The sequence below is a fragment of the Phalacrocorax aristotelis genome, chromosome 7 (assembly GCF_949628215.1).
Source record: "Phalacrocorax aristotelis chromosome 7, bGulAri2.1, whole genome shotgun sequence".
In the NCBI taxonomy this organism is placed as follows: domain Eukaryota; kingdom Metazoa; phylum Chordata; class Aves; order Suliformes; family Phalacrocoracidae; genus Phalacrocorax; species Phalacrocorax aristotelis.
In genome coordinates, this window is record NC_134282.1 from 46,349,923 (window position 1) to 46,471,818 (window position 121,896).

At 50.3% G+C, this 121,896-nt stretch overlaps 7 protein-coding genes across 18 annotated transcripts; 4 read left to right on the plus strand and 3 right to left on the minus strand.

Annotated features, from left to right (window-relative positions):
• Window positions 1-23,688: 23,688 nt before the first annotated feature.
• On the minus strand, window positions 23,689-37,560 carry WDR93 (WD repeat domain 93). 3 transcript variants are annotated; one of them, XM_075100558.1, is made up of 17 exons: window positions 37,307-37,560; window positions 35,648-35,915; window positions 34,689-34,884; window positions 33,983-34,047; window positions 33,659-33,737; window positions 32,662-32,789; window positions 32,077-32,115; window positions 31,064-31,151; window positions 30,253-30,436; window positions 29,979-30,049; window positions 29,465-29,551; window positions 29,012-29,143; window positions 28,265-28,481; window positions 27,503-27,563; window positions 26,595-26,751; window positions 25,672-25,852; window positions 23,689-24,226 (listed from the first exon to the last, which is right to left on the minus strand). In XM_075100558.1, the coding sequence occupies exons 2-17, from the start codon at window positions 35,909-35,911 to the stop codon at window positions 24,109-24,111; spliced, it is 2,067 nt and encodes a 688-aa protein (XP_074956659.1). In that variant the 5' UTR covers window positions 35,912-35,915; window positions 37,307-37,560; the 3' UTR covers window positions 23,689-24,108. The 3 variants fall into 3 exon arrangements, with proteins under 3 accessions (XP_074956659.1, XP_074956658.1, XP_074956657.1); XM_075100557.1 differs by having other exon boundaries at window positions 35,648-35,920; XM_075100556.1 differs by having other exon boundaries at window positions 35,648-35,992.
• On the plus strand, window positions 35,866-42,108 carry PEX11A (peroxisomal biogenesis factor 11 alpha). Of its 2 annotated transcripts, none has more exons than XM_075100564.1 (3): window positions 35,866-36,005; window positions 37,183-37,298; window positions 38,866-42,108. In XM_075100564.1, the coding sequence occupies exons 1-3, from the start codon at window positions 35,866-35,868 to the stop codon at window positions 39,429-39,431; spliced, it is 822 nt and encodes a 273-aa protein (XP_074956665.1). In that variant the 3' UTR covers window positions 39,432-42,108. The 2 variants fall into 2 exon arrangements, with proteins under 2 accessions (XP_074956665.1, XP_074956664.1); XM_075100563.1 differs by lacking the exon at window positions 35,866-36,005 and adding an exon at window positions 36,641-36,812.
• Window positions 42,109-43,173: 1,065 nt separating this feature from the next.
• On the plus strand, window positions 43,174-52,294 carry PLIN1 (perilipin 1). Of its 4 annotated transcripts, none has more exons than XM_075100562.1 (9): window positions 43,174-45,479; window positions 46,243-46,301; window positions 47,673-47,871; window positions 48,024-48,106; window positions 48,471-48,723; window positions 48,902-49,101; window positions 49,645-49,791; window positions 50,471-50,704; window positions 51,214-52,294. In XM_075100562.1, exons 2-9 carry the CDS (start codon window positions 46,257-46,259, stop codon window positions 51,583-51,585), a joined length of 1,533 nt encoding a protein of 510 aa, XP_074956663.1. In that variant the 5' UTR covers window positions 43,174-45,479; window positions 46,243-46,256; the 3' UTR covers window positions 51,586-52,294. The 4 variants fall into 4 exon arrangements, with proteins under 4 accessions (XP_074956663.1, XP_074956662.1, XP_074956661.1 ...); XM_075100561.1 differs by having other exon boundaries at window positions 50,468-50,704; window positions 51,214-52,288; XM_075100560.1 differs by having other exon boundaries at window positions 43,174-46,301.
• Window positions 52,295-52,499: 205 nt separating this feature from the next.
• On the minus strand, window positions 52,500-56,504 carry LOC142060405 (ras-related and estrogen-regulated growth inhibitor-like protein). Its single transcript, XM_075100566.1, has 4 exons — window positions 55,498-56,504; window positions 55,052-55,105; window positions 54,509-54,585; window positions 52,500-53,949 (listed from the first exon to the last, which is right to left on the minus strand). Exons 1-4 carry the CDS (start codon window positions 55,634-55,636, stop codon window positions 53,524-53,526), a joined length of 696 nt encoding a protein of 231 aa, XP_074956667.1. The 5' UTR covers window positions 55,637-56,504; the 3' UTR covers window positions 52,500-53,523.
• Window positions 56,505-56,715: 211 nt separating this feature from the next.
• On the plus strand, window positions 56,716-67,640 carry KIF7 (kinesin family member 7). Of its 4 annotated transcripts, none has more exons than XM_075100567.1 (18): window positions 56,716-57,043; window positions 58,234-58,434; window positions 58,669-59,080; window positions 60,072-60,603; window positions 60,913-61,050; window positions 61,197-61,424; window positions 61,824-62,023; window positions 62,310-62,416; window positions 62,735-62,890; window positions 63,227-63,429; window positions 63,546-63,743; window positions 64,000-64,125; window positions 64,623-64,799; window positions 65,102-65,320; window positions 65,541-65,747; window positions 66,129-66,327; window positions 66,420-66,569; window positions 66,774-67,640. In XM_075100567.1, the coding sequence occupies exons 1-18, from the start codon at window positions 56,740-56,742 to the stop codon at window positions 67,157-67,159; spliced, it is 4,143 nt and encodes a 1,380-aa protein (XP_074956668.1). In that variant the 5' UTR covers window positions 56,716-56,739; the 3' UTR covers window positions 67,160-67,640. The 4 variants fall into 4 exon arrangements, with proteins under 4 accessions (XP_074956668.1, XP_074956669.1, XP_074956670.1 ...); XM_075100568.1 differs by having other exon boundaries at window positions 66,777-67,640; XM_075100569.1 differs by having other exon boundaries at window positions 65,105-65,320.
• A 1,547-nt stretch (window positions 67,641-69,187) lies between these two features.
• On the minus strand, window positions 69,188-86,879 carry TICRR (TOPBP1 interacting checkpoint and replication regulator). 2 transcript variants are annotated; one of them, XM_075100572.1, is made up of 22 exons: window positions 86,059-86,879; window positions 85,225-85,510; window positions 84,401-84,642; window positions 83,913-84,156; window positions 83,254-83,389; window positions 82,362-82,504; window positions 81,415-81,627; window positions 80,812-80,960; window positions 79,952-80,046; window positions 79,501-79,594; window positions 79,254-79,333; window positions 78,714-78,953; window positions 78,019-78,115; window positions 77,699-77,771; window positions 76,843-76,983; window positions 76,259-76,349; window positions 75,690-75,751; window positions 74,721-74,876; window positions 73,849-74,006; window positions 71,366-73,646; window positions 69,996-70,109; window positions 69,188-69,645 (listed from the first exon to the last, which is right to left on the minus strand). In XM_075100572.1, exons 1-22 carry the CDS (start codon window positions 86,713-86,715, stop codon window positions 69,527-69,529), a joined length of 5,871 nt encoding a protein of 1,956 aa, XP_074956673.1. In that variant the 5' UTR covers window positions 86,716-86,879; the 3' UTR covers window positions 69,188-69,526. The 2 variants fall into 2 exon arrangements, with proteins under 2 accessions (XP_074956673.1, XP_074956672.1); XM_075100571.1 differs by lacking the exon at window positions 69,996-70,109 and having other exon boundaries at window positions 86,059-86,811.
• Window positions 86,880-92,890: 6,011 nt separating this feature from the next.
• RHCG (Rh family C glycoprotein) lies at window positions 92,891-101,846 on the plus strand. Of its 2 annotated transcripts, none has more exons than XM_075100573.1 (10): window positions 92,891-93,361; window positions 96,714-96,900; window positions 97,373-97,523; window positions 98,282-98,429; window positions 98,820-98,986; window positions 99,679-99,816; window positions 100,173-100,309; window positions 100,844-100,968; window positions 101,347-101,420; window positions 101,540-101,846. In XM_075100573.1, the coding sequence occupies exons 1-10, from the start codon at window positions 93,151-93,153 to the stop codon at window positions 101,603-101,605; spliced, it is 1,404 nt and encodes a 467-aa protein (XP_074956674.1). In that variant the 5' UTR covers window positions 92,891-93,150; the 3' UTR covers window positions 101,606-101,846. The 2 variants fall into 2 exon arrangements, 1 of the variants encoding a protein (XP_074956674.1); XR_012661722.1 differs by having other exon boundaries at window positions 92,910-93,361; window positions 101,125-101,420.
• The last annotated feature ends 20,050 nt before the right edge of the window (window positions 101,847-121,896 follow it).

Below are 121,896 nucleotides of genomic sequence, written 5' to 3' on the forward strand. Positions count from 1 at the left end.
TAAAGGCAAGTCAAGCTTTGAGATAGTCAGGACTAATACATTAATGTTGTCTTTTGGTTAGCTGTGTTTAGAGGACCTCTTGTAGACGACAGGTAACTACTCAAGCATTGAAAGGTGTTTAAGCGAGGGAATGTGACATCCTCAGGACCTACCCAGCCTCCTCAGCCCAGTCCCAGATTTCCTGTAGAAGGGCAGAGCAGTGTACCAAGCAGTTGCCAGCAGCACATCTGACCCCAGGAGACAGAACAACTAACACTGGAGCTTGCATAACCTGCAAGACCTGCTGTACTTTAGGCCCCAGACCTGTAGGGATATGTGACAAATAGTTTGTCCATCTTCTGGACTAGAGATTTATCGCAGTTACCCAAGTTCAGCATGCCAGCTGATCCCTGTTAGCCCCGTGTCCCTGCACTCTTTTGAAGCCCTGTTTTGAGTTGATTGTCCCAAGATGGGAATTCAACATGCTCTGGAAGATCCATGTGGCTCCACCTGCCTGAGACCTGAATGGATTTCACAGATCAAGTTGCTCAGTGAAACCTTTCTACTCCATATCAATTTCCCAGCAGGGAAATTGCACAGGACCTTGCACTTGAAGGAGTACTGGTCACTGCCAGTCACTCACCCACTCAAACCTCAAGGTCAGCCTGTGCACCATCAGTCACTCCAAATTAGGAAGGGCATAATTTTCACAATGCATTTTAAGAAAATTTCAACTATAAAAAGCCAACAATAAAATGAACAGCTGACTAAACTGTGGCAAAACTGACATGTTGCATGGTTTTCAAGAATTATTTAATTTCCCTTATTGATACAAGCTATGCATTCATAAGCAGCTCAGTGCCTCACCAGCCTCCTGCCAGACTGAATCATTTTAGCTTGAAGATGAGAAACTGCAAAAGTTCAAGGCTCCCACAACAGCAGTCAGCCTTTAGGTCTGGAAATATTATAGACAAGTAAGCAAAAGGTCTTTCAGATTCAGGACATTCAAGATTCAATTTAATCAAAGCTGGCCATGTGTGAGCCATGAATACGCTCAGCAGCGCCAGGCACATGCCAATGCCCGCTGGAGGCAGCAACTGCCCAGCAGAATGGGGTCTGTGTGAGCTCTGCGGTGGCCCCAGCCCAAAACAGCACAGGACCACAGGGCTTTAGCACCCGTGGGATGGAGGGACCCACCAGGTACCAAAGGGTACCCTGGAGAGATCAGTAGTGTTTTTGCAGCAAAGATGCCCATTAGGTAGTCCTTACCTTAAAACTCTTAACCTGTCCCAGGATAAAAAGGACCATCATGGCCTCAAGCTGCACCAGGGGAGGTTTAGATTGGATATTAGGATAAATTTCTTCACTGAAAGAGTGGTCAGGCATTGGAACAGGCTGCCCAGAGAGGTGGTGGGGTCACCATCCCTGGAGGTGTTCAAAAAAACATGTAGACATGGCATTTCAGGGCATGGTTTAGGAGGCCATGGTAGTGTTGGGTTGATGGCTCGACTTGATGATCCTAGAGGTCTTTTCCAACCTTAATATTTCTATGATTCTGTTCTATGATCAGTGCATCTCCCCCAGACTGAGGAAGGCAATGCAACTACTCTACCTTGCTGTCTCTATAGGGACATCTTGGAGAATAACCTGTGGAACTGCACTAAGTAGGTACATATGGTCAGAGATCACCTTCAAATGTAGCCGTTTTAATGATTTTTCTTCCTGTGCCAGACATATGACATTCTACCTTTAGTTTAAATGCTATTAGCTTCTATTTCCATAATGTTCCTGTCCAAAACTTGGTCTCTTCCCCCCCTTTAATATTTTAAGCAGTAATGGAGCTAGATTTTTTTTCCAAAGGAAAAGTTCATAGACAAACAAATATATCCATGTCATAAGATGAATGATTACACAGCTACAGGAGTGATGTTTTCAGGATTAATCTTACCTAAATATTTCATTTCTTCATTTTGAATTATGACTTTTTTTTTTTACATGAATACTGATAGAGTTCATAGATCATTCCTGAAAGCAAAGTTTGATTAAAAAAAAACTGAAGAGGACTTCAGTCTTACCTAAAAGGCAGTTTTTGCTATCTACCAAAGGATGCACAGCTAGATGATAGACAGGTCACCCTTTTTTATATAGTGTTTTTATTTTGACTAAAAGGACAATCATAAGTCTTGTACTACTCTTACCATTGTTGGATTAATATAATGAAATATTTACTTAAGTATAAAACCATTAGGCATTGCCAGGGACTACCTGGGACTTGCCATTCTGCAAGGATTTGGCACCACATGCACCTCCTGTATTGTGGAATTCATTGAGAGCTGTCAATACACATTTCCTTCAGAAAATTAGAAAGCAGAAAAAAAAACCTGTGGCAGACAAGATACAAGACTGATGAGCTGCAATCAGTATGAAATTAGCACCTGCAAAGCATAAATCCAATACGCAAGGGAAAATATCTACTATGACTATCAGGGGAAAAAAAAAAAAACAGGTGCAACATGAACTTGAGGAAGTCACAAGATTGTTATTTACAGCAAGACCTGTTCAGCGACTGAAGCTTTGCAAAAATAACAAGACTACTAATATCTATTTAGACACCTTGAAGATGGGTGTACACCATCACAGCCAGGTAAACCCCACTCCCTTGTGCACAAAGCTAGCTTTAATCGACATTTACAGTCTCTCTTCCTGGTAGAATCACACATCCACAAAAGGTGGACATATCCGAGTCCTGAACAGCAGCAAGACCTACACCAATGGCTAAAAGCAGCAGCACAGCTCTAGCACTATGCAGACAGCAGAGGTTGTAAGGATTAAGTGGGGCAGGCAGCTCCAGAGCACAACACTGTCTTCTGTAAAGCAAGTAAACAGGTCCCCCCCACCCAAGCTGCAGCACCCACCACACTGGTCCCCTCTGGGGCCAGCAGCTCTGCCAAAGCCAGGCAAGGCAGCTCCTCTGTTGGTGCAAGCTTTTTGAAATATGATGGGGATAGCAAATCTTTTGCTCCATTCTTCTCACACAGCCTATCTCTCCTGCCACCTGCCAGTCAGGGCCCCATCCTTCTCAGCTGTTATTAACATGTAAGAGCTCCTGGAAAAACCCCAGACAGCACAAGCAATTGGGGAGCAGCCTAGGAGACCCTGAAAGCAAACCCCTTCCTCCAGTATGGGATGCTTCTGATCTAGCTTTTCTTGAGACCCTGCTTTGGGGTTGTCGCTAGTCTTCCTCACACCCCAGCGCTCCGTGTTGTCTATATGCTGGCCCTGGCACCCCAGATATTTCCTTCTGTAGTGTGATATGCAGTCTTGCTCCAGCCACACGGCAGGACTGTCCATGCCCCAGTTTCTCAGAGTTAACTCCCACCTGCTCTGAAGACTACCTTGTCAGACCCTACAATGACTTGTGATAACTCTAGAACTTGGTCTCTTGCCTTAATAATCCAGCTAACATGGAAAAGCCTCTCCCACATGCTTCTGGTTTTATCCGGTCCCCAGGTCCTCTCCATGCTGCTTGCACCAAAACCAGATGCTCAATCCCCAGCTAGGCAGCAGCTTGAAGGTTGTTGGAGGGCTAGCTGGACAGCAAAGTGTTAGATCTTCCAGAGGAACAGTTCTGCAGGAGGTTTCTGCATGTTGTGCAGGTCCAACAGAGGTGTATTTTTCTCCTGTGAGTTGCTCTGCAGCCAGGACACGACCCAAACTGGACTGGAAATGCTCTAATAGACCATGCAGATAAGAAAAGGAGATTGGTGTTAAGCACAAGCGCAGCCCAGTGACATCAGGCATCCCAGCAAGTGATGTAAGCCATCTAAGTTATAAATTTCATTTAATTGTCCATGTTCTTACTATATCTGCACAGCCCAAGCAGCAATCACATCACAGAATCCCAGGTTGGAAGGGACCTCAGAGATCATCTAGTCCAACCTTTCTAGGAAGAGCACAGTCTAGACAAGATGGCCCAGCACCCTGTCCAGCCGACTCTTAAAGGTGTCCAACGTGGCCGAGTCAACCACTTCCCTGGGGAGATTATTCCAATGGTGAATGTCCTCACTGTGAAAAATTTCCCTCTCATGTCCAATTGGAATCTCCCCAAGAGCAACTTGTGTCCATTCCCCCTTGCCCTCTCCATGTGACTCCCTGTAAAAAGGGAGTCTCCACCTTCTCTGGTACATGGTGATGAGATCCCCTCTAAGCCTCCTTTTCTCAAGGCTGAACAAACCATTTCTCCCAGCCTATCCTCGTATGGCAGCTGCCCAGTCCTTTGATCATCCTGGTCACCCTTCTCTGGACCCCTTCCAGCCTGTCCACATCCTTTTTGTATAGAGGGGACCAGAACTGCACACAGTACTCCAGGTGTGGCCTGACAAGCGCCGAGTTGAGTGGGATGATGACTTCTTAATCTGTGCTGGTGATGCCCTTTTTGATGCAACCGAGCATCCTGTTGGCCTGCTTGGCCACAGCAGAACACTGTTCGCTCATGTTGAGCTTTCTGTCCACCAGGACCCCCAGGTCCCTTTCGACAGAGCTGCTCTCCAGCCAGGTGGATCCCGGTCTGTGCTGCACTCCTGGGTTATGTTTTTCCAGGTGCAAGACCTTACACTTCTCCTTGTTGAACTTCATAAGGTTCTTGTTGGCCCACTCCTCCAGCCTATCCAGATCTCCCTGCAGAGCAGCTCTCCCTTCTGGAGTGTCTACTTCCCCACTCAACTTGGAGTCATCTGCAAACTTCATCAGGCTACACTTGATGCCGTTATCCAGATCATTTATAAAGATGTTGAATAACATCGGGCCCAATATCGATACCTGGGGGACTCCACTAGTGACAGGTCGCCACTTGGAAAAGGATCTATTTATCACCACCCTTTGGGTGCAGCCTGTCAGCCAGTTCCCCACTCACTGCACAGACCACTTGTCTAGGCCATAACACATTAATTTCTCCAGCAGGAGACTGTGGGGGTCCGTATCAAAGGCCTTGCAGAAGTCCAGGTAGACAATGTCTGCCGCATGCCCCGTGTCAACCAGGCAAGTCACTTTGTCACAGAAGGCCACCAGATTTGTCAAGCACAATCTGCCCTTAGTGAAGCCATGTTGGCTTTTCCCAATCACGTGCTTCATTTGACTTGTGATGGCCCCCAGGAGGATTCCTTCCATACATCCAACAGCTCCTCCTTAACTAGGCCACAAGTACCATTAATTACCAAGAGGCCTGAGAATATCTTTTTTCCCTACTACCCCACTTTCTCAGGCACTTTGATAATACTGAGTTTCCTCTTGCAGGGGGAGGGATCATATCTGCAAAGTGTTAATAGTCTAAAGCCACTTTCAAAATAGCTTGTACCAGCTAAGTTTATCTTACATCTCAGCACTTCAAAAACAGCAGCTCCAAACATTTTTCCCCAACCAATTTATGAAGATTTATGTCAGATTTGGGTTCTCTACTCCAGCTTAACTTGCCCAATTTTTCAGCATTCTGTAATCAAACCCCAAGAGGTCCATGACTCTCATTGCATGACATCGTCTGCTTTTGAGATGATCCTGTGTTATGAAATGGAGATAACTGTGTCAGGCAATATGCAGGAAGAGAATATTTCATGAATACAAAAGAAATAATTAAAACTTAAATTTATTTGGGAACATATATGTTTTTTGTTGGTAGAAGAATGTCATCCCCAGCTTTTTTAATCTCGGGATGCGCTGATGTATTGTGACACTTTGTGCTTTTCAGTGCCATGCATTTCCATCCATTTCATTCCCTCAAATGGGGCAGGCTTTCCAATGGATTGTCACCATTTAGTAATTACAAATATAAATGTCACCGCTGTCAAATAATATAACACACCTCACGCATCAGGACACAAGCTGTTTAAAACCAAACTATTATACTAAAGCCACTGCTGTGTGAATACGCCTTGATTAAATTTATAGACATTAATCATTTTTAATAAAAACTGAATTTTGTCAAGGCAGCAATGAACTTTCCAGAAGATTTAGGAACGAAATGATGTTTCCAGAAGGCACTGTTCCTCCAGGCATTGCTTTAGCACTGGAGAACAGTTTGAGTACATAATTATAAAATGCCTTTTTGTGGCTTTACAAGTTACTTCTATACAGCAGTTCAATACTGTAAAAGCCCTGAAAGCCACAGCCTTCAGCATATGGCAACCGGTCACTTGAGCACAAATGGAGCCATTGCAATCACTAGTGTTGTCTGCATAAGCACAGCCCTTGCAAGCTGAGGCCGGGGTCCACGATAATTGGTTTTACAGTGCTGTCAATCCCACCCTCAGGAAAAGGTTTCCCTGCCAGCCTGCTCCATGCCAAGACAGTTTCTATTTTCCACACTGTCAGTCTCAAATCCTATCAAATTTCAGGCTGTAGAAGATAGATTATCTCAGCAGCATTATGACGGATGCACTGCTGAGGATGTCCAGTTACTCAAAAAGAAAAGGTTAAGTTTTTTCCCCTTATGCCTTTCTATCCGTGTCAGACCCATCTGCCATCCACTGCTGCGTTCATCTTTGTCACGCCTGGGAACTGCAACTCTACTGAAGGGTCTGCAGCATGCATTAATTAAGCAGAAACATGGTTTGATGAAAGGATTTAGCTTCTTTATCTTTCCAGAGAAGGGATATCCTGGGAAAACAAGCTACAATTACTTCCCTTATGTATTAAAGGAGTTATTTTGCATTGGGATCAAGCTGCAGTCACAGAGCAGAGCAGCCACTTGGCACAATGATAGATTGCTGTATCAGCCATACCTGTGAACCTTATTTACAGAAGCACCACAAAAATATTTGAGCTGACATCTGTTCCATGTTGAGAGCAAGTATAGCTAAAAATGTTTTCTATTCTGCAGAATTTACAACTTTTTTTTTTTAAAAAGCATGTGCAAAACATCTCTCTCCTCACAGTCCTTCAGCTCCTGCCCACCCTTTTCAATGAAGGGAAGAGTCTTAAAAGCATGAAGTATTTGCTAAAATACAGACAGCGTTGTTGATGTCATCGTTCAGTCTACTAATAAGATTCTAACTCTGATACCAAAAGCAGATGAAAGAGGAGATAAATCTCATTTGGAACTAGATGCTGCTCAGCCTCAGCTTGCTGCACATCCAGCCAAGTCAGAGGCTGCATTCTGGATTTACACCATTGGAGCTGGGTTACACCATCACTGAAGTCAGCCTGAGCTTAAAACACTGGTTTCCCAGGTGAGGCTGAGGCCTTGCCCAGTTTAAGGTGAGCAGAGACACTGGTGCCAGCCATGGGGACAGCAGAAAATCCCTGGGGACATGGCAGAGCCGCAGCAGCTACCCAAGGTCAGATTAGCCCCAGAGACCAAATTCCTTACCCTTCCCCCCACTTCAAACCCAAGGAGAGCTCAGAGCCCCCACATGAATTGGGGATAGCTACAGGGACACCCTTGCTGCTCCCTCCCCTGCCCTCAGCTCCGTGCTGCTCCCTTCACCACCCCAGTACAGCTGCACATGCAGCTGCACAGCAGAAGCAGACCGAGTAACAGATCTGGACTAAAAATAGGGGCAACTTTTTGCAAATAGTCTCTTAAATTTAGCATCAGAAGATGCAGCAAAACTCTGATTTAATGAGGCTGGTCTGCTGGGAGCAAGATGCACCCTGGCAGGGAGCACCCACCATGGCATGCTCAGCTCCTCCCAGGAGATGCAAAGTTTCTCTGTGCTGCCCTTGTGCACATCGGCATTGCACACCACAGAGCCTGTGGCCCCCAGCACCACCGCAGTCCTCCCCAGGCCACCCCCCACCAGGCACAGCCAGCCTCACCAGCAGACACGATGCATTGCAGGGCAGCTCATCTAACCTGCCCCAGGGGTACCCAGTGGCTTTATCATAGCCTTCGCCAACAGCCAAAGCCCCTAGATTTTGGGGTTTACTATTTTTATAAGCTTTCCTGATCAGCTGAAACATGCATCCATACATTCCACAAAAGTCATCTCTCTGCAGCCAAAGAGAAGCAGACAGGGAAAGCACGAAGGAGGCAGAACTTGTTATAAATGCAACAGCCAGAGTCCACACTTCACCTACCAGTCCCCCCGCCTCATGTCAAGCACATTAACCTGCTCTGCAGCACAGCCTCCTCTTCCTGATATAAATGCATAACAAAAGAGAAACTGTGCCAGGACACAAGTCACATTACCACCTACCAACAGGGTCAGCACTGCACTTTATACCTGAAAATCTCTCCTGGGTGCTCGTTACAAACTCAGGTCAACATCTGACTTCCCTAGCACCAAGTGGGGCAGCTCCACTGAAAGTTGCTGTAACTGCAAAAGCTTGCACTGGCCCAGCACCCTCTGCCCAAACATGCTCCCCAAAAGACCAGAGAACTTCACCATATTTAAGTAGGTGTGCTTTCTCACTTGGTTTGTCCAAGTACAAATCCTGTCCTGTTCCTCAGCACTCCACAACAAGACATTGATCCCCAAAGTGAAGTAGCTATCTCAAGCACAAGCAAAACCAGAGCAGTCACCACCCTGACCTACCACCCAGGCTCCTAAGCAGCTCCTCTTCCCACAGCTATCTCCTTCTCTACAAATACTCCTCATCCTGCACCAACTCTCTAAACTGGTGAAGAGCCTTTTATAAACTCTCAGCCCTTAATGATTTTCAGGTGGTCTGGATTGAATGCACTAAAAAAAAGCCCATCTTTTCCACCTGAAAGCTCTTACCCTGGTCTCCTGGATTGCTTACGGAGGAAATGTGTAACTTCTATGACAAAGCATTTGTGTCTTTTCATGGGAGAAAGAGGAGAGGAAAGGGCTGATAGAGCATCCCAATGGAAATACTTTGGGTGTTTTGTTTTTTCTTTTCTTTCTGGATAAAGAAACAAACTTTTGTATATGATAAAAATATAAAGACATTACTGGTAGATTCAGCAGCAAAGCACACATCTTCCACTAAAAAAATTAATATGTGTGTACAGATGAAATAAAAGCATCTGCATCTTGCTCTGCACTTCAGCACCAGTGTGTCACTGAGGCATACCTGCCTATGCCACCGACAACAAGCCAGCACTGCTGCTGATCTGCAGAGCCAGGTCAGTGATGGAAGAACAACCTGGAGTCTACTCTGCCTCATAAATCACAGGCAAAATTGTCATACGCAGACAGCCCCCGCTGCAGTCAGGGTGGACGAGGCAGGAAAAGCAGAGCTCAGCGTTGCCACCCGGCCGTGGTGGCCAGCAGGGATGGTTTGCAGCTGTGACCTGTCAGAATGTCATCTCGAACCACGGTGTGCTGTCTTGCCCTTTGCTTTTCAGGCCCTGTTTTTAATGTGCAGGGTTAAATTCCATTGTGTTAGTTTCAGAAGAGAGAAGAGGTCCTTAGCAGTCTCTAACCTGTCAGTGCTTGCTGCATTATAAATGAAAGCCACAGTAACAGCTGTGCTTTACAATCAAAGAGAACCTTCTTGTGGACCATTGCAGAGACAATGCTCTGCAAAACATGCTTTTGCTCTGCACGAGCAAAATGTGAGCTCGCAGAGATGACACAGGCGTTACTTGCAGGACTGGAGCTCTGAAACCCCTGCGTGTGGCCGCTTCGGGCCAGCCGCAGGGGCTGAGAGCAATGTGCCCGCTACAGCATTGCCGAGGGGCTCTAACTTACACCAGGGTGGATGTGCACCCGGATTCTCCCTCCCATGGCAATCCAGAGAGCATGGCATCCTCCTTACCACTATAACTCCTGCGCCAGAGCAGGAGTGAGCACTGCAGCCTGTTTCTGTGGGTCTGGGAGAAGCACTCACCCTGCTGGGAGGGCTCCAGCAGGTAAAAAAGTAGTTTTGCCAAAGTGATGGCCTTACACAGTGCTTTAGTGATAACACAGCTGTAGAACTGAGCTCCGATCTCCACAAACATAGTCCTTCTGATCTGAATCTGAAAATGTTAAAAAAACCCTTTCATAGACCTCAATTATTTCAACCACTTAGCCATCAGGTTCCAGTATTGATTTGAACACATACCAATTATTTAATCAATTGCCTATTAAAATTCATTTTTGGCGAAAGGTTAAATCTGCAAATTGAAACCAGATGCAGTACATTATGCCTATCAGCGTTGTGATCTGCACACAAGTTCATTATTATGTTTCTGCAGAAGTAATTTCCCTTGTCAAATTTTGCTCTGTATGCCAGTGTCACTATTACCAGCTCTATTAATTAAGATGGCTTTTTTATTATTATTAACAGAAAGTCTTAAATACCACCATCTCAAAGATAAGTAAAAAGGCATCAGGGCTTACCTACCTATAGTACGCTGCTCCTGTTGTTCAGAGAGAAAGGAAAAGGCACTAGGTTTGCAGCTGGATGTGCATTTTATTCCTTTACAGAAGATATGAGGAGTTCTAAGACTCCCCACTGAGAATAACAGTCATAAGTGGTACCGTCCTCCAAAGCTGCCAGCACACGCAGGACTGCATCGCTTGCAGTGTGCGGTGACTTCTGGGCAGCCGTTAATCCACATGAAGCCCATCAAGAGGAAAAGGCCACAAGAATGGCCTCTCTGTGTCACCTTGAAACTTCTGTTGACTCCTGACGAAAGGCAGCACAAGTACCGCAAACCTCAAAGTAGCCTCAAAGCAGTTACGCTGCTCTCTCCCTTCACAGCCAGAGCTGGGAAATTCCACCATGATTTGCTTTGGATTGCCCTGGGGTAGTATCTGATTTTAAGGTGCTAGAAAAATAAAAGCCAGTTGCTCATGGGTTGCCCTGCCACTGCGTGTACCTCTCTGCCCCCAAAACACCCGCTGCCCTTTGCATCTTCCTTTTATGTAAAAAGATACATGTGGCTTAAGCGGTAAAGGGGACATTAACACACAGGGGGAAACACGGTATTTTCTCCCAGAGTCTCAGAAGTGTTTTGCTTCCTTTGAGATTGACCCTGTAACTGTCCCGAGAGAAAAATTAATTTTCTTCTGAACTAAAAATCATTTGAAAAGAAGCCAGCAGTTCCAGTGGGAAAATGCTGGCATTCCCCTTGGGAAAACTGGAAACAAGCCAAAGTGGAAATTTTCATTTTAAAATGCCAACTCGAAATAGGACATTTGCATTTCTGCCCTCCAATAGCAGGCATAGTTTTCCTATTACTATGTTTTCAAAAAGGTTGTTTTGGTGGAAGGAGGGGGTGTTTCATACTTCTGATACGAAAATCTGATCTCTGACCACCTCTGAACATCTGAAAGTGTTTTGAGCTCTTTGCAACCCTGCCTACATTCGCATTTCAGGGTGCTACAAGTTGCACAGATCAAGTCAACAAATTTTAAGCATCTTATGGGTAGTTCAGTTCATTAAGTGTCTCCCAGCCCAGGGAATCACTTCACCTGCATGTTGACCAACACAGACCAAGGCTGTACTTTAATTACGGCCACTTCCATAGTTCTTCCAAAATTTCCTAATAGCTTCTTAAGACAATCACTGGGAAAAAGGGGAAGAGAAAAGCCAAGAGAAGAGGAGCTGCTGTCAGTGCCAAGCATAGTTGGTAGTTCAGCAAGCACCCGCAGACGAATTATTTTCTTCCTAAAAGTTAAACCTTTCTTTCCGAAGTTCTCATTACTTCCTTGTAAAAATATCTCTTTGCAGTGGAGCTCTAGAAAATCCTTTCAACTTGCTTATATTGTATTTGCTGAAGGATCCTGCCGGTGCCCAGCGGGTCATGCCAGAAGCAAGCGGGAGCACATGGGTGTTGCAGGGAGAGTAGGTGGGTGTCATGGGGAGGGTGTGGGTGTCACAGGGAGAGTGCATGGGTGAGTGTGACCCTTACAGCTCCATCCCCAAGTGAGTCCTTCATCCTTTTATCTGTCACTATCAATTGCATTTTTGTCTGCTGTTGAGCACAGTTCAGTTTTCTTGTGGCATTTGCAACAACAGTGGAATGGCTAAATTTACTGGCTCTCAGCAAATGTAAAAAGGGGAGAGGTGGTTGGTACCTCCAAAGTGACCCCCAGAAACATCTGCTGCTGGATTTTGTATTTGCATCCCAAACCCCATGTTCCCAGTCGAGCATAGAGGCTGGACTTTGCTGCCTGGCTGACATCAGACAAGGGGCCTTATGTGACCACTTTGAGCAGCTCTGCTTCCAGGTCCCCTGTGTTTGCACTGATTGGGAAAGGATCCCAAGGGGGTAGAAGGGGAATGGCAGGACCAGGAGGATGATTTTAATAGCTGGGTGAAGCCATGCTCTGATTGCAGAACAGGTCTGGGGATGGGGAGTGACATCACTGAAGCTCACATCCACAGCTTGCTGTTAGGTGGCAGAAATATACCTCACTGAGGAAGGCGAATGAGAAACTTCATCCAGCTCTATGACTGGCTCTAGGTGCATAAACAGGAAAGAAAACTCACACTAAAACATGTTTGTTCCCTTGCACCCACCCCTCTGGTTAAACTGAGATAAATGTCACTGAATTAGAGGAAAAGTTTTCATTTTCAACTAATGTTCAGAGTAAGCAGAGTAGCCAACCTCCAGCTGACTTCTCTTCCCAGCTACTCAGGTCCAGGAAAGTCTAGGATGGTGGGACTTGCATAAGATGAAGGATATGCTATTTCTTATTCCACCAACATCTCTATTGAAATTAAGCCCCGGGGAAGAATATACTTTATTTTACAGAGAGTTGGTATCCTGAGTGGGAAGTCTTGGAAAGACAGAGGTGAAGGAGCTGCACCCAGAGCAAATGTCTCTCTGCTGCACACCCCAAGTGAAATGAGAAAGCGTCTCCTGAAACCAGGAGCGTTGTGCAAACAGCCACCGAAAAGGGGGTTGAGGATGGTGAAAGCCATCAATAGAAGAGAGTCCTGTTTGAGGTGATAGAATGTTGGTCCTGCTTCTGGTTGTACTCAGCTTACCTTGTCTCTCTTAAAAGTTATTTGAAAATAACTCTGTGGACACAGCCTCTAGAAAGGATCACTGGAGGGAATCAAGTTGCTCTCTCAGTGCCCATCGTATTTCCAGTTCAGACACAGAGGCGGCTGGTCTAAAGGCAGGTCAGGGCCTCTCTTGCATTGGGTTTTGTGGTAGAGGCATGTGCCTTCCAGGAAAAGAGTGGCCAGGCCAGGCCAGGCCAGGCCAGCAACAATAGCAGATGGTGAGGATCTTCCATCTCAGCACAAGCTGCAAGCCCCTCTCAGGAGGAAGGGAGACTTGCCACCTGCTCTTTGAGTCTCACATGGCTCTGTGCAAGCAAAGGGATGATCCAGGAATGGGATACACACTGCCTGGGGCACCACCTCCACAGCTATAGTCTCTGGAGGCCATGGCAAAAGGTCTGCAGGACAACAGCTTTTGGAGGTCCCCACTGGGGACTGAAACTGCTCCATTTACCCAAAAGAAGCCATGGGAATGGCTGGTGCCTTGGAGCTATGTAACCTGGGGGTTATATCCTAAATTTCAATATGCTCTCTCTACCTCTCTTCCTTCCTTTCTTAAAACAAGGATGAGATAAGTAAGAACCCAGCCCTGGGCAGGACTTCACAGTCCATGGCAGGCAAGTCTTGCCTCTCTGAATGTGATTCGCAAAGGGGAGGCATCTCTGAGTGACTTCAAAATGACCAACATCGAGGAGTTACAACAATTTGGCTGAGCTCATCCCAGTGACAGTGTGAGCTGGTCCCTGGGTAGGGTATGCAGCTGATGCGAAACCGATGCTACACTTGATCTTAGCTGAAAGGCCATTAAAAAGAAATCAGAAGAGACTGGCTAAAAGCAATTTAGGGGGTTACAAAATGATGTATTACATGTACCATGACTCCAGGTTTGCAGTAATTTAGGCTGGTATTGATCGAGGAGAGAGACTGGGGCATATTCCACCACCTTTTTAATTTCAGTCTGATTTGGCCGCTGCTTGCAGGTCAGCAGGCAATTTGATGAGACAAAAACAAACCAAGCATTAGAGCAGCCTAAATCACCCACTTTTAGAAGTACCTTGTAAATAACTTTTAAGGCTGAACAAGGAGAACAAAATGAAAGAACTGGCTATTAAGGAAATCGAGACTGAAGTTTCAGCCTGAGAAAAAAGGGTTTCATGACACAGTTAAGAAGGAACATCACTCACACATACCGTCATTGCCTGCCTTTATTTTCCCAAACAAATATGCTGTCTTTTTCCTCATATTACGGTGCTAATTCTGGTTCAATATGAACTGATTAAATACCAAAATAAAGCCAAAGTACACATGGTTGCTTACAGAGGCCTCTAATCGTATCATTGCAGCCATGGGATGGATGACTTGGTGGGATTCCAGATTATTCAAACCATGTAATTGTGTAGGATTGTCTCTATGCCCTGAGAAAAGGGACAGGCTGTAAATCTGAGTGTAAATCTCCTATGAGGGTAAATCTCGATGATTTTTCTCCTGGAGATAGCGATTACAGTACTAAGTGTACTGGCACATGGGAGGTGCCAGTGAATAGTGGAAACCCATCAGTTCTGCAGGTGGGGAAATTGCCCATCAACTGACATCAAGGAAGAAAACTTGCCATGTACCAGGTGGTATTGAGGAGACAAAGCACAAGCAGAGGAAGTAGGAGGAAAAAGTAATTTAATTCTTCGTTATGCCCCTTTGACTCTGGGTTTGAACTGGTCCCCTCCTCACAAAGCTGCATTAACATGCATAAAATCTCAGTCCCTTTCCCCTCTCCCTGGTAGAAATCTGCCCCATGTGTTACCTGTGACTTTTCAAACACATCCACTGTCCCACAGGGTGAGAGGGTGGAGAAGGGACATGGTAAAAGGGGAGTCATTTCAGACCAATGAGTGTTTCCAACTGCAAACTGCCTTCAGTGTCAGCTATGGCCCCGAGCTCACCTCTGCTGCCTTCATGTATTGATCACATGTAGGTCATAGGCAGAGGTCTAAGTAAAGAAGATTGATTATGTAGCTTATACCATGCCACCAGGTGTTGGACATAAATGGATATTCCAAGTTTACTGTGACTATCAAAAGCTTGAACTCTGATGTGCACAGGGAAAGAGAGACACAGGAATCTCTGATTGGACTAATTAGCACTTTCCTGCAAGAAGGCTTCTCTGATCTCTAACTGCATGTTCTTTTCAGTCTTTTAATATCACGCTTGTGAGGCTCTTTTCTACTTTCTGGAGGTAAAGGGAGGCATGTCGTCATATTCTGTCACATGTGTTAGTAGAGAAGCAGATGTGATGTCCAGGTTTGCTGAAGCCTGGGAGGGAGCAGTGGGGACCTGGTTCTTTATTTCTGATTACCAGGGCATTTGATCAAATAGCATCCCAGGCAAGATGAATTCCCACAGTTTTGGCTCATAATAAATTCAAGTGGAGTGGAGTGACAAGATAACATCTGCTTCCATGGATGGGCCTGTGGAAGTGATAACCTGCTCCCAAATACATGCACGTGTTGGGAAGGGCAGCCTAGCCAGGCTTTGAGGGACTCTCACAGCTAACATGAAAAATGCAGGGCTCAGCTACCAGTGAACCTGATTCCACCCTTCTAATAATTAGTTGTACAATCAAATGAAACCACCTGAGCATCTTGTTCCTTTGCTTCAACTCCAGAAGTCAAAGACCTCAAAAGTTATTGGCAGTTTTAATTAAAACTAGCTTTGAGATATAGAGCAACCTATAATGGTTACAGCTCATTCTAGATAATACTGTAATAACCTTCTTCATATTAAATATAGGAGCTATATTGTTCACCAGAGAGGAGGACATTAGCACAAATAATCAGCCTCACTGTCATGGGGAGGGTACTAACGCTAAGAAGGGGCCTAAAATGATTGAATAAAAGGCATTTGCTCCTGAAAAAAAAAGAGAATATCCTGCAACTCCCTGCCCTTTTCATCATCCTTCCCAGAAGGCCCCTGAGCCTCCAGCAGATTTAGTTCAAAATCCCCTTCCTTTCTTAGCAATGTGCTGCCAGTGGGAGGCAATTTCCAGGTTCCTGCCCCTGCCTGGGTACTGCCTGCATCGTCTCTGCTGGACAATCTCATTCACATGAGCCATTTCTCACCAGCACAGAGCTTTAGCAGGGAGGGCTGCAGGCACAACAGTTGCAGATGTGTCCACAGTTTCAGCCCTGTTCAGCTTTTCTGATTCCAGGCCCTTGGCTCTGCCTAAGGGGTTGCAGCAAACGCAGGGCTCAGTCCACGGTTTACCCAGAACTTAAAGTTTGGGTAGGCTGATAAATATAATTGTTGCTTTGCTGCATTTCAGAGCTGGGGTGGCCATGCTGCTCCAGCAGAAGGACTTCGGTTGGAAGCCCACAGGCTCTGCCTTGGCCTGGAGATGCCGAGAGCCACTGTGGATTAGCAGACCTTTACTCTGAAGCAGTGAAGCCCAATTGCTAAGGACATGGTCTGCAAATATATCCTTGATGCAATGCCTGGGAGAAAGATAGAGGGTCCTCCAGTAAAACTCACCTCTGCTCACTTATAAATCTGCTGTGTGGCTCAGGTAACTAAAGTACCCTCCTGTTGATTTAAATAGGAAATCATTTAAATAGGAAATCATTTTTCCCTGGTGTAAATCCACTGAAGTCAACACATTCAAGGAATCCGCACAAGGAGTGAATTTGACCCAGGGAAGATCATTTCACCGTCTCAGGTGGACATTGAAACTGTCCAAGTCAAATGGCCCTTGCAGAATTAGCCCAGTGCAACTTTACGGAGCAATGGAAAATTTAGTTCTTTCCTCACATGAATGACAGCCAAATCTTCAGTGTATTTTCTAGGCAAATATCTTATGTTCATCTGAAAAATCTTAAAAGACTGATTTGATTGAAGGAGGCCTTTTGGGGACAATGAAAACAGTCCATTTGAAGGGACTCTAGCTGAGTATCACAAGGTAAAGGAATCCAAGATCACACTTTTTTTTTTAAAACCACACCTCTGTTCTTTCCCAAAATAGTGAGCATATGCATGGAGCTCGCTGAAACAAGTTTTTGCTCAAAAGACCATTTCAGTCTGTGTTTTTTTTAAACCAATGAAACAAAATATGGCAATATTTTTCCTCTGAGAAAAATAAAAAAATAAAACCTACTTCCTTAGGTTTCTTATTCTTTCTTCATCCTGTGCCTCTAATTAGATAATAAAGACAAACGAAAAAACACTGGGTTTGTACTCAGAAGTTGAAAATGTCTTCACAGAACTTTTTTCAAACCTCTTGGGGAAATGCTTAACTCTCCGACAGATGATACATAACTTCCTTACAGAACTATAAGCTCCTGCTAACTTGAAATCCCTCACATGTGAAATGCACTTCAGTGGCCATTCTGTTCAGGAACAGTTCATCCTCGGGAAAATATTATTGCTGGAATGCTACATGAGTCCACAGCTTAGAGCTGGAAGATGCATTTAAATTCTCTAAAGAGGCTTTAGGAAGTCATAACAGTGCTCGATCTACCTTTGGGGGAGGAAATATGTCTTTTTTGTGCTGCAACAGCTGAAAACATTAATTGGATGATCTTTTCACGAACAATTCGTTATATTTCATTACGTGCCTTTTATGTGCCTGTTTTGTTTCCCCAGTGCCTTGCTAAATATTTCCTAGCTGCAGGATGGCATCTTTGAAAGAGGCAGAGGGGCTCTAGCAGTTGCTCTCTTCTCAAAGAATAAAAGCAAAGTTGAAATTAAATGGAAAAATGACTGCCCCCACAATGATAATCAAACTGTGTTTTTCCTTGGGAAGCTCTGGAATGAGGGAACAAGATGCACGTCTTTCAACAAAATAATCATGTTATAATGAGACTGCCCTAATGTGTTCAGTAAGAGAAACTGTTGTTAAGACTGTCTTAAATGGAAGTGCACAAGCAGAACAGGTGGCCTAAATGACAGTTAAGGCTCTATATTTTCTTCCCCAATCTGGAAGATTAGGATCAGTGTGGTCATAGCGAGATGCAAGTGTAAAATCCAGATCTGGATTTCAGGTTTTCCCTCAAGAGGTGAAGAATATACAGAGGAAGGCTTTTGATTCAGATTCAGTTTGTAAAGGAAATGTGTAAGTCTCTATCTGTTTACTCTGGTTCCAACAAGTAAATAACCTCAGCCTCTCTGATCCCTGAGGAATGACGATTTACAACACTGGTAATGTTCAATGAAGAAAAATACAACTTGTTCCTGAAAACCGCTCATTAAAGTGATCATAGAAAAGCCATATAATTTAGGGCTTCCTCCTTTTGTTACTCATACTCGCTTTACCCCTTATTACTCCACTCAGCAGCACTGGCTCCAATTTAATCTGCAGGAAGGGTGCTTGTCTGCAGTGCTGATCAACAAAATTGAGCCTTTGCAAACATTTACCAGTGCCAAGGGACCTTCTGGAAATGCTTTTAGCAGAAATATTTTTAAGAAAATGAATCGGTAAAATATGAACTTCCACAGAGGCAGCACCAGGAGGAAAAAAAAGAAATTACAAAACCATAGTATCCACTGCCTACTCGCTGCGAAGTAGTACTGGGAAGGGTAAGAACTACTGAAGCAGGAGGAAGGTACAACCTGGCAGATTTAGCCCTGTCTAATCCACCATCGCTGCTACAGCCTCTGCCGGGAGCCTGTCATGTGGGAGATGAACAAAGGACAAAAGCTACTGATAATGGAATTGAGCATTCAATTCCCATTTAAGCAACTGCAAATCTTTTTCCTGGTCTGTCTCCCCTATCCTGGTGCCTCTCTGCACTGCCCAAGGAATTGGGTGACACACTTTTCTCCTCCACCCTAAGACAATGTTACAGCCTTCATGGCGAGTGAGGAGCTGAGCACAGAAAGTATGGGGAAGGCTTCAGGATTTCAGACCATTTCACTTCTAGAAATTGAGAATTACAGGAAATTTGGGCTAGAAAGAACTCAAGAGTTCTCCCTATATTAGTCAATCTCCCTGGCCAAGGCAAAGTTTATATGACATCATTCCTGGCAGATGCTTGAGAAGGCTTCCACTGACAGATGCTGCATGGCTCCTTAGGAAAACTACACCAATGACGCCCCCACAGCCACTACAAATTTCCTCTCATACCTAACCTGAACCCACTGCTTTGCCTCACCATGGACACAGAACTGTTTAGTCTCCCTACATCTGCTTTGCACGCATACATGGCTTCTAAGTCCCTCCACACAAACCACACTTCTGCTGGTGCGATCTTCCTTCTCCCAGAGATCCAGCAAGGTCCAGTGACTGGAAGCTGGAACATGACCTATTCTTTTTAGAAGCAGGGTGCAAATTCAAACAGCACAGGTAGTTTAACAACTCGGACAATTTACCACAGGCTGTGCTGGCATCTATGATGGGCAGTTTAAAATTAGGATACCGGATGTTTTTAAATGATCACTGCATTTCAAAAAGGAATTAATTCAGAAACATCCTCTATTTAGTGTTTACCCTGCATTACTATGCTCTATTATCCTATAACTGGTCATTAGGTCAGGATTGCAACCTGGCAGGTTCCTCTTCCTTGCCTAATTAGTGTTTCTTCCTCATAGCTCGGTGCAGGACTTGTTTTTTTTCTCCTGCAGATCTCCACCTCCTGTGCACAAACCCTCATAACATACACCTATTCCCTCTCCCCGCAACAGCAATCCAGACCTTCGCATGCAGGAGAGCTGCCATTTGCTCAAGCAGGCTGACATGACGTTTCTAACAAAACGAGCTGTTCAGCCTGATGCGCTCAAGGCAGTCGGCGTGTTTCACACTTGGCAGCCCAGGCCAATTTGCCATTCAGATACTGTACAGTTTCCTCCTGCATCATCAGCAGCCCTGCAGTGACATGAGTTATTCACCTTCCCCTCCTCTTAAAGCATGGACTTTCCTGGGGCCGAGCCAACACATGGCACTGCACAGAGGTGTGCCCCATGAAGACCTGGCTCTTGTGATGACAAATCCTCCCCTACAGCACGACCAGTCTGCTCCACTACATCCCAGCCCCAGTACTTGGCTTACATAGGGTGTGAGTTCTTCATAGCGTGAGCTCTGTCTGCCTTCAGCTGCATAAAGTGCCCGTAAATCCACAGGGCGATAGCCAAAACACAGCATCACCCTAGTCATGCAAATCTCTTATCTCTCTAGCACCCTCAGCTAGGCTCAGCCAACTCCCTCCTGTATTTTGGCCTTGAAAACCAGCTCATTTCTCATCCCAGCCAATGCTCCTGCTCTTGCAAAATCAGGTATGAAGGCCAGCTGAACCAGGGTCCCCTTGTCCTGTGAGTGACCACACATGAATATTGTACCAGGTCCTAGGCAGAGCAGTACTAGAAACACTGGACAATGACAAACTCGAACAGAAACAGGAACAAACTGGAAGGGGTTTGCAGAAACCCAAAATTAAACCAGACTGAGATGTGTGGCACAATGCATTAGGGAAGATTGAAAGAGTTAATCTGCATAGCTTGGCTGAACAGCACAACTTGACAGATAAAGCCTGGACTCAAAGGAAGACAAGTAACTGCACCCTGGTACAGGGAACTGGCATTAAAGGTAATGAGGCAACACTAGTTTGGACAACAAGAGTTATTTGAGCAATTAGGAATGGGATCTGTACCTGGTTCATCTATACCTAGACACAAATTTGTAGAGCAGGGGAGGAAGCTTGGCCTTGTGATGTCCCCACACCTGAGTATGCCTCTACTTGCAGAGCAAACAGAACAAGCACTTGCTGGGACTGCCCTGCCCTAGGCACCACTGCATGTCCCACAGTGCCTTGCAGGGACATTACTTGCCCAGATAGCACACAGAGGTCTTTGCACATTTCTCCTTAGGATGGCTCCTGGTTGTACATGGTGAGGCAGGGTGTGTGGGTTGTTGCATTAAGGCTGACAATGCAAACGCAAGAAGTGCAGCTCCCGGAGCACACAACACACTGGTTTTTCTGAGGACCACGCTCCTTCCAACAGCACAGAGGTGGCTTACCCAAACAGCCCAAACCTTTGCTGGCCCTGGGGAGTGGGGGAATCTTATCAGATCAGCCTCTGATTTCCTCTGCTTCCACAGCACAAGCGAGTACGCAAAGAAGTAGGATGACATTTGGCTTCCTGCAGAAGAACAGCAGATAATTTAGTGAGATTAAAGAACAGCCTCCTCTCCCACAGAAACCGTCTCTGCATGGCTGGGCAGTAACCTGGCTCCGCTGGAACTGTGGTGCTGCTCGAGCGCCTCTCTGTGGATCTGAGCTCCTCTTCCTCCCTTTTACAATCCTCAATCCACCAACAGATTTTTAAAAAATATTTTTATATTTTTAATAAAGGGCCAAATTGCTCCTAGTATACCCTGGTAGGACCTCTGAGTTCACTGACCTTGGCACTGAGCTAGGAGTTGGCCCAGCCAGAACTCTTACAGTTTTATCTTTTGATGGTGATCTTTATGATACCTCTCAAGGCCTTTCCATACTTTCCAGCAGCAGAATAGCTCAAATTGGCTCAGACCAACAGCTGCCTAGAGCTCACAGTGTGACCTGGAATGGAAGACTAGATGGCAAGGGCATCACCTTTGGAATAAGCAATCGGTGCCTCTAGTCCTCTCAAGAATGTGGTGCGGAGCTCAGCATGCAGCTCCATCGCCAACACACATGTCAACACACTGATCACACCAATTTTTCTGTATCCCTTCGAAGAAGCAGGAGACAAATGGTCCCCTGCTGAACTCATGAGTAAAAACAAAGGCTCTTCATCAGCCTCCTGCAGCTGCTTGTTGTTTTCCTTTCTCAGTGGAGCCTGCCAGCTCTTGGTTATCTTGGCCAAGCACACGACTAGGGTTTTAGAGCGAATTCAAACTGCAAACAAACAAGCACATCTTGAAATGAATACACACAAACTGGTGGATGCACAGTACATCTAACTGTTTAGCAGATCCTGTTCTGCCTCTTCTTCTGATGCTAGGCAAGCCCTGCTTCTCTTCTGGATGGAAAGCAGATGGGGTAGGATTAAGGGCACAAACCCCCAAAGCCCTTTACATTTGCACAAATAGCAGGAATTAGACCCAGTGCTGTTTGAGGGGCCATGTATTAGTTGTGCTGGCTCTCTGCAGTGTGGGAAGCAATGCAGGAATAGAAATTCCTGCCCCTAGTAATCCCCTGTGTCGAGTTATGGCAGAAGGTCCATTGTTTCTTAAAGTACCACAGAAGCAAAATAACTGTTACTGACACCACAGCAAGAACAGAAGAAAGGATCAAGGATTGTTCCTTGTTCACTTCAGTGCTGAACCAGGTGGCTCAGTTTAAACAGGCATTGAAGGTAGTTCGAGCAAACCTGCTTGACTTTGCATTGAAGCAGATGGCAAGTGCTCACACGGCCCAGTATCAATATCTGTAACAATCAGATGAGCTGTGAAGCTGTAATCTGTGGCAGATGGAAAATGACAGCACAAAAGGCTTTACTATGGCCCTCAAAGCCCCTCACAAAGGTAGCAAATGGGAAGGTTTAATTCAAATAGTTTGTCCTTTTCCAGAGCAAAACCAGGCATCTGATACCGTGAAGCAAATGGAATGCTCCTCCCCTTTCCTACCTCCACAACAGGCTGGCTGACTTTATTTCCAGAGGTTGAGATGAGACACCTCATCAAAACTCAGTCCAAAACAAGACAACTTGCTATGGAAAACTAAAATGGGACCTTGGCATGGGATTGTCTACACAGCTCAGTCTGTGCTGAATCCCTGGCACCCTGCATTGATGCTTTGCTGAACCTTTGGGGGAGTCATGAGAGGGAGATCTGGAAAAATTACCACTCACCCATGCACACAGATTGGAGTGGTTGCTGGCAGATTTGTCAGATTCTTTGTGAAACAGGCAGTCATCTTGGAAGCATGATCAGTTGTAAAAAGTCTGAGGCTTTCTCATGGATTTTATACTTGAGAAAGCATATGTTTGCTATGCTCAGAAATTGATGGTTTGGGTCACCTCCTCTAAAGCCCTTCAAGTTCCAGAGGACCCCGACTACCTGAAGAGCAACAAAGATGCCCAGTGCAAAATGCTGTTATGCAGTCAGCCCCCAGCTGAGCAATCAAACTCCAGCTAACATCTAGATGCTGCCAGTCTCCCACGGGACTACGGACCTGAAAGTACTGACCAGTGAAAGACTGACCAGAGAGCCTGCATAGTTTTTTTTCCTATCTGTCAAGTATGCTGGGTAAGCTACTAACTTAATACACTTCTGGAGTAAGAAACAAATAGGTGGATGCTTGGACTGCCCCTGCTAGTTCTCTGTCCTATGTTGCCTGTAGGAGGGACGCTTCAGCTTTTTATGGCCTTTGACCAACATGCTGGCCATGCTCCTGGCCTGTCTGGCTCAGCAGAGCCCTGACTTCTCCGAACCCCCCCAGCTTCTGTCCTGCTCCCCAGTTACCTCAATTCTTGGCTCTAACACCAGTTCTAGTCTGACCTTAACCCAGTGAGGTTGTCTGAACATTTGCAGGCTTCAATTGCTAAGTAGTCTTATCCCAAAGCTGCCTGCTTTGAAGTCAAAAGAAACAACTTGGGATGCAGAACAGCCTAGGTCAGACCTGACACACTCTGCAGTGTCACTGGTATGCTCTGGAGGATACCACCTTCATGGCTAATTTGCTGTCTGGTTTGAAAAGACCAGTTCTCTTGCTAAGCACAAGATGCTGCTGTCTGCCCATCTGGGTCAGAGCAGAAGACGAGACACATTGGTGAGCCCCCACAACAGAAGGACAGAACATCAGAATCTAACAAAATGCCAGTCCTGCGAAGAGTAAGAGACATATATTGGAGAAAAGGCTTTATTACGGAGGGACATTGTAACACACCATATTGCTCTGATGCTCCAGGTCTCTGGGAGGACTCAGAGATCCAGCACAAATCCTTAGCTGAACCACACAGGTGTTGGGCCTGCCACCTCAGTGAGAGACCTTTCCTACCTTAAGACTTCCATCAGCAGTGTTTGTCTCTGATGAGGAGGGGTTGAACCCCGCTGGAACAGGCTAAGATTTAGGTAAGGAGAAAGGCAGGGCACAGATCCTTGTTGCTGAGCAGTGGCAGGCAAGCAGCTATTTCAGATGACAAATTGTCCCAGTCTGGAAAGCAGCAGGATAGACTTGAATAGAGTCGCTGTCAAAATATCAGTACTGGATCATAGGTCTGCAGGACTGTGATATGCAGAACCTGGCCCTCAGGACAAAAGGCTGACTACGGCTTCTTATGTCCCTTCATGTTCTGTCTCTCCTTGTCCATGGCAGCTGCTTGTGCCTGCAGCCGACTCCAGTACTCAGGCAACTGCTCCCTGAGTCCCAGCAGGCTCTGCTGCCTAAGGAGGAGAGAAAAGGGTGGTTAAAACAGCCCCTGCCATTCCCCTGGTGCTCAGACAACTCTAACCTTGTTCCCCCAAGGGTCCCTCGGGCTCACTACAAATTACGCAGTTCAGACTTCTTGTGTTTGAAAAACCTCAGTGATTCCCTCATGCCACTCAACACTCAAGTTTACTGCTCTTGACAGCAATGAACACCATATTTCTCTTTGCCTGTTAGCCTCTGTAGACACAGGTCTCACTGCATTTGTATCTGCTCTGCTCTGGCTTGAGCTTTCAGCACACTGGGAGCAAGATATCCCTGGAGGTGATGTCTTCCCAGTTTTTCTGGTATAAGGCAGACAAGAGTCTCCCCTCCAGCTTTATGAGAAAAAGGGACAGAACTGGCGGCTGGTAGCACAGGATGAAACTTTTCTGCACTTAACAAGCCAGACAACGCCACAGGATTCACTCTGGAGACAAGGAATAAGGGAAGGCTACCAGCTAATGTGCTGTAAGGTCATACCTGCACCCACTTGTTCCACTTCAAATTGGAGAATTAAGGCATAGTGAAAAGAACAAACAATATCATTGACATGGCTCTGGCTCCAGGTTCCCAAAGGAATTCAAGGAAAAGGTCACCCAATAAGAGATGTCACATTGCCATCTAGTGACGGCATGAACTCAATGCATCAGCTAAGCTCTGCAACCTCGGCCTGAGCGTGCTGGGGAGCTTCTCAAACCCAGAAACCTCCAACACAAATCTATTTAAACATCAAATAAACCTAGGAACGGAGGGGAGGAACAAGGTACAAAGAGATCCCAGCTCTGCTTGGCTATAGGGTCAAAAGGAAGACGCAGACATTTAAGCGAGGATCGTATTCCCTGAGAATAGGACCCGAGCGAATGGCAGGAAGATGTGCCAGGAGAGGTTTAGGTTGGATATGAGGAAAAGATTCTTCACCCAGAGGATGGTGGAGCACTGGAACAGGCTCCCCAGGGAGGTAGTCATGGCACCCAGCCTGACGACATTCAAGGAGCACTTGGACAACGCCGTCGGTCACATGATGTGAATTTGGGATTGTCCTGTGCAGGGAAATGAGTTGGACTTGATGATCCTTGTGGGTCCCTTCCAGCTCAGGACATTCTGTGATTCTATGACAAGTTTGCACAAAAGCACGTAAGAACTAGCAAGCCCTCTCTACCTGGATTGACAAGCCTGCCCCAGGCATCCTGACTTGCAACAGTTAAATTGTTCTAGGAAGGACAGAAGGGAGAAGAGGAAGGGTTCTGGGTGGCTGTCAGGAATCCAGGTACCTGAACATCAATCTTACCCAGACATAAATCTATCACAGCACACAGAAGAACCCAGAAGCTCCACAGTGAGACTAAGCATGGACCTGAGCAACACCACAGCTTACAATAAAGCAGGTACACTTACCTAACAGGCAGAAGGAGAACCTTACCTGTCATGTAAGAAAATGTTACATCTCTCAAACCATGGCAGGTTCTCCAAGGATTTGAAAGGCAAATCTGGTTCCTTTGGGAAAGCCTCCTTCAGTGGGTAGGAGTTGAAGTCAAAAAGGAAGATGGTGCTGTGACTGGCTCTGCTCTGTGTCAATGCATCTGCCTGCTGCTGCTTATCTCCTAGGCAGAAACAAGAACAGTGGGCTATTGCATCAGGAGTCATCCAATAAGAACTATCAAGGATCAGTATCACGGTTTTGGCTGGGATAGAGTTAATTTTCTTCACTGTAGCTGGTATAGTGCTGTGTTTTGGATTTAGTATGGGAATAATGTTGATAACACACGGATGTTTCAGTTGTGCTAAGTAGTTACCAAGTAGGTGCTAAGTGTTGCTAAGTAGTGCTTATACTAGTTATGGATTTTTCGTTTCCCATGCTCTGCCAGGGGCACAAGAAGCCCAGCGGGGAGGGGGCACAGCCAAGACAGCTGATCCTACATGGCCAAAGGAATATTCCATATCACATGACATTATGCACAGTATATTAACTGGGGGGAGTTGGCCGGGGGAAGCAGTGATCATGGCTTGGGGACTGGTGGCATCAGTCAGTGAGTGGTAAGCGGCTGCATCACCTGTGTTTGATTTTTTTATTCCCCACCCTGGGTTTCACCTCTCTCATTATTTTCCATTTCCTTATATTATTACGATTACTATTTTATTTTAATAATTAACTGTTCTTACTTCAACCCATGAGTTTTCTTACTTCTGTTCTTCCAGTTCTCTCCCCCATCCCACTGGGCGGCGGGAGTGAGCAAGGAGCTGTGTGGTGCTTAGTTGCTAACTGGGACTAACCTATGACAATCAGTGCACAGCTGAATGCACCCAGTGACCATGTATCTAAGACCACTCCAAGGTGCTACCCACCTCGAAGCAGCAAGCACCAATTCACACTATCCACTGTGAACACTGGCTGCCAGGGGGATGCTACAGCATGAGAAGGTGGAGTACTGAAGCAGTAAATAATCTGTGACGTAGCAGTGTTCATCAGGGACACTGTGCCATCCCAGGAGAAGACAAGGGCCTGAAACAGCAGATTGACACTTAAAAATAGATGTAAAAGAAATGAAAAGCATTTCATGGAAAGGACATGGAATGACACTCAGGACTTCACATCCCCAATTACGATGCTGTTTTCTTTGCCTGCCCAGTAGTCATAGGACCACAGCAGGTCAAGAACAGGCTGTGCAGGGAATTTAGACTGGAATTGCTGCAGTCTGGGATTGGAAAAGGGCAACAGGGCAGGTTAGAAATTAACTAGATCCAGCCTTCTGTATGACTGGTTCTGGCAAGCAGCTTTTAGTCCTTTTCTCCCCATGCCTGAAAACCTCCTGAAGCCACTTGAAACATCTGGCTGGACTTGTGCTTGTAAGTTCTTCTCACCATGACGCCCCCTCATATTTGACCCTGATGCCTGAAGCTTCATGGCTGAACCCTCTCATATTTGCAGTTGGACCTGTCCATGTGCAGAGGGCCTCCAGGGCCTCCAGTGCCTCCCACCTCAGTGGTCAATTAGAAGACATCGGTGCAAGGGGATACTGAGTAAGATTATGGAAGATAAATCATTTAAGAGTGACCAGCTACATATAGACCTGTAACTGGTACAGGAAGTCCCCATGCTAAAAATGGCTGGGGGCTGGGAAAGGATGTGAGGGCAGTACCATATCTGATCACCCTCTTTATCTTCTAGGCACCCAGTTACAGCGTTTACTGGAAACAGGATCCTAGGCCATACAGACTTGTGTTCTCACACAGTTCTTAAGAGTAATACTCACTGCACTGGGGAATGCCAGGACAGGTACCACCACGCTGACAGCAAGATTTGGATCTTCAGGCCTGTAAAACAGACTCAGGCTTATGCCACTGTTTCATGTACCTGGCATGTACTGAGAGGCTGTGATAATGACAATGGCAGTTTGTGGCACACGTGCTGGCATAAAAGTTCCAGCCAAGCCCCTTCCCTGTGGAGACAAAGCCTGCCTCCTCCTGGGCAGGAACCCCCAAGGCCCACCCATGTGCAAACTGCCTAGGAACTACATTGGAAATACAAATCCCCTGCCTGCCATGGAGGCATGAAACCATAGACCAGAGTAGCTGCTTCCCCCAAGCTGACCCTTCTTCTCAAAGCAAGAGGATAAGTGAACATAAAATTGATAGAAAGATGCCAAGAAATGCTTATTCTGACTTCTAGGGAGAAGTTATTCTGGCAAGGGCAGAAAAGGAAAAATTCACCTGAGTACCTGCCAGAGACCCAGCTAGTTGAATATCAGCCCTGGAGCAGTGGTACAAGCACTTGTCATCTTGTGCGCAGAAGAACTCAGAAACACCCATAATTCTGGCATAACCATTGGATTTTAGCACTGGAACTGACCCCTAGCAAAACCACACTTGTTGCTGACAGCAGCATAGCATACCTATCTGGGTAAAAGCAGTAGAAATATCTCTACTCCACAGAAATCTAGGCCTCCCTTCTGGACCTGACCATTGTATCATACAGTTTCTTTGGCTGGAGTGAGGTCTACCAGAGCCTACCTCACCTGTCTGCCAGGAGAGCGATGCTGGGCTTCCCGGCCCTGGGTGCTTTCACCAAATACAAAGAGCTGTCTGTACACAGCACTAGAAGCTGCACAATGGGACAGGCAGGATCTGCACCAGGACAAGGAGTCTCATCACTGGCAGCTGCAGAACTCCGCAGGAAGTGGATACTACGGATGAGACGTTCCTCTAGAATAGCAGTCACAGAGAGTGGATATCCTGGGGAAGCAGGGGGGCAGGGGGGAAAAAGACAACAGTTTAGGAGGAAAAAGGAACTGGAAGTTTAGCTTGGACTGTGGCCTGCTCAGGGGCAGAAGCCACCAGAACAGTCCCGATGGCAGAAGAAGATTCTTCTGCCAAGACAACCCCTTCATCATGGCAGGATGACACTAGCACTAATGGCAGCCTGGACTGTGATGCTGCAACAGAAGATGACCTAAGGGTGCAGTGGCAAAGAACTGTCACTGTCTCACAGCCTTGAGGCAAGACAGTCATCAGTCCTTGCTGCAGTAGTTCACAGCCCCTGCACTGCTGTGGCTGGGAATGGTTCTGCAAGACCTAGGGCAGTCACGCTACATTGGCAACTTCTGGCCAAGCATCCAATGAATAAGTGAGCAAACTATCTTCAGATTTGCTTGTAAACTCACTGCCAGTCCCTTGTTCACACCAAGCCAGAGCCTCAGACTCCTAGAGAAGGGAGTGATTTATCCACAGTGATCCCAATACAGAGTCCCAAAGGGCAAGCTCACCTAGGTGTTTATCCCAAATAGTTATTGTTGCATCTTCACATGCCAGTGCCAGGTACCTGGAGCAGGAACTGACAGCTGAGCATACAATCGGAGCTGCACATGGCCACACAACATCAGGTTTTGGATCAGAGTCTAAACAGAAGGACAGGAAGACAGACAACTGTAAGAATGTGAAAAGCATTCTCTGTCATGGTACTAGCATCCAATTTCCCAGTAAAACACGCACCTTTCTGCAGTATCCTGCCAGAGTGGTTTCACTAAAATTACTGCCAACCTGTGCAACATGGAGCCCCACAATCCAAATGACAGCCTAACCCACAAGATATGAGGCAGCTCTCCTCCCCATTCCTCATTTCCCTGAATCATGAATATCTGGCTGAATGACAGCCACTGGCCACTCAATACTCCTAATCCTCACAGAATGCTCTGGTAGAGAAAGCAAGACTTTCTTACCCACTTTCTCCTTGAGTGGATGCTTAAGTAAGTAGAAGCAGAGATTGTGGCTTCCATCCCAGTGCACACTGATGCCAGCTGGAACATCTGGTACAGAGAAGGGCATGACAAAAGAGAGAAGGAGACTGGGGACAAAGAAAGGAATGATCCAGGACACCAAAACACCATTAGAAAGCTCTCATTAGAGCTCTCATGATTTCCCTGACAGGACTTATAGAAACTCCGCTCACACAGAAACTAAATGAGAGCAAAATCTCCCCTTGTTTGTGTCCCATCATCTTTTTTGGTGTTCAGGGTTTGGTGGGTTTTTTTTAACTGTGGGTCTAAGTTTGTTTGATTCCATGCTGGTAACTGACTTATAAGTCTCAGGGCTGACAATTTTGCCCAGGCTTATGTCCTTGGAGATGGAATTTATACAGTGAACCCAAGCCAGAGCCGTTGAGCTCTAACTGGACCTCAACATCATGCAAAGACATGCTTCATAGGTTAACACCATTTTGCCTATTTGGATTACCTGGCTGTACTTTCATTTCAGGTCCCACCTGTAGGATCCAACTAGGCAGGAGAAAATGAAGAGTAGCATGTCTGAAAAAAGGGAAGAAATATATGTAAAGAAAGGCTTTGATAAGTAAGCAGCACTGCACCAAGACCTGGAATGGCTGTAGGCTGCTGCCCTGAAGCCTTGGGATAAAGGAGACAAAGCTAAGACAGAGGCTTCCACCTACACTTGAAAAGTGCCCTGTGTTGATGTCTCATGGGCTGAAATTCTGGTTGGTGCTCCCACTTACCTGGAGATCTCCTCCTTGCTCTCTCTCTCACCCTTGGCCTCCAGATACTCCCGATAAGTCCTGCGGAAGATTGCTTCCTGCTGCTGCCACTGGGAGTCCTTGATTAGGTGATTATATCCCAAGCCAAGCATGCTGCCATCATCCACTTTCTTCAAGGCATCCAAAGGGCTTTTAAAACTACTACCTGGATTAGGAACACAAAGGGAAAAGGCACAGCCCTGGAGAAGCAGACACCATGGAGTGCTCAGTGGCACTTTGGCCACCCCTCCTTCAGAGTGGCATTGTCTGGAAGAGGGACACACTGCATCTTCTGTGAGACTTTCCTTATCACTATCCCATTTTCCAGTAGTTGAAGTCAGATGACTAGGGCAAGTCATCTAAGAACCAGTTCACCTTACCTTTCTGTAGCATTCTCCCTGACAGTGTCCTAGCATAAGGTCTGCTCCCTCCTCATCCTCAGCATTTTCCTATGAATCCAGGACTCAGAGTGACAAACTAGGTGCGCTGTCAGATTGCCAGCATCTAGGAAACAACCTCCTCCCTCTCTGGTGACAATGAAGCTGAGGGTGTATGACACCCACTTCAAGACACACTGAGGTATTGTGTGCTAACAAAGGTGACACAGAAGATGGTCGGGTAAGAAGCAACTCCCACTACAGGATTACATGTAACTACAAAGACAGGCCAGGAAGGGACCAGGGAGCATGTTACCAAAACTTTCTGATTGTTCTGTAGTCATAAGGGCCATGACTCCTTTGCTATCTGAAGGAGGCTGCAGGATCAGAATCAGAAGTACAGAATCAGTCCTGACCTGTAATGGGTTTGGGTGGCTTCACTTTCAGCAGCAGCACTGGGAGACTCAGCTTTGCATCAGCTTTATTTGCAGACACAGGAGACTCCTGCAACAGAAATATGTCAGCCTGAGAACTGTGTTGTGCCCTATGCTGCTAAGTTTTCACCTGTTCATGGAAATCAAATGCTTCCTAAAGGAAGTGTTTGCAAAGGTTGGCTGACACTGCCTAGGAGATACTGGTTTTAGGCTCATTCTTCAGGCCAAAACACAGAAGCTTGAGAGAGGTCACTACTTTCTCAGCATCATTACAAAGGATGTCCTGCCCAGACACCTCCTTTGTGCCCTAAATAACCTCCACTTCTGATCTTACTAATATCTCTGAATTAGTTTTATTGCAGCACAGGCCTGGGTGGGGCACAGCAAGGCTTGGGGGCGGGGGGGGGAAGAGAGAGAGAAAAAAAAAGAAGAAAAAAAAAGGAGGACTAAAGGTTGCAGAGTGCTCCTGAATACAAGAACTAGATTTTACTTCAGAGAGACCAGGACCAGAGGAGGTCACATATGTGCTTAGCTGGGAACAGAAAATCCTAACGGGACCAGCACCGATATGTCCCCACCATCACCACCCCATCCCACACACGTCGACACTTGGCTAAACAGAAAAGGTCTAGCTAAATAATCAACCGTGCCTGAGAAGGAAAAGGCAGGAAATTGGGAATTTTACATGGAATTAGCAAAGACAGAATGCCTGGGTGTTTGCTTTTGGCTTAGCTAAATTAAGGGGGATCTTTGCCCTGAAGACAGGGCTGAGAAACAGCTCCATCTTAAATAACCAGGAAAGTTTTTGCTGAAGAAAGAGGGAAGAGTGATGAGGCAGGCATCACAGAGGGTTAGCTGGAGGTCCTGGGCAGAAGGTGGCCGTGTGTTGAGATATGAAGTCTAGCAGGGCAAAAGCGATGCAGGAGAGGGTTAAGCACTGAGTCAGTATTTAAAATTCCCCATAATAGCTCAGGACATTCATTGAGGCCAGTTACCATCTCTGCAGAACTGTCTCCGTGCAGCTCCAGACTTTTCTGCCAAAGAACCAGAAGTGACAGTGGTTAGGGCAAACAGGCAGAGACCCTGCCCTGCTCGGGCAGGTTCAGCTGTGACCCCACCTAGCTCCTTTTGTAGGTAGTCTAAAACATGAGCCCTGGTTCAGGACCAGACTGCCAAGTGAGGTATCAAGCCCAGTTCCCACTCCTCTTCACCTTCCCCCAGTAACATAAGGGAGAAGCCCTGTGGGAATACCCTTACATAGGGCCTCCTCAGATGGAGCAATACTGCTGGGACAGGAGCTGCCAGTTTCAGGGAGGGGCAGCAGGAACGCTAGCCCTGGGACCAAGGGAACCTCGTTGGAAAGCCTGTCTTGAGAGAGTAAGCATGTCCCAATAACACAAAGGCCTTATGAAATGTGGGATGGGCAGCTGTAGCAAGCACATACTCCATCCCTGAGCTGACAGACTTGTTCAGCCTGTATCTTGCTGTCACTGTCTGCAGGAGCAAGGCTTGGGGAAAGACCTGTAGGCAAAAGGGTGTAAGAAAAAAATTGCACAGTGGTCAATGGAACTGTTTTGTACCGCAGATGTCCAGCTTGACCTCCTCTCCCTGCAAGCCAGCCCTGCTGCAGCTCCTGGGCTCTTTTCCGTCTCCTTCAGCCAGGAATCCTTAGGCAATCGGTAGATCTCCAGCCAAGATTTTGTGCTGTCTGCATTGGGAAACCATGTTGAGTAATTGGAAATTAGGAGAAAAGGTCTTTCAAGCAAGCAGCCTGTTATCTTATACCCTTAAAGGAAGATTTGTATATTTTTTGAAATATAAAATCCCTGTAAACTCCGTGCAGCCCACCTCTCCTCCCACTTAAGGCTTGACGTGCTTGACTGAGACTGACATCTCAGCCTCCAGCTCAAGTCCTAGAGGTCTCACATCCACCAAAGAAATTCCATGAAGCAACTCAGTCAAAGAATTTGACCTGTAGCCCCTGAGGTAAAGTAAAAAAGTGAGACATGGTCTTGCACTGGTTCTCTGTGGATGCCACATATCTCATTCTAAGCACATGTCCAGGCAGATTCCACCAAACGTGGGTCCAGAAAACCTGCTAGTAGAAAAGCGGTTGACAACAGCAGCTGCCATGAAACAGAAGAATGTTGTAGCAAGGAGTCTGTCATAGTGTTTTTAGAGACTGTCTCTATGCTGTCTGGTTTATGTCTGCAGAGACAATTCTTCAGGTCTACATATTTCCAGTGTAAAAGTGAGCCATAGCAAACCAGAGGAACAACTGGGTTTGGTACTTCTGGAGAGAAAAAAAAAACCTGCTTTCACTGAGCCTTCTGGGATCTAGGAACTGCACTGACCAGTTCCAGAGAGCTCACTTTTGGGATCAGTCCTGATCCACACCAGGCCTTTGGAGAGGACAGGGAGCAGCAGGAGCAGCTCTCTAAGCTAGAGGAGGGACTGGAGGGTTAGGAACAGGATCCCTGGGAACTCAGAACACTTGGAGTGTTTTAAAAGCATTGCTGCTGGCTCTCTGCTAGAACACAACAGCCATCACCCAACACACGATGTTCCTGCACTTGCCTTGCAGCAGGACTCCTGCGTAATCACCTCCCGGGGAGAGCACCACCTCCACGCAAGTATTTCGCTGGCTGATATCCTCCTGCCAAAGAAAAGCGAGCTGGCACCAAAGCAAGATGACTGATTCAGGGATATCCATGGCCTTAGACAGTCCTCAACAGAGTGAAGGCCAGACAGATTGTTGGAGGAACAGGAATAAATATTGGGCAGCACTCTTGAAGGGCTGCTGCTGGCCATGACAGAATTTCCTGAGGGCAATTAGTACTCGTCATGATTGATTACTTACCAGCCTGTGCCCAGTGTCTATGGAATTAACTCAGGACTTACCACTTCATTTAGGATTTTAATGAGCAGGAAGCTTTCATTGTGAAAGCAGAAGAGCCAGACAAGCCCTGGAATAGAAATACAGAAGTAGCAGTAGGAGGAGGAGAAAAGTAAACAGATGGTAGTCATGCTCTTGGGAGATGGCTGTTACACCGTGTGCAAGAAAGAGAACAGGACTACCTTTTTTCCTGGGCTTAAGGAAGAGTATCCCACTGCTTCCAGCACTAAACTTTTGCTGGCTTCATTATACCAGCACCACCAAACATTCAATTGTACATAGAGATGGATAAGCCAGTTTGAAAAGTATCTCCAGCAGAATCGATAAGTTTCAGATGAATCAACAAACTAACCTATTTACTACAGGGCTGTGCATTTACAGGTGTGGAAACAAAGCACGGGCAGGAGGTCCTACCAAGGAATGGTTCTTTCTGTCCAGTCCAAGGTGTTCCTAAAATTTACTGTGCTTCACATGCAGCTCTGCACCTGCCTCTGCTGCTCCAGAGAGGACACCAAACCCACACCCACTACTAATCACCTCTCTGTCACCCTACAACCTTTTATCTAAAGCCCTCTTTGCAGGGCTAAGAAACCTGTCAGCCATCCTAACGTTCCTCTTGATTTAGCACTCTTCCATAACCCAGCGGCCAACTTTTCAGCTCCAGAGCACAGCTATCCCCAGCTACATCAAGGAAATCCACGTCACACTAACCCATTTCATCCACAGCAAGCAGGATGTGGCGCTCATTCCCCAAATCCAAGGCACGGTTGGCACAAATCTCCATCTTGACTGCATCCCAAGCACAAACCTCCTTACAGTCAGACACCTTGAAAGCAGCCAGACCCACAGACAGACCAACAAAGATGTATTTTCCGGACACTGCAAGGCAATTGGCTCTTCCAATTACCTAAAAAGAAAGGGAAAAGTTGAATGTACCCAACTGTTTCCACAGTGGAGGATACATCAGCCACACTGGCAGTATCCTCCTAGCCCTTCACTAACAGAAAATGCTGATTTTTTCTACAAGGGAAAAATTTTTTGCATCAGCTTTCATCAGAAGAGCAGAGGAGGGGCTCTCATCTCTGTCACAGATTGTTCTGTGTTGGGAATGAGAAAGTTTGCTCCCACCTTTCCCCTTCCAGTAAACAGAAGGGGCTTTAAAGACCAAGAACTCAGGAGCACTCAGACCTCCCACCACTAATGCAGAGCTGCAGCAGGATGCTGAACTCCTCCAGGCAATCACAGAACACCAGCGGATGCCGGTCTGTCCTCCTAGAGACCTCCACCTAACGATGGGGGCTGCAGCACTGCTCTTCTGCTCACAGTGCTCCCATTAGGTTATTCACCATAATGGAGAGCTGAGTTTGCCCATTTATATGCTGCTGACTAATTACCTTCTCCCCAGCAAACAAGGGTGGAGCCAGCCTGAGAAGCAGAAGGTGAATTTAGTGCTGTTGAATATCTGCTTCTCTCTTTTCAGAGAGGTGTGATGGGAAACAGAACCTGTCAGACAAGCTTAGAAAGTTCAACCTTCTGAAGTGGATCAGGGAGATGGTGGTGGATTCTGAAGAAGGTGATGAACAGAAGAATGTAAAATCAACTGAATGGATATTCTCTAGAAGAACCTGCTATGGTGATTAATACTATTTCTGCTGTGAGGGACTCTGTACCTGGAATTCAGCTGTAGGAAAGCATTTTGTGGGCTGGACCTTTAGTTTTTGCGCTTCTCGGAGCATCTCCCTTCTTTCAATTATTTCCATAGCATTCTCAAAAACCAGCATCACCAGTTTGTTGATCATCCTGAAGGGCTGAGGCAACGCATCACGCTTTTGATCGGGATCCTGCAGGAAGAAGTCTTCCTCATCATCCTTTAGCCAGTCCTTTTCTGATGGTGGAGGAATCTCCAGGGGATGCTTCCGGATATACACAGCCATGGTTCTGCCCTTCCAGATGCAAAACACACAACAGATGCAGGAATCACAGCAGGTGCAGAAGAACGAAGAATTGTGCAATATCTACTTTCATGAGGTAACAGGGAAAAAGAAAAAATGATTAGTGATCTCTAAGAGGCAAGGGGGTTCCTTTCAGTATAGATAGCCAGAGCAACCCAGTTCTGTGTAGCTCATTTCCACTCACTGCGCCACCTCTGTTACTCAGAGGTTTTCTCCTGCTCTGGGAATATCAGCCACACAGGCATCTGTAGGGTGCCTACAGAAAAAAGGAGCATAAAAGCTTTGGCACGAGTCTGCGTAAGAATTATGGCAAAGCTTTCAAAAAATATTAGCTTGTTCTCCATTAAAAGATTTATTCGGCCTGGATAAAACCCCAATAATTAATTAGGAGAGCAGTTGGCTTTACTGGAAGTTATAAACTTCATTTCCAAGCAACCGGGTGCTTTCTGAGCCTCGGGGCCGGGGCCGCTGACGTCGAAGCCGGACTCACGGCGGGCCCACCCCAGACAGCGGCCTGACCTCGGAGCGGCAGCGAGGCGTCGGTCGGGAGGGACTGGACTGGGGGGCCGGGCTGGGCCAGCCTCCCTCTCCGCCGCAACCGCTGACGGCGGAGACTGGGGAGCTGCGGCCGGGGGGAGCCTTTAGCGGGGACACGTGCCCCGCTGCTGATGGTCGCCGTGGCAACGGCGCCGCGCAGCGCGGCCCGGCCCGGAACGCGCACCGGAGCGGAGGGTTCCGGGGGCGGAGCGGGTCCCGGGCCGCGCGGGGCGGAGCGGCCGCGGTCCCCACACATCTCCGGCGGCTGCTGCCCCGCCGCTGCCGCCGCCATGGAGGGTTTCGTGGACTTCACCAGCCGTACCCAGGGCCGCGACCAGCTCTTCCGGTGAGTGCGGGGTACCAGGCGGCCTCCCCGTGCCGGGCTCGGGGCCCCTCGGTGCCGGCTCCCCGGGGACCCCCGCGGTCCCCGCGGCGCGGAGCACCCCCACCACCCCTCTGTGTGACAGAGCCTCAGCGGGCCCCTCACGCAGCCCCCGGCCGCCTCAGGGCCCCCCGCCCCGGGCGGGAGAGCTGCCTGGCCCCTGCTGATCCCTGCCCGGCTGCTCTGCCTGTCCTCGGCCGCCCCCTGCCCTCCCGCCCCGGCACCTTGAGGGTGACCTTAAGCAGGGAAATAAAGGCTTCCCCGCCGCTGCCATCCCGGTGAATTGTCCGTGTTTCACCTGTGTACCGTTTTCCTCGTTTTTCTTCCATTCCAGAGCCACTCAGTACACATGCATGTTGCTTAGCTATGTAATAGAGCGTAAGGCTGATAAAGAGAAGCTGGTAACGAAACTCAAGCAGTTGGAGTCTAGCATGAGCTCTGGCCGGAAAAGTAAGTACCTGGTGTCTAGAGGGATAAGTCCTTCATGTGCTCCTTCCAGCAAAACAGCTCCTGGCCTTGCCTTTTTCTGTAGTTAACTTACCTGGAGCCACAAACCCTCTTTTATTATATTCACAATATGGCCAGTAGAGCTTACCCCTGCCTTGGCTTGCCAGGCTAGATGGGGCCAAACAGACATTTATCACTTCCTCAGCTTCTTCTCCGATGAGGCAAACTGAACTATCGCTGGGAGAACTAGAGAATTAAGTTAACAGACAGCTGTTGCTGCAGAGATCAGGTGGTCATCTCCGTTCAAGGACAGGCCACTGAGTTACAATTCAAGGCTGGCTTACTGCACTCCCGTTAGTCCTTCCAGCTAATGGGTTGAGACAGCCTAACATTAAAGATCATCATCCCAACAAAACACCTCTGAAGGACCATCCTTCAATAAGGCTTTTTATATCCTACTTTGCGTATTGATTTTCTTCAGCATTTATATTCTACTAAATCTTATACCCTTCCATACTTTTCTCATAGTCTAACCATATGCATCACTTCACTCTGTGTCACAGAATGGTTACGCCATTGCTCTGGTTGTCTTGCATGTTTTCAGGTTGACCTTACACCTACTTATCAATTGCTCAATCCTGGAAAAACTCCAATATATGAGGCAAATATTCTAATTTAATGTGTTACTGTGGGTTTGTTTTATTATTCCAGTTAGCTCCAGAGTATGGTAATTTCTAGCAGAGAGGCCAGCTAGTTTATCAGCATAGCTGTAATTCTCTTGCTTCTGCTAAACAAATCTCTAATAGAGATCAGGCCTAAATTCAGGACTCTTGCAGTTCCACTAAGCTTGGGTGCTGCCAACATCTGTCACTGTGACAGTGCAGCAGGTTAGGAAAAGTATTTTGCATAATCTTGTATTAATATTCACAGGATGAAACTTAAACTGTGCAGCAGATTAAATCAGGCTTGCCATATATTATAGCTTGAAATGGAACACAGTGCTCCTGTTTGCAGGGAGCTATGTGTACATCTGACAAATTCATATCTGAGGAGGAACTTGGGTCTTAGTGTGCTTGGCATGTGAATCAGCAGCTTTCACAGAAGCTTAGGAAAGATGCAGCTTATGGTTGCAACAGGGCTAGTGCAATAACATCTACTGTCCACAGAGTTTGGTGAAATCCGGTACAGCGTACAGCTGAAATTGGAGGCTCTGGTTGTGTCATTTTTTTGCTGATAGTGACTCATTCAGAGCCGTGGGTGATATTGGTCCAGAGGGCACCCAGGTGCTGACAACAGAGCGGCAGGAGAAGGCTGCAAGTCCTGGCTATTGACAAAATTTGTGTGTAGGTCCTGGGCTGGTGCAGGACAGAACTGAGGTGTTTACACCCCTTTCCTCACTAATACTAACGTCTCGCGCTGTGAGAAGAAAACGCTTAAGCGTACAAATGCCCAAAGCCCACTAAGGTTTTTAAAAGTACATGTGGACAGTGACATGCCAAGTTGTCCTCCATAGGGCTGTATCTCTGCAGCAAAGGCCAGGCCATGCTAATCTTTCTGGGGTTTCTTGCAGTGTTCAGACTGGGCAACATGGTACATGCCTTGGTAGCAGCCAGGAGAACTACACAGCTGCCAGATGTGGTTCCTCGCTTCTGCCTTACAGTCTCCAACCTGACCCGTGCCCTCTACTTCATCTGCGATGCGGTCCTGTGGTTGAAGAGCGTTGGGCTCCAACCTGACATCGATAAGCCAAAGTGGCGGAATTGGGCTGCCAAGTGTTACTACTTTTCACTCCTGATGAATCTAGCCAGGGACTGGTATGAGATCTCCTGGAGGCTGGAACAAGCTGTACAGGAAGGAAAGACAAAGGAGAATTCCTTCTGCGACAAACACAGTCAGGAACTAAACTGTGTGAAATGTGATGATTTTCATGGTTTTTTCTGCCTGCTGTTTCAAGTACTGAAAAGACATCCCCCTTTGCTGCTGGACTTGGTGAAGAATCTCTGTGATCTCTCAGGTCCTTTGGACACACTAGGGATCTACAAGACCAACCCAGGAGTGATTGGTCTCTGTGGCATCATCTCCTCCCTGGTGGGGATCCTTACATTAGCAAGCCCACATCTGAAGCTGAAACAGTGACATAAAAGGAGCAGCACAGTATGCAATGAGCCAACAGCTTTGATCCTCTGATAGGTTTTTATCCTCCCTATGGCACTTTCAAAGTGAATATGTCTCTCAGTAACCTCAAGATTAATTTTGACCTCTGAATAAGTGAATTCTACCCTTTTTCCTTCCCTGTGTCTTCGCAGATGAGTTTGGTGCTATGACACACTCCCTGGTGGAGTGGAGATGGGAGAAGGCAGAGTAATAGTTCACAAGCAGAAACAGGACTTGGGACATGGCTGCTAGATAAGGAAATACTGGTGTTGCTATATTTTAATATAGGGTTGTGACATAGCTGCATAGACAGCTGTAATAGGTGTACGACTCATAACTGATTGTGTTTACACTGGAAAGCTGGAATTCACTAGTGAAAAGTTCCTACTCTATAGTGGGCTCAGGCAAGGCAGGAGCTGCAGTTAAAATAGCCTGAAGTCAAGTACATGTGTTCTGATGGGTTTGGGTTGATGGATCCTGTTATCTGTAGGCAGTGGTGTGAATGCAGTGTGATGGTAACTGATGATGATCTGACCCTTCCATCAGATCTCTGTGTAGCGTGCACTGGTGACACTGGATCTGTAGTCTAGTGAGTGCCAACTTGTGTCCCAGGAAATCAGCACTTTCTTCTTTTCCTTCAATGTGAGCCAAGAACCATTGGCCACTGAGTCTGAATTCTCCAGCAGGCCATGCTGAGGTTTTTAGTGAAGGACAGCGTGTGGGAGAAGCTTGTCTGAGCGCTGATGATGCTGTGATTTGTAGGGAACTGTTTTTACTAAGCTGTGAATCTGGAACCACTCACAAGCACTAAATTTCCCATTACACACACACGTTAACTCCCAAACACCTGTGATTCCAAGTGCAACAATTTTCCATTAATCATGTTGTGATAAGGAGCTTGTTTTGCTATTTTGATTTTATGGGGGAAATTCCAGTATAATAAGGAGCTTTGGAACCTGCAGTTAAGGAGAGAAGCCTCGCTCAGAGCTCCTTGAGTCAGAAAATCTAAAAGGGTGTGTTTCTAGGTGTGTCACCTCCCAGAGGGAAGGGAATGGAGTTGGTTGAGGTAATATCAGAACCTCCTGTGAAAAAAAAAAGCTTATTACTGGATTTGGGCATTCATGGTTGAGATTTTCCTGTTTGGTCCTCCCTAACCTTCCCTCTCATGACCGCAAGATTTCTTGTGTGTTCCCTCATTGATTGAATGGGTTCTACCACTTGAAAATGCCTTACGTTTGCCCTGCAAGTGCATGATTCCTCATCACTTCCCTTGCTGGGAATGATTGCCTGGCAGTGCAATCTAGCCTAAAGGAGAACTGCTGTGTCTGGCTGACTAAAAGCTATATGGCATGCAGTCTTTGCTCCTGACTTTGCAGAGTAACAGCTCTGACACCATCTGAGAAAAATTTGCACATTATATCAGGGATAAAATTATCATTTTTCCTCATCAGAGTTGGGCCTGTGTGTTCTGCTACTTTCTGGTACAAGGGCTCCTTGTTTAATCTGTCGGGACATGTGAGCAGAGACTACTCTAACCTGGACCAAGGTCCTCTCTTACTATTTCTGATGCTGTCTGAAAACAAAAATTAAAAGGTGCTTGTCTGCTTTATTAAAAGGAGAAGGTTGTGGAATTGAGTAGGCAGGGTAAGGCAGTGCCCCAGTTTACCTTAAGTCATTGTGGTCAGGCTTGGAATTACTTCTGGTTTGAATCTGAAGTGTTAGCCTGCCAATGAGGTGTTTGAAAAAAGGGGTTGCTGAGCAGGATAATTAGGTGTGGTTGGAGACCAAATGTGGCCTGCAGCAGCTCTTCTTTTTAATATGGAAATGAATATCATTGAAAGTAGAGTGTAGTGGCAGTTCAGACCACAAGTGTCGTCTTCAAGGGCTTCCTCTCCTTTTTAACAATGGATTTTTTGTTTCTTTACTCCATTTGCCTTTGAGCTCCTGGCAAGGTGGGGCTCATCCCTCCCTTGGTCAGATTTTATCATTATCCCTGTGTGTAGGAACAACTGTAAGGAAGGAAGAAGAGTCTTGATGATCTGGCAGCGGAGGTTTGGTCACCCTTTGTCTACAGAATTTCATCTTGAAAAAAAAATGCATTTTTAAGTCCTCTCAGGGGAGCTCTTGGATACTAAATACTTCTTTCACTGTTTTGCAAACTGTTTTCTTTTTTTCCCCTGTAGTTTGTAGGTAAAGGGAAAAGCACAAACACGCTGATGTGTCCCTACACCTCCCTGAGCCCTGCCGAGGGAGAAGGGTGTTTTTTTCTGTTGTGCCAGGCAAACACTGTGAATAGCTGTGAGCCAGGCTTTGGTGTTTCTCCTGTAGGCACTGGTGTAGATTAGTGAATACAGATGTAATGTGGGAGATGGGGCAGTGGATTTTCAGCCTGTCTCAGCCTTACCTGTCCCATACTACATGGCATGGACTGGAGCATACAGGAGTAACTCTTTACTGGGTGTTAAGCACTAATACTTGCCTTCTGCTTCCCGGCTGGAGGCTAGAAATTTAATGTACCTTAATGTAACATAACAAGCCATAGAATCATGATCAAATGGCAAAAAGCCTTTTAGTGCCTTTTTTTGGTATCTCTTTCTAATACAGCAGTTGGAATAAGGACAGCTGTTTGAACACAAGCAATAAACTGAGATGAGTGTGACATCATGTCTGCGTGTGACTTAGAGGGTGGGGAAAAGAGGTGCTGATGGAGGAATCCTCCCTCCCATCTCCAAATTTTCTGAAGGATGATACTGTCAAAGAGACATTGCCTATATTTGCTTTTGGGTTATAGAGCTGTCCTTTTGCAGTAGCAAGGTGGCAGCCAGACTCATCAAACTCATGTTGCAAAAACTTGAAGACGTAAATCTGTGAGTACCTGGTAAAACTGCGTGTGACACGCCCTGGAGCAAAATGACATTTTGAGAATTGCCATCAGTTGCCCTTGAGTACTGGTGGAGAGAGCTGGAGCCTTCTGCCTAGCGTGGGCACAGCTGCGGTGGGAGGAACAGGTGTGCCTGCATTTTAGTATCTTATAAACAACCTTTCATTTGGATGGGTCTTAGTGTTGTAGGGCAAATCGCTGCAGCAGCTGTTTAACAACAAATGCCTGATCAGGGCAGGGAGGGAAGGGTAACATCTCCAGCTAAAATGGGAGGGATGGATCTGGGATAACCATTAAAACCAAGCTTACTGTTAGCTCCCATCCCCTGCAGGAAGAGCTCTGCAAACTTGGAAGCTCAAAAATGTCACTTACTGAACAATGTATAAAGCATTGCATTCAGCAATGTTTTAGCAAGAGTTTGTTCCTGAATTACTGGTCTCACACACATTTCGTAATGGAAACAGTGAACACGGGAGGGGTCTGCATGAAACGTGCAATGTAATCTTCTACTCTGCTTGCAGACAAGGCCTTCCTAATGCTTGGCATGATATTTCAAGAAATGTGTGAGCCATTTGGGATTCCCGGATGAGTGGCAAGAATGATCAAAGGTCTGAAAACCAACATCTCCAGGGAGGGACCAAATGCACTGGTTCTGCAGATTAAAGGTGATGGGGGAGGGTGTGAGAAGGTTTCAAGTATCTGAAAGTTTGACTGCCAATAGGAAGGCAATAAATTGCTCTCTAAATCCATCCAGGAAGTCATACCTTTATATTGCAGCAAAGGAGAACTATGTCACAGGTGACTTTTTTGAACTGTAAGTAAAATAAAAAGACTAAATGGATTACCCAGGAAGGCAGTCCTTAAAAAGAAACCGGACAGACAACTTCCAGCAGTAGTTTAGGGGGTGCTGATCCTGCTGTAGGGCACGGAAATATATGAGTTACCTCTCCAGCCCCCTCCCAGACCTAAGTGTAAAGATGTCTTTTCAGGTCTTTGGGGATCTGGTTCATCCCCTCACCATGGTACATTAATGGCTATGGAGCAGACTGCGGAAGCAAGGGTGTAAAATTCTGCTTGCCTGCACCTAGCTGATCCAGTGAGCTCTAAATGTCTGCAGAAACACAGAAAGTATTTCTGGTGTGGGGTGGAGGCAGTGGTAGCTTTGCACTGCAGAGCCCCCGGCTGGCACAGCTTTTGCCCCGGAGGAAGGGGAGGGGATGAGCGAGGGTGTTAGTAGGGCAAAGGCTGTGTTGTCTGTTGATCCCAACTCCAGCCAAGGCAGAGAGAGGGTTGGCATGCCCCCTGCACTTTTAGCAAGGCCAGGAGGGATGGAAAATGTCTCAGTGCCAAGAGAGCAAACTTTTGAGCAGGCTGCTGCCCTTTGTCCCGCTGGCTGGAGAGCAGTGACTCACCCCGCTGCCGAGCTGGAGACAGCCCAGGACATTGATATGCCTCTGTACCCAGCTAGCAAGGCAGGCCTGCGAGCTTTGCAGAAACTCTTTGGGAGGAAAGGGGATATTTTCCTCCCATGTGCGGCTTTCCCACATCCCTGGGAAGTACCCCACCACCACGTACGAGCAGCACAGCCAGGAGCAGGGAGATATGCAGGCGCATGGGGCGCACACCTTCGTGTCCTACATGAGGATGCTGGGCAGCTGCACATCAAGGTTCTCCCTGCCTTCTGCCAGGTGGCCCAGGACACGCAGCAGCCCAGTCAGCAGGCTGCCTGGGTCTCCCATCTGCACTCATCCCCTCGGGGTATTGCTTTGTCCTCTGGCATTTGTCCTATTTCCACCATGCTGTCTCTGCAGTGTGGCTCATCCTTGACCTCTGTAGTCAATAACCAAAACCTATCACAGCTTCGTACAGGTGGTGTCTTCTTTCTTTTCAATCAATACCGGAAACAGATTTGTTAATTATGTTGTGAGCTCGCAGGGTGCCTCCCACACAGCAAGGCAGGCTGGCTGCAAAAGAACAGCAGTAGCGAAAGCATCACTGGTGGGTCAAGGAGAGCAGTTTTTCCTCTCCATGCAATACTTGTGAGGCTACATTTGGGGAATCGTGTCCTGTTTTGGCCCCACCAGCACAGGAGAGATTTTGATCTGGAGAGAGGCTAGCGTTAGGAAGGTAAGACATTTAGCGGCACGGAGCACATGCTGTACCAGTGGACTGGAGCATAAACTCTGCGCAAAGGTACACAGACCAAGGATAAGAGGTGACAGGCAGAAATTGCAACAGAGGGAATTCCAGTTGGAAAAAATGGCTTATCATGACTGAGGTTCGCACTGGAGCTGGGCCCCAGAGAGATGGGAATCTTATCCTTGGAGATTTTTGAGACTTGACTGGCTGAGACCTTCAGCAGCCTGATCTAGCTTTGAGGGTAGCCCTGCTTTAAGCAAGAGTTAGATGCAGTGGCTTCCAGAGATCACTTCCAACCTGACTTTTTCTCCATTTCTGTCTACTCTAAATGCCTAGAGCTTTCCTAATCCTCAGTTAAAAGCCTTGCCGAAATCCTCAGTGGATTCTTTTAGAAATTGCAGACCTGACCAAACTAGATTGTTTTGTGCAGGATGTGTACCCTGTGCCTGCCTTCTGCTCCTTGTGGTTAGTAAACTCTCCTGGGAAGGAAGTATGTTCTTCGTCTGTGTTGCATTTCTCAACAGGATAGGATCCTGGTCCACCACGGGGGATAACAGGGGATACAGAAACACAAGATTTTAATCTCTCCCACACTCATCATCCCCACATTGTCTATTACAAACCCTGCCTGACTCTCCACCTTCTCCATGGCTGCTCATGATCTGTTGCTTTTGAGGTGGTGAGGTCCAAGGGTGACTTACTTTAATCTTCTCTTGGTGGAGTGGCATTAAACACCAGTGCATCCCAGCTGTATCACAGCTTCTGGGCTCTGCAGGGAAGATGACGAAGGAGATTTTCTGCCATCATCTGTTCGAAATTACAGTGCTTCAGGGAGCTCTTTGGCCAGTTTCCACCACAACCCGTCAACTCCCAAACCCACGCAACTGGGAGGTGGGGCCTTGTGGTGGTAGTGGCTGGGGCACCGTGCATCACTCTCAGAGGACCCGGGCAAAGGGACAGCACAGCCACCACCCTCTGCTCCTGCTCTGCCAGGGACGGGCTGCCCCTCGGTGAGTAGCCTGTCCCCACCAGGTGCTCCGGGGACAGCTTCAGCAGGACTGGGTAGAGGATGAGAGCAGGGATCACCCACACTCCCTAAATCTCCTGAATTTCATCTGCTGCTGAGAAAAGGGGGTCTGTGCCGGGGGTGGGAGCTGGAGGTATGCTTTCAGGTGTCACCCTGCCAGGAGCAGTGGAGACAAGTGCTTTGCAGTGCTTTTGCCCCCTACATCGAGCTGGGGCTCTGCAGGGATGGGCACTGGCATCATAAGTGGCAGAGCTGTGGGGCAGATGAGTGGGAGGGGGATGCTGACCATGGCTGGGCAGCTCACCACATCCCTATCCACAGCTCCTTTCTCTGTTCCTGTCCTGCCTTCTTACCCCTTCTCAGCTTGCATCTCTCACCTTGGCCCCCATGCACATCTATTAGTATCCTGGTTGCTCTGAGTTTGCTTTACAGCTCTGCCAATGCCCTTTATTCTTCCTTGTACTGTAGCCCCTCCAAACTAGATGCCTCTCACCTAATTTTTTGCCTCTTTGGGTGTTAAGACACACTAGCAGGGGAGGGCTGTGTGGAGTCATTGGTTTTACAGCTTAACTGGTAAAAAGTCAAGTGTTTGGCAATGCTGCATCCATTGCACCCATGGGGAGGTGCATGTCTCAGCCCAGATCCCGGCTCCATCGTGCTCTGGGGGTGCAGGAGTGAAAAAGGTGATTCCCAAGTCCAGCCCTGCCTTCGCAGCAGGGTCTGTGGCTCCCAAATTTGCTTTGCAGGTGGATCCATCAGGATGACGGCGAAGAAGAATCAGACTCTGCAGAATGGAAGCACCAAGGTGAGTGCAGGAAGAGGGAGAGGGGGGAGGGCAGAGGTGTGCCAAAGGTACCAAGCAGCTCATACCAGCTCTGCCAGGTGAATATGAGTCACATCTGATGCCGTCCCACATGTTGCCCTGTTATCTTTATAGGGATCTTTACCTGTAATAATACAGAGCATCATCAAAGGGAAAGTATAAAACCTTTTGCGTGCTTGACATTAAATAGTTCAGATTCAAGAAAGCTAACTCTGGGTGATGCAAGCCCTTGGTGATACCCGCTGCAGTGCCTGTCTGTTGTCTGTGTCCCCACTGTGGTCCCTGGACCTCCAGCAGCCACACGGCTATGGAGGCAGCACTGCTCCGAACATCTAGAGCCCCCGGGACTGCTGAACTGTGGGATTTGTGAGGGTTGGCTCCATGTCAAGCCAAAATTAGCACAATACAGCACAAAACAATAGTTTTTATCAAACATGCAGATTCACAGCCTGGTCATGGTCACAGGTGGTATGTGAAGCCAAACTCAGCCTCTCACCCACTGTAATCAGGGGAAAGCTCACCTTTTTCTTCTGCTCTGTCCTGTGCAACCAGAACAGTGTTCGTCCCATGGCTGCTATGATGAGCCAACGTTTGCTCTGTTCCTCCCTTGGGGCTGCAGTGTCTTGCTCGGTTGTCTCATCTTGCCACATGGGCTTCAGGTGAAAGCAGGAGTGGAAGGTTGGAGCTGCACATTTATCCTGCTCACCCAGCGTTGAGGGATCTACCCTGAGCCGTGCTCTGGCACTGGCAGCACACACAGGAGTTGGCTGTGCTGGTTTATACTGGTATCCCATGACACCCATGCAGCAGGGTGTGGGGACGCAGTGCCTTGCTGCCTCAGAGAGCTCTGGTGCCCTGCGCTTCAAAGGCGCCTACCAGAGCCATTAGGGACAGACCTGCTCCTCTCCCCTTCTCCCTTTTGAGGTCCGTATCCCTTACTTGTCACAGTGGTGACAGGACAGACAGGGCAAAGGTGCCACATAGGCAAAATGGACTTTTCTGGTCCAAGGACAGGAGCAAGGGCTGGGTCAGATGGAAGAAGCAGCAGAGCAGGGTGGAAAGCCAGAGGGAGCACCTGGACAGTTGGGCTTGGGAGATGCAGACCATCACCCCTCTGATGCTGCCTTGGTGTCCCTGCTCCTTCAGCAGCAGCAGCCACCCTGCTTGTCCATGGCTGTGCCGTACACAACATAGCTAGGAGACCCTCAATGGGGTTCAAGAAATTGCCCTCCTCCAGCGTGAGCTGAGGTCCTCTGTGGTCACTGCAACACACCATATGCCACCGGCGTGCAGGCAATGGGGTGTTCCTTGGGAATGGCTGTTGGCTAACCAGTGCCTGTCTGCCATGCGCAGGAGAACGTGGTGCAGAGAGTCCTGCAGCTGCCGGTGGTGAGCTCAACCTGCGAAAGCCTCCAGCGAACCTACACCAGCACCAAGGAGGCCCACCCGCTCATGGCCTCGGTGTGCGAGGTCTATGAGCGGGGCGTGCAGGGTGCCAGTGCCTTAGCCATGCGGAGCGTGGAGCCCGTGGTGCGCAGGCTGGAGCCTCAGTGTGAGTCCATCCACCTGGGGTGGGGGGACACAGTGCAGGGAGGCATCAGAGCCTCCCTTGGTAGGACAGCGCTGGCACTAGCACATGAGACCCCCTAGCACAGCCCAGGAGATTTTCTTACTAACCCACCCCCATACTTTTGCCCAAGGCAGTTGCTGTGGCTAACGACCTGGCTTGCCGGGGCTTGGACCACCTGGAGGAGAAGATCCCTGCCCTCCAGTACCCCGTTGACAAGGTAAGTCACAGGCAGGACAGTCTGGGACCCCCTGGCCTCTCTGCAGAGCCCACAGCACGTCTCCTCTGATCTTGTTTCTGGATGGTGATGGGCCACTCAGGGGAACAGGGCAGCACCTCCAAGCAAGGACTCCTCCAGGGGCTGCTGGAGCTCAGGGGATAGTTGGGGCACTCCAAATCTAGGTCAATAGTGTCCTATGTCCCATCCTTGACAGCTAACTCCAGCCCAGGCTGGAGAGAGCTGTTATTTCCCTCTCGGGGCTATCTGCTGGCATGGCCATAGCTAGGGTCCCCGTGGTCCCTCCAGCTGTCCCATGCCACCCCAAGCACACTAGCAGGGCTGTTCTCCATCTCTCCACCTGCAGCTCGCATCTGAACTGAAGGACACCATCTCCACCCCACTCCAAAGTGCCAAAAGCACCATTGGCACCTCCATGGATAAGATCATGGAGCTGGCAGCGGAGGGCTATGAGGCCACCAAGAACACAGTGGAAACAACGGCAAGGTACACAAGGAGGAACTCGGTGAGCCAGATGGCAGCTGCGGGGGTCGACACAGCCCTGGGAGGGCTGGAGAAGCTGATGGAGTACCTGCTGCCAGAGGAGGATGAAGAAGCAGGTAGTCCTGAGGCCCAAATCCCCTCTGAGCATGTCTGGGGAGGGCTGGCTGCATGTGGGGTGGCGTCTTGCTTCTGGGGTGCATGTGGCAGGAGGAAGCCCCTGGATTTTGGTGCAGGGATGCCTAGGAGGATTGTTCTACCAGGACGTAACCCTCCCCACTGCTCTTCTGCCTTTAGATCAGAAATCCAAGGAGACGCATGGGTCAGCAGTAAGGGTGTCCCAGCAGCAGCCCAGTGCTCCCAGTGCTCCCAGCACCCTGGACCGGATTGGTGCCTTGGTTAGCACTGCCTCCCACCGTGCTTACCAGCAAACCACCCAAAGCCTCCAGCGTGCCAAAGCCAAAGGGCAGGAGCTGGCCACCTGGATCCCCGTCCTGGTGAGTGCCAAAACCCGCCTGCCAGGTTCCTGTCCCGCATACCCTCTTTTGAGCTAATTCTGCTTTTGGATGAAACATTTCAGGCTCTTTGGAGCACATCTGAGAGCAGAGTGGTGGGCACTGCTGGTGGGTGCTGCTCAGTGGGACGAGCGAGAGCTGGCAGTTCCCGTAGCACGTTCACACACAAACTTGTACCGTGTTAGCAGGATGAGTTATTTTTAGCTGGTTTCCAATGCATATTGTTGATTTATTGCCTTGCCATAACATCCTCCCTAAAGCAAAAAGCCCCCTAGAGGCCCGGAGAGGAGGGGGAGAAGGAGGAGCATCTCTCCCACCCAGTTCTGCAGTGAGAACCCCTTCCCTGGCCTGTGCCAAAACCGTGAAGCTCCCAGCTGCCCTCGGGGTGTCTTCCCATGTGCATAAATGAATGCATCTGCTCCCTGCAAGCCCCAGGGCCCCTGTGAAATCCTCAGGTTAAGCAGGATGGGGTGGATGGGACCTGCCAGCCCCACACCGAGCAGTGTCTTTCTGCTCCCCTCCCAGGGCAGCCTGGCCAAGCCAAGTGAGCCCGAGGAGCTGCAGGTCCATGGTGATGGGCAGAGCACTGGCTGGCTGAGCCGGCGGCAGAGCAAGGTGCCGGAGCAGAAGCAGGAGAAGGCAGGGAAGAAGGACGACAACCACACCAAGGAGGTATGGAGAAAAGGGGGGCAGTGAGCCAGGGGCACCCCAAAGCATCCTCCTGTCTATGGGCCATGCCAGCATGGAGGATGATACCCCCATACCCTTGGGGACCAGGCCCCCATCCCTGCTGAACCCTGGACTGCAGCTTGGAAGAGGCAAGGAGGGGTTTGGCAGTGGGGCAGCCCCCTTCCCTGACTCCCTGAAGCTGGGTGCTGTGGGCAGCCTCTGTGCCAGGCAGGGTCACCCTGGCTTGTATATTCAAGACTCCTTTGCTGCTGTGGTGTGTCAGTACCAAGTGCCCCACTGAGCGCCTGAACAACCCCGAAAAATTCCCCCGCCACGGTCCCAGCAGCGAAGGGCTGTGTGAGCCGGCGGGGCTGGGAACAGTCCCCAGCGGCAGCTCCGCTGGGACACGGGGACAGGAAGCGACAGGTCGGGGTTGCTGCCTCTGCCTGCAGCGGAAGCACAGCCTGGGACAGGGGGTCCCACGGGGCCTGGGAGTTGGGGGAGGTGAAGGGGGACAGGGAGTGACCCTGTACAAACGGCTGAGGTGGCTTTTGCAAAGCAACGAGTCAAAAACACCGAGGCTTTGTGCTGAGGAGGGGATGGGGAGCCCAGGGCTGCTCCTGTCCTGCCCAGAGGGGCTGGCGGGGCCTGGGACAGCGGCTGAGCTGGTTTCTCTCAGCAGGCAGGGGACAGCCCCGGGCTGGTGGGCAGCGTGGCTCACAACCTGCAAACCGCCTGTGCCTCCGGTATTTCCACCGTGAAGAAGGTCCCAGCCGTGGCCTGGGATGCGGCAGAGGGCTTGATCCTCTTCACCCCCCGCAGGCTGTCCAAAGCCATGGAGACGGTGGATGCTCTTGGGGGGACCCTCGTCAGTGCCCCCAAGCATCTGCTGGGCACCCTGTATAGCTACGTGCCGGTGAGTTTGTCCCATCCACCTCCAGCAAACCCCATTTTGCCCAACCTCCTCCCATGAGCACCTCATGGCACCAGGCAGTGCCAGTAGGTCTCAGAGCGGGAAGATGGGGTGCTGTTGGGACACCTCAGTCCCACCCTCCTCCTGAGAGTCCCCCAAGCCATGACAGCAAGTTGCCCCTCACAGAGCAGGTAAGTCAGCCAGTGGTGGCACCTTCACACAGTTCATGGTCAAGCCAGGGTGTGACCATAAATTCCTGGGATGGTGAAAGTTCAGGTTCAGACTGTGTCCCCTCTCCTTTTTCCCCATCCCACTGCTCCCTCAGGACCCTTTCTCCACCACAACTGCTTGGGGGGGCTGCAGCCACCCACTCCCCCTCTGCTGGGGACCCCTCTGGGGACAAATTGGCCTGTTCTGAGGATCCCCCTGGTTTTGGTGGGGACTGTGTAGCAGAGGGAAAGCAGAGCTGACAGGTGGGTGCAGCCCAGCTGGGCGCTCACCCCATCTCTCAGCTCCGCAGGCAGTCAGTAAAGGAAGAGGAGGCAGCCGGGGGCAGCAAGCCCAGCCCAGAGACAGAGGAGAAGGAGGAGGACTCCAAGCCTGACACCCCCTCTGCAGAGGAGAAATCCCAGCTGAAGGGTGACTGGCGGCTGTACCGTGGCCATCACCCCCTCTCCTTCCTGGGGCTGGAGGACCCCCTCTTCCTGCGGCACAACCTCTACCGCAGCCCTGCCTTCGAGCCCGAGTGCCCCCTCCCGCGGAAATCTGCCTTCACCCCCTACAACAGGCGGGTGAGCGAGGGCTCCTACCGCTTCAGCCCCGAGGCCATGTACAGCCGGGCTTACTACACCAACCTCTACAGCCCTGCCTTCAAGAAAGACTGAGCTGGCGGGGAGGACGAGCGCATCCCAACCCCCCTCTATTCCTGCCCCCAGCATGCTTTGCCTGGACCCCTGCCAGCTTCCCGCACACACACCTGTACCAGCACAGGAGCTCAAAGTGGTAGACATGCCATGGGATGTCATCTCCTGGAGTGCATTGGGGCCAGGATGGGGGAATAAAGGCAGCCAAAAGCTCTGTTGGTAGAAGGAGAAGGTAGAGGGAGGTGGGACCAGAGGGGACCAGAGAGGTGAATGAGATGCCGAAAGAGTGGTGAGACCAAAAAAGAGAAAAAGGGACTAGCCAGGCCTGGCACTGGGCCACCCCGGTCCCCGTTGAGCAGATAGCGTGGACTTAGGCTACATGTTGAGAACACCACTGAGACAGCAGGGAGGACATCATAGCCATCAGACATCACCATAGCAAGCCTGGTTCCCCATCCTTCCTCCCTCCATCCCACCTCACAGGGCCTGTCATGGCCACAGATTGCTCCTCCATGGAGGAGCTGAAGGTCCCCACCGAGCAGCAGGATTCATGAGTCGGAAAGCCCTGGGCACCCACCCACAGCTGATGGTGGGATGGATGGTGGGGTCAGGAAGAAGACTAGTGAGAACAGGTGGAGCTCCTGGAGCCCCTCTCTCCCGTAGGACCACCTGGCTTCCCGCAACACCTTGTATCTGCTGCAATAATAAACCTTCCCAGTCTGCCCCTTGCTCCATCTGCTTGGCTGCTTTACAGGAATGAGCCACCAAAATGAGGGAGCAGAGAGGGGTGAGACACCCAACCCGGGGCTGAGGGAGCAGGTATGGGAAACTCATCCTTGGGTTGCTGCCGCAGGGATGGTGAGGGCTCATGCCCAACACAGTACGTGTCTCTTTCCATGCCCCAAGTACAAATTCACAGCCGCAAGAGGCTGGGGGCTTCTTGCCAAAGACAATTTATTGCATTTCCAGAACACAGCAGAGAAATAAGTGTCTGTACTGCACACACAAACCCAACACACTGCTTTCCCAGGAACACCAGGGAAGAGTCTGGGGAGAGGCAGGAAAAAAATCCCAACAGTAGAAGGGTTCAGCAATGAGCCCAGTGACTCCTTTCCCCACCTCCCTTCCTCCCCAGGGACAGGCAGCTTTACAGAAGGAGCAGCTTGGGAAGGCGCACGGTACGATTCCCCATCCTGGGAACAAGCCATGTGCCTGGTTTTTCCCAGGCACAGCCTGTACAGTGCTTGCACAAGGGAAACTGCCATAGTTGCTGAAAGGCTGTGGGAGAAAGGAACACAAGCAGGGTGGTTCAACAGCAAGGTGGGTGGGACTGGGGACCTCATCAAGGTCCTCAGGGGTCAGCCAGTACCACAGGCTCTGGGACTCTCGGACACGGTGATGTGCACATGGGAACTGCTGGTGTCTCCCCAGTAAAGAAGCCCCCACATTGCCAGCTCCCCAGTGCTCCAGGGTTACCAGAAAGGACCCTGATGAGTGTTAAACAGGAACAAGGATCCCAGGGTAGGAGGGGGTGACACTGAGCTGGGTGGCCATGCAGAAGCAGCGTGTCCTCCCTGTTACTGACAGCCCAGGCAGCTCCCGCTGAAGAAGCTGGGGATGATGCTGCCTGGAGCAGGGGCAAGATCACCCGGTGGTTTCCAGCATTGGAGGATAGGAGAAATCAGGAGGCACCTAAAAATCTGATACAGCAAAGAGTAGAGACTTTGCCCCACCACCTGTCCCACCACGGAGCCAAGAGCTCTACAGGAGGGAGCAGAGGAAGGCACTACAGTCCTCTGCTGCACTGGCTATGTATGGCAGGAGACCCAGACCCTGAGGGTAGGAAGGCAGCAAGGAACCCAACGTACCTATGGAAGTGCACGCCATCTCCATGGGCACCCAGGGAGGAGGCTCAGTCTACCTGGGCAACACAGAGAGAAGCAACACCCAGGCTGTATCTCAGAGGGAATCTGTTCGCTTACGGGCAAACACAGCAGACATGGTCTTGACGATGCCACGGATCCCTGTACCCTTTTTCAGTGCCAGTTTCGTGTCAGGGATGCGCTCGGCCAGTCCATGGAAGACTGTGAGGGCCCCATGATAAGCCTCAGCTGCAGAGACCTCATAGAAGCCACAGTCTAAAGAGAGGGCCAGGAGCCGACCCTCCTCGCTGGACACCACCCGTTGGTGGTGTAGGTCACGTTTGTTGCCCACGATGACAATGGGAACCTTCTCCTGGCTCTGACCCTCCTTGACTGCCTTGATGATCTGGATTTTGAGGGGCAGGATGTTGAAGCTGGCACGGTCGCAGATGCTGTAGACCAGGACAAAGCTGTCTGCCCACTGGATTCGCTTCTCCTCTGAGGAGCCCTCCTCTGCCTGCTCCTGGGGAGAGAGAAAGGAAGGTTTCTTTATCCAGCTCCCTCCCTCCACACCTATCTGCTAGCACAGGGCACGGTGATCCTGAGCCAGCTGGGACCAGAGCAGCTAGTGAGCAGCAACAGAAGGGCAGAGAGAAAGAGTACCACCAAGGAAGGCAGAGCAGGACCTGGCAGACCTCAACAAGGGGACATTGGGCTTCAGCATCACTGTCCTCACCCCATCACCCAGCTGGCAAGCACTGCAGGCTGTAGGTGATAACAGCACGTGGACCTCAGAGCGGCACTTCCACTTTGTCAGCACAGTCCTGGACTCAGTCTGGGCTGATAACATTAGTGCTTCAGCCCCAGCATCCTCAGCCAGAGGACTATGGGCTACGGTGACTATTGCACCCTGCCAGCAATGCTTCTGCTCTGTGCTCTGCAGGCAAGGAGGGTTTAGTTGCCTACAAATCACGTGACACAAGAGTTTTGCCTGTGCCTGTGGTTTCCCCCTGTATAACTTTTAGTAGAGGGGTTTTTTCTCCCCAGGGTGAAAACAGGCTATGGGAGAGGAGCCCTCTCACCTGGGAATTGGGGACATCCCAGATGTGGAAGAGAATCTCTCGGCCATCCACGGTCATGCTGTGGCTGTAGATGAATTCTGCCAAAAAAATGAGAATGAAAATTATCATCTTCCTGGACCCAAGGGATATCTCCGTCAACCCAGGTCTTCTCCTCCCGGGGATAAGCCTGTCACATCCACCCTGGGAGACTATGCTCTACAAGGCAAGGTCCAGGGGCTCTTTTTATACAGCAACAACCACATGGAGCGTGGTGGCCCTCACAGCTGTGACTGCCCCAGCCTGCCTCCACCCCAGCGTTCAGTCCAGGCACACTGGTGCCATCAGCTGCAACCCAGGACCTTTTGCACCCCAGAGAGGCAGTTCTGGATTAAAGAGATGGGTCATTGAACAAATACAGCCACCAGGCTCCCCTGGGGAACAGGCGAAGGCTCTGGAGAAAGACAGGAGAGGATGGGAAGCAATGAAATCCCACAGGCAAAAGCAGGCTTGCCTCCTGACCCCAGTCCCTAACAGGAACCAGCCTGGCCCTGGCCTGGCACTCACCCATGTCTCCGTACTCCCCGATAAAGCGCCGGGTGAGGAAACGCACAGTCAGAGCTGCAGAGGGGAGAATAAGAATCATCAGAATAACCCTAAACCTGAAGGATTTTCCCTTTTAAATCCAGAGCAGTCAGGCACCATCCCCCTGTAAATTCCCACTGGCACTGAACGACCTCTGGCTTTCCAGCCCTTGGCAGGTCTGTGAGCAGAGCAGAGGCACAGCACGAACCAGAGCATCAGCAAACCACAGCTCACCCAAAGCCTGTAAGGTTGTGCTCAGCTTCCCCACCTCAAATCACCACCACCACACCTGAAAGCTCAGCCCCATCTCGCCAGCTTGCTCCATGGGGTTCCAGCAGCTTGGTCTCAAAATGCTGCTGCAGTTTGCAGCCTTATCTGGGGGCAAGAAACGGGTGTCCCTGCCTGGGAACCCCCTGCAGGGTTCTTACCTGATTTCCCCACGTTGTCCGCTCCCATAACGAGGACATTTGCTTCCGTCTTCAGGGCGGTGGGGCCAGGCACCTCCATGAGGGCAGGGTGGTCAGGGGTGAAGCTGGCACTCCGGCGCAGCGGGAGCCGGAGCCCCATGCCGAGCGCGGCCGTGCCTTGCCGGCGGTCCCAGCCACGTCTGCGACTCCTCTCCAGGCAGCCGAGGAGCCAGTGCTTCCCACGGCACCCAGGGGACCTGCGAGGGCCATACCCCTCCCCGCAGCCGCAGGGGCGGTGCAGTGGGAGCTGCAGGCGACCAGATGAAAAACTTTGTTATTGCTCAGATCATCCGAATGCGCATTGGTGCCCGGAGCCGGCCCTGCCATCCCCCGGCGCAGCAGGCAGCCGGGAAGTACCGGCTGTCAGCACCAGCTGCTCCGCAAAGTGCATCCCAGGAGGCCGCCCACGCCTGCACCTCAAGCAAGTTCTCCCTCGGCAGGGCCACGTAGCCCCTTGTCCCTTCCCCACGGTGATTGTGGGAATGCCTGCAAGGAGCAGCGGAGCATCTCACAAGTGGCAGAGCATGTCATGAGTGATGGAGCATTGTCTCACAAGTGATGGAGCTACGTTTCACGAGTGGTAGAGAGTCTCACAAGTGGTGGAGTGTCATTTCATGAGCGTTGGAGCATCTCACAAGTGGCGGAGCATTTTTTCATGAGTGGTGGAGCACCTCACAAGTGATGGAGCATCTCACAAGCAGTGGAGCGTTGTTTCATGAGAGGTGGAGCACCTCACGAGTGATGGAGCATCTCACGAGTGGTGGAGTGCCGTTTCACACGTGATAGAATGTCTCACAAGTGGTGGAGCATCTCAGAAGTGGTGCAGTGTGTCACGAGTGATGAAGTGTCATCCCACGAGCGGTGCAGCATCTCACAAGAGGTGGCATGCCATGGGAATGACGGAGCATCTCACGAGCGACGGACCGTCCCGGGAGCCCCCCACCCCTCGCCCCCGACCTGCCGCACCGCCTCCGCAGCCCCCCCCGTGTCCCCGCTCCCTCCCCACGCCCCACGGCCTGCTCCCTCCGGGGCTTTGCCTTTCCCCTCCGAGGGGTGGCGAGGACCGGCCGGCCGAGCTCGCCGCCGCCCCCCGCCGCCGGCAGCGGCTCAGGGCCCCGCGCTGGCCGCCACCCCGGGCGGGGCCGCCTGACGCCATCGCCGCGCGCCGGGCCGCGCCCCTCGCGCTCCCGCGGCGGCCCCGCCATGGCGGCGGAGGGGGCGGCGGTGCGGGTGGCGGTGCGGGTGCGGCCGCTGCTGCCCCGGGAGGCGCTGCGGGGGCACCGGCCCTGCCTGCGGGCCGATCCCGCCACCGGCGAGGTGGTGCTGGGCCGCCGCCGCCGCTTCCGCTTCGCCGCCGTGCTGCCCGGGGCGGCGGGGCAGGCGGCCGTCTACCGGGCCTGCGTCCAGCCGCTGCTGCGCGCCTTCTTCCGCGGCTTCAACGCCACCGTCTTCGCCTACGGGCAGACCGGCTCCGGCAAGACCTACACCATCGGGGAGGCCAGCGTCGGTGAGTCGCGGCGTGATTCCCCGCCGGCACCGCCACCGCTCGCGTCGCCGTCCCGCGTCGCCGCCCGCCGCCAGCCCAACCCACGCCACCGTCCCGGCCATCCCTCCCAGCCCGCCAACCTGCTGTCGCCCCCGCACATCTCGTCAACTTTGCTCTCGCCACTCAAACCCGCCAGCATCACCATCTCCATCACGTCCAACGTCACCATCCCAACCCATCCCTCCACCCTGCCAGCCCCCCAACCCCAACCCCGCCACCACCCTGCCCACCCCGACAGCCTGTCCTTCCCACACCTGTGCTACTGGGAGCACCCACCATGGACAACACCGTCTTTGAGGTCACAGCACATAGGTTTCCTCCTCTACCGCTGCAGGACAAGCGAGAGGACCATGTCTGATCTGGAGGTGATCTTCCTAGGGCACCGCTACCTTGGGCTGGCTTAAATCTCTCCGCTTTATCCTGAAATCGGAGAGAGGGGTTTGCGGGGGGGATAGTCCTGTTGGTTTGTTTATGCAAAGCAGAGGAGGAAAGAGGAAAACCTTTCTGTCTTATAACTGCTGTTTTAATGGTGTTATTGACACCTTACAGAGGAGGTACTGTAATTGCTTTGCTCAGCCTTAGTTAATTGCATAATTTGTAAACACTAAATTGTTTCCATACTTTCAAGCTACCTCTATTTTCAGTTTCCCAGTTCAGGCTATCATTGCACCCGATTTGGGCACGGCCCTTTTACACGGCTATTGGAGACAAAAGCAAAACCATTTAAAATCCAGGCAGCAGAGTGCTGTGGCCAGATACAAGCAGGCTGCAAGTACCTAAAAAACTTAATTGGAGCTGAGAAAGTTCGTGGACTTGCACTGGCTTCAAAGGTCAGCACGCTGTAGCTGTGGGCAGTGTTTTCTACCTGCTGAAATGCAGGAAGGACTGGAAACACGCAGCATTGCTAGAAGCCACCACGCCACGTAAGGGAGCAGTGGGATAGGGTTTGCCCCAAGGTCCTGTGGCTTAAAAACTCTCAGAGGGATGTTTAATCTGGGCTGTGAGGGCTGAGCTGCTGGAGGGTTGTGAGGTTGCTCCTTTTCAGCTGCCCATGTGCTGCAGGCAGGCTCCCACCCATGGCTCTGTCTCCGGCCAGCACGGGCTCCCCAGGCACTCACTGCTCCCCGTGACTGTGTGCATCTCTCCGTCAGCTTCCATCAATGAAGATGAGCAGGGCATCATTCCGCGAGCCATGGCTGAGACCTTCAGGCTCATCGATGAGAATGACCTGATCGACTACACAGTCCGAGTGTCCTACCTGGAGGTGTACAAGGAGGAGTTTCGGGACTTGCTGCAGGTGGACACAGCCAGCAAAGACATCCAGATCCGGGAGGATGACAAGGGGAACATTGGTATGTGTGGCTGCTCATGGGCCCCCTTTTCTCCCCATACCCAAGGCCAGTGTTGAGTTATCTGTCCCTGAGGGTAGAGCCAGGTCTTCTCCCTCCATCCCTCTCCTGTGTTTAGTCCTGCTCGGTGTTGAAAAGCCAGTCTATACTGGTAGGGCGATGGCACTAGGCTGTGCGGAGGTTCTTCATCTTCAGGCAGCCAATCCCTCACAGCCACAGCTCCGTTTGTCATTGCAGTGCTCTGCGGTGTGAAGGAGTCAGAAGTGGAAGGGCTGGATGAGGTGCTGAGCCTGCTGGAGATGGGGAACACAGCCAAGCACACGGGAGCTACCCACGTCAACAGGCAGTCAAGCCGCTCACATACCATCTTCACAGTGACCATGGAACAGCGGCGCGGGACTGGCCGCCTCCCCCTGCACCATCAACACCCCTCTGTCCCCGCATCGGGCCAGGTCCTGGTTTCCAAGTTTCACTTTGTGGACCTGGCAGGCTCAGAGCGAATTGTCAAGACGGGAAACACAGGGGAGAGGCTGAAGGAGAGTATCCAGATCAACAGTGGCCTCCTGGCTTTGGGCAATGTCATCAGTGCCTTAGGAGACCCTCGGAGGAAGAGCAGCCACATCCCCTACAGGGACTCCAAAATCACCAGGTACAGTCAGGACTAGGACCCCCGTGCCCCACACATCTCACAGGCTCTTGTCGCAGCAGGAAGGAGGTGATGCTTCTCCCTGCCTTTCCCATGCCCAGCCTGCCAGGTTGGGTGGCTGAGTCCCCAGGCTAGCCAAGAGGAGCTTGCAGGGCCAGTTGTCCCTTCTGCTCTCACACTGGGGCCCTCAAACTGCTTGATGGGACAGGGCCAGTTGACCCACTGTGCCTTATGGCAGTTTAACAGGTCTCCCTCTGTGGGGGTTTCACATAGGAAAGCTTGAGGAACAATGAGGCCAGGATAGAATCGTGGAATCATTAAGGTTGGAAAATACCTCTAGGATCATCAAGTCCAACCGTCAACCCAACACTACCATGTCTCCTAAACCATGCCCTGAAATGCCATGTCTACATGTTTTTCTTAATACCTCCAGGGATGGTGACTCCACCACCTCTCTGGGCAGCCTGTTCCAATGCCTGACCACGCTTTCAGTGAAGAAATTTTTCCTAATATGTAATCTAAACCTCCCCTAACGCAGCTTAAGGCCAAATGACAGACTACCTCTTCGTAGTGTTGCCCAAGACAAGCCTTGCTTAAGTCATGCTGCTAAAGCTGAGATGAGGTGTCAGCATGGATTATCCTGCTCCTTCCTGCCTGTCAGTGAATAAAAAACAGTGCCAGTAGGCTTGTTTGATGGTCTGCAGTTAGTTTTTAGCTCGAGCATGTGGCCTTTGCAGACTCCAGCAGTTCCCATGCAGCGTGCACCTAGCAGTGATTGCAGAATTGGGGAGCTCCCAGCATTGGGAATTATTCAGATGGAAATTTGCCATGGTGTGAACTGTTATTCCTCTGCTAATGATTCCGCTTGCTTCACTAGTGCCAAACTGGCCACAGAGCATTTTCTTTGGGCTTAACCTCTGAAAAAAGTTGGAAATCTCCTAGATCCTGTATTATTTTGAATTTCAGCTATTTTAATTGCTGTGCTCTTCCCTAGGATCCTGAAAGACTCTCTGGGGGGGAATGCCCAGACCGTGATGATAGCCTGTGTCAGCCCATCCTCCTCTGACTTTGATGAGAGCCTCAATACTCTGAACTACGCCAGCCGGGCTCAAAACATCCAGAACAAGGCCGTGGTTAACTGCCACAAGGAGACAGAGCATGTCGAAGATCTTCACATGCAGATAAAGAACCTGCAGAAGGCGCTGGAGCAGCGGCACCGCTCCGAGACCCGTATCATCAACCGCTCAGCCACCACTAAACGATGCGCACCAGACCCCACGGCTCGGCTGCTGGCAGAGTGCGCTCATTACCGGACCTGCACTGATGCCGCATACCGGCTGCTGATGGAGCTGCAGGAAGACAGCAACCTGACGGTGGAGCAGATCTTGCGGGTTAAGGAGTGGCTGTGTGCGGTGGAGAGTGAGAGGAGTGAGCTGACCTCAGCCGGGCTGGACAGCGGCATCGAGAGCACCTCCGCAGAAGACCAGAGCCCCGAGGCACAAGGCGTAAAGCTGGCAAAAGCTCAGGTAACAGTTGGGGTGATTTAGCTCCAAGGTGGGGTTCATCTGATGGCCAGTGAGTGCAGCAGCCTCAGCACAGCCTGGTGGAAGGGTCAGGAAAGGGAGAGAAGCAACCCAGCTAAGAGGCTGTAGGGTGGCAGAACTATGTGGTCCTTGGAACAGGCAGGGAGAGGCTGGATTCAGCTGCAGCCAAGAGATTTATTTAGCAGGGAAAATCTGGGTCTGCAGAGCTGCTGGGCCCTTGTGGAGTCCAGCATGGGATGGGAAGGACAAAGGTGGATGCTGATGCTGCCTCTCTCATATTTCGGCGGGCAGGTGAACACCGAGAAGGGGTGCGAGTCCATCAAAGATGAGCAGGTGGCCAAACTGCAGAGGCAAGTGGAGCACCTGGAGGAGGAGAACCGTGATTTCCTGGCTGCCCTGGAGGATGCCATGGAACAGTATAAGCTGCAGGTATTTCTGGGCTCTGGTCTCTTTGTAGGGAACCTGCCTCACTCCTTCCCTTTCTCCCCAGGAGAGTGCAGCCCAGCTTTCAGGTTCCTCTGCAGCAGGTCCAGGATCCACATGTACAAACCCACATTTTTTTCATTGCCTCCTAGAGCGACAAGCTGCAGGAGCAGCAGGACAAGATCTCAGAGCTGCATGTGCGCTTGGAGATGGCAATGCCAAACCTGTGTGTGCCAGAACTGCTGGAAAACCTTCCCCTGGTGACCAGCAGCCAAAGACCTCATACGGCCCCACTGGATGCTGTCCCATCCCATGGCCTCAGCGGGGTTCCCGCAAGGCTTCTTCCCACCCAGCAGAGCGGAAGAGCCCTTTGCAGGAAGGTGAGGATGCAAGTCTGTGCTGTTGAGGAGCTGCTGCCTTTTCAGTTGGATGCTCTCCACCTAGTGAACCGCTTTTTTCCCAACCGTTGAACATGAACCTTGTCAGAGTTGTAGTCCAGAGTACTGCACTCAGTGTCCGCAAAACCAGCCCAGCTTCAAAACTGAGGCGTTTACTTCGATGTGACAGGCAGGTCCCAGATTTGCTCAGCTTCTGAGCAGCAGAAGGCAGGAGGGCAGGCAGCTGGGTCTAGCAACATGCCAGTTCTCCTGCAAACGCACTCAACTCCATTTTCTTGCTTTTCTTTCTGTCTAGCAGCAATGCCCAGCTGAGAGCTGCTTTTTCCAACACTGGCTCTGACATAGCACATTTCCTCTCTTTCTGATTCTCTGCCCTAACAGCTCAGCAGCAACCCATCCTCCCAGGAAGAGGACCTGGCAGGCTGGCACCTGAACCACATGGAGTGCCTGACCAGCAATCCAGAGATCAAAGCCACAGTGTTCAGGCGGGAGCGCAGCCAGGACTCAGAGAAGCCAGCAGAGCTGTCCTCAGGAGAAGAGGAGGAGGAGTGGGAACAGAAACGGTCCCTGTCCCAGCGCCGGTGAGTTGAGGCTGTCCCAGCACTGTGCAGTGACCTGGCAGTTGTGTCACCTGGCCATCCCACCTCTGCATCTCAGCTCTCATGTAGGATGTAGAAGCAAACACTGTCTCTGGGGTCAGTGATTCTGCTGAGACAGCTGCCTCCCCGCTGGGGAGCTAATTACCATCTTTTCTGACCACAGCTACTGTTTCTGTCTCCTTCTGAAGCCTGTGGATCATGAGGGTCCTTACTGGGAACAGCTCTGGCAGTGCCCAGACCCAACTGATTGGTTTGCTGCTCCTTCTAGAAACGGGATCCAAAGTTGGAGCAAGAAAGAGATTTGCAAGTTGAGTGAGGAGCCAAGTGGAAGCAGTGCCCCCTCGATTCAGGAGGAGCAGCGGGAGCTGTCAAAAGGCAAGTGGCAACAGTAGGTTGTTGGACAGTCTTCCTAGGGCTGGTGGTGTGTCACATGGCTTGTTGATAGGAGGGCAATGTGTCCCACCTGGATGAGCCCAGAGGACAAAAATGGAGCAGATGAGAGTCTAGCTGCTTTTGCTAAGAAGAAACTTGAACTGGGGTCTGGCAAGAGCTGTGTGTTTTGGTGGAAGCTGTGGGTGGCTCTGTGTAGTGCTGTGCACTGGTTCTTGGCTACAGATCTTAGGCTAGATTGTCCTTCTGTCACCTGGCTGCTAAGACCCAGGTGACTTCCTTACCCAGGAATCTGTGTTGCAGAGGTCTGCAGGAGGTGGGGACCGCTGCTCAGTCCCTGGGAAGGCCTGCCGGGGAAGGACTCTGAGTGGAGGCTGGTGCAAGCACAGCAGAAGATCCGAGAGCTGGCGATCAACATCCGCATGAAAGAGGAGCTTATCACAGAGCTCATTAAGACAGGTGCAGAGCTGCTGGTGGGACCATGCATCCGTTCCCTATGAAATCTAGTTGGGATGCGTGGTCTCTACCCCCATCCTCACCTTCCCTCCCTGTGTTGTCTATGCCCAGTCCCTTCCCTGCTGGCAGCAGAACACTTTCTCCATCCCTCCAGCTGAGTGACCCTTCCCAATGGCTTCTCCCCAAATCCCTTCCCCAGAGTAGCTGAGGGCAAGGGAGGACTCAGTCCCTGTAGTCAGAAATACTTGAGGAAGAGAGAGGAAAGGTCCATCCCTTGGTAGGATCCTGGCTGTGAGGGAAGGGGGCCTGGAGGTCACAGCGGAGGGGGGTGTGTTGCAGGCAAAGATGCCCAGGCTCTGAACAAGCAGTACTGCCAGAAGATCAGCGAGCTAGAGCAGGAGGCAGAGCAGGTGCGGGCAGAACTGAGCGACAGCCAGAAGCAGCTCCAGGAGCTGGAGGGCAAAGAGCCGTGGGACCCCGGGGAGAAGCGCAAGCTGCAGGAGTACCGCACACGTGTGGCGGCCGCGCAGAGCAAGGCACGGGTGAGTGGGAAGGGCTCTGCCTGCCCAGGGAAGTGGGCAGGGGCAGAATTGGAGACACCTCTGCAAAGGGCACGGGGGAGACGCCAAGCCCAAAGGCAGCTCTCTCCCTCTGGCAGGTTCTGTGCAAGAAGAAGCAGGTGACTGAGAGGCTGGTGTCGCTCTCGGCCCAAAGTGAGAAGCGAGTACAGGAGCTGGAGAGGAACATTCAGCTAATGCGGCGGCAGCAGGGCCAGCTGCAGCGCCGGCTGCGGGAGGAGAGCGAGCAGAAACGGCGGCTGGAGACAGAAGTGAATAAGCAGCAGCACCAAGTTAAGGTAGGAACAGGCAGGAGCAGCTGTGTTACTGCCACATTTGTGAGGATGATGATGGATGGGCTCTGCAAGCTGCTTGAGCAGGCAAGGCTAGCTCTGATGGGGTCTGTGATTGTCTTGGAGAGCATGGGGATGGAGAGAGGATTTTTTTTAAGAATATCCAAAGAGCTCACAAGAACATAAGCTGTCCCTCAGCCCCTGGCTCGCAGACAAGCAACAAACAGCCTCTTGAGGCTCAGAACTGCTCCTTCCCATACAGGAACTGGAACTGAAACACGAGCAGCACCAGAAAATCCTGCGCATCAAGACAGAGGAAATAGCAGCTTTCCAGAGGAAGCGGCGGAGCGGCAGCAACGGCTCCGTGATTAGCCTAGAGCAGCAGCAGGTACAGGCAGAGCGAGCCTGCCACCTCCTTCCTGTTCAAAGGGGACCGTTGTAGCAGACTGCTGGTTGAAGGAGGAGGCCTGGAAGCAGGGGCTTCAGCTTGAGAAGAGCCATAGCCCATCTTGCCCTTGAGGGGGACAGTCCATAGTGTCACTTGTATCTAGTAGCAGAGGACTTAGATCTTGTGTTACCCCAGGACCAGGATTCTCATCTAAATCCTAGCGTTGGTAAAGCAGCTGTGAAATCTTGTCTGTTAGCAGAAGGGTGGTGGGAGATGTGGCCCCCAAGGACTCCTTGGCAGCTGTGGATTTAGTTCAGCTCTGCCTCTCAGAGCAGCTGGAAGGATAAAACCAGTGAAGTCTGGGCTATGGGGTTGGCAGAGATGGACTCAGGATGCTCTCTCTGATCTCAGCCACATTGTTCTTTAGTCTAGCAGTCCTGGGCATTGCTGCAGCTGTCTGCATGCAAGCACATGCCCTTTGCCTCTCCTTCCATCAGAAAATTGAGGAACAGAAGAAGTGGCTGGATATGGAGATGGATAAAGTTCTCGAGCAGCGCCGGGCCCTGGATGAGCTGGAAGATGAGCTGCGGAAGCGGGAAGCTATCGTGGCCAAAAAGGAAGCCCTGCTGCAGGAGAAGAACGACCTGGAGAACAAACGACTGCGCTCCAGCCAGGTAGGACAAGACTGTGACCCCTCAGCCTCTTGCTTGATTTTGGGCAGAGGTGGGAAGCTAGAAGACGTGGGTGCCATCCTGGGTCTGGGAGAGGGTTGCAAATCAGGATGAGGCGGTGTTGGGAAAAGGGTGGCAAATCTGCCTCTACAGGAGACCCTGCTTGTGCTGTGGCTCTGAGCTAGTTGGTTTGATAGCCCTTGGCTTAGGTGTGCGTGTGGGGTCACTTGACCTATGGAGGGAGTAGAAAGGGGCTGGGGGTCTGACTTGCCTTTAGAGCAGATCTCCTTGAGCATCTTCTGCAGCAGGCCCTGACAGATGACATAGTGCGTGTGTCCAGCCGCCTGGAGCACCTGGAAAAGGAGCTAACTGAGAAGAATGGGCAGCTGCGTCACAGCAGTGCCCACGACCAGCAGCAGATCCGCCAGGAGATCAACAACCTGCGCCAGGAGAAGGACCAGCTGCTCAAACAGAGGTTGGAACTTGACAACAAGCTGCGTCAGGGCACCCTGCTGTCCCCAGAGGTATCTCATCTTGAGCTGGGCTGCTTTGCTTGCAAGAGCATGAGGTAGTAAAAGAGGAGTAAAGACCTGAGTGTGGGGTCATTTAGCAGATGCTCCCCCATGTCCCCAAACCACACATCCCAACTTTTTGCCAGCACTATTGAGATGACAAGGGAAGTTAGGGCAGGGTGAAGCAGTGTGAACCCTTTGCTCCCTAGTAACTGCAGCTCTGCCCTGGCAGGAAGAACGGATCTTGTTCCAGCTGGATGAGGCAATCGAGGCTCTAGATGCAGCCATTGAATACAAGAACGAGTCCATCACGTGCAGGCAACGAGTCCTGCGGGCCTCAGCCAGCCTGCTGTCCCAGTGCGAGATGAACCTCATGGCCAAGCTCAGCTACCTCTCCTCCTCTGAGACCCGAGCTCTGCTCTGCAAGTACTTTGACAAGGTGGGAGACAACCTTGTGCTGGAGGGACTGCAGTATCTGACCAAACTCTTGTCTTCCTCAGCCTCAAGCCTTATGCCTGCCTCCTTGTACACTTTTGCCCTGTAAAATCAGGCCACAAAGCCACAGCATCATAATCCCCACCTATCCCAACACCTGGGAGAGAGGCTTTACTAGTCACAGGATGCATGGCTCCCTGTGGTGGCTCTGCCACATCAGCGCAGCCACACATTGCTCTTCTCTCTGCAAGGCAGCTGTGACATCCCAGACCTACTAACCTTCGTACGCTGTACCAAAAAACTAACTTGATCAGGCTCAGTGGTGCAGGAAAGCTTCCAGGCTCTGAAGGAGCTGAGGTGTTTCTTGTTCTTGGGCCCTGGCCAGGTGGTGACGCTGCGAGAGGATCAGCACAGGCAGCACATTGCCTTCTCAGAGCTGGAGATGCAGCTGGAGGAGCAGCAGCAGCTGGTGTACCGGCTGGAGGCGGCCGTGGAGCGCCAGCGCCTGGAGATGGACCGCCAGCTCACCCTGCAGCAGAAGGAGCACGAGCAGAACATGCAGTTACTGCTCCAGCAGAGCCGAGGTAACAACCCAGCTCCTGAAACAGGCAGCAGTGGCACTGCTTTTGTTATTCACAGGACTTGCAGCTTGAAATGGCTTTGTTTTCCCTCATAGAGCACATGGATGAGGGGCTGGCCAGCAGCAAGCTGCAGTATGAGGCAAGGATTCAGGTGCTGGAAAAGGAGCTGAGCCGATATAGGTGGGCAAACCAGGAGCTGAACCAGAGGCTGAGTAACATGAACCTCTATCCTGGACAGACCAAAGGTGAGAAGCAACCCAGGCTGGGGCTTTGCTGTTTCTACCAAGTTAAAAGGAAGGGAGTTTAGATTCCTTTCCCTGGCAGCCAGAGCTTAGACCAGAGCAGTGCGGGTCATTGCTGGCCTTGAGAAAGTGCTCTCCAGGCACTGGCTTTGTTGAGAAAAGTAGCGATCCTGATACTCCTCTCACTGTACCCCCAATCTTTCCCAGCAGGGATGGAGAGAAGCGTTCATGGGGCTGGGGACAGAGCTCCCCCTGCATTTGGCACCTGTGAGGAATCCAGCCTTGGGGAACAGCCCACGCCTCTGGCTGTCACTGAAGAAAACCATCGGGTCAGGGACGAGACCAGGGACCTGGTGCATGCCCCCCTGCCATCCACATGGAGGCGTTCCTCCCTGCCCAACGACAGCCCCGGGGACGTTCGGCAGAGGGACACAGAGCCCTTACTGAGAACGGGGCAGCCCCACGAGCTGCATCCACCACGGAGCCTCGCTCCTGCCCTCAAGCCCCGCCGGGAGCTGCGCAGAGCCAGCCTGAACGTGACCCCCGTGCCTTACCACCCGGCAATGATAGACGTGAGGAAAAACCCACTCTAGACACAGGCTTAACACTTCCCTGGCACAGGGTAGGGAGGAGCAGATATTGCTGATGTGAGCTTAAGAGCCCTCCTGCCCCTCGAACCAGCCTGGCTACAAACCTGTTACATTTCAGAGGCCTGAGGAGGAAAAAGACGTGACTTTTCATTATAAGGGAAGTAAGCACTTAAGGTGTGGGACTGCCAGCCTACGTTCTCCATGTTGCTGCCAGTCTAGACAGCGCTGACCGGACACCTTTCTCCTGCACCCTCAGCATCTTGAACACAGGGAAGTGGGAGATACCTCCCACCCTGGCCTCTAACACTAAAAACTTGTTTACAGTTTGGAACCCTCTGCTGCAGAGCTTGCCCAGCCCTAGCAGCTGTGGAGGGAGATGCTCTGCAGTCCTGCAGAACTTGTACATAGGTTTTCGTAGTAACTTCAGGTTTTTTACATTTTTACTGTAACTTTTCTAATAAAGCAGAGTGAGTTTTATGAAGCAGTCACTTGTCAGAGGCTCCAGTTGTCACTTACTCCAGGTATGTAGGAAAGGTGTGCTGTTTAAACTTCACTGCATGGGAACTCAGCCGCTGTCAGTGTTGCCTTAACATTTAAGTGTCTGCTTTGTAAGAGCTCAGTCAGAGCTGGTAGGCTTCCTACATGGAGTTGCTGCAGGAAAATTATCTCCAGAGAGCAGCAGAATTAATTGTCTGAAGCATCCAGGATAAAAGCAACCCTGGTTCTGTGCCATTTTCTGCTTCAGCCTATAAGCTGCTTTAAGCAGCATTTTCTTACTCTTGGGAAAAGTTCCAGTATGGATGTAAGGGAGATGAAATCCTGCAACTTCACACTGACACCATCCACCTCAGAAAGGGGGAGATAAGTTTAACTCTGGCAGAGCAAGAAATGAAAGCCCAGGTACCTGCTTTAAGAAGGGCAAGGGGGGAAAATGGCAGCTTGACTACCTGACCCCAAAAAGGAAGCCGCTGCTCCAGCCTGAAATCACAAGGAGCACAGCTGCCACACCTACCATTTGAGGAGTGACATACACCAAGTTGAAAGCCAGCATCTTCCTCCCACATACCCGATCTTGCCTGTAGGGGTATGGCTCTGCATATGCACAGTGGCTGAGCTGCACAAGATTTCAGTTTGCAGCCTCTATTTTAACTGTTGCTATTTTCCTCCTCTCTTGGCAGAGGGAAACAGTCAGCTTTCCTGCAACAAATAGTGTTTCAAGGACACAAATTCCATTTGGTATTAAGGGGCTAGATGGCTCAAAGCCACGTAACAAAATTCTGCATTGCCATGCCTGGTTTCACGATGACCTCACGTTGCCTTCATAGCACTCTGCTTCCTGCGCTTTCACCAGACACAATGGGGTGACACCCTGCCTTGCACAAAGAGGTTGTTATCCTAAAGGAAAGACTCAGCCCTTCCAAGATAATGCACAATTTTAGGCCCTTGTAGGCTATGTCTCAGGCACTGAATCACATCTCCTGCCGTCTTCATGGGGATAGAATGCAAGCACATGTTTCACAGGCAACTATGTCACTATTTAATCAGTGACTCAGCCTGGCAGTCTTCGCACTGTCACCTCCAGTTATTCCATCAAGCTTTACCTCTCAAGGAAGTTGGCCCAGCCACTCCTCTCTGGCTCACTGCAAGTTCACGAAAAAAGACAATGAAGTTACTCCATCAGCACCTGCTTACCCAGCAGATACAGCAAACCGTTCGCGATCTACAAAGAGGAAGAATCAAACTCCTCTCCTTCCCTGTTCCCAGCTTTCACCCCCTCTGCACTCTTTTGGCATTTGTCCGGTGTTTGAGTAATTTACTCATTAATCCATCACAGTTAATGTTTGTTATTTTCCCACTAAGCTGTGGCAAACTGGATGCAACTAACAGGAATCCAGTTAGTATCAGGACAATACACACAGCAGGAGCACGCAGCTTGTTTTATACCCACTCACTGCAGCGTCCTTCTTCCCACAACCCCAGCACCTCACCCATGACTCCAGCTAAAGACAGATTTCTGATTAAGGGACACAATAAAAATTCACATCACTTTATTTTACAAGAAAGCTGTAGAAAAGTGACAATTGCCCCTCTTTACCTAGCAGAATTGAACCTTCACTGCAACATGCAGAAGTGCCAGAAAGACCGAGCTAGGCTTTGAACAGATGGAAAGATGCTGCAACTCAGGTTAAAAAACACAAAACCAACAATACCCTTTTAGAGCAGTCCTTACTTCTGCGGTCATATGCTTGCGGCCAGTCTCGTACCACACAAGACAGCTCCAGTCCAGCACCAAATATAAGATCCTTGTTAAAAAGCACGTTGTACAGCCGAGATAACGCAAAGTTTCCCATACTGTTCTGGCTCCAAACTTCAGCTGAGCAGCTTTTTCCGTGAGTAAGTCCTGCTAAGGGGACGCTTCCTGGAAGCCATGATGGGGAATGAAGACAGCTCCTGGTTGGCAGTAATTTGAAAGGTGTCAGATTCCTCTTCTATAAAATAGAAAGAATAAATTAAAACCACAGTTTGCCAGAGTTTACTGGTGACTCCAAGAAGCCAAATACCAACTAGAAACAACAAGAACAGTAAGCTACACTTCCTACTAAGCTACTCTTTCTTCATTGCTACCTCCCCTCCCTTCCAAACTTACTCATTCATGCCAAGTTTTTTTGAAGCGTGAGATAGAGACACCAAATGCAGAAGTGGCAGATACAGCCACAGGCTTTCTGCACAAAGGCCAATCCCTAGCACCACATGCTTTTGTCCTCATTTAGTTGCAGGCAAGCAGAGAGCACACTTAGTCTGCTCAAGCCCTGCCCTTCCTTACAGCACAGGCGGTTACCTTGAACATGCTTTTTCCGAGATGGCGGTGTCTGTCCCTGGCACAGCAGTGGAGACTGGGTCAGTGCCAGAAGGCTGCTAGCAGACAGCGTGCTCTTCACTGGGGGAGTGGAGCCTGGAGAAGCACAGCAAGACGCTGCAGCAAACTGACAATTCAAGACTGCTTTCAGGTAAATCTCGTACACAGCCTTTATGCCACCTCGAAACTTCCATCAGTACAAGTGATACTTTGAGTTTATCTGAAACAAAATCTAAGCTGGCACAGTGGGTTTCTGCCATCCAGAAAGGTAAATGGCAGTCTGGAATTAGCTCTTCGCACATTTCATTTTCTTAGGTGGTTTAGTAGAAAAGTGCCTCACTCATATTAAACACAGTTACTCTTCAGTTAACTCATGCACCCTAGAAGAAAATTGTTATAACCATGAAGGTCTGTAAATATAAAAACAAGGTCTGTAGGTATAGAAAGTCTCTTACAGGCCCAGCTTAAGGCTAAACACTGCTATTATTTCATGTCCTGAATATGGACTAATGTTGCTTTAAAGGTCACCCATTTTTCTGTGATACCTGTTGAATAAGACACTGCCTCTGTGTACAAACCTTTCCTTGCGAGAGGAAACAGTCACTGAAGCTTAATGCTTCAGGGCATGCAACGACTATAGAACAATATCTGCCCTAGTCCTCTGTAACATGTAATTTCTAGAACAATACAGGATTAAGTATTTGAAATTCACAAGGCCTTGCTTACAGAGCTGAGGCAGCCTCTTTCACCAAGGTCAGCTGAATCATCTGTACCCAGAGTGAAAGCAAAGAGGTTGTTTAAACTTAAACACCTACCAATACATGACTGCTAGCAAGGCAGTGACTTCCAATACCCACTTCCAGTGGGCCTGTCACCTCAGGCAGATAGAAGAATTGGTGCACCGACAAATACCAACATCCACAGGACCAACCCCTGCCAAGGCTCCAGTCCATATTGAAGTCGCCAAGCTTTAGGCTTAAGACAGTTGGCTTCAGTGCTGGATGCTGGGCGGAAACAGCTAGCAGCATCAACACAAACCCAAATAAATTGCCAGTTGAATGCAATCGGGATCCTCCCCAAGTTCTCAAACTTTTCTTTTAGTTCCTCCAGCCTCCTGGTCTTCCATGTTTCTCTGATCTCTCTCCCATCATTAATACTCCACTGATGAACTCCTCACATCCAGCCTGCCTCTCCACATCATTAGCTTCCATGCCATTTACAACCCACCCTCCCCCTCCACCTCATTCTCCCTCAGATAGTCAGACAGAAAACAATTGTTCTTGGTTTTGTCTACTCCACATTTTTAACCATCTCTCATTTTCAGTGGAGCACCACTTGTGCCACTTAATTACCTGACAAAAGGAAGACATCATCATCCCCTACACAGCTATGCTCAAGAGTTACGAGTGCACAGGCTCCTGGTTTCTCAGAAAGTAGAGAGTCCGTCCTTGGTTTGCTTCTGTTGCCCTCATCTGTGGGAAAGCCAGTGAGATCCAAGTTGCACCTATCAGTGCAAGATCTCTTGGCATCACAATTCTCCTCCTTTTCTGGTGACAGATATGTAAAGACCCGCTTCCGAGATTTCAAGCCAAAAGTTCCCATGACAGAGTCCTCATCAGCCCTGGGTTCAGAATCACTAGGAGAGGCCTGATCCTGGAGCCTGTAAATCCCTTCCAGTCCAAATTCCCCAAGAGTATTTGTTACTTTGCTGCCATGGTGCTCTAAGATCTTAATCTCTCCTTCTCTGCCTGTTGACATTCTCTTCTGTTCATCAGGATTCTTCTCACTTTGACCACAGCTAGCATTAGCAGCACTGCCTGCTGCTCTCTTTCTCCGAGGCCAGTCGTTGATAGCGTCAGGGGTAGTCTTACCCTTCTGCTTTGGAGAAGGTGTCTGGGGAACTGCTTTTAAGGGGGACGGGGAGTTGGCATTAGAGGCACAGCTTGTTGGGGTGTATGACTGGCATATGTAGGTCTGTCCTCCACCTTTCCCAGGTGTACTGTGGAAAGAGCGAAAGCAGGACGGTGAAACACAGGCAGCTGCTGGTTTTCCCGGATGCTTGCTACACCATGTCATAGCAAGGTCATCAAAGGGGCTTTCTCCTCCCTTGGGTTTGCTGGCACTTGCTTCAGGCTGAACTTCCAAAGATGAGCCAGAGCCAATTTTCTTAATGCGAAGCTTGGGCAGGCCCGAAGCTTGCATTTCAAGTTCAACTTCGTATGTTGGTGGGCTAGCAGAAGGCAGTTTGCAACGACTTTTAGGAGTAGAGAGCTTGGCTAGAAGTTGAGGATTTCCCATCCGTGCTGCAGCCTCCCGCTGTCTCCTGTCTGCAGTGCAGCGTAAAGAATAGGCAGGAGCAGACTTTGGCATAAGAGGTGAAGTATTCAGGGCAAATCTGGAGTGTCTCTTAAGACTCTGAACCTTCAGCCCTGTATATTCTTCTCTCAGCAGTGTTCTTGGTTCCAAGTCATCACTAACTGTTTGAGAACCACATAGGAAGGACTCACAGGCGTTTGCACTGGAGCTCCCATCCTTAACTAATTGTTCACACTCCATCTCAGCATTCTGTGCATGTGCCTGCCCTCCAGAAGGCAGCTTTGGAGACAAATGCTTTTCTAAGTCTTCCAAGTTGTCTCTCGAAGACTTTTGTGACACAACATCCACCTGTTTGTTTTTCTCCAATACAGGGGTATTTTCAGTAACCTGGGACTGACAAAGCTGGAGGCTTTCTACAGAAGAGTTACCACCACCATCACGATTGTCCTTATTTTTAGAAGGTGTTGCACATGCAAGTGTGAGGTTCTCTCCTCCAGAATTTGGTTCACATTTGGCCTGCTTGGATGTGTGAAGCAAGGACCTCAGTGAAGTGCCAGTAATACCTGGAGATTTTTGAAAAAATGGTTTAGATGCACTAAGTTCCCAGTCAGGCTCCCTAGCCTGAGTGTGGGAAGAAGAGGAGGTTGCCACAGTGTTCGTGGAACTTTCATGGAAAGGAAAACTGAAGGGAGGCTCTAGCCTCACAGCAAGCTGCGATATTTCTGCGCTCAGTGGGCTGGTACACGATCCTGAACCAGGATCTTCAGGTTTCCTGGGAGCACTTTCAGTTGCTTGAGATAACAGATCTGACCGCACCTGAATTTCCTTTGAGAAGATTTGCCTCCGTGTACCAACTGGAGATTTTGAGAGGTATTTCAGGGAACGTCTTGGAGTTTGCGGTTCTGTAAAATATCTTTCCTGGATGGCAGAGGGGGAAGAAGCAGCTACATTTGAATCTGTCAGAGGCAATAATGAGGCATTGAGCACTGCTAGCCCTTCATGTTCACGTATTTGTAAGCCAGCCTCTCTGCAAGGAGGGGAAAGTCCTTCTGCTGGAGAACAATCCTTAGGAGTTACTTGCAGTAAGTCAACTCTCTTACTTTCAGTTGATGCAGATGGTGACTCAACCCTTTGTACAGCATGAGAAAAGTACTTTCTCAAACACTTAGCTGCGGTCTGCTTAGCAGCTGGACTTTTGCCAAGAGTCTTCTCCAGCTTCTGTGGTGTCCTGTGGAGAATGCGAGGTGATCTCCTTGGTAGCTTACTGGCAGAATTCAGTGGCTTCTGGGCAAGTTTATGAGGTGCTTTTCTAGGAGTCTGCAGGGGAAAAAAATAAAGAATCACACTTGTCCTATTTCAGCAGTATTATCTACCCCTCTTGATATTTACTTCTCAAGATTTAAAACAAAACCCATTTGATTAGTCTTAAAAGAAACACTAAATTTAAGATGTGTAGGTCTCACTACAGAAGAATAGAAAAAGGGGATGGGAAGAAAGAGAGAGGGATAAGTGTTTGTACCTGACAGGCAGTCAGCTCCTCTAAGTGTAAGGAATCTTTTCTTCTTCTCCTCCTTCCAGGTGAATGTTTCACTGCAGAGCTACACGTGTCAATGACTGCACCAAAGAAAAACCTCTTGGGAGTCTGGACAGTGGGGCTCTCTGAATGCTGCTTAATGCCTATGAAGTGGAACAGTACAATTCAACTAGCACCTAGTAACCAGCCACGAACAATTGTCTCAATCACTTTAGATGTATGAACAAGTAGTGTACAAAGCCTATAGCCCTGCCGTGTTCTTTTGTAGGTGAATGCTAAAGCTTCACCAGAATTACTGTTATTTCCCAATATGAAACCAATATTCAACTGTAGAAAGAGAAGTACAAAATAGCTCAGTCTCTTATTCTATTTATAGCTTTATAGCTTAAGAAAGTTCTGGTTCATGACTAAGGATTCTAGTAAGTATAAAAAACTAAATGTCACCATTTATAGCTGATAATCCCACTGAGAAAGCCAGCGAAGAAGACCCCATCAGTCATTGCTTTACACTGCCAGAGTAGACAAAGTAGCTTTAGGATTTCTGTCCCATATTTTACAGGGATTTCACTGCATTTAAGGAATGCAGGCTGACAATCAGTGGTATTCTGTTAGATGGGCCTGACTGGTTTCTTAAGTTGGCAGTGCATTCATCATAGAAATAGCTGCTTTACTATCCTCCAAATTCAGATTCCCAGTTCCAAAATAATTGCTGGAGTTGAATTTCTGTCTACAGAAGATATTACATGATAGCTCTTAGTTTCTTAGTCTCTTGTAGAGCCAAATCAAATCAAACGTAGAGCCATCCACGCCAGCTTTTCAGATCAGCAGTATCAGCCTGCTCAAATCCCATTCAGTACCTTCCACATCCTGCAGTGTACAGCTCTCCTCTTCTTGTCCCTGATGGACTCGCTGTGAATTCTGTGAGCTGGGCTGCATAGTGGAATAGAACACACCAGAGCAGGTCCTATTCAAAAACAGCTGTTTGGTGCGCGGGCTTCTTCTCAAACCTGCTTCTGAAAAGGTAAGGATATAGAAGATTGAGCCTTCTCCCTGTGAAGATGGGAACATCTTCATAGCTGACAAGAACATACTCTAAGAAGAAACTTCCATACAGCTAACTATCTCATGAACAGAGGCAAGTGTGCAAAGAAAAAAGCATCAACTTCCTTGGGGATTTAGAACATTAATGCATACAAATCTCCTCCCAAGCCATGATGCCCCCTCCTCTAAGTCATGATTACTCAGTCATCCCTCTCTAGCAACTGTATGGAAAGGAATGCTAGAAAAGCCATGTTCAATTCAAGTTACATCCAGTTTACATGATCGGTTAATTCTCCTGTCTCTTTTTACTAGTGATTGCAACTTCCTGCTTGCCCAGCAATGCTGTTTTCTTCTTCCTTCCCAGGGATAAGAAACAGCAGTAGCCAACATAACACAGGGCCACTCCACAGAGCCAGGTGGCTATCTCTTACAGTAGAAATCGCAGCAATGTTAGGATCACAGCACAACACAATGAAGTTACATAAAAGAGCCAACCCTGTGTGCTGGTTTGACAGTAATTACAGCAGCTTAGAGTCTTGTTCACCCCCAAAGTCCTTCGTGTGTTTTCATTTAAGAGAGTTTTAACTACCTTTCTTAACTTCTGCTATACAGGGTTGTCAAAGCAGTGAGCAGCAAGTAGTTCTATCAGGGGAGGGTGTGCTCCACCAACAGAATAGTACAATTCTTTTATACTGACTACTCATGAATTACCTAAACTGAGACATGCTTGTCTTACAAGCTACAACACAGCAAAAACACCTTTAATCAAGAAAATCAGTGCTTACCATTCATGGCCTTCTCTGGAGACTCTTCTACAACACCAGTGTCACAACCTGGATCAGAAGACCTTGAGAAACAGCAAACATTTTGGACTCAGCATAAATGTTCACATTTACAAAAATAGAACTTACCATAAAGACTGAGAAGCAATACTCTATTCTACAACAATACACTGCTTTGTGGGCTGCTCTAAGTGAGCAGTTAGTAAGCGCTTTGCCTCCTATGAACATTTGATTGAGTATGGGTAACCGCCTAGCTGCAGTATAGGTAACAGTTCTGCATGGAAATAAATGCTAAATTTCAGCCCAGACTCCACAAATTACAGCACACAGGCCTTTTCAGAAGTCCTTGAAGCAGCAATTGAACCTTAAAAGCATTTTGGCTGCAGGAAGTACCCTAACTTACACAATGAAGCAAACAGCATTTCTTCCCATTCAGACAATAGAATTTAGCCACCACTTGCGGCCCTAGGTGAAGGTGACACTTCGACCACAAAGATACCTGGTTTTTGTGCTCACAGCCTTTAATTAAATATCCAGTACTTACTGAAGAAATTCAGGAATAGCTTACTCACCGGCCTTTGATCTGTTTATGTAGTAGTCTCCTGGACACCTGTTTATGTAGTGGTGTTTCTGCAACTCTCTTGGTCAATAGCTTGCGGTGATCTAAAAATCAAGCAAGAGCTATAACACTGTACAGTTATAAAGCAGTTAGGACAAATAAATAAATAGTTTTGTATATGCTTCAGTTTAAGAATGACAGCCCATATGGAATCATTGTGCCCTCATAAGGTATTATATTTCAGAGTCCAGTGTCTACACTCCCTTCCCACTCTCTCAATATTATTATTTATTAATAGTACTGATTGTCTTGAAGAAAAGTTATCTCAGTAGGTTAATTGTCTTTCACTCACAAATCCTTTTTTAACCAAGCATTTTTAACATTTGTTTTATGAGGTGGAGAGAATTCAGTAAAAAAACAGGTTTCTGTTTCAATACCATCCTATTCACTATCCAAACACTATAGCACTGATCTAAAATATTTTCTCCTTCATTAAAAGCAGTGTTATTAGTTGTTTCATAGAACTGAGGATGCAAGAAGAGGAATTTTAGCAAAAGCTCTTCTGCAACAATCCTACATGTGCAAGTCATGTCCTACCTTCCGTGCCTTTGTCAGTGCATTTGTATCTTAGGCCTTCCACAGCAGATACTGACTGGCTTCTAGGCATCTTCTTCATAGACCTTTTTGATTGTGAAAGTATCTCTTCATTGAAGAGGTTCCGCCTTACCTTTGTAACCTCTGTGAGGCAATACAAAGCAATAAATGATCAGATTAGAAGGAAAAAAGGGGAAAAAAACTACAGAAAGATTATTTTATTAGGCCACTAGAGAAAGGAACATCACATACTAGTGTACGAAAACAACTTTTTAGAGTCCACAAAGCATTGGAAAATTGTTTTTCTGCTACTGGAACATATCCTCCTCTAAAGCCATCCTGGACTTCTCCTACAAATTTGCATTTTTTGCATTATTCCAGCCATAAGCTACAAGCAGGTGCCATAGCAGAAAAAGCAGCCAGTGTCCCAGATGGAGTAACCTGAAGTGAGCTACAAGATCTCAACTGAAGTGCATGTAGGCTCAGAGAATGCAGATGGGATTTAATTTTAAGTATTTTGCAGAAAGGCATCCTGTTTCCAGATACAAGAGGTCACTCCTGTCCTCACTTCCACCACCCCTCCCCCCGCCCCTGGACAGAAACTACGGAAATAATTGCAAGACTCAAGGAAGAAATGAAATATTTTCTTCGCAGGATAAGTGATTTAAGTTTTTTTGCACGTGAGCACATACAGAATATACAGATTATTTTTTTCCTCAGAGTTTTTGCAGAAGTCCACAAAACTTCCTTCAGATTTCCAGTATGCTTCAGCATAATTTCGTCACAGCTCACTGAAATTTACAGGGAGATCATGTGCTGAAGACACACCTTTCCATGGAAAAGACAGAAGTCAATATACCTTGCACTGCTTCTTTCTGCAACAAAGGCATTTGTTGGGACTTCTCAGAGGCAAGGTAAGAACGCGAGTTCTCCTGAAACAAAAAAAGAAGTTAGCCTCACTGGCAGTTTCATGTTATTTTTAACTATTATGGATATTAACTGTAAACTCTTAACCACACGTTATTTCAATTTCTCCTACAAAATTGCTTTGACCTCTGTACAGCTGATTACAGGGCATACTTACTAAGTGAACACAGAGCAAAAACTTTTAAGTGTCACTTCACAACATTGCTGCACCCTTGCAGAAGCAACCACACACAATTCTTTTGGAAGACTTACCTTTCTGATGGGATTCTTGGCTATCTTGGGAATCTCAATTTGACGCAAGTTCTGTGGTGCTTCTGTCATGCTCCTGTGTCTGGCTAATACGTTATTCCTTTAGAAAGTACACAGGGATTAACTTAAAATAAGATCAGAAATGTAGATATCAACCTAATGACAATTAAACTTGGGACTGACTCTAGAGATAGGAAGTCTTTACCTAGATTCAGATTGCGAATTCTTTGCGTTGGTACCTCACTTAGGTTACAACATTGAAAGATGATTTGCAATACACATAGCTATACCTAACTTTAAGGTTGGCATTAAAACCCATTTCACAAATTGCTAAAATGTCACAGAATCCCCAACACCAAGGTCTACAGTAAATCACAGTTTTAACTTTAACAATATAGGGTCACCTATTGCAGAGTACAACGTCCTCTTCCTCTCATGGAAGATGCTCATGAACTCTACTTGTGCACAAGATACTCACACAGAATGAAGATTATATTTTCATATAGTCCACAATGGTAAATTAAAATTTAAAAATGGGAGCCCTTAATATTTTTCAGGCTTGCAGAGCTGTCAGCAGGTGTCAGCTTGCCCCAAGTAGCTATCCAGCAACAGAAACAGAGATGACTGAGCTGTAGCTTACTTAAGTCCTCAGCCACAGCGCAGGCTGCAACAAGCTGCCTCCTATTTGGAATTATTACCTTCTCTTTTTGGCAGACCTGGTGCGCAGCTCCTCCAGTTGATCACTCTCAGTGCGAAGGCAAACAGCGCTGGGAGTTAAGGCAGATAAGGACAGTGGAAAGCCTGGTGATTTGCTATCCAGAGTCACGGAGTCATCACTGAAGAAGTCTGAAGGCAGAACAGACACCAGCTTCGGGGGTATTTGTGTACCAAGACCATAGTAAATATCTCCAAGGGTCTTTGGTATAGAATTCATATACCTAGAACATCAGAGAACCCCCATTAAATACAAACCCCCAGAAAACTGTCAACGTTTTCAATACCAAGGTTTGAAATAAATTCTTGCATTTGTGTCAATTAAAAGAAAAAACCTGATTTTTAATTAGTTTTCTTATCAGCTACTTTTTCTTTAACCAAGATACAAGTGTAACAAGCAGAACATATCTAAACTGAAAGTTACAAAGACGCAGTAAATGAAAGCTGCAGATTGCTGTTTACTCAAAAGATATCCAGCAGAACCACAGTCCCCAGTGACACTTAAATCAACCTAAAGAACTTACAATTCTAGTATTTCCTCTAGAAATTTTGTGAGATACCCTGCATCTTCAGTCAGACATAAAATGCGCAGCATATCTGTCATCTGGAAGAGAAAGGTGGGAAGGTGGGTTAAGCTGTGACAGTTGCAATACCAGATTTTTTTAGCAAGGAGTATAAAATGGTTACAGTAAAATCAGGGGAAAACTACAGGTTCCAGGTCTCCATTTCTAGTGCCATCCAGAAACACAACTTGGTCTATAATTTACTTGCCTCTTCTAACAGCTGCTCAATTTCATCAGTGTTGCTTTGCAGTGAAGGGCACTGAAGACATAACTCAAGGCGCAAAAATACCTGAAGTCGGCACCTAAGAAAACAAGTAGTCATTCACTACCTTTTTTTCTGGTGGAAACAGCATATTTACCACAAAACGTACACTCAAAATAAGCAATGGGAGGGGAAGTGGCTCCTTTTGACAGCATAATCTGATTAGCATTTCATTTTGGTGGCAGGGGAGATGCCTCATTTCAGATACAGGCTGCAATGCTTATCACACAGCATGTATATTTGCATTTAATAAAGTGTTTTTACTGTGACCAGATATTCTCCTTGGAATATTTACGCCACGTAAATACTTTTCCAGTTGTACAAAAAAGCCACCATTAAAAACTGCTACCCAACTCCACAGTATCTCGGAAGTTGAAGTAAATAGTGTGTCTCATACTCTCTGACTTTGGTTTCCTTCTGTGAGCCATGCTGTTGTCTGAGCATTTTGCTGGGTTTCAGGAGATGGTTTCTGACTCTTTCCACACAAGCCACCTGCAGAGACACAGAATTACAGTGAAAAACTTCAAGTCTGTTCCCTGTCTGCAGGACAGGTTTTTTTCCCCTGCTCCTATCTTGACCCATTCTTTTGGGAATAGCTCAATTTTTTCCTTTGAGGAAAGGAATTCTTCTCTTCTTTCAGTAGCAAAGTCACAATGACATGAGACATAGAAGAACTTACAGCTTGAAATCACACAGAAGGTCGCTTGCTTACAGCTTCAGGCCTTCTTCAGTAACTACAGATGTGTCTTTCACAGCGTTTTTTTTTCAATTATTCACAAGTTTACTGATTTTGGTTTCAGTGAGTCACAATATTTAACGCTATTATAGACTTAAAGCAGGAAATACCTTGAACTATTTCTCTTTCCTGGAGAAGCAGTAGGTGGAGATTTGCCAGGTACAGCAAAACCAGAAGGCACACATCTTTTAAAATATGGCTTGCAAAGAATGTATTTTTAAAAATAGTGCCTTTGAATAAGTGAAATTACATTGACCTCATTCTGAATTCTAAACAAAAAAATATCTTTTGCAATCTTTACCAAAGGTGTAAACCGATAACTGAACTGGATTTTCCTACATTCTTTACAGCTACATACAGTTTTTCACTATTGGGTCAGCACAGATAGTAGTGAGCGGTTGTGGTTTCAACTATATGCAACTGCATAAAACCTTCAGGTAAGATGAAGGAAAGGTAGCATGAAATAGCAAAAACTTTAATTTCCAGATCAGTAACAACCCTGCCCACATGCTCTTACCTACCTCTTTCTCTTTGGCATCTTGTACTTTCAAGAACCTTTTAATGGCCATGATCATATTCTGGGCACACACAGATGAAAGAACTCCCTCAGCAACAGCCTTCTGGTAGCTTGCAATTAAATGGGACTGCAGTTCCTCCTCAGTTTTGAAGTCTGCAAGGGAGATGGTCTAAGTTAACTAAATGCCTGTTCATCACACCTTATGACAAAACACTCATTCCAGCTGAAGAGGGGAACAGAGCAGGTCAAAAAGATTTTCCCCAGCAAAGATGCATCCAGACCACAGAACACTAACAGAAGCAGTCCCGGGTCCTGACGCATGACAAATTGTAAGCTTAGTTGCAAGTAGGTCAGCAAGCTTTCAAGTTACTGTAGCAGTCAGCAGATTCCCGTTACTTCTGCGTAATTAGTAAAAACGACTGCATTTCTAGTTACACCTTGATGGGTGCTTCCCTCTACTTATGTTTAAAAAAAAAAAAGAAAAAGATAGTTCCTTATTGCTTTTTTTCAGATGGGAACAAGACTAATATTCATTGTTACTCTTCCCTCTCCCTTCCATAAAAATCCCATATGACCTCCTACAAATATCAGGACTCATAACACACACCTATTGATATTTTAAGTGCCTTTTCCTTTTCTTCCACCTTTTCATCTAATCTTTTGGCTGAAAGCTTTTGTGGAACCTTTTCATTCGCTGTTGGTGGCGCACCATCAGGTTGAAACTTCTGAGCTTTTACATTCAATCTTGCTACATTGAGCATCTGCAGGGATCTGGACATGGTCTTCATCTTCTGCCTGACTGGAGTTCGGGGAACTCCGCCTGCAATGCCACAAAAAATTAGTTCTACCGTCAGACACACTGAGGCAGGAACCCCACCCAAGGTAGAGCATAACACTGAATTCTGTGTTACTATCAAGTGAGAGTAGTAACCTCCTCGTTGAAAATATGGCCCAAAAGGTTTGTATTTCTCCATGAAATAAATGTACAGGCTGCATAGCAGGCAGCTATTTATTTCAATAAAAAGGTTAAAACTGCTGCTCTGCATAAGAACTTATATAGGTATAATCAGAAGTTTCGTATATAGGAAGCAATTTTATGTCACAGAAATAGAAATAGCTGACAGAGCAAGGCTTAGGGATACATCAGGTCAGGGTACAATCCACTGTGGTTAGTGTACAGAAAAGCAATGATTAAACTCTTGTAGAAGAAAGTGTTGTATTTCTCTAAATTAGTGCAAAGTTGAGGGGTCACAGCATTTACTAGTAGTTGGAGCAGTCCCTATTTCCACAACTAGTGAAACTGCAGACCTCTGCATGCTGCTTTTTAGCAGTTGTGCCAGTCGCTGCGCCGCCTTGAATCACAGTTATTAGGACTGTACTTTAGTACAACCCAAATATTAATATGTAAATTATGTTGTCTCTAAATAAAAAGAAATCTAAAGCATGCCACTGCTCAGGAGAGTACAGATCTCTAGGGTTCATGCATTAAAAAGGCCTGCTCAGAAGTCCATCTTTAACTGACAACACGCACATATAATCCCAAAGTATACATACGTCTTTTTTTGTTACTTCCTGGCCCAGCTGCAGCAGATGTTTCACTGAATTTTCTCTGGTACAGCTCGGATAGACTTTCCGAGAGTTCCACTTCAGATTGGTCTGCATCATCCTTCCCATTCGCACAAGGAACCTGCAGAAGCCTATACAAAACAGTCGTTCAATACAGTTATCAAAAAAGATGGGAGTGAGAGGCATGTCCCTTGTTCCCAGTGGGCAGGAACCAGGTTTTTCCTAGGTGCCAATCCACAGCAATATAGTGAAAGCAACACATGCTACTACTCTTCCAATGCCTGCTCCCCAGAACTCTTACTTAAGAGACACAAAAAACCTAAACCACCCTTTCAAAAGAATCACACCAAGTTGGAAACAAGCATAACAAGAGTTGCCTAGTGCACAATGGATATGGAACCAACCCATGCACAAAGCTGCTCATGTAGTTTTGTGGCAATTTAAGCTATTCTGCATTAGGCGCTTTTTTTCTTAATGTTTCACTCAGCAAGCTCTTTGAAGAAAGCAGGCTGATTCATTCCTGTTAAATACTAACTGTGATACAGAACCCCTATCTTCAGTATCTCACAGTGGATCTTATCAAACCATAAGATGTGGTGAAGTCTGACATTTCCCCAAGTAGCTTTGGTCATTTAAATTCACCTGTGAAACTGTCAAGATCTTAATCCACACAAACTGCTACCCAAACAGCCTGTTCCCAGTCCCTTCTGTCACATACACCACAACATAATGAAGCAAAAGCGCACAGTAAACTGAGTACAGAAATAAAAGCACTAAGGGCAGCATTTAGTTCTAGAACTCTGAGCAACACTACAGCCATACTCCCTTAACAGGAGGCAGAAATCCCTGGTTGATACTCAGAGATGTTACAGGAAAATACCTGAATGACTCCATCAGATCTGAGCTTGCTCCGCAAGCATTTGATGCGGGATACCATGCTTCAAGCACTGAAGGATGCCAGCTCCCTGTATGTGACAGTTCCCGTTGGACCCACTCTGGAATAGGAGTTTCTTCTCCTGTGAGCAAACACACAAAAAAAATTAGAAGGAAACTAGATGAAGTGGCAGAAGGTCCCAGCCTTCACAGAGGCTCTAAAGCAGAGGCTTCCAAGCCTTTACTCCTAGAGGGGCAATTTAATAGCCAATACCTCAGGCAGGGAGACTTGTAAGAAGATTCACTAACAGAAAATAGGTGAGTTAAAAGCAGCCTCCCTGCAGCCACACCCTAAGGCTTTACTGGCCATTGATGCCCTCTGTGTCACATTTTAGGAAAACTCATTCTAAAAACTTGTCCCCAAGCACAGGTAGCTGTGTTTTACCTATAAACTAATTGAAACTAACGTTCCATCAATAAAACAGAAAGGTACACCAGTGCAGATTTCTGTATCACAAGGCCTGAGTCACAGAAGGCAAGACAAAATTAACAAGTCATAAAAATGAGAGACTTCCTGAGGAAATCATCAGCTTTAGATTTTTTCCACTCAGAAACAAATCTAGAGACAACCAAAATATGGTAAGTTTTGCATTTCCTGACACGTACCTATACCGGCCAGAGAATCTTCCACTGACGTGTTAATTTTACTCAACACACTATTCACAACATCTGGGAGGTGAAGAGCACGGTCTTGAGAAGAGTTCTCCACTACAGCAACTTCAAGGTTCCATTGCTGAGCTTCAGCAGTCTTCTTGGTACCAAGTATAGTCAGAACTGCGGTGCTCTCAGAAAGTGGTGATAAAACAGCAGTGCAAGGGCACCAAGTTTCAGGTAGAGACACCTCAGCAACCTACATTAAAAGAAAAAGCAAAAGTTTACATTATCTAGAAATATGGAGACTTAAGGAGTACAGATACTTTACAAACAGATTATAGACTTACAAGATCTTCTAAAGAATGTTCTGAATTTAGCAGCAAATGAGCAATTTACAGTGCAACAAACACCACTCTTATTTCCTTCGCAGCATGATACACTGTCCCCCCTTTTGTCACAGATCATTTCAGAATAGACAGTAGTTTAAGGCAAAGATTTACCATGTGCAGTTCTTCAGTCACTAAACTCCTTAACAGCTGATGAAACAGTGACCCATTACATTCTGCCTGCTCAGCCTGTGAGCTCTGCAATATCCAGCTCTCTGTAAGAAAGCAGCCAGCCTGCATCAAGCTCCAACTTGTCAAGCTACTTTTCAGGAAGATGTTGACTGGACAATGCAGTTGTCTTTGGCCCATGGCTAGCGGTTCCAGGATCACAGCACAGCTTTCCTGCCTCTTTCCTCCTGTGCAAGGGATAAGATAAAGCAAAAGTTCCAAAGCATGTAAAATGGGCTTTTCGTCTAGGTGAAGAGACAACTTCAACACAAGAAAAATAAATTCAGCGTTTAAAATGGGAATAGCTCTACAGTAATTGTATTGCAGAACTGATCTCCCCAATCTCTCATGAAGGACCTAAGCGCGCAAAGGGACCACTAAAGAAAGAGCCAGTGTGCACTGCATGTTGCTTTAAAGATAACCTGCTTTCTTTTGAAGAGGCTTTATACTTGTGTTCTTAGTTTAGCCAAAATGAAGCTGAGGCTGAAGAAAAGGGCGTACACCTACATAAGGTGGAGCCAGCAAAAGTCTTTTCACACATCCAAATCTCTGGAAGCACAGTAAACTGAAGACCCTGAATCGGGAATATGGGCTAACAGGTCTGGTATCAGTGACTAGAGCACATGCAGGGCTTTTTTTCTTTTTTAAACTTAGGCTCTTAAGCATCTGAAGTTATTTCTACGCATACTGGTCACAAAGGAAACTCATCAAGGACTCTCCATGAGAAATTGCAGTCATTACTATCCACACCTAACTTTTTCTTTAATTACCAGGTGTGTTGAGAAACAATGTCCCTTCCTGCCGGGGGAATACTGCTTGAAACACAGAGGGCTTTGAGAATAAGCAGTTCAAAGTCGCATCCCACGGCAGAAGCATGGTCCAAGGCACAGCCAGTGGCACTGGGGAACTTGGGTCTCCAAGAAAGCCATGAGCAAGATCTGCCTCATGGTGACTCAGACATTGCACTAAGGTTTCGGCCGGCAAAATGGTGCCTCCCATCTGACGGATCAGCTCAAACATTGTCCAGTATCCAACATGATCCGGGGATGCGATCAGCTGAAATAAAGTAACACAGAGGTCACAGGTTAATGTTGGCTGTGAGATAACCTCCACCCGAACAGAGATCACACACTTTTAGAAAAACTGGCATGAGAAATGCATACAGAGCATCTTAACACGGTGCTTTCCAAGTTTTTATGGAGTTTATTAACCTTATCAGGGACCCAATAAAGAAAATACTAGTCCCACTGAATTAAGAGGTAGCCAATATTTTCAAGCATGTATCTAGACACCTGAATTGTCAGCCTGCTTATTTGCGATTCCAAACAGCTGTCAGTCCTACTTAACTCAAGGCACAGGACGACCCATCAATAAACACCATACAATTACTCAGTTGCTGATCCATCCCCGTTCTCCACGGGGAGATCTACTGTTCCAGTTTTCAGCGTCTCACTGAGCAAGAGTATGTGGTAGTAACTGAAGAACCTTCCCAACCACCCAGAGACTACAGCATAGAACTGCTCTCCCTTCTAATGAGGGAGGGTAGCGTGGAAGATAGTCCTCCCGCAGTCACAGTCGAAAGCCGTGCAGTATGACCTCATTACCTGGGACCACTCGGCAGTGTCCACCCAGAACAGCGTGATTTTCTGGTCCGCAATCAGATCCTGGACGCTCTTGGGCAGGAGTTTCTCGGCCAGCTCCTGGGCCGTGGGCGGCTCGCGGGGGGAGGAGGGGGCGCCGCTCCCCGACAAGAACTGCCACAGCTCCCTCCGCGAGTGGGGGCAGGGGGAGAAGAGGAAGACGGCGTTCACGAAGCCCTCGGGGGGTGCCTGGCTCTCCAGCGGCTCGCCGGCGACCAGCCCCGTCCTCCGGCTCCTGCGGAGCGGCTTGGTGGGGGACGCGATCTCCGGGCGGTCCCACTGGAAGTCAAGGAGCGTCTCCTTGAGGCCGTTGTGGGTGAGGGCGGCGCGGGGCGCAGGCCCGGGCAGGACGGCGGCGGGTCCCCGCGCCCCGAACCGCTCGGACAGCTCCTCCTCGAAGCCGGCCCAGGCGCGGGGTCCCGGCGGGCGGAAGCCGCCGCCCCGGGAGGCCCCGCCGCGCCCCCCGAGGGAATCGAAGAACCTGAAGGCCCAGCGGAGGCGGGACGGACCGAAGCGGCAGCCCAGGTGGTTGAGGAGCCGCAGGGCGCCGCGCTGGAGCCGCGCCCGCCGCCCCGGGCTGGCTGTGTCCAGCAGGAACACCACGCTGTGGGAACACGACATGGCGCCCGTCTGTCCCTCCCGCCGCCTCACGACTGCCCAACAACCACCCTCAGGGCGCGCCGGCCGCCATCGCCCGGTACAACTGCTGGCGCGCTCGTCTCGCGCGCCCTCATTGGCTGCCGCCCAGCGCCCGCCCCTTCTAGTCCTCGTTCCCCATTGGGGCCGCGGCGCTGGCGGCGGTGGCGCGCCGGCGCAATGAGGCACCCGCGCTGCCGGCGGGCCGGGGAGGGAGGGGAGGAGCGGCGCCGGCCGTTCGAGAGACGCTGTCCGCTGATTGGCCCGCCGCGGCGTGCGTGCGTAGAGCGCGGCACTCCATTGGCAAGGCACTGTGACGACAGCAGAGGGTGAGGCCAGCACCCGGAGGAAGCCGATTGGCCGCCGCCGCCAATTTAAAATTTAAAGCTGGCGGGGCGCGCGTGGCGGTGACGTCATTGCTTTCCTCCCTTCTTACTGGGCGCAAAGATGGTGACGCTACGATGATGTCACCGTCATGACCTCACCGAGGCGGGCCGGGTCTCTGAGGCGGCCGGGCCGGGCCGGGCCGGGCCGGGCCGGCAGCTCGCCCAGGGGCAGAGCCACAGGAGTTCCCGTGCCCGCCCCGGCCCGCCCTGCGCCCGGGCACGCTGCCGCCCGTCGCTAGAGGTCAATGCCTGCCCGCAAACCAGCTCCTCTGCAGCCCCCCCCCCCCCCGCCCCCCCCCTCGAACACCGATCGCTGGCCTGCAGGCAGGCCGAGCCCAGGGACAGAGGGACAGGCCTTGTCACCTCCCCAGAAAGTCCTGCAGACCTGGGAGGAGATGTCACCTCAGGGCTTACCCTCCTCCCTGAGCCTCCCCGGAGGAGAGCAAGGACAACCCAGGGCCTACACGGGTGAAGAGGTGTCTGGTCGGGGTGCCTGGGCAGCAGCTGACAGCCAGGGAGGTGGAGCATAAAGTCCATGGGTTGTCATCAAGCACCTCGCCCCTAAGCATCATCTCCCCGCAGGTCTTGGAGCCCATCTTACCCTGCGGGTGTGGGCAGCTGGGGTGTGATCCAAGTGTGGATGGATCACACCAGGTAACAGGGAGGAGGAAGCCCTGCAGACCAGAGCTGCCCAGATGTCCACACCACCCTTCTCTCGAGAGCTTGAATGCCCCAGCTTAAACCAGTGTCACCAGCAGCCAGTCATATTTATAAAGCAACAAAGACAAGCAGGCAATAAACCACCCATTCGGCTTTGATGGTGACTATGAACGCAAGCGGGTTTAATGAGCTGGAACGAGGGGCTGATCCACTTGGGTGCGCAGGAGAAACCTGCCACCAAGAGCAAGGGAAGGACACCAGGTCTCCCCTGGCTGAAAGGGTGGCGGGTGGCCCGCAGTCTTGGGGGCGTGGGCTCCCCAGGGAGCCGTGGGTCCCTCCTTCTGGCTGGGGGTTGCTCTTGGCGCCGTAAGACGTCTCATGCTGCTTGTCAATAAATCACTTACCTGTGCAAGCCCTGAAGAAGAGCCAACACAGTTGTGCTCCCACTGCCATCACCCAGCCACTGGCGTCCGTCCCAGCAGTCCACCGAGGACACTTAGCAGAGTGTGACCAAAACCTGCCTTATCACGGTCCACCCGGGACCAGAAACAGGCTCGGGGCATGAGGGAGTTTCCCAGCAAAGCCTGGCAGTTCCTGACACGGGAATTGCTGCTGGCTGCTCAAGCCCCTGCTCCTTTCCCTCCCACTTCAGTGTGTTTGCTCCTGAAGCCCATCCAGCTCTTGGGAAAGCCGTCAGAGATATTGGCTGAGCCCTGGTGACCTGCATGTTTCCCAGCATGACAGCCGCAGTCACTCATGCTTCTGCTTCTCACAGTGTCCCACATTTGCACCACTCGCAGAGACGTTCACCCTCTCTGCCTGCTCCCCAAGGACATTGACTTCTCTCTCAGAGCCCTTGGGTTCTCTCAGGACAATCATTTACTTGCCAATAAATGTGGTTTCTTGGAAGGAAGGAGAGGGCACAAGAAAAATAATTTGTAAATTCAGCTCATGTTTGGTTGGCACTTTGATCCAGATAGGGAATTTTTTTAATTAAAAAATATCTTGCTTTATTTTGACCTTTTCCCAACATTTCTCTCTGAGTGATATTTAATGGTGAGGGCTGAAAAAATGGCTGAGAAAACCCAGACCTAAATGAACTGTTTGATCCCCTCACCATACCACGACTCCGTCCCGCCCCGGTGGAAAGTTTGTTTGCCATTCTGCTGAGCCAGCCAATAAAGCTTTTGTTTTGGATTGACTCAGATGCTTTGCTTTCAGGACACTCCTCAAGGACCTGCACAAGCAACAAGTTACCTTTGATGCTGGGCAATGCCTGGAGACTCACTTGTGCTACATGAAGGCTTCCGAGCCTCCACTTATCGTCACCCTCCAGTGCCCCCTTCACCCCACGTGCCCGAAGGCTACCGGTAGTGGCTGCTGCTGCTTTGCCCACTGATTCTGGAAGAGCGAGTCAAGCTGGGCAAAGGGCTCCATGGTGGATCTCCAGGCAGTCATCTGAGAAGGGAGGGAGCTGCAGGAAGGGAAGGGGGTAGCTGGGAGTGTTGGCTGTGCTTCTTGGGCATTGAAGTCCTTGGAGGTGGCTTTGGCCTGTGTGTAGAGTGACACCAGAGGTCACTGGTGCCTCCTGGGGAGGCAAATTCCTTGGTTCTCTGTCTTAATGGGAGACAATTTGATCTGTCTCCCTTCTGCTCACCAACATGCTAGGCAAGCCAGCATGAGCTCCAGGGTAAATCCAGCCAGGAGCAAGGATTGGGCTAGCCCAGCCTCACATCCCTCCCTGGGAGAAGTTCTGGTATTGCCTGGTTTTACCCAGTTCTCCTCATTCCAGTGTATCCTTGGAGCTGCCAGGAGATAAAGGAGGGAAAGGCGAGGGCAAGCAGGCAGCGACTGTCAGGCCAGTGCCTACAAAACTGCAGAGAGCGGAGATGGTGCTTCCAGCTCTGCCCTCCCCTGGACTCCTCCAGGCTCCCGGGGTGCTTGGCTTTGCGGTCACCTCTCGGAGCCAGCACAGCACCTTGGCCCGGTGTTGGCTGCAATAAGATCTGCGGAGACAGTTCACAGCAACCCAAGGAGCCCCTGTTCCCTCGTCTCCAGGGTGAAGCCACCCCGAGCTCTCCAGGCAAGAGGGAGGGATTTCTGCGTGCTTTAGATTTTGTTTTTACATCTCTCAAGTATTTTTTTGTGCTCGTAAAAATGAGAAACTGGGGGAGACCCAGCTGGGACCAGTACAGTACAACCCTCACCCAGACCCTTCCCAAGGCAACTGAGATCTGACAACTGCCAGCCCTAGTCCCATGACTCCAGAACAGAACAGCAAACGTAACTTTCCCTCTTCCCCCAGTGTCATTCCACTGATTTTTTTGGCAAACCTTGCCATTCTTAAGGGCACTGGACACGATGGGCCAAATTCAGTGGTGGAGCAGGCAAGTGTTGCCGCCAGCGGGCACTGTGCTGGCTCACACCACATGGAGTTTCCAACAGGGCTTTTAAGCAACTTGATATCTGTGATTGGAGCACAGTGATATCTGCCCCATGTGTCCTGCCACACAGTTAGTACCTTGTAGGATGGATGGAAAGGATCTGGTCTAACCCACCATAGGAAGTGCTCTGCCTGCACCGCTGCAGGCACCTGTGCTGGCACAGCCCTGTCAGCCTGCCCAGCATTACCCTGGCCCTTCAAAGGAGCCTGTAGAGAAGCTGGTCCTTTAATGGGCTCTCACGGGGTGGGCAGCCAGTGGAGCATGCCGGCTCCAATGGGACTGCAGTGGCAAAGTGCTGATCTGCAGGTCGATAAGGAGGGGCAGTGCAAGGCAGTGCAGCAAGGTGAGACTATCGGGCCAGCAAAAAAGCTATTAGCTTTTGTCCTCGGCCTCCAGACACAGGGGAGAGGGGCGAGGGACAGTGGGTGGGACAGACCTGCTGCCTCCTAGGCTGTACAAGGGCTTTGCAAGCCGCTTTTCTGGGGACGCTGCCATTTCAGTGGGACCATAGATTAGAAAAGCTCTGCGGTTTGGTTTCCTCTGCTAAAGGGTAACCACAGAGCATAATTGCTGGGGGCTATGCTACCAGGCTTTAGCAAGTTCCCTTGTGTTATAAAATGCTCCTCTGTGCCTCTGAGTTGCTTTTCTTAAGGTGTCTAAGAGCTGCTCAAGGGTAGGGCTGAAGACTGGTCCTACCACGTAGCTGGCAGGAGAACATGCAACTATCAACTGTGCTTCTAGCAATTAGGACTCAGGCATTGTTTAGGGATTTCAGCTTTTTTTTTTTTAGCTGGAGATCTCTTCTTTCCTGGTGTGTACCGCCCTGCAGAAACCATGTGTAATGTGAGACCCAAAAACAGTGGGTGGGCCATGAGCAGCATTGCTTTGAGGGAGCACCATCCTCTGGATAACAACATCCATTTGCTTTAGGTGTCCCCACCAAGTGACCCCAGTCCAGCCAAAGCCAGCTGAGCTCTGCTCATGCAGGGTAAAGGGCTAGGCAGGTGGAGTTCCCTTTTCCTCAGCCTCAGCATGGACGGGAAGAGAGAGGTGCTGGTCTGTACACTTGTCAAGCACAGCACTGGTTTGCAGCCCCAACCTCCCAGTGCTCCCCCAGGACTGCAGGAAGGAGCCTGCACCCTGATGCTCTCCCATGGGCCAGCATTCACTTGCTGTCTGGGTCCACTTGCTGTCTCACTCCCAGCTGACCCTCCCTGGCATGTCTGCATCGCTAGCTGGTTCCTCTGCTATACCGAAGTGCTCTGGAGCTGCATGTCCCCAGCTCTTTCCAAAGCTGTCTATGCCCTGCTGCCTGCACAGGGCCCAAACGAGCCTCAAGAATGGTTTTGTGTGGCTGTCAGTCTCTTCAAGACCATCCGCAGCATTTTTCTGCCATCTGTCATTTTGAGAAGAAAGCAAACAAGAAAAACTAATATACTCAAATTATTGCCTAATCAACACAGAAATCAGAGCTGCTTGCTCAGCCTGCAGGCCACAATTAGATGCCATCAGCAAATTTGGGCAGCTTGCCTGGGCTGCAGTCTTTCATCTTTTGAAGACTTGAAGGCATCTTGGGGATCTGCAGGCAGAGGAATGAGCTGGGATCCGCTTGGAGGTCTCGCCCAGCTCTTTGGGGAAAGATCACATGGTTCAAAGCCATAGGAAGAAAGGAGCATTTTGTTTCTGTTTGTTAATTAAAGGAAGCTCCATAGCAGAGGAGGGGATGTTTTAGGCTGCAGCTCTGAGGTGTCCAGTCCCACCTCCAGCACCATCTCAGAGTACTGCCCTGGTTCATGCAGCCCCAGTCCAACTTGTCTTCATGGGAGGATGCACTGGGTAAATCACTCCGGGAAATGATGGGACATGTGTCACATATATCCTTATAGATATATGGCAGCCTTGACAGGGCCGTTGCATGTCTGTGCCTGCATGCAGGATCTTGGCGTTTCGTTTAAAGCATATATCTTCCTCCTGGGACTGCCCCACAGTGGGGCCAGCACCCAGTGACTCAGGCTGCCTTGGCAGGGGCATGGAGAGGCCCCACAGCTCATTTTTCTCCTGGTCAACAGAAGGGAGCATGGCCCCTGGGCTCAGCCCCATTCACTCTTGGTCAAAGAGAGCCAGCTGCTCTGAGTTGGGGGTGGGCAGCCCCAGGCAGACCCCCTTGCAGCAAGGCTGTGTCCCCCCACCTCCACACCCCACACAGAGGCTCCCAGGAGGAAATGGGCCCTGGTGACAGTTTGGTGTTGCCCAAGAGGCTCTGGGAGTTGCCCTGCATGGGGTGGCAAGCCTGTCTTGCTCACGTCCACCCTGACTCGCACGGTGTGGTCGACTGTCTGGATGCGTGCTGCAAAGCACGGAGCAGGACGGTCTCACCTTGAGGCAAAGAGTCTCCTGGGGCTACTGCTGTGCCCCACAAGATGGTGGGGGGACAGCTGAGAGCTGCAGCAAGGGGCACCCTGCCTCCACCCTCAGTGCCAGCTGGGGAAGGGTGCTTGCAGAGCCAGGGCAGGGGCTCGTGAGGGGAGCACTCAGTGCAGGGAGGGAGGGTGCTGGGGACTGTGGTGGTCAGGGTGCTCCTGCAAGGGGAATGGAAAGGGTGTGGGGCCGGGCAAAGCAGGGGGCAGGACGCCCGGGCTCCACTCCCCACTCACACTGGCCTTCACATCTACTCGTCCCCAGGAAGGCAGGGCTCAGAGGTGCTTGAGCTGCTCAGGGAAAAGGTGCAGAGACCTGTCCCTCCTCCCAGGGAGGAAGGAGGGCAAGAAGAGCAAGCCTGCTGAAGCTCTCACACTCTGAAATGTGATCCTGCCGCAGGCACCTCCCTGGGCCCCACCTCACCCTCTCCGACCTATATATGTCACCCGCCTTGGCCGAGCACGGGGGACGTGGGCTCACACGGTCTGCCAGGCCCCCAGGGATCCCTGTGGATGGAGCGGCCAAGGCACCAGGGGATGGCAAAGAACACGTATATGCGCTGGCGGCTCCCACTCGTATGCCTCCTCTGGGAGGTGGCCATGATCGTCCTCTTCGGGGTCTTCGTGCGCTTCGGCCCCGAAGCTGACGCACATTGGGAGGAAGAGAAGCTAAAGATGAATGTGACCAGTGACATAGAGAATGATTTCTACTTCCGATACCCATGTGAGTATTTGGGAAGCCTAGTCCTGGTGCTGGCTGGTCCCCATCCCAACCCATCACATCCCATGCCGTGGCAGAGCCTGTCAGAGGCAACGTCTCCACCGATTGCTGGGAAGTCGGGCTCTTGCCTTGAGGCTGGTTTGGGGCGCACCAAAGAGCAAGAGAAAAGCCTCATGGCCCTCCAGTGCTCTTGGGGCTTTGTCAGCAGGGTACCGTGACACCAGTATATGACGTCTTTCTTCCAGGAATAGGGCTGACGTTTTCCCAGCACCCTGCAAGTTTCGGCTTGCTGCCCCCTCCCTCAGCTATGGATCAGAGCAAGCTTTTCTGTGCATACGGAGGAACGGCTGTCGAGATCCTGTGACATCTTCCTCCCCTTCCTACGTCCTCCCCCTCACTACTAAATTGCCCTTTAGCTACTAGCATTTCGATGCCGGAATCCTCCTAACCCGCCAGGTTCCTAGGGCTCTTCGGTCACTACATCATATTGCCACGGGGATTATTCAGGTGGTTGAAGCCCTTCTGGCCAGGCGGTGCCTTTGGCCAGCTTTGATCTCCAGGGCTGGTCATCTCTGTGAACCATTCAGAACAGGCTGCTTCTGTAGGCAATTGTTTCCAAGGAAGCAACAGGCCTGAGTCATGCATCTATTTAGAACATTTCCATTAAAAACACCTGCTAAATCAAAGGAGCTATAGAAACCTGTAGCTGCTGAGGATTAGCTAGTTCAGAAAAGGATTTGCTTACAGAAACCTGCTGCTCAGCTGGCCTCTGCATTAGTGTATGGCCATGGCTGCGCTGGGCTCTCCCTTGAGATCTGCCCTTGGGACTAACCCCACACAGGTTGGTGTGAAGCAGCAGCAGTGCCTGAGGGCTGCTCTTGGAGGACGTCAGGGGTCCAAGAAAGAGCTTGTAGGAGCTGAAGATGTGACATCTCTTCTGTCCTCATATCCCACCCCTCCTCTGCAGTGCCAGATATTCCCCCTCAAATGGCTGCATGGATTCACACAACTAAATCAACCTAAAAGCAACTGCTTAGCTCAGTTTAGCACTGAATTACATTTCTGTTTCAGACCTCAGGAAGGGCTCACGTGCCCAAAAGCACAGATGGCTTTTCTCCATTATCTAATCAGAAATATTCTCTCTCTGCAAAGATGGGCAAACATGGCAAGGCGACTGAGCCCTGGCATTTTGATTCTTGTGTCTATCCAGCACTGCTCAGAAGACAGTGAGATTGCTGAACACCAGAGGATCATTTGTATTAATGTGTCTGCAACTGCTGCTGTCCATAGAACCTGTCTGCAATGGCAGTGGGATAGGAGTGACAAACTGACAGGTCCTCCAAGCTCAGAGATGATGGGGAAGGCAGGTAGAGGGAAGCCTATGCACAGTTGTGTAGGTGATGCCCATTGCCAGGTCCAGTCAGTGTGACAATCCCTTCTCATTTTGAATCGCACATTGATATTCCCTAACGGGTGACTTCTCTGCTCTCTAGGGAAAAGAAATTAGATTCTTCAGCACAGGCAGCATTCCCAAAGCCCAAACACTTCCTCTCAATAGTGACAGCAATTATCCTCCCACAAAAGCAGGGTCACAAAACCTTTAGGGCATGGCAGCACCTGGGCTGCCTCTGAGTGATGCCAACATTATTCTTCCCAAGGGAAAACAAATGCAAGGGTTAGAAAAAGCCTTTAGACTGGGTGCAGTTTGAAGAAAGACTTGCTATTCCTCCTGGGTTTGTACGGGGTCTAAAACACAGCAGGGATCCGCTTGTGTTTTCAGAGGGAGCACAGTCCACAGCTTTAACTCTGACCTGTGTACTTCTGCTTTTACGATGAAAGTGAGAATATATAATGCAAATGGCAGCAGATAATTCTAGCTGTGTATTGTGTTGCTTACACTGGAGAAGAGAGGTGGGGAAAATAAATACAGCTGCAGAGGGAAAGTCTGTGGGATTGTATGGTAAAAACAGAGTTAGGAAGACTGGTTCTTAAGGCACATGGAGAACTGCATTTGAAGTGACCTTTGCTGAACAGTGCCAGCTGCTGATCTTGTCTCCTTCCTTTTTTTATGAGTGATTTCATAGGCATGGGGGACATTGTTAAAAACAAGCAGATTAATCTGCTCTGCAAGATGGCAATACATTGCTGGAGCCTGTCCAAATGCTTGTCCTTCTGCAAATTGCAAGATCTTGTAAAGCACCAAAGGACAAAAGCCATGGCTTTCAGCAGAGCTACACCTCACCCAAACCTCACCCAGCCCTTACAGGAAGCAGCGGATACAATCCCACTGTCCCTGAGGGAGCGGATCTGGGGCTGCTGGATTTCAGCACAGGTTCGGGGTGGCACAGACTCTCAGTCCCTGCATTTCCTTTGCTCTGAGCTTGTGCCTTCTCTGAGGTGCACAGATGTTGCTGGTTATAGTGGCTATAATGGTTTGTGCGCTGCATAATGCAGAACTTGCTGGCATAGCTCCGTTGATGCTGTGTTTACTTGTTCTATAGTGTGGGTTTGCTGGTGGGAGTCTCCCAGTGGGGGAACCCAGCCTTGGGTCTCCTGCTCTTTTCATGGGCATAGTGGCCTCCAGTGTGAGAGTTCGCATGGTTCAATTTGTAAGCATGCAGTGTTTCAGCTCACTTAATTGCAAAGTGATTCTTATCTGATAGAAATGTGCAGCATTAAAAAGTACAGCAGGTTTACTGCACCGAGAAGTTCATTCAAGAGGCTCATGCAGGTTTGGATTCCCCCAGGGAAGGGCATCTGAGGGGCTTGAGTTAGCAGGTCTGAGCATTTGTAGGAAGAACTGGGTCTCTCTGGTTTAAGCACTCCAAATCTCACAAGGTAGGATACTGGTCTCAAGGGTATTTTGCCACTGATTTCAGTGGTATTTAAAAATGTGTTTGTAAACTTCCCTTGTTCTTGTACTCTTCTTGCTCTGAGCCATCACCAGGACACTGCATTGGATGGACCTACCCAAAATGACCATTCATGTGTTTTTAACAAAACTTCACTGTTCATTTTACATGACATTTTCTGAGTTTTTTACAAAAGGGGAAAAAACAATCTGAATATAAAAATGTTTTCCTTTTTATACTCCATTAGTCTCCGGTCTTCTTTTGCACGCAGCTTTTAATAAACATTTTTTACTTTCAAGACAGCCTTTTAACTAAAAACCAGTTTCCAAAAGTTGAACCATTCTCAGAATTAGAAATGCAGAGACATGGGACAAACATATATTTTCCCTTGAATTTTCCCCCTACTGCCACTGATGTGGTTAGTTTCCTTTCACCGCCAACTACAAACAGCGCTCACAGCCCTGCCTTCCCCAGAGAGCTGATGGTCCCTTCTCTATGCACAGCTTTCCAGGATGTCCACGTGATGATCTTTGTGGGCTTTGGCTTCCTCATGGTGTTCCTCAAGCGTTATGGATTTGGAGCCGTGGGTTTCAATTTCCTCCTTGCTGCCTTTGGGATCCAGTGGGCTCTCCTGATGCAAGGCTGGTTCCACTCTTTCAAGAGCGGGAAGATCCTCATTGGAGTGGAGAAGTAAGGAGGAGATGGGCTCTGGGATGCCACCTCTTGACTGGCGAGTGGAAGTGCTGGGATGGGAGCCAAGCAGCTAGCAGCACCTGCCCCAATGTGCAAATGAGTCTCTAAAATGTTGTCTTCCCTCCGCCTGCCTCCGCTTGCTTTCCATCTTTCAGAGCAAAGGTACCAGCCATTATGGTGGTACTGCCTAAAGGGAAATGTGAAATGAGTGTCACCCCTTAGTCCCAAGCCAAGCACCATGGACACTAGTGCTGAGAACATATATAATACACAAAATTTAAATAATCTGGGGGAAAGCACCTTTCCTGGACAGTATGTCAGGATCGGAGGAACGCCAGTAGGAAATCTAGGGCTGGCTCCTAATCACCTGTTTGTCTTTGGGTGGGATCTCTAGAGCTGGGGGTGAGTGAGGGTCAGTTATGGAAGAGCATGTCCTCATTAAACCACAATTATCCTTCCTTTTTTCCAGCCTGATCAATGCTGATTTCTGTGTGGGCTCTGTGTGCATTGCCTTTGGGGCCATCCTGGGCAAAACCAGCCCCATTCAGCTCCTCGTCATGACTTTGTTTCAAGTCACGCTCTTCTCAGTGAATGAGTACATTCTCCTCAACCTGCTTCATGTAAGGCTTTAGGCAGCACCCATTTGGTTCTGCTCCTTCCTCTCCATATCTCTGCAAATTGTCTCCCTTTGCTATGGCTCCACCAAGCCACTGCCTTCATAAGCATTTGAAACGCAAGAATTCAGGCAGAAAAAGTAGATAGATTAGAAAAGAGGTGGTCAGTGGGGGTTACTTCCATGAGCAGGGAGACCTCCCAGAGTTTTACACACAAGCCTAGCAACTAAAGAGCACTGGGTCCCTTCACTGTGGCTCTAGAGGTGGACAGGGAGTCTTAGCACAAAGGGCCAGTTATTCTCTTTGTGCCTGAGATTTCCCTCTCATCTTTCTCCCTGCTGGAATATGGGCATTGTAGAAGGAGATCAAGTGACAAGGATGACAAGATGTCTGCTGATGGAGGCAGGGTTCCTGCCCTCCAAGACAGGGCTTGGAGGGCTGGGAAGCAAATGAACTCCCAGAGGATCAGAGTGCACATGGGAGCCAACCTGGCTATTGCTGCAACCCACTTGCCATTGGGACAGGTCAGAAACTCCCCTCTGCTTTGATGCCTTCCAAGGAGAAGCTAAGAGGAATGTAATGACTGTGCACAGGACCAAGCAAGCAGGATAGATAGGGGGACCAGAGCATTTTAGTCCACTTCTTCCCATGACTGGGTGAAGGCTGGAAGGATAAGTGGTCAGCTGGGCATGATGCAAACCAGACCTCAGCTCCAGAATGAATGGTGATTGCAGAAGCAAACCTCTATTTTCCTATGGCTGCAGGTTAAGGACGCAGGTGGCTCCATGACCATTCACACCTTTGGAGCCTACTTTGGCCTCACAGTGACACGCATCCTGTACAGACCAAACCTGGAGCAGAGTAAGGACAAGCAGGGCTCCGTGTACCACTCTGACCTCTTCGCTATGATCGGTGAGTCTTCTCCTGCCTCATGGGCACTGGTACATGCAGACCACTTGGCTGGAGAGGGCTGGTCCCTCCTGTGTCTCTGGGAGAACCAAACCAGGGTCTGGGGCTGAGAAGCTCTGCATCCCAGTCTTCCACCTCTCAGAGGTACTCAGCTTCCTTCATCAGCGGCTCGGCTGAGAAGGTGCCTGGGAATACAAGGACATGTTTTGGTTTCCCTTCTCTGCCAGCCCCTCCTGATGATGGTCCTGTCATGGGGGGTGCAGGTCCAGGGCAGCAGGGCTACAGAATTTAACTATCCCCTGTGCAGAAAAATCTTCTTTAGAGGTTTTTTTCAATCCCTGTATTCTTTCTTTTCCCTTTCTTTTCTTTGTCCCCTCCTCCCCATCCCACCAGGTACCCTGTATCTATGGCTATACTGGCCCAGTTTTAACTCGGCAATTTCTGAGCATGGGGATGCCCAGCACCGGGCTGCCATTAACACGTACTGCTCGCTGGCTGCTTGTGTCCTCACTACAGTTGCCTTCTCCAGCATGCTGCAGAAGAAAGGCAAGCTTGACATGGTAAGCTGGGAGCAGAGAGCCCTGCGCTGCCCAGGGGACTTATAATGAGGTTGATTGAGGGTCCAGGAAACAATTGGCACTTCTCCTTTGCTGAACTGATACTGGGTTTCAGGGTGTGGTGGTGCAGCCAGCATCCAGGCAGAAACCCAGAGGCTTTATTCAATAAGTAGGTGGAAGTGAGTCCTGCAGTCCTTGAGGTGCAGGACGATGCCCTACATGTGGTGGACCTAATTCACAGCAGGGACTGGACTTGATCTGCCCAGAGAGGCACTCATGGACATGTTGCAGAACTATGTTTGGCAGCAGTCTCCAGCAAGCCGAGCAGGGCCTGCGCAGCAGCTTGTGAGCAATCGGGGGGCTGACTTGTATGTGTTATGTGTGTGGGTGACATGTCTCTGTGACAGCAGAGCTTGCATGACACATGGGTGAGACAATTTCCATCTCATCACAACTCCCCACCCAGATTTGTGGATGCAAAGAATGTGTGTGGTACGGAGAGTGGGAGTCTATGTGCGCCTGTGCTGCAGAGGCTGCCTGTTCTTCTCTTGTTTTTCACCAACAAGCAGGAAAATGGGCCCTGATATTTCCTCTGGAAGCATTTTCAGAGCTGATTCTCCCGCTTTACCATTTGCACCATCCCTGAGCAATTGCAGTCTCCCCAAGATGCCAAGACAGAGCGGTTACTTCTGCAGGTCCACATCCAGAATGCAACACTGGCAGGTGGCGTCGTTGTGGGCACCAGCGCAGAGATGATGCTGACTCCATATGGCTCCCTCATTGTCGGATTCATCAGTGGCATTGTGTCCACGGTGGGGTATGTCTACCTCACGGTGAGTGCTGCTCTAGGCGTCTGCAGCCCTGGTCCTACTAAGGAGACCAGGAATGGATTCACTTCCCTTTGAGGGTTCCTGCTTCCCACTATCAGTTACATAGATGCCCTTCTGACTCCATTTACCACCCCAAAATGCTCAGGAAGATTCAATCTCCCAACAGGGGAGTGTTTGAAGGATATGTTGTTATTTTATCTTGAGCTTGGCTCACATCTTTGTCTACAAGCCCTTAGCTCTTAAGTGGGACACAGTATCACTCTTCCTTCTCTGCTTATCCCATTCCTCCACAGAAGGAACTAATCCTTCCCAGGGCTGTGCTCATGTTCCTGATCTCTCTCTACCTCACTTCCCCTCAGCCTTTCTTGGAGTCCAGGTTGCACATCCAGGACACATGTGGCATCCACAACCTCCACGGCATGCCGGGCCTTATTGGGGGCATAGTGGGGGCCATCACTGCAGCTGCAGCCACAGAGGATATATATGGAAAGGAAGGGTAAGACAGCTTGAAAATCTTCCTTGAGAACAGATTTTACCTGGGGCTCCTTGCACTGGGAGCAAGAAGCAATTAACAGCCCCTGTTAATTGTCCAGAGTTGCCCCTTTCCCCCTTGAAAACATGGGTTCACTGACTGTGTCGGGCTTACCAAAGTGTAAAAGACTCATCTCTTGCATCTGACTTCTGGTTGCCTCCAGAATGAGCCATAACCCCGCTCCTTGGCATTATCTGAGGCACAGTGGATGGGGAAGTGCTCCTCCCTCCGTCCCTGCATTTTGTGTGGGGGGTCATGTAGGGCTGAAGGTCTGAAATACAATGTTTATATTTTGGGCTCCTCCTAGGTAAAGTTTTGCCAGGGGCCCAAGGAGAAGGAAGCGAGTGGTGTTTTGTGTCATTGTGACACTCTCCTGGTCCGTTGCAGAAGAGGGATGGGGCTAGGGAGGTGTCCCCAAGAGGGAGCAGGGCAACGTGGCTCCTCCAGAACCAGAGATCTCCTGTCAGGAACAATCCTCACCATTTCTGCCCTTGGCAGGATTATCAAGGCATTTGACTTCACTGGCCCGTACCAGACACGGACACCCAATGTCCAAGGAGGGTTCCAGGCAGCCGGCATTGTCGTGTCTCTGCTGATGGCTTTTGCCGGGGGTGCCATTGTAGGTAAGCACCAGGGGAGCACGGAGAGGGGAGGGCTGAGTCCAGCCTGTGGCTGAAATGGCGGTGTCCATGTACTCCTGCCTGTGGCTGGATGCGTCCTTCCCACTTGCACTGCAAGGGTTGCAGCCCCCAGCTTACTCACATTTGGATACCCTGTAGCAGGACCACACCAAAGCCCACACAAGCAGGGGAAAACAGGCAGCGAGCAGGGAGCAAGCTCAAATGGGCTTGGAGAAAAGGGGTGATGGGCTCCAAGCACTACACCAGGGCTGCGTTTGCCCCTTTTGCTGTCGGGACGGGTGGACTCCAGCCATCCACACCCTGCCTGCATCCCACACACATTATGGCCCCCTGCCCACCGTCCTGCCCGCCTGCTTCCAGGGGCCATCCTGAAGCTGCCTGTCTGGGGCGACCCCGCCGCCGAGAACTGCTTTGAGGACGACGTTTACTGGGAGGTGAGGCGTGCCCGGCCGCGGGAGCGGGGCGGGAGGGGCGGGAGGCACAAGATGGCGCTGTCGCCCCGCGGCGTGAGGGGCCGTTGTGGCGGGGCGCTGAGGGCTCTGCCGCGCCGCAGGTGCCGGAGGACGAGGAGAGCGACGTGTACCACATGCACAACCCCGACAAACCCGCCTCGCCCTGAGCCGGCCGCAGCCCTCCGCCGCCCCCCGCCAAGGCCGCTGCTTCCTCAGGGGGCGGCGGGGCTGCCCGCCATCTTCCCGCCCGCGGGGCCGCCCCTGCCGCCTAATCCTCCACTGCAGGACTCTGCGCCCCGCTCCCGGTGGGGCAAAGGCTCATGTTCTACCCATGGCGATGAGGCCTGGACCTTCCGCTTTTGTAATGAGGTGTTGCAAATAAAATAAAAACGTGTTCTTCTTTCCGGGCCTGTGCTCTCTTGTGCAAGTGGTGGAGCAGGGTGGGATGTCACCAAGACCCCGTCTCTCCCGCTGGCAGCACAGGGCAGCTGCTGGGAGAGCTCTTGGCTGCTGGGAGTAAAGCGGAGGCGCTGGGACACTCCTGGTGCCCGTGGCCAAAGTGGATGCACAAGCGATGGCAATGCAGGGATAATGCAGGGTGTGGGGACACTTAGGACCTGTCACCTTAAAATACAGCAGCTCTAGGCAACAGCCAGACTTTCCACAGCAGGGGCTGAGCCTGTGTGGGAAGCACAGCCCAGGCTGGTGGTTTTCTTGGGGGGGGTTGTGCTGGGGTGCAGCATCTGTCCCCATGCTCACGCTGCCATCCAAGTCCTGGGTAAGAGCCAGCTTTGAGTCTGGCCACACTTACATGCCTCCGCCATCACCTTCTCAAGTGCTCTGCTGAGGCCTCCATCAGCTCCTTGGGAGCCTTGTTTGCAGGTACGGTGCAGGCTGGCAGACACTTTCCTTGTCTTTGGCTTCAGCCATTTCTTCCAGTGTCATCAGACCACTCCTTCCACTTACCAGTGCTATCCTGAAGGGAACAGCCCAAAGCCAGAGCACAGCCGACAGGCTCTTAACCGGACCATCAGGCTTCAGCCAGAGTTGGGGGACACAGTAATGAAAATCAGGCCTAAAACCTGCGTGTTTTCCAGGATGATGTGATATGAGGAGCAGGAGAAAAGAAAAGGGGGGGGAGGGGGGAGAAGGAGGTAGGAGGGCTGATAGGTGTCTTCACCGCGTCTAGCTGTAATTCTCACACCTGAGGGGGGGAGTCAAAAGTAGCTATTCACATCCCCTCGGGATATGACACCCTCATTTTCCATGCTGGGTAAAGACAAAAACCCTTTACAACATGTTTCTGGAATTTGTCAGCGGCTGCCAGCAGCAGCATGTTAATTAAATGTCGGCAAAGATGGAAGCAAGAGGCTCTGCTCTAATTGGACACTTTGCTTGGTGGAGCTGAAAAACATTGTGACAGAGGAGGAGGCGCCGAAACACTGTGTTCCCCTGCCATGGCGTGGGGACGGGGACAGCCAGGCGCAGGAGTTGCTCTCTTCTGAACCGGCGTTGCCTGTGTTTGGCCTGAGACAACCTCACTATTGAAAAAAGAAGAGTAACAAAATAAGAAAAGGCCTAAAACCCTCCATAGGCAAGGTCTCAAGCACGGCAGTGGTGTGGGATGCAGGGAAAGGGTTTGTTGGCTAAGGGGAAATTCAGAAATATTGTAGCTGGGCTGTCAGGAGCTCTAGCCCTCTTGCCAGCTGGTGGTATATTGTATATTATTTTATGATGGCAAAGGAGATGCCTGACAGGGGTTAGAAATGGTCTCCAGAGAATGATCTGTGCAGAGGCTGAGTATATGCTGAGCTGCACACTTTCCCCCAAGGCAGGGATGGGAAAATGGGGGCAATTCCTGATTTCCCTGTGCTGGGATCTGCTGAAGGAAGGAGATCTCCTCACAGCCTCTTTGCACTGGGGAAAAGATGTAACAGCCATTTTCTGTTCACATCTTCATCCACAGAGCCTGTCAGAAACCGTCACGGGGACATTTACTGGCAGGCACTGTAGACAATCTCATTTCAAAAGTGGAGCCTTAAAACTTTTTGTCCCAAGTCTTCAATACCACCTGAAAGCAAAGCACTCTTGGGCACTGCATTTCCTACTGCCTCTCCAGGCCAGTGCCCTTCTGTCTCACCCCGTTTGAGCCTCTGGTCACGTCCCAGACAAGCTAGCCTCCAGCCGTGCCAGCTCCCAGGGAGGCAGTGTCCCACTGTGGGGATACTGTGTCCAGCCCGCGTGGCCTCTGGTCTTTCCTCCCAGGAGCTTGCAAGGGGGCGTGGGGATCAGTAACTGCAAAGACTGAGCAACCCTTGTTGCTTTAGTAAGGTGGCCAGCCCACATCTCTGGTGGGGCAGGTCTCTGAGAGCCAGGAGATAGTCCTGCCCTGTGTGCATGTGCCAGCAGACAGAGCCCTGACCCCGCTCCCCATCCTTCCAGGCTCTGCCTCTTCCTCGTGGGAAGACACCTAAATTGCCCAGGCTGCTGGGCAGCGAAGCGTTTTATTGCTCGTGGTCTTGCGGGGCTCAGTCTGGTCTCAGTACCTAAATCACTTGCTGGGGCTGGCCTGCAGTTTTAATTCCCTGGCAAACAATGGCAGGGTCGGGCAGACATGTTTGAAGTGCGGTCGCGGCCCCAGCGGTGGACAGAGGGCTTCTCAACGGGGGAGCACAGAGAGCAGAGGATTGGGGCTGCTCCAACAGGGGCAGGCGGGAGGACGTGTGAGAAAGGGGCTGTCGATACCCGCGGGGATTAGGTGGTACAAATTGGCTGGGAAGCACCGGAGGCATTGACCAAAGTTGTCCTGGGGCACGTTCCCATGGGGGGGCTGGCTGAAACAACCCTCCTTCAAGGAGTCTGGAAGGCCCAGCCTGGCTGCTAATCCCCTGGGATCTATGGGGCATGGAGCAGAAAAGAAGTTAAAAAAAAAAAAAAAGGAAAATCTCATGTAAAGGTGGTGGTTTCCCCAAGGGGATGATGTTAGAAAGAGCGGGAAGGGGGCGGGGGGCTGGGGGGAGAACAGCATCATTTAATCCCGCTTTTAATAGGCAGGTGGTAGGCTTTGCTCGCACTCCCGCTCCTGCAAGCTGCTGCAGAGATTTTGGGGGAAGGCCTTTGCTCACCTCTGCTGTCCCCCACTCCCGGTGGGGAACCCCATGCCTCTGCAGATGGTCCCCATCTGCAGGCCTGCCCGGGAGAAGCGGGATCATGTGCTTATATCTGTGCCCACATGTGTGTTGGTGTGCATGGGTGCAGGTACATGGTGCAAGCCCGAGACTGGGGCTGAAACAGGCTTGTTGCATGCCCGAGGTGCTGGCCATGACAGATCTGCTGGCGGTGTGCCCATGTGTACAAAGCCCTGTGTCCCCACCCACATGCCTTCAGCTTTCTTGACCACGTGCAACTGGCACACTGAAAACCACATTGTCCACATTGCCAGCGAAGTCAGCATGCAGTCACACACGCATGCCAGCCTGCCGGTCGCTGTATCACTATGTACATCCATCTAACTTTGCTGTGCACATCCATCTACCTTTACGCTGGTGCAAGCACATGCATGTCGGACCCGGTGTGTCCACGCCTGCATGAGCGCCACTCCAGCCCCTTCTGAAGGAGCGCTGTAAATTGTAATCAGATTAGGGCAGCCAGTCGCTTAGGGCCCTTGAAAAGGGCATACGTCCCCTCATCAGTACCTAGCATTGAGTTGTACAAAGGGTCTAAGTAACTCGGCAGGGGTCGGGCCCTCTGGAGCGCAGGGGAGGGGGCTTGCCTTTCTTTTCTCTCTGTCCCTTGTAATTATGTCAATTTGCTAGCCAAATTGTTTGCTTGAGTGGACAGTGGGGGCTTGCCCCCCTTCCCGCCTCCCCCCCACCCCTAACCCCATTCATGTGCTAATGTGGGAAGGAGCATGGCCTCCTGACTTCGGGGGGTGGCCGTGGAGGAGCAAAGCACAGGGGCGCACAGGCCAGGAGCCCCACATTTACGTGCCCATGGATGCCTTGGCCTTGCAGCCGAGATGAATGGGGCACTCCTCTTTGCTTTGGCCCATGGCGGGGTTGTGCAATGTCCAGCCAGGCCTGGCCAGCCCTGATTTTCTCTGGCCATCCCTCACCTGCACCGTATCCCTGCTTGGGCCAATGCATCCCCAGTGCCTCAAGACATGCCCTGCTGCGCAGAGGCTTTTTCGGCACACCTCCCCACCCGCACACCTCCTGGCATTTGCATATATTCTGCCCACAAATCCTTGTCAAGGGGAGCTCTTTATTGCCTGTATAGATCACAGGGTGTTAGTTAAGGGGCTTCTTTGTATTGCCTCAGACAGCTGGGGTCATCAAAAGTCCTGCGGTGGGAAGGAGAGACAGGAGGAGGGGGGAAGCTCTGACAATACGGACTGAAGGATTAAAGGACCATATAAAGTTCCTATTGAGTGAGACAAGAGGCTGTTCACTCCCAAGATTGACAGCGACCAGGAGGCGATTCCCAACACAATGTCCAATTAATTCTCTACCCTCTTCGCTGCCGTCTCCTCCCTCCCTCCTCTCCTAGGCTGGAGCATGAGCAGGGAAGGGCTGAAGCTAAGATCCTTGAGAAGGTAATTAATTATTCCTGACTAAGAGGAGCCTGCCTGGGTGTGGGCCAGTCCCCAGACTCGCTGGGCATCCGTCCCTCTCCCACAGGCTTCCATCAGCTCAGGCCATTTTGGGGTAGTTTCCCTTCTGTCCCAGTCAGAGCTGTCCCACCAAGGGTCCATCTCCACAGCAGGTCCTGCACAATAACCATAGTTAGTGCTGAGCCCAGAAGAGGTAGGTTTAGGATTAAAGCCAGGCTGGCAGTGGTATGCACCAGGGCAAGGCAGTGACAACAAAAGAGCTAGGGATCAGGGTGATGTGGATGGGCAAGATGCATGGGCATGCACAGCATTTGGGGAGAGGCAGAGCAGCATGTGCCAGGCCTGGAGATCAGGTCTTACCTGCATGTGCAGTGGCAATGGTTAAAGCAGGTCTATCTAATCTGGTTTTGTAGGGAGAGGTGGGGTCCTGGCTGTAAGGGTGCATTGCCACTGTCTCCTGGGCTGTCTACTCACACTGGCCCCAGTGCTGGGCATAGCAGGGCTTGTAGGAGGTATTTGTGAGTGTGCTCCTACCTCTCCTCCTAACCGCATCTCTTTGATGTACCCCCATGTACAGGAGCAGAATCTGGGCCACCACGTGAAATTCCTGCAAATCATGAGTATGAATTGTTCAAATTGTCTGGTCTATTTTTTCCCTTGCACACATCTCAGCCCAGTGGGAGGGAGTAACCAGAAAAGCACCTTTCTCTGAGCTGGCCACCTTTTCATTGGTACTCTCTGCAATGCCGAGGCACCCGGACACACGCGGTAGATGTCCTTCCACAGTGACAAACATTTCCAAGCCACCTGGTTTGGGAGAAAAAGACACGCAACCAGGAGGGCCCAGCTTTCACCACAGGGGACACTTTGGCCAGCCACTCCATTCCCACCACTTGGCACCAACCCCTTCCCCTCTGCCGCCCCTGCCCATGGCACAGAGGATGCCACCAGCCCATGGTGGCATGGGGTGGGGGACCACTACTGCCTGCCCACACATCCCACAGGCAGGAGGTGTCCTGGGGATGCCGGCACGGGGCTGCCAGTTGCTTGCTGTCTTCCTGCCTGCTACCTCCTGCCGCACACGCTCCCAGTGAAGTTGTTTGAAAGTCTTCCGGCAGTTTTCGCGGCCAGGAATAACAGATTAGCCATGATCTGATCAGCCCAGTATCTAAGCTGTATTCTCCCTGCTGACAAGTATTTGAAAGAGGGGAGGGGCCACTTTCAGCCCAACGATCAATCTTTCACCGACAAGAAAAGACCCTTTTTTCTCCCGCCAGCCACAGGCTGCTCCGTGCCCTGTTGCTAAGTGAGACCCAGGGCCGCCACTTACATGCGGCCGGCTCCAGTGGAGCCCTTGGGTTAGCAGGATCAGGAGATTCACACCAGACATCTTGTTTTTAGGGGGGGCTTTCTTTTCTCACCCACCTTTGACTGGCAGATAACAGCTCGCTGGTGAGGCCTGGGGATGCCCCTGCAGAGGTGGCTAGCCCTGGGAGGAAAGGGAAGATGCAGAAGCCTTTGGAGGGTGGGTTGGGGCATTGGGGTCAGGGGCTCAGCCCTAAATGTCTGGGGTTTGCTGCCACACATGGGGGTGTCCCTAGCTGGGCTGCAGAAGAGCAGCCCCCGCCATACCCATAGCCCAAACGTCCCGGTGGGTTAGGGCGCAGCAGGACCTTGGGGAGATGGCCCTGGAGGATGCTTGGTGCTAGTAGCTAAAGGAAAGCCTCACTTGCCATCACGCAGGGGTGGTTCTGGGCTTGGACTTGCAGGGGGACATGTGGCAAAGGAAACAGTAAGATGATGTGCAGGCTTGGGCCAGCTTTTTGGTCCCTGCAGCCTCACTGCTCTGGAGCATCGTCTCCCACCCGGCTCCAGCAGGAGCCAACTGCCCTGCAAGAAAGAAGGGAAATTATTAAAACAAAGACTTTCCAGGCTATTTCTGGAGCTGCCAGCATGAGGTGCCCTCGCCTAAGACATGGTGCTCACATCTCCCTCCTCTCCTGCAAGGCAGCAGTGCAGGGAGCGCTGCAGGCTGCCAGGCCCTGAGCTGGCACCTTCCCAGAGCCCTGCCTGCGCTCTGTCGAAGGCAGGGTGCTGCGCTGGGAGGAAGGAGGCTCTCCTTCATGCTTGTAACCCCTCCAGTGACCCACTAGTGCCTCTGCCGAACCTCCCTTGCTGGCCTTGAGTGAAGGCACCCCTGGGTATTACCGATGCACAGCAGCTCACGCTCTTTGTGCTCAGCCCTATATGGGAAATTCTCCCTCTCCACTGCTGTAGAAAGCCTGGAGAAAACCCCTTGTCCCTACCTCGGCCTGGGAAGACTTTCTTGACCTCAGACTCCTGTGAGCCCTTGATCTCAAGACAGGCAGAGGTGACGAGGACTCATTGCACTGACATGCAGGTGGACTGTGGAAGAGACCTGCAGGGAGGCTCTTTCTTTTTCCACAGGAATGGGGAATCACTGCGGCACAGCGCCACAATCTGCTCCCTCCCCACAGCCATGCTTTGTGCCCAGCTGGTGTGAAAAGCCCCAGGGAAGGATGCCAGAGGGGCTGCAAAAGTTGCTGCTGCTTTGAGCAGCACAAAAAGGAAAGAAATCCTGATCCTTCGGGTTAGAAACACAAAAGGCTGGATCGGTGGCTGTGATACAGCCCCTTTCTGTAGCTTTAGCAGCACAAAGCAGCTGAAAAACTGGCTTCTCTGGCGAGCTGAGCTCTCCTCCAGTTTGGGGAGTGGTCCCTTGGTGTCTGAAGGAGCAGTGCCGGTGCCAATGCCATGGCCACCTCCAGCACCGTGGGCAGTGGGACAGGATTCCCAGCACCCTGAGGTTGTCCTAAGTTGCCATCGGAGGCATGATGACTTTCTCCACTCTTCCCAGGAAAAGGAGTACCTATGTTTGACATCTGGGGGGACAGTGGTGTTACGGTGAGCTCTGTTGGTTTGTGCTTGCCATGGATAGCAGCAGCTGCATGGGCTGCTTGCCATGCTTGGCAATGGGCACCCACCCTAGAAAAAAATCCCTTCCAGCCAGCAGCTTCTCAAGGCCATGTTCAAGTCTCTCTAGGCTTGAGCTAGCGAAGCACAGGTGAGGTCTGCTGACCTCCACAACATCTCTTGCAGTCCCACCTGCCCAATTAACTCTCTGTCACCCTTTTTTTTCTGGCTGTTAGCTGCACCGGCAGGGGCAAGCTCTCAGCTTTGGAACCTTAGCACTTGTATGGTATATCAGGACTGGTTTCTCTGTCTTTTGGCTGGCTCTGCTAGCCATGAGACACATCCTCCACTGCACAGACAGGTCTCCTGCATTGCTCTGCAGCCAGGAATTGACTGTGTGGAGGAGCAGTAGAAGAACTGGGGAGCTGGAGCACACCGTTCATCCTCTCCTGGGGAGGCCAAAGGACTTTTGACATACATCTTAAAGCTTCCTGTCCCACTGTTTTGTTAAGCCTGCAAACGGTATGTGTTCCTCTTGGATAAAGTACCCTACTCGTTCACTCTGTCATCTGCAATACAACGACCCAGTGCTCATGCTGAACTGTCCCCAACCTTCACATCATCATGGCACTGACCAGGTTTCTAGGATCTCCATATGCTACAAACAGCAAGTCCCCAGTATCGAAACTGATTGCTCTTGACTTTATGCCTTTTGCCTCAGTTGTTTCTCCTGGCTTTGTCTCCAGGCCTTGGCTTTGCTTTGGCTTGTGCTTGGCAGGTGCTGGAAGGTGCTTTGTGGGTGAGAGCAGCAGCTCCCCATTCGACTTCACTTTTCTCTGGGGAATCCTGAAACACTAAAACCAATTTACTCTTTAAGTCTGGGTAGTCTCGATGTTGAAAATGCTCTTGTAAAACCCTTGTCTGGGAAGGATGTGGTCTGCAGAGAGAGACCTGACTGTCTTCCTGATGGTCTGATCATCTGCAGGAGAGCACACGGGCTCTTCTCTGGCCAGGGGCTGGGTGGCACCACATCTTCTTGAGTCAGAAAGGAAAATTTGTCTTCAAGGACTAGTCGGTAAAACCTGACCGGAGAATTCATGTCCCAGTGCTGAAATAAACCAATGTGCAGCAAAGAATAGTACACAATGTAAGCACTCAGGAAAGAAGAAAATAATTTTATCCCGATTTCTAGTGTCTTCCTGACTTGTGAGCACCCTCCCATACTCACACATGTCAGCAGAACACAGTAGAGGTATATTTACATGAAAATCCGGCTGTCTCCACAGCTATCTGTAGCGTTTCTTTCTGTGCCCTTAGCTCCAGCCTATGGCTACGGGTTTGGTTTACTTCAGTTTTGTTCCAGCACCTGGAACATCCCTGTGCAAAGGGACAGTATCAGCACCCTGTGTCCAACTGGGACCAAAATAAAGAGCCATCATGCAATCAAACCAGCAGCTCGGATGGGCTGGGGGCACATGGGGAGCCTTGAGCATTGCAGCATCCTTTCCTGGGGCGCCGCCAGTGTGGAAGGGGGTCCCCCCATGGGCCTCCCTGCAGACGAGGGCCCCTGCTCAGAAAGAAGTCATGGCACATCAGTATGCAGAAGTGGTCGCTGCTCGCCAATAAATTAGCATAAACCACTCTAGGAGGTAAATAGACATACAAGGCGCCAGTGTGTGCAGCGTGGGCTGCGGCTTTGTCTCAGCCCCACTATTGTCACGGCCCCTGCTGCACACTGACCGAGTGGGGCCGGTGTGGTGGGCTCTTACACTTTTGACTGCTGGATAAAAGGGGGGAACATAAAGAGAGGGGAGAACTTTTTTTCGGGTTTTTTTATAAGTCCAGACGAAGTTACAGACGTCTGTTAAACGTCAATTACAGCTGAATAAAGACGTCTGCTTGAGGCTTAGTTATGGCTCCTTTCAGCCACTGAGATCTTTCCAGGGCTGGCCTGGGATGCCTTCAGCAACCTAATTTGGAGATTGTAACTCTATAAACAGGCTCTGGCATTAATCAAGGCTGGTGAAAATGCAAATGATGGCATGGAGGGGGCTCGGGGATGGGCTGGGGTCCTGTGTCTTGCAACTTGGGGCAGGGAGTAGAAAAAGGAGGAAGAAAGGGGCCATGCAGAGGAGCGGCGATCCATAAATTGAGAGCTTGGTGGGGTTTGCTGACTTTCCTCCTGGTGCTCTGGGAATCTGGTCCCATCAGGACTCTGTACCCGCCTCCGCTTCCCACGGGTTAACCCTTGCAGTCCTCCTGGCCATACGAGCGAGGAGCACAGCCTTTCCACACCTGGTTGCTTTGGTTTTCCCAGCAAGACCAAGGCCAAAACACCAACAAAATGGACGTTTAAGGCCTCAAAATCCTGGAGGATTACTGGGTGTTTTGGAGAATCCACACTACATAAGAGAGGGTGTCAGAGCAGCATGGGGGCTGCAAGAAGTAGCCCATCTGGGAAGGCAGCTCATGCTCTGCTTGGTTCCCCATAGCTTGTTATGTGTCTTGTTGATATCACCTGTGTTTTATCATGGGAAAAAGGCCTCTGAAGCCCAGGTCAGTGTTGTCCACACCATTACAAGCCAACCTGGTGACCATGAAGACCAAGGCTCTCTTCAGCAGCGACAAGGTACATAGGGACCTTCTTCCCTGTCAGATATATCCATGTGGAGAGGATGAGGGTGGAGGGCTGGAACTCCCCTCGACCTCATCAGCAATATTGCCTTCGTGTCCTGGGATGCTCTGGCAGGCTGAGGTCAGTACCTGGTGAGGAGAACCATGTCCTATGCTACAGCCATGTCATAGCTAGGCATTGCAACCCAGAATAAAGAATAAGCCTAAAATCAGAGTGGAAACAGTGCTGCTGCTGAGGGCTAATGGTGTCTTACTTGTCATATGGAGGAGGCTCACTCCTTGCTCCCCCGACCCATGGAGCATCCTTCCTGTGCTCTTCCCCAGTGCTCAGTGCTGCACCGGCCCAATGCACTGTGGTTGGTGACCGTGGGATGATGGATGGTCCAGAGGAGCTCCAGTCTCTCTCCCTTACTCAAATCTTCTGGGAATCTTTGTTTTTTGGAAACATTTGAGAAGACAGGTGCAGTCCAGGAGCATTTCAGCGGCAAAAGTAACACAGGATCCTGCTTCCCATTCCCACCTCCTTGAGAAAGTATTTTCTCCTCTCATTTCCACTCTATGGGGAGCACCCTTTCCCCATCCCAGCCTCTCTTTTTTTTCTTTTTGTCATTCCCTTTCCCCCATCTCACATGTTTACACATTTTCCTGTCTCGTCTCCTTTTCCGTATTAGAAAAATCAGACTGGCAGAGAGATACAAGACACTTGGTCACAGAAACTCCAGTGACGCCCTTCTCTGGTTCCTTGGAGAAACTCTGTGTCTATTGTACTGACTTCAATAAACCTGGGGTACCAGGTTTCTCCTTGGCCTGTGGAGATGGGGGTTGGAGTCCCAGCCACCTCGCAGACCTGCCATGGGACTGTCTTGAGGGGGTGACAAAAGGGGGATTTATTGCAGAGAATTGAAACAGAAATGTACATCCCAGGTCCTTCCCAATCAGGTGGTGATCAGGAGGGAGCCTGGCCTTCCCAAGCCATGAGCCTGACACTGCTGGGGAGTGAAACCAGGCATATTTTCCCCTGGCTGACTTCCATCCAGTCATAGCTTCATCACAATGGGCTGAAGAACGAACTGGATGCTTCTAGAAAACACCTGAAGGATCCCTTCCAACCTAGAGAGGGTCTACAGGAGGGATTTAGGCGAGAGGAGCTTCTTTTGGTTATGGTTTCTACACAGCTGAGCAGTTTTCTTGCTGAAGCATCCTGGGAAAGCCATAGTTGGTCCCACAGAAGTGTGAATGAGGGAGGCGAAGTGCTGAGGCTGTGGGGAACCCCTTGCAGGGAGGTGGCACATGTTCACGGGTGTCTTTTGCAGGATTTGATTTTTCACAATGGAATGTGGTTCAGGGGAAAGTTTCCAAGAGAAGGACAGGAGGGTGAGACCCTGGAGGGCTGCAAGCACTGGCATAGGCAGAAGCACAAAACGCAGTGCACAAACAAGCAGCTGGTTGTTATGGGCTGGGCAGGGATCGCCGGTTCTCTACAGCCCCTGGCTGATGTTACCATAACCCAGCATTCATATCCTTTCCCCTTTCACTTGGGAATAGGGGGACATGCAGCTTTTTGGGGAGCTGACAGCACTTCCAAGGAAAGGAAGGTCAGACCTTGCTGTGAGGAAGTATCACCGAGTCCAGAAACCAAGAGACAACGGAAAAAGAAGGGTTGGAGGTGGGGAGAAGGATGGAGATCAAAAAGGGGGATGTGGCTCAGGGCATGGAGCCAGCCCTGCGGACAACTCCCAGGGCTTCCCAAAAAAAACGGAGGATGGGGTGGACCAGCGACAGCTGGAAGATTTAATTGCTCCTCTCCACAGACCTGCTCGGCTCCCTCCCTCTCCGATCTGCATTTCAATATGAGAGCAGCAGTAAGTGGGATGCCGCTGGAAGGGGTTAGAATGATTAATCATTTAAAAAGCAAGATCTTAATTACAGGGTGCAATTTTTGCTATTTAAGGAGCCCATTAGTTTCCAGAAAGGAAAAAAAATATATATATACATATTGCAGGTTATTCTCCTTTTGAAGAAAATGGGAGGGGGGGACTGGGGGGCCACGGCACCCAGGCTGGCGTGGCCGCCCCTGCTGGGGCGAGGGCGTTGGTGTGCGAGGATGGCGAGGGGGAGGTGGTGTCATTTGTTCCCCAAGTGATATTTTTGAAGGGTGCTGGCTGCGAGCATTCGCCGCGCTCAACCACGCGTTGGCACAATCTGTGCTGGAGCAGGCAGACGGCTTCTGCTCAGCAGCACCCCCCACCCCACCCCACCCCCCCGGCCCCGGCACGGCTCCTCCTCCCTGGGGGCAAGGGGAGGATTCGGCCGCTGTCAGCACCGCCGACCTCTCGGCCAAAATAGCTCCCAAAGGGCGTATGGGGGGTAATTGCCATGATAACAGCTAGTCTGCTGGGAGCTTGGCTGAGACCTCTCACAGCTTGTCTCTTCTGTGGCTGGGGCAGTTCCAGCCATGCTGGGGGGCTGCAGAGTGCTGTGGGCCGCAATGCCACCCCTGACTGGGGACACGGAGCATCAGGGCGCACAGGGACGCTGGCTCAAATGATGCCCGCGATGCCCCAGCCCCAAGCTGCGGGCTCAGCCCTGTCTCGCCCCGCGCCACAGCCTGGAGGGAGGTGACAGGGGTTAATCACCCACCGCCTCCCCTCTGACCCCTCTGTGGGTTTTTCTCTTGTATGGTCATTTAGCCGTCCCCTGACACAAAAGGGAGCGATTAAACACAGCTCAGGCCCTTCATGCTTTAGTGGATTAATTTGCTGATCCCCCACGGATTAAAGGTCTCGACAGGATCAGCGGGAGCAGCGGGGCAGACCCCGGCGGGAGGAGGCCAGCGATAGTCCCAGACAAGCCCCGGCCCGCAGCAATCCCCCTCTCCAGGGACCTGGCAGTGTCACCGAGCCATGTCAGGGTTCAAGGCATCGGAAGCTTGCCTAAATACCACATCCCCAAACCCACCCGCTCGCTTCCCCAAACAGCCAAGGGACACAGGGTGCCTTTTGCCCAGCTCACTCCAGCAACAGCAGCAGAGTCTGTCCCTGATGCACCCAGCAAAGGCAGACAGTGCGAGCATGACCAGCTGCTGCGGAAGAAGGGAGCCATGGTGGTGACTTTGGGGGGCTGCACCCCGGGGGTGGGGGGGTGGGGCACGGTTGCCCTCCCCAGGACTGAGGGAAGCAGAGATTGCATCTGCCTTTAATTACTCCCTCTCTGCATATCAGATGCTCGTGCACCTTCTGCACATGAATGCTGATTAATTGCAGGGTTAGGCTCCGAGGCAGGCCGGACCACATTATTTCTGATGTTTGCTCTTTTCACGAGGAGAATAAATGCCATGAATCCACAGTAATCAGTGGCTTTTAGCTTGTCACTCTTATGACACTCTTTACTTAGACCAGGAAATGGCAAATGTGGTGGAAATAAGAACTTTATTATCTTTTTTTTTTTTTTTTTTGCTCCCAAAAGGGAGGTGTGTGACGAGGAGGAGGAAGAAGGTGGTGGGGGCATCTCATGGCACAGGAGAGAGAGAAAGCGGCTCCATTTTCCCAGCACCCAAGGAGCCGTGCTTCGCACTGTTTGGTGCGGGAGAGAAGAAAAGCAGCAGCATCTTCTTTATGGAAGGAGGCAGGGGCAGCCTGTCAGGCTGGGGCTGTCCTGGAGGAGCCGTGGCACCCTGGGGATGGCAGAGCTGGAGGGCAGCAGGGTGGCCTTGCCTGAAATACTGAGCATGGGCATGCACCATACAGCCACCTCCAGGGATGGATGTCCCCATGTGCTGCATCTAGCCTGGACAACACCCCATACCCTAATCAAAGGAGAGAAACAAGGCTGGAGGGGGACACCCAGAAGGGTGCTGAGCATCCTGGAAGGGATGGGCACTGGGGGATGAACAGCAGCACCCACAGCATCTCCCATCCCTCATCCTTTGCCTTCCATCACTGGCAAGCCCCGCTCTCCTCCCGGCCGAGCCCCATCAGCTCAGGTGGGAAACCCTTTCACCGCCTCCCTCAATGCCCTGCTACCGATCTCATTGCCGCCGCTTAGCTCAGTGCAAGGGCAGCCCTCTGCTTTTCAGCAGCGAACATCTGGCGTGCCGCGGGCGGCTGGCCACCGGCTGCCTTCGGCTCCCTCCCCATGCCACTGGGGATGCCCGCAATTAGGCAGCCCTCAAGCCCCCGGCCGCGGCCCTGCTCAGGTGAACGCCCAGTTCCTGGGGATGGAGGTGTAATTAAGGTTAATCAGAGGGCTGGGGGGTCAGGGCAGTGGTGGGGAGACCCTACAAGCCTAATGGCGGCCGTAATTAGGCAGCTGTGGAGAAGCGGTTAATGAAGACGGCAACCGTTAATAAAGCTCTTCCTGAGCAGCCTTCTGGCCTGGGTAATTGAGGGATTTGCAAGTGCCATCTCCCCCTTAACCCTGTAATGAGCAGACCCGTGGCGGCCCGTGTTAACCCTTCCAGGGATGGAGGCAGTGGCAGCAGGGCCGTTAGCCACCCCTCGCTCTGTGGGGACATGTCAGCAGGGCTGGGGTCGTGGGAGGTGGGTTTGAGCCTGTCCCCTTGCCACTGGGTCCCCGGGGCTCCCTCTGCCCCATGGCTTCCCCAGGAGCCCTTTGAGCCATGCTCAAAGCGGCTGGCAGAGACTTTTCTCGCAGATGCTGTGGTTTCCCACGCCTGCCTCAGCATTATGCAATCCCCCCCCAGCCCTCACTGCCCCCCCGGCCCCACCACCCACCAGCGCCGGGATGTCATCATCAACCCAGGCCCTGGGAACCCACATTGTTAGCTTAGTAAATAGAGAAATCCCCACTCAAGCATTGCAAATGAGGGCAGAGGGGGAGCCAGGGAACTGCGCTGGCCATGGCAGGCCGCGGGGTCTCTCCCCTCTCTCTCTCTCTTTGAGTTGTCAGATGAATTCAGTGGTTAACAAAGAGCAAGGGTGGGAGCTGAGCTGCCGTCGCAGCTGGGCAGGGCAGCAAGAGGAGGCAGAACTGCAATGCCACTGCTCTGGTGAGCAGCTTCAGCCCTGTGATACCTGCTGCAGGTGGGCAGGAGCCCGATGTACTCCCATGGCTGAGCCTGCCGTGTACACAAACATTGGCAGCTCCACACTCTGAGGCTTGTATTGAACAGGGAGTGATGTTTAGGAGGGTGAGGCAGGCAGAGGAAGGGCTGAGAAGGGCTGGGGATGCATGCCATCCTTGCTTTGTTTCACTGCTACTAGTTGTACCTGCATGGCTGCACTTCCCCAGGAGTCCTGGGGACCCTGCTGACCTATGGGGACCCACTGTACTCAAATGCTTGTGAGGATCCTGAAAGTGTCAGTAAGGAAGCAAGACAGATCAAAAGATACAGAAATGCTTTTATTTTCATCTAAAATAGAAAACAAGCACAAAAAGGCTGCTTTTACAGAGTGGTTGTTCTGCTTCTCTGAATGGGGCATGAAAATCACCCAGTGAGTGGAACATCCAATGCCCAGTGCCAGCTCTGACAGAGGTGATGCTACTTAGGCTGTATCACAGCAAAGTCTCTCTTGGCCCTACCAGGAGGTTTTCCTTCACTTCTCACTGGAGATCCTCCCATTTCCCTCAGCTCTGGGTTTCTGCACACACAGGAAGGAGTTGAGAATGACACACACTCCCCTTTGCAAGGTGCACAAAGCCTGAGAGGTGCTGTATGGGTATATCCCACTTGGCACTAGTATCTGGAGCCAGGCTCCATACTGAACCGCTGTGTATCTGCCTCTGCAACAGCCTGCATCAAGCAGGGCAACTGGGGGGTCTTTAAAGTCTTTATTAAGATGCGGAGGTGTGGATGCCCTTCTCTGCTGGTTGCCTTAGCCTCGAGCCTGAGGTCATGGTAACATGTCGGGAGCTTTGCAGACTTTCTTCCTTGCCTGGCACTATGAGCAGCAATGCCGTTCCTGATGCCAAACAGTGCTTGAGGTCCTGCTGCCATGGTGCCCACAGGGCTGCTGTCCACAGGAATCCCATGGGTGGGCACAGCCGGGGGGTCAGAAGGAGCCATGAGCCCTGGCTGGGGCCAGTCACATGGGGTGAGGTGAGAGCACAGATTCAGGGCAGTCCTCTCTCCTAATAAAAAGCTTTTGCCATTGTCACTGGACAGTCAGGGAAATCTGCCCAGAGATGTCAGCTGGGAAAACCAAGGGCACTCTTTCCCAGGCCATGGTGATTTGTAAGGGGTTGAAAGACCTCAGTCTTTGGTTTCTAATGCTAACCTGGCTTCATTGAACTGTTTTGTTAAACTCTTCATATTGTGTGTTTCTATTATAATAAATATGCTGGGTTTAAAATAAAAGAGGTCTTTTTGGAGGTGAAAGAAAAACCATTTTGCTCCAGGTTTCTGCCCCTGGTTTCTGCTGCTGCAACAGGAGTAGCAGTGGATGGAGGAGGCTCAGGGAGCCCCCGAAGTCCTGCCAGGGGGTTCAGCAAAGCACTGGCAGCTCAGCCACCCTGGCAACCCGTGCCATCAGGTGCTTGTGGGGGACCAAATCCTTACCCCAGCGTAAGCAGGGGCAATTGCTGTTGCAATCAGGCAGGCAGAGGCAGAGCTGCTTGGATCCTGTGCTGGAAATGAATCCCACATTCTGCCCCATTTTGGGAGGTACAACCAGCAACTGGCACCACTGTGCCATGGATGCTGACCCCTGTGCCTGTCCCCAGGCAGGGAAAGCCCAGTGGGGAGCGCCAGCCCTTATTCCCATGACATTCCAGGGCATCATGCGGTGATGCAGCCAGAGGCTTGCTCATGCTCGGACCTCTCGCCAAATGTCTTGGACCATCCTCAGGTCAACACTCTCACACCAGATTTACTTCTAGTTGCACTGGGAGGATTGGAGGGAGCCAAAACCCACTCCTGCAAGACAGACCCAAAGGGGATAGGTGTTTGTCCTGCCCTGTACGTCAGTGTGTGTAGAGGGGTGGGAAAGAAGACCCTGGGAGGAGAGAGCAGTTTGAAGCAGTGCTTGTATTTGGGAAGGACAATGAAGAAGAAACCTTTCCTCACAACCCTGCAATCTGGGGCCCAGATGCTCCAGGTGCTTATCACCCACGCCGGGCAGGCAACCGTGCTGTGGGGGCCGGTGAGCTCCCAAGACCTCCCAGCCACACACCCACACACCTCAGAAAATCAGTGGTGGCTCAGCTCACATCCCTCCATCCCTCCATCCCTCCCCAGTCCCACAGACTGACCCTGCAGGGACACCCCCAGCCCAGCTCTGCGATACATCAGCTCCTATGGCACCCACTCCCAGCCTGGCACACTGCGGCACACCACAGGGTCACCGAGCTGGGACCCACAAGTGAGCAGTCACTTCTAGGTATTTTAGGGTGATTTTTTTTTGGGGGGGGAGAGAAAATTTCTATTCAACGGTAGATAAATAAAAGGGAGAAAAAGGCTCAGAGGGGACCAAGCAGTCTCCGATAGCTAGTGCCTGCTGGTGTTAAGCATCACCAAAACAACCTGGTAACAAATATATCCTCTCACCAATTATTTACCAGCAAACCTGCTTTGGCAGATCCTACATAGAATAAAATAGGTAGATTTTTCATGAGAAGGTTGGTTCTCTTTTTTTGGCTCCTTGCTCCATAAAACACATTTACCCAGTCACATACAAAATACATTTATCCAATTTCTTTAAAACAAACAAAATAACCTCTCCTCTCCATCTGGCCCCTCTCTCTGCTCCTTTCTAGCCTGGTCTGCTTCTCTATTCCTCGCAATATGGAACATGACAGGGTATTTTCAATGCTATTTTTGTCCTTTGTGTCATAGCTTATATTTAAAATAGCATTTAAATCTGCCAAGTAGTGCGGTGTTTTAAACTGCTGTCAGACTGAGTTTCTCCTCCTACATACCGCAGATTTCAGCTACGACTTAAAGACAGCTGAGGGAAGCTTTTGAGGAGGGGGGGAGGTGGAGGTGGTTGGGGACCAGATTGTCTGCAGGTATGAGGAGAGTTGAAGGATATTAATAGGGTAAAGGGATGCTAAAGATGCTGGAGGGGGGGACACAATCCCAAAGAAAACCAGGGAAGGCACATATAGGAGTGAAATCACATTCTTGAAGGAAGCTTTCGCTCGGGACAAAAGGCTGCAATGGTGGGACCAGGGGTTTGCACCTAGCTGCTGTGGAAACTGCGACGTCCCTGGTCTGAAGGTAAAATGAAAGACCCCATCAAGTGGCATTTGGTGTGCATTTGGAGTTTGCCTCACGGGTCTCCAATGTAGGATCAATTGAGCCTTTAGTGCAAGCAGCCGTAAGGCAGAGGCGGGGCTTGTGCTGCCTGGCTTGCATTGTGGTTTATTATCCCTTTCTTCATCATTTATTTTTTGGGACATGGCTGATGTCTGGGAAGCCCCAGGATGAAGTAGTACAGTCATGGTCCATGGTCAACGCCTGGCAAAGGGCCCATTCCCCCTCCTTACGCTTGCAGAGATCTAGAAATCTACTGGTCCATTCCTTCACCACCATTAATAAACATCACAACCATCCCCAGCAGAGCTGGCTTGGTTGTGATCAAGTTAGAAACATCAGCCTAACCTCTCCCAGGCAAACCCTCAGCTAGCTCAAACCTCTATGGTCCCTCTGAAGTCATCTCCCACTGGAGGAGGTGCTCCAGAAATGGGTTTTCTCTCCCATCTGAGCCCTTTGCTTCATGTGTTAAATGTTCAGGCCTTTACTCTAGGTGCTGGAACAATTGTGTTCCCTGGATGCCCTGTTGTCCCCTTCAGATGTCCTCCTCTACCCATTGGCACATCCCAGCAGTGTGATGGTCCTAAGCGGCATTTCCCAACCTCTCCCCCTTTGTTCTGCCCCTGTGGGCATCCTCCCTTGCCTGTCCGTGTCATAAGATGCATCATGCCATCATGCTCCCAGTTGCCAGCACATGAATGGCACGGGGATGCCCAGGCTAAGGTCCGTGCTGCTGCGGACACTGCCTCCCTCCCTCCCTTCCTGGCTGCTGCCAGCTCCACTCTGCTCGGCTGCCTTATGGGAATTATTGGTAGCACAGGGAGGGCCAAAGAAGGTGGGAGCATCCCCACATCAAGCCCGGCAGGCACGAGTCCCCACCCCACTGTGGAGGAGTTCAGTATCTCTTCCCCATGTTGTTTTTGGCTGCAGCAAAGGTCTGGCGCAGCCCCACCAGAGCCACTGCCAATCAGGGGACATGTCCTCCCACACCCCTCTCTGCTGTGAGAGCTCCACACACAACAGATGCGGGGTATCTCCCAGTCCCTCGCACAGCCCTGCACCTTCCCCAGCACTGATGGGGCCCACACCAGGCCCTGATGGCTGCTGGATCCTCCCCAGTGCCCAGAGGGATGGGTGTTTCTCGGCGTGCCCCCAGCCTGCAGGCACCCCCCACTTTCCAAAGAGAGTTTTGAGTTTCTTTCCTGCAGCCGTCCCAAGCTCATTTCTTGCTCCATCTCTGCCAGTGTCTCACCCTCTCCTGGGACACGTGTGCCTGCTGTTGATATCTCCTACCCATCCTCTTCTGTCAACACCGCCTGAGGAAGGGACAGATTTAATTTTTAGCAACATGTCCTCTGTGTCAATAACTCCCCCTCGTCCTCTCCTGGGCGGCAAGGCTATCTGCTCACCCATCTCCTCCTTCCTGCTCAGCAGGCAGCTTTCCCCTGCCTCTCCACTCTCTCCTTCACCATTTTCCCTTCTGCCTAGAGTTTTCCATTGCTCACTCTTGTTCCCAGAGGGAGGGTGACCCTTCCTGCAACTCCTTGCTGTGTCACCCAGTGCCACATCCCTCAGCACACATCCCATGCCATCCCCAAATCCAGCTCTGCCACATGTGGGCTGGGGTGGCAAAGGTGTCTGCATTACACCCCATGGCTTGCTGGGCTGAGACAGCACCAGCATTGGGATCTCTCCCTTTGGGATCACCTTGTGCCTCCGGCTTGGTCCCATTCCCCAGCTCAGTTTGGGATGGGGCGATGCACCGTGGGTGGGGGTGCCTGGTTGGGTTTGGATATTTACTCCTCCAAAAGGCAAGGCTGGGAAAGGGGTATGGCCGGCACAGCGATTGTATCGTGGCACGTTAATCAGCCACATTAAAATTCCAAGACAGCTCCTGCCAAAGTGGCTGCGCGCCGTGCAAGGTGGCTGGGAAACGCCGGGAGCCGTGACAGGCAGGCGCGCAGGCAGACAAAGAGCTCACTCTGTCACTCCAGGTCTGCTCCGGGAGGAGAAAACCAACACACGCACACCCCTCCACGCTGCCGCACAGACCCATGCTACCCAGA

Excerpts from the sequence above, each read along its gene's own strand:
- PLIN1 (XM_075100559.1), top strand. The coding sequence starts at position 46,092 with ATGCTGCATCCATTGCACCCATGGGGAGGTGCATGTCTCAGCCCAGAT. Across the intron at positions 46,302-47,672 it reads TGCAGAATGGAAGCACCAAG|GAGAACGTGGTGCAGAGAGT; the intron begins GTGAGTGCAGGA and ends TGCCATGCGCAG. Across the intron at positions 49,102-49,644 it reads CCACCTGGATCCCCGTCCTG|GGCAGCCTGGCCAAGCCAAG; the intron begins GTGAGTGCCAAA and ends CTCCCCTCCCAG.
- WDR93 (XM_075100558.1), bottom strand. The coding sequence starts at position 35,911 with ATGGCTGTGTATATCCGGAAGCATCCCCTGGAGATTCCTCCACCATCA. Across the intron at positions 31,152-32,076 it reads GAGACAGTTCTGCAGAGATG|GAGTCTCCTGTGTCTGCAAA; the intron begins GTAACTGGCCTC and ends TTTCTGTTGCAG. Across the intron at positions 30,437-31,063 it reads GCCACCCAAACCCATTACAG|GTAGTAGTTTTAAAAGCCCT; the intron begins GTCAGGACTGAT and ends TTCCTAATCCAG.
- RHCG (XM_075100573.1), top strand. The coding sequence starts at position 93,151 with ATGGAGCGGCCAAGGCACCAGGGGATGGCAAAGAACACGTATATGCGC. Across the intron at positions 99,817-100,172 it reads TGGGGTATGTCTACCTCACG|CCTTTCTTGGAGTCCAGGTT; the intron begins GTGAGTGCTGCT and ends ACTTCCCCTCAG. Across the intron at positions 101,421-101,539 it reads AGGACGACGTTTACTGGGAG|GTGCCGGAGGACGAGGAGAG; the intron begins GTGAGGCGTGCC and ends GCCGCGCCGCAG.
- TICRR (XM_075100572.1), bottom strand. The coding sequence starts at position 86,715 with ATGTCGTGTTCCCACAGCGTGGTGTTCCTGCTGGACACAGCCAGCCCG. Across the intron at positions 77,772-78,018 it reads CCAAGAATCCCATCAGAAAG|GAGAACTCGCGTTCTTACCT; the intron begins GTAAGTCTTCCA and ends TTTTTGTTTCAG. Across the intron at positions 74,007-74,720 it reads TACACTGCAGGATGTGGAAG|GCATTAAGCAGCATTCAGAG; the intron begins GTACTGAATGGG and ends TCCACTTCATAG.
- KIF7 (XM_075100567.1), top strand. The coding sequence starts at position 56,740 with ATGGCGGCGGAGGGGGCGGCGGTGCGGGTGGCGGTGCGGGTGCGGCCG. Across the intron at positions 57,044-58,233 it reads CATCGGGGAGGCCAGCGTCG|CTTCCATCAATGAAGATGAG; the intron begins GTGAGTCGCGGC and ends TCTCTCCGTCAG. Across the intron at positions 58,435-58,668 it reads GGATGACAAGGGGAACATTG|TGCTCTGCGGTGTGAAGGAG; the intron begins GTATGTGTGGCT and ends TTGTCATTGCAG.
- LOC142060405 (XM_075100566.1), bottom strand. The coding sequence starts at position 55,636 with ATGGGGCTCCGGCTCCCGCTGCGCCGGAGTGCCAGCTTCACCCCTGAC. Across the intron at positions 55,106-55,497 it reads GGACAACGTGGGGAAATCAG|CTCTGACTGTGCGTTTCCTC; the intron begins GTAAGAACCCTG and ends TCCCCTCTGCAG. Across the intron at positions 53,950-54,508 it reads GGGATGTCCCCAATTCCCAG|GAGCAGGCAGAGGAGGGCTC; the intron begins GTGAGAGGGCTC and ends CTCTCTCCCCAG.
- PEX11A (XM_075100564.1), top strand. The coding sequence starts at position 35,866 with ATGGTGGAGGAATCTCCAGGGGATGCTTCCGGATATACACAGCCATGG. Across the intron at positions 36,006-37,182 it reads GCAATATCTACTTTCATGAG|AGCCACTCAGTACACATGCA; the intron begins GTAACAGGGAAA and ends CTTCCATTCCAG. Across the intron at positions 37,299-38,865 it reads CATGAGCTCTGGCCGGAAAA|TGTTCAGACTGGGCAACATG; the intron begins GTAAGTACCTGG and ends GGTTTCTTGCAG.